The 144,179-nt window shown below is 40.7% G+C and overlaps 3 protein-coding genes and 2 long non-coding RNA genes across 17 annotated transcripts; 2 read left to right on the forward strand and 3 right to left on the reverse strand.

Moving 5' to 3' along the window:
- Positions 1-1,658: 1,658 nt before the first annotated feature.
- Positions 1,659-26,212, reverse strand: stag3 (STAG3 cohesin complex component). 11 transcript variants are annotated; one of them, XM_026147034.2, is made up of 33 exons: positions 25,744-25,876; positions 24,115-24,206; positions 23,505-23,579; positions 23,137-23,230; positions 21,565-21,783; positions 20,748-20,844; positions 20,370-20,446; positions 19,765-19,969; positions 19,269-19,420; positions 18,454-18,651; positions 17,831-17,929; positions 17,229-17,308; positions 16,617-16,724; positions 16,234-16,330; positions 15,504-15,606; positions 15,247-15,350; positions 15,002-15,094; positions 14,826-14,918; positions 14,125-14,337; positions 13,263-13,330; positions 13,085-13,172; positions 12,334-12,414; positions 9,538-9,630; positions 8,100-8,292; positions 7,587-7,720; positions 7,023-7,124; positions 6,041-6,174; positions 5,616-5,738; positions 5,110-5,285; positions 2,868-3,060; positions 2,484-2,585; positions 2,277-2,364; positions 1,659-1,930 (listed from the first exon to the last, which is right to left on the reverse strand). In XM_026147034.2, exons 3-33 carry the CDS (start codon positions 23,531-23,533, stop codon positions 1,880-1,882), a joined length of 3,687 nt encoding a protein of 1,228 aa, XP_026002819.1. In that variant the 5' UTR covers positions 23,534-23,579; positions 24,115-24,206; positions 25,744-25,876; the 3' UTR covers positions 1,659-1,879. The 11 variants fall into 11 exon arrangements, with proteins under 11 accessions (XP_026002819.1, XP_080164798.1, XP_026002870.1 ...); XM_080308672.1 differs by lacking the exon at positions 25,744-25,876 and adding an exon at positions 24,976-25,112; XM_026147085.2 differs by lacking the exons at positions 24,115-24,206; positions 25,744-25,876 and adding an exon at positions 23,744-24,060 and having other exon boundaries at positions 19,765-19,806; positions 19,906-19,969.
- On the forward strand, positions 26,193-42,424 carry gpc2 (glypican 2). The gene is made up of 11 exons (XM_026147101.2): positions 26,193-26,370; positions 28,167-28,325; positions 29,373-29,507; positions 33,582-33,757; positions 33,858-33,938; positions 34,729-34,894; positions 35,596-35,726; positions 36,459-36,605; positions 37,417-37,553; positions 38,382-38,554; positions 38,635-42,424. Exons 1-11 carry the CDS (start codon positions 26,193-26,195, stop codon positions 38,910-38,912), a joined length of 1,761 nt encoding a protein of 586 aa, XP_026002886.1. The 3' UTR covers positions 38,913-42,424.
- LOC113009051 (integrin alpha-6-like) lies at positions 42,172-59,605 on the reverse strand. Of its 3 annotated transcripts, XM_080308702.1 has the most exons (25): positions 59,433-59,605; positions 59,236-59,357; positions 54,351-54,430; positions 54,001-54,271; positions 53,778-53,897; positions 53,425-53,638; positions 52,338-52,534; positions 51,553-51,641; positions 51,318-51,445; positions 50,797-50,886; positions 50,646-50,710; positions 49,950-50,089; positions 49,573-49,716; positions 48,543-48,664; positions 48,275-48,425; positions 47,922-47,999; positions 47,767-47,846; positions 47,575-47,649; positions 47,350-47,452; positions 47,082-47,258; positions 46,897-46,998; positions 46,639-46,749; positions 44,844-44,948; positions 44,436-44,561; positions 42,172-44,069 (listed from the first exon to the last, which is right to left on the reverse strand). In XM_080308702.1, exons 1-25 carry the CDS (start codon positions 59,588-59,590, stop codon positions 43,983-43,985), a joined length of 3,135 nt encoding a protein of 1,044 aa, XP_080164828.1. In that variant the 5' UTR covers positions 59,591-59,605; the 3' UTR covers positions 42,172-43,982. The 3 variants fall into 3 exon arrangements, with proteins under 3 accessions (XP_080164828.1, XP_026002897.1, XP_026002905.1); XM_026147112.2 differs by lacking the exons at positions 59,236-59,357; positions 59,433-59,605 and adding an exon at positions 57,293-57,387; XM_026147120.2 differs by lacking the exons at positions 59,236-59,357; positions 59,433-59,605 and adding an exon at positions 57,139-57,280.
- Positions 59,606-63,921: 4,316 nt separating this feature from the next.
- LOC113009067 (uncharacterized) lies at positions 63,922-71,766 on the forward strand. The gene is made up of 3 exons (XR_003270112.2): positions 63,922-67,696; positions 71,331-71,529; positions 71,610-71,766. It is a non-coding gene; the product is annotated as an uncharacterized LOC113009067 (long non-coding RNA).
- Positions 71,767-83,237: 11,471 nt separating this feature from the next.
- On the reverse strand, positions 83,238-85,415 carry LOC145420549 (uncharacterized). The gene is made up of 2 exons (XR_013901872.1): positions 83,401-85,415; positions 83,238-83,319 (listed from the first exon to the last, which is right to left on the reverse strand). It is a non-coding gene; the product is annotated as an uncharacterized LOC145420549 (long non-coding RNA).
- Positions 85,416-144,179: the final 58,764 nt, after the last annotated feature.

Genomic DNA, 144,179 nt, shown 5'->3' on the forward strand with positions numbered 1-144,179 from the left:
TGTCATTTTATGGATCTTAGAGGAGCATGTATCCATACTCACCATAAAAGATCTGTCAGAGAGATAGGAAGTGAACCAGTTGTGTACAGCACCAGAGAGGCCCACCATGTGTTTTAGTCTGTTTAAAAGAATAGCGTGGTCTACTGTATCAAAGGCTGCGCTTAGATCCAGTAGCACCAGGACTGAGAGCTTTTGGGCGTCCCAGTTACATCTAAGATCATTTAAAACCTTTAGGAGAGCCGTCTCTGTGCTGTGGTTCACCCTAAATCCAGACTGGAATATCTCCAGGATCTGTCTATCATTGAGAAAATCAGTAATCTGAGTAAAAACAAGTTTTTCTAAGACTTTACTTAAAAATGGTGAGTTGGATACAGGTCTGTAGTTATTAAAATCATTACAATCCAAATTGCTCTTCTTCAGAAGGGGCCTCACCACCGCCGTTTTAAAGGCAGCAGGGAAGACACCCAACTGAAGAGAGCAATTCATCATGTATAAAAGCTCAGCCTCAAAAAATCCATAAAGTGTTTTAAAGAGTGAAGAAGGAATTGGATCTAAAAGACATGTGGTGGGTCTCACTGTGGAGAAAACCTTCTGAAAGTTCTCAGCATTAACCAGGACAAAGCTGTCCAGTGTCTCCTCAGGTACAATCGAGCCCTCAGATGTGTTTACAATCATATCGCGATTAGATAAAATATCAGATCTGATGGCGCTGATCTTTCCCCTGAAGTGGTCTGCAAACTGCTCACAGAGCGAGTCTGTGGGGGTTCTTTTGGAGCTTTTAAAATCAGGGTTAAATAAATGATCTATGGTGGAAAAGAGGACCTTGGGATTATTTTTGTTAATACTGATTATTTTGGCGAAGTATGAATTTCTTGACTTCCTTAATGTATTATTGTACATTTTAAGTTGCTCGGAAAATATTTGATGGTTGATATTATTTTTATTTTTCCTCCATCTCCTTTCTGCTGCCCTGCAATTTCTTTTGAGTTTTTTGACTTCTTCGTTTCTCCAGGGTGATGCATGTTTTACGTTAATCTTTTTGGTGGTGAGTGGAGCAACGGAGTCAAGGCTTTTCTTCAGTTTGCTGTTAAAATAACTAAAAATCAAATCGCAGGATGCAGGTAAAATCACAGGGGGGCATTTGACTAAAACCTTGGTAAAATTTGCAGCCACTTCAGAGGTTAGAGAGCGCCTCCTCACAGTTCGCACTGAGGTCTTCCGCTGAATAAAATCTTGACTCCTTCCACTTGTTTTTCTAAGCTCCTTCTGCTTCATGGTGTAATTCACTACAAAGCAATATGTGTTACTTTGTGCATGTTGTTACTTTTATTAATCTTTTACAAAGGATACCCTCGGAATTCATTTTGATCTTGTTTATTAGTGATTTTTTTGACCTAGAAATAAAGCAAACAAATCACACATTACAAACAGGAATAACTAGTAGTGCTTCAGTGTATCTAAATAACATTTTGAGTTTGTTCATTTTTAAAACAATACATTGTAATGCCTTACTTTTAGTATTGCTTTGTAAAATCAGGCATCTTTAATATACCTTAAGGTGTTCAACAAAAAACAAAAACAAACTGTGATGTCAACAGTGAAGGCTATTTTGAAAAATGTGAAACTCGTAAGAGCTGATGAAAGACAGAGGAACCAAGTCCAACTTTAGTGAAACATTTATTCTGAACATCGTTATTTTCAAAACATTCCTATTAATACATCAGAACAGCTTCTAATTCCAGACTTCCCAATCAACAACAAAATTAAGAGACAAAAACAGGTCTGACAGGTGAACTTGCCGTCATTCAGAAGAACAGATGACTTAATATTCATCACACTGAAACTGTAGAAGTCCTGAACAGATGATCCCCCGCTAACCTCAGTCAAAGAGCTCGTCAAGGACACTCAGTGAGGTGTGACGTGTGGAAGGCTGCAAGCAAACAAGTTTTAGTTTTCAAGGTATGTTGTACTTGATTTAGATTTATGTAACATATTTGTATTCAAAGGGTATAAATATAGCACTAGGAGCAAAGTTCAAAACATCACACATGTGCTTCTTTTCCTCTCATCATAAATAGCTTTGTACATATTTTTTTCTCTGCACAGATCCTACAACTGTGGTCACTGAAGGACCAAAATGAATTTGTGGTGACATGTATATGTTCCTTTTAAAGAATTAATTCATTTGTACCTTAGCTGACCAGGTGCTGTTAAAACAGATTTCACAGTCATGAGAGAAAGTAAATATGATGTATTTGGGGTTTTTTTGTTCTTACCAGTGTGTATCCAGTGTCAGAGTCACTGTGATAATCTTCAATCTCGTCCTCATCTCTTTCTGAGATGTCATCTTCAATCAGGGAAAGCCTGCGAAGCACACACACAGATCCATTCTGTGATTATTTCTGGTTGAAAATAGCTTTTGTAAAATGGAACATATTCACAATTTAATAGTAAGTATTAAACAGTCTAAAAATCAGTCTTACAAGTTGAGGTGGGAGTTCAGGTCTTGCTGCCTTGGAGAGGGGGTGTTCTTGCTGGAGGAAGCCAGCCGTCTTTTATTGAGTTTCACTTTTCGCATTTGTAACCTGGAGAGCAGCAGAAGACAATTTTCCAACTTCACTGTCTACCTGCTGTATTCTGTGTCTATGATTATGCCTTAATACACAGGGGAAATTAAATTTGTTTCATCATAAGCAAAACTCTGCAGGAGCTTTAATCTTCCTTCTTTTGCTGATTGCCCTTTTGACCAGTAACACAGAAAAGAAAGGTACTGACATGAAATCATCTGACCCATGGCAGTAATTTACAAATGCTCGAATCAGAGGCAGCAGATACTGCAGACATGCTGATCATAAAATTTTACTTACCCTGGGGAGAACTCATCCTCTGACTCCGGCTCAGTTAAGGTGCTGCTGATATCCGACTCCACGGGTCTTGGTTTCCTGGATGCAATCCGCTTGGCGGGTTGCTTCTGGACAGTGGAGGTGAGGGCTGGGGTGTGCAGGCTGCTCTGGATGCTGCTGTTGTCCAACCAGGAGCCTCTGGTGGTGGACGCTGAACCTGCAGGAGAGACAAGTCACCACACAAAGATGATGACGCTTTAATTGACAAGGTAAAGTAGCAAATTTGCTTCCTGCAGAATTCAGCAGATTCCCAAACACACATGTACATGTGAAGTAAAAATACCAAAGAATAAATGTTTTTAAGGCTTTCGAAATGTGAAGAATGCTATTAATTTTACATCACTGTATTTTGAACAACTATGACAGTTTTGCACTGTTTCTCTTAATGGTACCGAGTCATTACAGCAATTCCTGGACTGAAATTCAGATCAACTCCATAAGTTACCACCCAACCCAAACCAACAACAGAAAGAAAATAATGGACACATGGATCATGTGCTAAAAAGAAAAAGAATAATATTCTTGTTATTATAACTGATTACGATAAACGATTTCACAATTTGGGTTGAAATAACTGCTTTGTCCTGACATTTGGGTCACTCCTCCTCTGAATGGCCCCAAATATTAATCAATCCATTTTCTTCCACATATCCAGTTACATGGGGCGAACTAGATAGCTGTCCACTAGGGGTGGGTTTTTATAATCGATTTAAATCGATTCTGGCTTGGATAATGTAAAATCGATTCATTAAAATTCTGAATCGATTTTTTGATATAAATTTATTTTGCCCGAAATGCCAGAATCTCAGGTTAAATCTCACAAAATTTCAACAACAGCTAAGACAGTAAATGAGAGCAGGAACACGGATTCTGCACAAAGCCTTAAACACACAGTGCGACCCGCGGATCAGAATCAGTGAGATGTCGCCTTTCTCACAGTCGGGGCTGAAAGCCGACAGCTCGCTGATTCTGATGTTTCGGCGCTTTGTGTTCACGCCCTTTTTGCGCTGATTCTAAAGCTGTTAGTTTGATCTCTCTCCAAACAATATTGACCGAACCAGCAGCAAAAGAAGATCCAAACTACGCTTCACATAAACATCGTCATGAATTCACTCTGACTTTTACTGTGTATTGCTTCGACCACGATGCACAGCTCTCTCTCTCTCTTCAAGAACAGTTTCCCGTCTAAAAATCTGTTTTCTGCATTATTCGCTTGCTTGTTACGCACAAGTCTACCGTTGTTGACAGCGCTGTCGGCCGATGTTTTTTTTTTTTTCGTTTTATATACTTCCGAAAAGAAAACCTAATTTCTGCCGTTCAATACTGAACAAATTTAAACTTTTTTAAATTATGCAAAATGCAAAACGCTGTGTCTCTAATAAAACCGCTGTAACTTCAGAGGTAATGTTCATGTGTTGATTAATGGTTTTCTTTCGTTTTTGATGTACTGCAGAATATTTTTATAAAATCCAGGCCAGGAAAATCTCCTTCATGTTTTTCCGTGTTTTATCCTCAGCTACTTTGACACAAAGACATCTGCTGTGATGCTCACACCTTTGATAAAGTCTTGCATGTGTCAGCTTCCTTTTTATTGATACAAAAATATGTAAATGTACTGATCTGAATTATAATATTTCTGACTGTCAAAATTTCCCAGATTCAAATCAAATTGAATCGAATCGTGGATCGAATCGATTCGGGACCTTGTGAATCGGAATTGAATTGATTCTAGAAATCAGTGACGATACCCAGCCCTACTGTCCACCCTGGACAGCTAGCTAGTTCATCTCAGGGCTGCCCCAGAGAGACAAACAGAGGGCATGGGGACAACATGCAAACTCCACACAGAAAGGTGGATTCAAACCTTCTTGCTGCAAGGTGGTAGTGCAAACCAGTGTACCAGTGTCATTTTTTTCCATCAATTTGTACATAGCCTCATTGGCAAATAGTAGCTAATACTGAAAATAACAATGAGACACTTCTTAGGATTAAAGAGCACTTCGTTGGCATATATCATGTCCAACAATCATATACCTCTCCTCATCCTCGCCCTCTGACCATAAGACAGGGGTAAGACTGAATTTTCCATTAAATTAAGTTAAATTAAATTGACTTCCCACTTCTAAGCATTTTTTAAAAAACTAATTATCTCTGCTATGACGTAGAGTATATCCATGCAGAGTGTTTGGTGTAGCATGTGCATCACCCTGAGCTGTGGTCCTCCTGCGTTTCACTACAGGCATGTCATGAGAAGGGACTTCGTCATCTCCCTCCTGTTCAGTGGCTTTAGAGGTGGCGCGAGCTTCCAAAGAACGCTGATACAGTTTGACTGGCGGCCAGGAGAGGGCAGCGCTGGGACATGCCGATTTCAGAAACTCAGCTCTGGGAGGAGATGACAGAGAATCAGGATGGGACAAAGACTGAGGAAACCTTTGTTTGCATTTCATTTTCAGTTTCACTGGAATTGAGCAAATAATTGTGAATCTAAGTTAAATGAATAATATGATCAACGCAACGAATATGTAACAAGAATGAAGACACTGTTTTATTTTGTTTTACCTGTAATATAATAATTCATGTGGATTCATGACATCACAAGTATTCTCTCTCAAACTGTTGCTAAGTGAGATTTTTTTTCCTACATATGTATAACATACAGAAATACATGTGCAGTGTTACGAGTGAGCGTGTCTGTGTGTTTTTGCTTCTCACAGCTGGGCGCGGTCCGGCTGCAGTAACTTAAAACTGAACTCGCTGAGGATCTCCAAGAAGGCCACATTTGGATTTGGCTCCTCTCCCTCCTGTGGGTCCCGAAATGCGAAACGTATGCCGTCCCTGATAAAAAAGAAAGACAACACAAACAATCTCTTGACATAAGGAGAAACACAAAATGAACAACCACAGTGTGAAGAATACTGTAATTTCTCTTTACAGTCCTCAAATCTGATGATTTCTTACTAGCTCTGAGTTAATTATTACGGATGATTTCTGCCATAAAGTAGCGTTTTTCTATGTGAAACTGTAGCTGCTTCTAAAAATGCTACCATAGAAGTAACAGAAAAATAAATAAATAGGTAAACTAGGTCATGGTAAGGTTGGCCTATGTGCATTTGTCAAGAGAAACGTGTGTTACTGACATGTGCAGGGCCACCAGTGGTTTGCGGACACGATGAAGATCAATGCCAAAGCTCATGGCAAGCCTCTTGGCCAAGTCTCTAATCTCAGTGAGATCCTGCCTGCTGTGGTGCTCCGTGAGCATCTCTGAAAACAGCTGAGCACACACAGACATGTTGCATAAAAGGCACGATATATATCTGGATATCCACAAACAAATATTCTGTGTTGGTTAGTTAAGGCTGCAAACTTTTAAGTAATTCAAGTACTGGTTGTAATTATAGAAGAGAACTCCCACATAACCCACGAAAATGAAGAACATGTGTTTTAATTTCAAATTAAGAGACAGTAAATATGTGCAGCTGGTTATTTAAATTGGAAAAACAACTCAGAATGTACTTCAGCTAACACACAAAGTTTATTGTGTATGTGACACTCGTCCTTGCATACAAAAAGGTCACTGATATGGAGCCCTGTATACTTTAGGTAGGTGTTTTATAAAAAAACAACAAAAAAAAAATTTTTAATGTGAAAACTGAGGGAAAATCCTCATCAGACTACTGTAATGTGCTTAAGTAACAAATGAAATGATAAACAGTAATACAAACTGTGGGAATTTTTAACCATTAAAACCATTAGGTGATATCTGTTCCTGTCAGCAGTGTACCCACGAATATACAAAACCAGTTAACTGGCTATTTTTATAGTGAAGAAAACTAACTCTGTTATGCTTCGATTGCATAAGTCACAGCAAATCTTAAATATTGTTTGATTTATGACTCCCAAGTTTAAGAGTTTGAAAGCATCTCCCTATCACGTACCTACCGCTGACTGAAACACTAATAACTGTGTTGTTTTTAGAAGACCAGCATGCACTTTTCATCTCACCTCTCTCCTTCTGTGCCCCCGCTGTGAGCCTCCTACACTGTGCCAGGGAGGCGCACTGCACAGTTTGATAACCTCTACACTAAATACAAAAGATTACAGTGACATGCAAGTGCACACCTGCTGCAGACTCAGACAGACAGTCTTGGCGCTCTGCACGGGGTTGATGAGCTTGCTCTTGCTCAGAGTCTCTTTGATGATGTCACCAAAGTCCTTAAAGTACTAGCGGAAAAACAAACAAACAAACCAAAAACCAGAAAAACATCAAATCTATTTAATTAACAGCTCTGATAAATGTCTGAAAAAAATTAATCGGACCCACTCTGTTCTAGTCACCTGTGCCTCTTTTAGCAACCGTACTCTCTGACTCATTCCCAGCACCTCGGTGGTTCTAAAACAGATTTTCTCACCCTCCTCCACGCTCTTACACATCCTCTCCATTATTACTTTTTTATGAATCTGCTTCCCGTCTTTCTATCCCAATTAATTCCCCCAGAGAATGTCGGTCCAACGACTGATCTCCAACTAGATTACTAAAGTCACGACTTAACCTTTTAACACATTTTGCCTACATTCACGCACAACTGTGATACAGAAACAGTAAGAATTGTAATATGTGTAAATATAATGTGTTTGTGGTCATATGTGATAGGCTGGGCTGATAAAACCCAACAATCCCTCCACCTTGTTGTAGTGCTTGAAGACATCTGTGGCAGCAGTTAGGTCCAGCACCCCGTAGATGACCAGCTTACAGTAGCCAGCAAGTTGGTTGCGCTTCTTCTGAAGAAGACGTATCTTCATCTCCTCCTCATCCTCAGCTAAAGAGGAGAGCCAGGTTGGCAGAAATGAGGAGTTAACAGTTTAGAAATGCAGAGATAGAGGGAAAGCATGCTGTGGGGTCTATAAGAGCATGAATGAAAGGGATATTTGGCAGAACATTATAAAATATGGAACAGAAAGTGGATACAGAAGAAGACTTAAAACAAGACATCAAAAACTGTACCCACAGGCAGTGATACAACTAAGCAGTTTCCAAAATATGGTGCAAGCTAATAAAAACTACATCCCTTTCATTATTCAGTTCATTCTGACATCTGCTAACAGTGCTGTCGCTTTGTCAACACTGGCTGACAAAGCGACAAATTGCTTCTGGAAAGTATCACAGTTCATGCAAACATTTATTGAGAGTAGGCGTACATTTTTCAGTTGGTGTCAAGATGCCATGGAGCTCGACGTCTTCGGTGTCAGTGAAGATGTAGTCCAGAAGGAAAGCGGCCAACTCAGACCGCAGAGAATCAGATGGCAGGTGGGCCAGTGCCTGGAGGGCAGGCTTGGAGCGGACTGAACCCACACTGTACAGCAACAGCAAGTCACATAACAGCTCAAATGCCTGTAAGGACAGAATTTATGTTATCCAAATATCAAGACCCAGCTCTATATGACTCCGAAATTAAACTGATGAGTAACTATTTAGTTTGTAAAGAAAATTATAGACTATAAATCTGATTATGTTTGTTTATATGATGACAACAAAAAGAATAACATGATAAATTAACATATATATCTGTGTTTTAATACAAAAACGTAACAAAAATGTGCCAAGCACGACTAATTTTGTAAATGGTGAGCCAAACTAGAGTCAAAAGGTGGCACTTTTGGGTGGCACTCTTGTTCCTTAGTCTCATCAACCGTCACAGATCGTCTCTGGTTTGAAAACATCAAAGGCATCATCACAGGACTTTACTAGCCTGAGTGTGATGCAATGGTGGCTGCATCCATCATTACACACAGCCCCAACATGTTTGAGTAAAACTTATTTAGTGTGTTTTGTACTCTTCACTAAAGTTTGATTGTTTAAAAGCCCAAATTTATTATACATCACAGTCTAACTGGTCTAAGGTTTTTGTTTTTGTTTTTAAATATAAGACACCATTGCAATCATCTGCTAAAATGAGGTTTAAGTAAATAAATGAATTTTATCAGCTCATGGGTTGTGAAAAAAAATCACTGCAAACAAAGCCTCACAAATCTTTTTAATCCTTTCACCTCCATACCACCAGGGCAGGTGTTTTTCCTGACAATTTCACACAGGCCAATATATTGTGCATCACTGTATACCGTGTTCTCCATGGTTTGTTTACAGACACTGGACATCTCACTGAGACTTTGGTATAAGTAGGGTGGTGTAAATATTTAAAGATTAAAATCAATTACAATGATTAAGGAACCACAATAATCAAGATAAAAAAATTACCGTCCATCTCTTTGGAAACAGTTTGGCTTCAAGGAGTCCAGCAGCAGCAGCAAACGAAAAGGTTTAATAGCACTCACGATCGTACTGTTTTGAAGAATTGTAATCTGAGTAATTACCAAAAAATTATTGTGATTTTTTGCCATAACTGATCAGTCGCAGTAATTTTCAAACACTTTCATTTCAAGTTATGTTTTGTCATGTCCCACAGGGTGATCTAGGTCTGTTGTTTTGGACCGATATCCTAAGATGGACTTTTGTCTCAGATAGCCAAGTGTAAAGTTGCCTTTAGTTAAAAAATGATATGGCTTCACTAGTACTTCACATATGGGATTGGTGCGCACTGTAAAAAGAAGAAGAAGAAAGACAAAAAAGAGCTCTTACTTGATCTCTGATATCTATCTGATTCAAAGACAAACAATCCTGACAGACTCTGCAGAACGACCGCACCTCCTTCTTCAGGCGCTTCAGTTCTGCCTGGAGTGAGAGAGGCACACAATAACAGAGGAAGACAGATTAAATATTTTCTTATCTTCTTACTAAAGCGTGTGTGTGTGTGTGTGTGTGTGTGTGTTGGCAGGGTTGGGGCAGTTAGTTTTCTAACCTAGAAATTCAGCTCCTTCTACACACCAACAACAGAAATCCTAATTAAACCACTTCAAGTGATAAGATTATTTTGGCTGCTCCCTTATTCACACAGCGTTGCCACAGCAGGTAGCTCGGGTAGCCCCTTTCTGCTATAGCTCACAAGTAGAGCTGGGCGATATGAGATTTTTTCATATCACGATATGTTTTTTTCATTTCAGGCGATAACGATATCTATCACGATATAAGCCAAATAACTATATTTGTAAGATTTAAATGTGCCATTGCTCACAAGTAAAATGTGAAATAATCAGCAGCTTGTTTTTATTTAAATATTTATTTCCCATAATAAGTTCAACAGGGTAGATGTACTTAAGGAACATGAGACTTTTTCAGATAAATAAAGGCAAATATTGCAAACTACACAAAAGGCAGCCACTAAAGCGTTTAAGTTTCAAAATAGAACAAACGAAACAGACTAAATTGTCAATTCCACTTAGAAACAAAATATTAATTCTAAAAATAAATCTTAGTTTGTTTTACAGAAGAACAGACAAAACTGACTAACTTTTGTCAATATCAAATAAACTGAGAACTAAAAGGAAATTCTCAATCTCTCCTTGTTGTATAGCTGAGCTTTTCAAACAGTTTTAACAGTTACTTTAGTCTGACAAAAGCCGAATGACGAATTAGCGCTTCCAGTCAGAGACTGAGGCTACGTCCACACGTACACGGGTATTTTTGAAAACGGAGATTTTCCGTTTTCGTTTTAAAAAATAATCCCGTCCACACATAAAGGCAGAAATGAAGGAAAACGCTGCTATGAACATGCCAAAGCAGCAGGTGGCGCTAGATTCCTAACCGTGCAGAAATGTTGGCCAATCAGAAGTCTAGAAGCCTCTGTGGGAAAAAGTAAACAAAGCTGGGGCATAGAAGCAGAACCGAGTCGTATGTGTGGAGGGACAGTAACTGTGTGTATATGTGAGCATTTAAACACTGCAGAGAGTAGAATTAACAGTATTGTAGAAATTCATTTCACCGAAACAATAACGTGGCGCACAGTGTGACGCATGCACCAGTTTATTGTATTTCCAGACTTGCTTTCGGCACAATTTACAGTGCACGCTACTCTGTTTTTGTCAGACTTGAAATAGCCGAAATACCTTCACACTACGGAACTTCTATGGCTCTTCCGTTCGACAATCTCTCCGGCATTGGAACCATCATCTGTTTTCTCTTCGGTCACGCTCGGTTGATTTTTCTAGTCGGCGCACTCATTTCCTCCATTACGCGCTGGCTGCTTCCCAAACAAACACACGTGCGGCTTGGCACTTGTGCGGTACGTAACAAGTCACGCGACGTGACGCTGCGGCTGTGATTGGTTCGGCTCTGCGCTACTTAATTTGGATTGACTGACCTTTTTTTTTTTTTTTTTTTTTTAAGAGGACAAGAGCGGTGAAGTCTATCGCGATAGCTTAATTTCTCTATCGAGTAAAAGTTATATCGCGATACATATCGTTATCGTTCTATCGCCCAGCTCTACTCACAAGAGATTCGTGTCTCCTTCCAGACTTGGCCCAGGAAACTTTTGCTTTTGGCAAGCATGGAACCACCTGTTAGAAGTAGCATCTGTACATTTTGAATTGTTGGTGACACAATCTTCAAGATACATCTTCAGAGTTTTAAAGGTAGAATCTGACGCTCCCAGTCTCCTGTCTTTGTTAACTATGTCAAAGCAGTCTGTGACACACACACACACACACACACACACACACACACACACAAATCCCCGTTTATCTTTATCTAGGCCTTGTTACAGCCCCTCAGTTAATCAACAAGCCATTTCATCTCCTCTCCCGTTATGATCCTTTTGGCTGAACTCATTATTTGAAACTTTGTTTAGAATGAGCATCCACCACTGTAACAGTAATAATGTGATACCAATGGGAAAACACAATTTAAGTGCACACAGGAAGAGAAAAAGCTGTGAGTCATCAATCAAAACATGAACAGACAAGGAATGAAAATGACTGATCAAGAGGAATGGATCTGGATGTGTTCTCTCTGGAACAGTGTTGAGAAAAACACACAAATGGCTGCATGAGTAATAATGACATGCTCAGTGTGTGTAAAAAATGAGTGAGAGAAAAACAGCAGAAAAAGTGAAAACGAGCTCAGAAAGACAGAATAGAAACTAAAGAGAAGCAAGAATGAGACAGGAAACACGTGAAGACAATCAATAAGAAAAAGTGTGAAGCGGTGGGAAATAAATATCCGAGTGTCGCTGTGGGCTCAGATGCACTCTAACAGACTGTTGCGTTAATTGCCTGCTGTCTGCGCAGCTGGTGAATTGTTCGACAACACAGACAAGAAAAGCTTAACAATCACACAAGAAGGCCACCAGCACGGTCGCCTAGGGCTGCCTGTGATGTGATAGCCATTATGAAAGTATTAATCATGCAGCTTAGCTTATTTCATGCAGGTAGACTGACACTACCGGGACCCATAACCGAAAGTTTATCTGAGAATAAAGATTCAGATCATTTGAAACCTTGTTGGAGGACAAACAGCGGTTTTATAACATGAGACCAGCACCTCAGTTGGCTTGGAGTTCACCACATTCACTTTGGCCCACATCAGGTGAAAAGCTACACACTTCATAGCTGGCACCATCAGCTGAAATGACACAAAAGAGAGTTAAAATTGACCTTCAATTAGAATAAAATGTTTTCCTTAAACTACTCCTGTACAAAAACCTAAAAACATGACATGAGAATTAAGGGATCACATTTTTAGCCTTGCAATTCATATGACATTCATGTTTTGTTAACTAGAAATTCATTACATTCCCCATTTTACTTATTCCATCCATCCATCCATTCGCTTCCGCTTATCCTTTTCAGGGTCGCGGGGGGCGCTGGAGCCTATCCCAGCTGTCATAGGGCGAGAGGCAGGGTACACCCTGGACAGGTCGCCAGTCTGTCGCAGGGCCAACACACAGGGACAGACAACCATTCACACTCACATTCACTCGCACATTCACACCTAGTGGCAATTTGGATTATCCAATTAACCTATCCCCACAAGCTGCATGTCTTTGGACGGTGGGAGGAAGCCGGAGTACCCGGAGAGAACCCACGCAAACACGGGGAGAACATGCAAACTCCACACAGAAAGACCCCAGCCTGATGGTGGAATTGAACTCTGGACCTTCTTGCTGTGAGGCAACAGTGCTAACCACTGTGCCACCGTGCTGCCCATTTTACTTATTATTTTCATAAAATGGCACTGCAATAGTCATGACATTCACAATCCTCCCCCTCAAATATGAAACATTGGCAGAAACCTCCTTATCAAGCTCTCTGGATTCCATCCGGCTCTTCAGCAGCTCAAGACAGGAATCAAACAGCTTCCAGGCAGTCGGGTCCTTAGCACTGGAGATAATGCACACACACGCAATACAGTTGCATACTTCTGTGTAAGAATTATTTAATACTATTGTCGCATGCATTATAACAGCATACCTGCTAAGGGCAGCAATCCTTTTTAAGGCAGTGGCTCCACTGTATGTGTCATCATCATCTGCAATACCCTAGGTCACAAACACAAAATGATACAGATAATAGTTCCACATCGATATTATTTCAGTTTTTGTTTCCAGTTTTCATCATACATTATTAGTATCTCAGTAAAACTAAATAAAACTCATGCAATACTACACCAATCCAACAAAAAAAACCCAAACTAAATTCTTGTAAAGTTTCTGATCTATTTTCTTTCATAAATACAAATGATATTAAACATGTTTCATATGAGTCATACTGACATAATTCCTCTAAAACAGCACAGCTTTCAGACTGCTTTAAATGCCACCCCCCACCCGCATGCTTTGCAAGCCTTCTGTTTACAAAGGGCAGCCAATCATAACAAAGCCAGCTTAAAGGGAAGAGAGACAAATTAGCTATATTGGCTTGACAGAGGATGAACTGAGGGGCAGCAACGAGGCCCAATACAACCTTTTAATTAAGATTATTTTACAGTGAATCAAGCAAAGCTACTCTAGTCCAAGACATGAAAATATGGACATAAAATAAGCATAGTACATCCCCTTTCTTGAGGAATCCGTCCTTGTAAGATAATACATACTTACATACATTATTATATGTATTTTCTGTATGTATGTCTTATATACATAACTAAATTTGTATTTATTTAGCACCTTTCAAAACCAGGATAACAAAGTGTTTCACAACCAAAAAAACCCAAAACAGAGGATTAAAAACAAGAAAACATAATGTATTATATTTCAACAAAACTTGCATTTAAGTATACAGTATGCACATGCACAATATAAAATGTATCTGCTGGTATGCAAGCATCACTGACACACTCTCCAACCTGGAGCAGGTCATTTACGTAGGTGCTGAAACATTCGGTAAGGACATCAAACAGCTGGCTGAATGCCATTTGTGCGCGGGAGGAGAAGGTGTAGCAGTCGGAGCTGAGAGCGCTGACCAGGTGGGCGCAAGCCTCCAGTACGGCGACCTCTGTGTGCTTCTCCACAATGCCACATACCTGGGACAGCAGCAGGTCCAAATGCTGAACAGAAGAAGTAGAATATGAATGTAACGCTTAGGATAGTAATTATTTAAAGGTAAATCGCTTGCCCTCCCACTCAAAGACACTGAACTGAACCACTGGTTCAGCATCTGGCTGAGGAAATCTCTAACTGCAGGCAAGCTTAAAACTCACAGCTGGCATGACCTGAAAGTCAGCCACTGTTTAACTGTGGACCTGACAGGCTTCAGTTCATTTTCCTCTAATATTGGAATATTATATTTGCATTAATATTAAGATGCTAAATCATAAAATAATAGCTCCAAAATAAAAGAAATAAAATTGTCTTTGAGCATTGGTAGCCTCTTTTTCTCTTTAAGCCATTAAGCTTAATTATTACCATATAATTCACATTGAGCGTGAACTAACTTGGATACTGAATAAGAGAAAAAAAATATAGAAGCACAAATACTTTCTAAATATATTTCATTACATATTGACGACAATAAACACATTTCTGGTCCTCCTACCTTTTCCAGCCACTGAGCGCTGCTGTACATCTCCAGGTCAAAGTACAGGGGAGCTTTGAGGAGCAGTTTCACGTTCTTTGCATCCGCTGAGTACTGCAGGTCAGTATAAACATAAACTCTTCTTTTAAAATTTAAAGCAACAATAAAAAAAGCTGAATATTTGTATTTAAATGAACCTTGGCAAGCAGCTGTGGCAGTAAAGGGATGAAGTGTGTTGTGATGCGTCTCTTGTCTTGTTCCTGGATTTTCTTATCCTTCATACTGAGGTTCTAATCCCACATGACCATTCAGCAATCAATCACAGGCAAGTTTAGTGGAGAAAATGTGCAAAATGTGTCATAAAATATTTCATTTACAGCCTCCACTGTTCCATCAAACACAAGCCACACAGCATTATTCTTGCATTTGAATGTGTCACCACCTTTTTGCCCTGAGTTCTCCCAACAGGTGGGGTTGCCTGTGCTGCCTGTCTGATCGCACACATCATCAGCTCTATGAGCACACCCTCCTCCTCATACATCAGTTCTGACAACACAAAAACAGACAGTTGAAGAAACAGAGTAGGAACAAAAAGGAGCAGCTAACACTAACTTGCCATTTTTATTGGTGCTGGGGAAAAATGGCTACGTGCTTAGGCTCATACTCTTGTCATGTTTACAGTTTTATCTTGTTCCTCACCATCATCTTGTAGCAGGAAAGTGGTCATTGTCTCCCAGTCTCTCAGCTCAGATCCTGCCACATGCCAAAGGCTGTCCACCAGATATGCCCCATGCTCATGGAACTGTTAGGAGAATGGATTTTTTAGCATGTGTCTCCACATCAAAGGAGCCAAGTGAGGTGGTCTGGATATCTGATAAGGATGCCTCCTGGGTGCCAATTTGGCAAAGGTGTTTTTGACATTATACTGGGAGGAAGCCCCATACAAGACCCAGGGCAAGCTGGAGCAATTACATCTCTTGGCTGTCTCAGTGCCTCAGTGTCACCCCAGAGGAGCTGGAGGAGGTGGCTGTGGACAGCAAGCTCTGGGCGTCTCCCCGAGACTGCTGCCCCCAGACTAGCAGCAGAATATGGTTGGATTAATTTTTTCATAAGAAAATTTTACAGTGTGTTAATAAGTATTATATAGTCTCTATATTTGAAATTAAGTCAGAGTTAAAGCATGTCCTCCTGCGTCTGCGCTGGTCAAGACTAGTTTCCCTGATGTTACACAGATGTTTAGGGTCACCATTTGTCAATCTATGATGAACTCTTGCCAGAAAGCTGATGCGTTCACAGAAAGGTTAACAGGTTTGACCAACTTGAGTAACATCTTCTTGGCTCCGCTCTGCATTTTTGTACTTTCATATCGCCTTAAATTCCAAACAGAGGAGAATGAAAGAGAGGGGGCATAGAGAGAAAGAAATACTACCTCACTCTGGATGAACAAGGAGATGAGGATTTGAAAAAAGGCTGCATTGTTGGCTTTGTCATTCTCCTGGCTGTGACTGGTAATCACACTTTTCAGCCTAACATAAACACATAAAATAAAAAACAAGAACATTTTACATAATATTAACTAAAAATACAAAAATTCAAAAAAATAAAATACAAAAAAATAGAAAAATAAAAATTCTATACAAACTACATGTTTGTATAGAATTTCCACTTTATTTTTGAGGGTCAGTAATGAATTAGTAAATCCAACAAAAATTTGAACATTTTTGTAAAAGAAATATGCAATAAATAAATAAATAAACAGCAACATTTACACTTCTGTAACCACTTCTGCGACCAAGTGTGGTTAAAGCGTACTTGCTGTATAGGAAGCCACCAGCTGCAGATGCCAGACCTCGGTGTGAAGCGTAAACCAGTGGATAAATGTGGCCACACTCCTCTTCGTCCAGTCCTTCATCTGTTCTCCTGCAAGTACACACATAAAAATGTACTGATCAACTGAGGTACATACACTAGATAAAGAAGATGACAAACATTTCAAAAACCAGCAGTTTCAGTTCATTTTTGTTCATCTTTTTGATTTCCCCTAAAAACATCTAATTTCACTGCAGTCAGAGGTGTGAGATGTTGGCAAGCATTAGATCACGACTGATGCTATGAATCATCAGCAATCATGACCAAGCAGAGTGCAGGAGTTATGTGGAACCATCACATATGTTGGTTGAGTAAGCATCTTTATATTTAAAATAAGAAACTGGGTGTTAAAGTTTCTTATTCTGACTTCTAAACGAATGCTAAATGTGTGAAAACAAGACTGAATCACAGAATTGGATATGACTTTTCTGTGATGCAACTCAAAAGTATACACTTCCGGCATTAAAATGTGCTATATTTGGTATACTTTGAGCTCCAACTTTTCCTCAGATAATGAGAACAAAGCATGGGGACGAGAGAGAAAAAGCCCTTTACTGTTGGATCAGCAGCAGCAGATTGACCACTTCCACTGCCACGTCTGGGTCCTTGTCCATCACCATGCTGAGAATTCTCTCCTAAACACACACAGACATTTAGATATGCAGTGGCACATGAACAGAATACTGTTCAATCATGCCAACAGACATTCAGTAGCTATGCATAATGCACCCACATCAACAGACATACATTCACACACACGAGCCCCATCATTAGGCACTAAGCCATGGCATAAATACCATTTATCTGCTGCAGCACATGTGGCTTAGGAGGGTTTTTATATGTTTGAAAAGAGCTTATTAACCATCAGTAATTGGCAGCAATTAATGCACCCAGACATATGCCCAGACAAAGGATAAAACCATAACAACAAACAGGAATGGTGGAAAAAAAACCTCAAAAGGGAAGAAAATACAGGGAGGAGGCACAAAATACTGGGAGGGAAGACATAGGCAGACAACAAAATAGAAACAATAGAAAAAGCTGAAACAATAGATTAAAAGCAGATGCTGAGACAGGCAGACAGTCAAGAGGGAGAAAGAAAAGAGGGAGACAAGAAGAATTAAATGGGCCGAGTCCAATCCAGAGGGATGCCTCACTTTAAATCTGCTGGTGAAAAGCTCCAGGCGCCCAATGAATTCCTTCTCCTGGTACAGACCCTGCAGGGCACGCACACACTGCAGACGCACCGGACTTTGCTGAGGGCGAGGAAAAAACAGAGTATGGTAACACTCTTTCTATAACCTGAATACAGACTTGTGCTCAAGCCTGTACATAGTGGAATTTCTCTTTGTGAAAATGTGAGTCTTCCTTTGTCTGTACATATTCTGCCATAGTGTCGTCTGTAGGAAGTCTACAAGAGCATGAATACCAAAATTGAAGGTTCTCATTGAGGGAAAAAGGAATTTCACATAAAATTACTTCCATCTCTACTGTTGGTTGCACTCAGTGACAAATGATGCTGTTTAATGTGAATAAAGGGATGACATTACAGGAAGTTGTCAGGGTTTTTAATATTCCACCCTTCACCAGAGAAAAAAAACAATCTACTTTTTAGGCGGAAATTAAGCTTAAAATACATATTTGTTTATAGAATGGTCAAAAAGGACAAGACAACACCGAGACTTTGCTATAACTATTTGCAGACAAACAGTGCTTACATGCAGTCACCCTTCCAAAAGTCAGTGGACATACACTTTTTGTCCTCTCTATGTGTGTGTACCTTGTCATGCATGGTCCATCCCAGATATTTAAGACATCCGTCATTAAGGAAGTCCTCAGGGTCCATTTTCAACCAAAGGCCCAACTCTTCAATACACACTCCCCGGATCTCAGGCAATTGGTCCCGATAACGATGCACAAACACACCACGGAAAGTGGCATTCATCATGGAGGACAGCTCCTCTCTGTTTTCTCGCAACTACAACACACAAATATCAAATAGAGCCACTCAGACACACACATACTGTACAGAAAGACTAAATAAATGAGTCCACCAGGACTCCAACACTGTCGGTATATTGATCTGCTGTGGTAACCATCTTTTGCTGAAGTGGGCAGAATAAATAGCAACGACCATTCCTTATAGAACAAAAGGTGATAACTCTGATGATTATCAGATTAACATAGGCACAAAAAACTGTATAAATGCTACTTTACATATTTTACTATTCCTCACAGAGCGTGCACTTCCTGTTGTCCCTGTACTTGCACAACTCAAAAATTAACATGAGCAAAATAGGAAACGTCAGCAAGCACTTAAATCAGATAAGCAGAAGAGAATGGATATTTTGTTAGTAAAATACAAACTATTTCAAACATGACAGCCATTAAACAACCTGGGCAACAAGAGAAGAAAATGTTGGTGTAGTGATGCCAATAATTTTAATTATGTTAAGGGATATTTGCAAAAAATGTTCTTCAATTACTTTTTTCCTAAAGCAGATGTCACAGCTTTAATGTTGTGACCTATGTGTTAACGAAAAAGTGGCTGTGTCTCTAAACTTTTGTTTTTCTTTGTGTGTCTACATGTGTCACCTCTTTAACGGTGGCCTGCAGTTCCTCCAGTCTGTCAGAGGCTCTGTCGTGCGCCCTCTTGCTGTTTTCCGTGTTGTATTGCTGCTGGGTGGTCTGCAGCTGAACAGAAACTACTACAGCTACTTCCACCAACCCCGTCATCAACTTTATGGCTAGCAGAGGAAAACATGGAGATAGAAAAGTCTATAAAGTACTCTCAAACAACATATTATTGCAGAAGGTGTATGTACTTTTTATTGACAAGTACAAAAGCGCAAGTATATTCTTACCAAAAATCAAACCTGCCCAGACTAACCTAATTTTTGATATGCTGCTAAGCTTTATTTGACCTATTATTAATAAAACCTATTAATTAACACACTGCATTAGCAGATTAAAGGCACTCTATGTATCAAGTACAAAAGTAAATTGCACTGAACTACCTTAATCAAAAACTATGCTGTTATAAGTGTTTGTATGCCTTTCTTTTTTTATACACATGAATCAGATCGCTCACCAAGCAGGGTACTGGTGTGTCTGAAGGCTCGGACCTGGGAGTCTGAGAGGCCGGTGAGTAGAGCCAGCAGGGAAGGGAAGAGGTATTCATCATAAACAAGGCTATTCCGACAGGAGCGCACAAGAACCCTAGCAAACTCACACAGGCCTGCTTTGAAACGCTTCAGCTGGGGCCCTGGAGTGCACAGAGGGTAGTTCACTGAATCCTGGAAGAAAAGGGGGGGAAGCAGAGAGACAAAGAGCTTTAAGCTTCCTATTCTATGCTTCATGTAGTTATCTGAAGCACAAACTTCTGGTTTGTTCCGCTAATGACAATTACATCAGTGGAAAACCAAAGTGATTAACTCATTAATGTGTCCATTTATCAGCATTAAATTTTAATGAGAGTTTTCCATCATGCTGTGCTCCAACCTTCAGATCACAATCTCTTGAGACATGAAGGCTATTAAAGTTTCTGAACTAATTCCAGAAGGATGATTTGTAGGCAGAAGACAGACAAAGACTACAAACTACATTCAAACTTTCATTCCTGTAGGAACAAGCTTTATATTTTAAATACATTTTAACCAAACTACAGCTGAACTGCTTTCTTCCCCTTTCCCTCACCTCATTGAACTCTTTGGTTAGGGTGCTGATGATCTCAGCATTTTGCATGCTGTCAAACATCTTTCTGGTAACAACACCTGGACATGAAAAAAGTTAAAGGATAAAGAAACGTTCCAGATTTGGAAATTAAGTAACCCCCCCTCAGATGAACCTAATATTACAATAATTACAATACTTCACCTAGTAATAATTTCATCTACACGATTTCCTCTCATTTTCATTCCACTCTTGCAAAATATCAGTTTTCTCGTCTCAACATTGCATCATTGGGTTACTAGCAGAAACGCTATTGATGACTGAGTCAAAATTTCAATCTCTAAAACTTTCACCCCCACCCCCTCTACTACCCATCTTCTGGCCTGTCTTTTAACCTCTGACCTTTGCATCCGCAGGACTGAACAATGAAGTTGATGAGCACCAGCAGTCCCGCCTCTTGGCTCCGCTTATAGCTGTCCAGCCACTCGTCTACCACCGTCTTAAGATTGACAGGGAGAAAGCAGCCAGTGAAAATGCTTCATTCAGATCAAAGAGCAGATACACACGTTAAGAATATATCAGTCAAACAACATTACTGATTTCAGCTTAAAAACTGGCTTTTTATATGCTCTGCACTATAAGGCGGGAGCTTTTTATTTCCTGGTTAAATCTAAATTGCAGTATGGCAGACACCCATTCACAGAAGCCATTCTCTTGATACTGGAAGTGTAACCTATTGTAAAGCAGTCAACTTTAGCTGAGAACTGTGAAACCTTTTCAGAAGAGATTTCTTTAACTTCCATTTGCCAGAATTTCTGAATGTGCATAATGAGCCTCCCCCCAGAGTCCCCGTCTGCATTGTCTTGCAGTTCTACACTGTAGTGACAGACAATTTATTACTGTATTTCTTTTGTTATGCTGCCTTTCTTTTGTAGTCTTTACCCAAAAGCAGCTATAGCAAGAACAATACTTGGGATAGACAAGTGCTGTCAATCATTGACTACATGGTCCAGTGAGAACACCCGTCTCTCTTAATGTATCAGAGTCACTTGTGTAGGATCACATCAGTCAGCCACTGACAGCACATGATAACCCCTCATTGTCAGCTTCTTTCTCTTATAATTACACATGCTTCATTCAGTACCCCCTCCCTTCATGTGTTTATCTCTAAGCTACCTTCCCCCTTCCTTCGACACTCCTCTGCTTGGGGTTTGCTCACCACCATGGCACTCTTTCCAGAGCAGACAGCATCATAGATATCCTTTGCGCTGATAATCTGGCTCTCCTCGTTCATGCTCCTAACAGATCTAGCGGAGAGCTGCATGGATGTCCCCTGGGAGACGGATTGTGGGGAAGGACCTGGAGGGGTGGGAACTGAGCTGCCACTGGGGCTGGACATCCCCTTCAGTGCAGCATTATGCCTGGTTCTCTTGGGTGGCTTGAGATGAAAGAGATTTATTTAAGGATTTAGAATGCATTTTGCTTGTGACCTGAACAAGCAACATGCCAAAATAAAGTATATTAGACATCTATTATAGTGTTGTTGTCTTTTTGCTGATGACACAGTGATTACCAGTTTGGCCACAGAACCTGGAGCAAAGTATTGTGGATATCTGGATGACTTTGATGTTTTACTTCAGTTAAACACCAAGAAAACAAAAGATTTTTTTTTTAATTTTATTGCTATCAGGCAGGGACAACAACAGGTAGTGGTAAGTGGTAACTGTACTGAATTTGTAAATGAATACAAATACATAGGGATAGTGATTGATGAAAAACTATCATGGGAATCAAGCATAAGTGTCATTTAAAAAAAAAGGATTATAACATTTATACTTGATGAGAAAGTGGAGTCAGTTTGATGTGGGCAGATATATATTATTCTTTTTTTTATTGGTAATTTGCTGAGAGCACTCTAACTTTTTGTTTTACTGCAATCTCACCTCCCTTACATGGGAGGCACGTCAGCAACAATACAGTCAACAAGTCAGCAACTTTGGGAAGGGTGGTGTAAAAGGGGTGAGAAACCATCAGTGATGAGTTACAGGCTCTTCATGGTGAATACACCATCAGCATGGACATCTAAAGCTCAGAGGTCTTTTATACCTAATCGCATATTTCTGATGAACAAGTCTAGGTGACATGATATGATGTGGATGTTACTTGCAGATAGCTGCATTTGATTTTTGCTGATGCTTCTGCTAATGTCTTTAATCTTGGTGAAAAACCCAGTGACAATATGACAAACTAGTATACTTTTAACATCAGTTCAAAGCCTGGATGAATGGGGAGGATTGCATCAAGGTAGGGCATATGGCCACCAAATGAGGATCATTAAGAATGTGGAGACAAAGTTTGAGAGGCAAGCTTGAAATGGTTTTGACATGTGTAGAGGAGAGATAATGGATACACTGGACAAAGGATGTTGAATATGGACCTGCCAGACAGGAGGAAAGAGGAAGACCACAGAGAAGGTTCATGGATGTAATGAAGGAGGACATGCAGAGGGCAGGTGTGACAGAGGAGGATGCTAGGGACAAGGTGAGATGGAGGCAGATGATCTGCTGTGGCAAACCCTGAGGGGAGTAGCCAAGAGAAGAAAGCGAATAGCTGTGCATGTAATGTCTTTTCTGTTGTAGTTGTATTCATCTGACAGTCACCAAGTGACACAAATGGAATTTCTGAAAGGTCTATAAATACAACATTTGCAGCTATTGTGATGGCAGATTTATCTTTTACAATCACTAATAAAAAAGCAGAAAGTTATTTTAAAGAGAAAACAAAAATCCACCTGCTTAGATACTGCTGGTTTTCTTCGCTTTGTTCCTTTCATGGTGGCCTCATAGTCACTGCCTGAGTCAGTGGGGGAATCTAACTCCTCAAGACTAAAAGACAAGGGAAATAATTGACAAGTTAGACAAAAAAAAAAATCAGCTTTACTGTGATGAATTTAAATGAAGGGTGATAAGAAAACAGGCAGGTATCATTATGAAAAAGTAGAATTATTATACAACCCTTAAGCTATTAGCTTCAGCCAGAGCACCCAGAGCATTAGTAGCAACTTTCACAATGCTTTTTAATATGAACGCTGTCAAATTAGAATTATTATTTTAATTTCTCTTAACCTTTTGACATTTTAACACAAAGTATCAGCATTACCTGTCCAAAGCTGAACTCCCACTTGCCATTTTGGCTGAAGGAATGTACCAGACTCACTATATTCAGGAGTGGAGGCTGTGAAGAAAGATACAGTATAAAATAAAATTAGCAAGATGACAAGCTAAACTTCATTAGCCTGTTTGATAAACTCAACTTATGAAGCTCTTAAGACGCACTTAAAGTATTTCAAATGAAACTACTCAATAACCACCACTAGCAGATTAAGGATATCAGTTTACCACTTGATAATATAGTTAGTGTTGAGTAATTTTCTGCCTTGGCTAACTTTTCTTCCTCCTAAACTGCGAACTGCCGAAAGCGCGCCGCTGTGGATTGTTACTAGAAGGTGATTGGTCCTGGCAGAAAATAACTCGATGTTCATTGGTCAATTCTTCTGCATGGTTGTCTAGTAGTATTGGCAATAAATGGTACCAGTTAAACATATCTCCGTGACTCGCAACCCTTTCACCTTGCAGCTAATTTACTCTTGTGTTCATATAGATAGTTTTCATTATGTATATTGTGTTCATAGGTTTCATGGTTGCATCCATAGCTTGTAGCACCCTGAGGTGGTTGACTGGTCCCTGCCCCGCCACCGCAGGATCCTCACCCCTCAGTTCCCAGTTGGTCCATTGTTCTGTGTTTGAAAGGCTGTGACCAGCGTCAAAACAGCCTGGGTGAAACACAACTTCTGGTCTTCACCTTCAAAATAAAATATTGATGTTCTCATGTAAATCACATGAGATTAATCTAAAGCAGGGATCTCAAACTTAAATGAGCTGTGGGCCACTGCTGGTACGGTCATTTCATTGGAGGGCCACTTTAGTGTACAAGTAGTACAAAAAACCCGAAAAACAAGAAAACACCTACAAATATTTGCAAAAACTTGTGTTTTGTTTGTTTTTTAAAATGTCAAATATTGTATAACCAGACAAAACTGCAAATGTGAACGGAATTTTCTTTTTCTTACTCTTAACTAACTGAAGCCTTTTATCGAACTACCAAATAAACAAATTGGTGCTCTCTTTCTGGCCAGACATGTACTGCTATATTTTGTTCGCATTTAACAAAATAAAAATGGAGACAAGTGTACACATTAGTTTTCTTTACAAATAACTCTCTCGCTGAACTGACACAGCCAATGATTACAAAACAATAATGCAGACTGTCATATAACTAATATTAGACCATGTGTACTGTTTCTCTGGGAAAAGGGATCCTCTTGTCCAACATATTAGGGCAATATCCCACATGAACGGTGACTTATAGATGCATTCATAGTGGAATTCAAAGATGATCGACAGAACAGCCAGTGAAATAACAGTTAGTTAATAGCAGTTATTGCAATAGAAAATGTAAAAGCAGGAAAGTATAAAGACAAACTTTAGCTTCCATGTATGCTGATAAATCCTCTTTCAGCTGCTCCCTTTAGGGGTCACCACAGTGGATCATCTGCCTTCATCTGTCTCACCTTATTCCTAGGATCCTTCTCCATCACATCAATCATCTTCATGTCCTCTTCCACTAAATCCATGAATCTTCTCTGTGGCCTTCCTCCTGCCTGGCAGCTCAATCTTCAATATCCTTTGTCCAATATCCCTCCTTTGCACATGTAGCCTTGCCTCTCTAACTTTGTCTTCAAACTGTCCAACCTGAGCTGTCCCTCTCATGTACTTAGTTTAACCTTGTCCATTCTCATCACTTCGACTGAAAATCTTAGGATCTTAAAGCTGCTCCCTCCTATCTTTTTGTCAGCATTACCATTTCCAAACCATAAATCATAGCAGGACTCACTAATGTCTTATAAAAAAAATTCTTGGACCCTTGGTGCTGCCCTTCTGTCGCAAATCATCCCTGACTCCTCTCCACCTACTCCACCCCCTTTTCACTGTCCGTTGCTTGGATGGCTTGCCCCAGGTATTTAAACTCATCCACCATCTCTGCTCCTTGCAGCTCCACTGTTACACCTGTCTCCTGCTCATTCATTTACTCTTGTTTAACTTGAGGTAATTTTTAAAAAAATCACTCATGCATACATCAGTTTTTGCACTATTGTGGCACTTCTACTTTAGTTATACTCTTTATCTATTGTAGACTACTATTTTCGCTGCTGCTGTAAAACAGTTTCCCTTGTGAAATGAATGAAAGTATGAATCAAAATTGGGACTCTTTCTTTCAAATGCTCAAAAATTGTAATAAAAACATGATTATACGGTTGTTGTTTTTGTTATGTCCTTACGTAGTCTTTCTGGCTGTCCCATCAACTACAAGCATCCCCTTTTATTTTGACAGCAGCCCTCCTTCCGGTATCACCCTGGTTACGTCCCGAGTGTTTGACGCAGTTTGCCTGTCAGATGATGCTGTGGGCCGGGAGCGCCTCTTTCACACTCCCATGTATTTACGTACAACAGCGGGTCTCCCAGGAAGGACAAATTAAATGAACACGGCCGATGGAAACGCAGGCCTGTCTGTGATGTAAAAGCCCGGCCCGGATGTTCATTGCACTTATTGGGGAAAAACTATGACTGTTTCAAACGACTGACGATTTGGGATCCCGTTACTCCTTACACTTTTGCGTGCATCCAAACCGGCCAGACATTCATTCATTTATAAGCTGCTGCAACCACAGTCTGGCTTTATCCTTTACTGGAGTCTGCTTTTTTTCCCCCACCAAGTCCTGCAGTGAGGATGGATACCAGGGTGTCTTTTCCCAGTCGTCGGCTGCTGGTACTTCTTTGCACGGCTGCTGCCCTTTTAGGGACCCGGAGCCCTTTGGCTGCAGCGGGGAGAAGCTGCTCGGACACCAGGCAGGTGTACTTGGAGAAGGGGTACAGCACAAGCACCGCTCCGCTGACTCAAATTTCTGGTAAGACGGTTCCTATAGCGCAAAGCGGGAATAAATTAAAGCATACAGTTCTCGGGACCCACATAGGGCAGTCTGTAATGATATGATATAAAAATATATATAAAAAAAAAAATGTTATATGTATATATATATATATATATATATATATATATATATATATATATGGGAAGGTTTAATTGTAAATTTCAGGGTAGGGTGCAGTTATGTCGCAGCAGAAATGTAGGCGCATCAGCATGGGATAAAAATAACATAATGCACATTAAGGTCAGTGTAAACTCACTGCTCCGCACTGCAAGCATCTTTAAGGGAATATTGTAGCAGGAAATGCCCTATAAACACAAACGCAACAAATCTCTGTAGAAAAGTGATAAAGAAGTACAAGGTGGCTCCAAACTCACTAAACGCCCCAGAGAGCCGTTGTAGGATCACCACGGTGAGTTTTTACCCCCCAAGAGAAACAATGCAGTATGGTTTAAAACAAATTACACCCGCCCCCTCCTCCTCTCTGTGCGGTTTAAATTGGATGATTAAGGGGATGAGCAAATTGCCAACACCGGTGCAACAAAGAACCTCGCCCCTAATTAGTCTTTGCCTACTGGCTCACTGTTAAATCCCTGCATATACACCCATAGGCTCTGTTCACCGCTGATAATCTTATTTTGAGAATGAGAAGATTGGATGCGGATTACAAACACTTAGATTTTGAATAATTTGAAGTTGGTGATGGGGTAGAACAGAGGAGGGGGGTACAAGAAAGTGGATTTTAGATGTTAAATTGTTCAAAATAAAAATGTCTGATCATGTGAGGGTGCAAATGACAGAGTGAAGATGTAGCTTACTTCTTGGAGGTTTAGCTTTGCATGTAAATCAGTGAGCGGATGTGTCTGCTCCTCTCAGACACACATAGAGCTGCTTTTAAAAGTGATTGTGAATAAAATGTATGTTTGAAGTGTTTTTTCCCCCCTCCTTTTCTTTCACAGCAATTTAGCTTAGTGTGTGAGGCAACTGCAGAATAGATTTTATTTGGTGTGTGTGTGTGCATGTGTGTGTGTATGTTGGGCTATCACTGCCTGAGTCTTGGCTCACTGTCCCGTGGGCCAGGGGAGCAGATGGCTGGGAGAGTGAAGGATGAAGGGAGGCAGTTTAGCAATGGAAATAGAGGGATGAGAGAGGGCTAATAGTGAGAGACACAGGGAGAACAAAAGAGGCAGAGAGGAACATCGGCCAGGGTGGAGTTAGGAATCAGACTTTCGGCTCTATTAACAGGCGCAATATTCATGTCGGATGCAATATGATAGAAACAAAGAATTCAAGGCTTTTGCATATTTTGAGTACTCCTGTGTTATCCCCCCCCCCCCCCCCCCCCCATCTCCCCCTCCTGTGTGTGGTTTGCATATATCATTACCTCAGACATATCAAAGACCCAACCTGGGCTGACAAAGAAAGACAGATTGAAGTTGAATAATTCATGCATGGAAATTAAATTTTTTCTACCACGGCGTTATCTTTAATAAGATTTCCCCACTGAATGGACTGACAAGTAGAGGAATTGACTTTCAAACTAAAAAAAAATCAGCTTTGACCTCCATAATGGAAATTGGCCTTGCACTTAATAATACATTTTAGTCATAAAAACAGCACAAAGTGCTTCACAAAACCAAGTGCATATATAAAGTAGAACCATATAATTACATATAGTTAAAAAAACCCCAAGGGAATCAGATTTCTCACCATAGGTTTAACTGTGGGATCAATCCTTGCTTTCTCTTATGGCCTTTCTTTTATGTTTGTTCCAGGTGAGCACCTGCGGCTCTGTCCTCAGGACTACACTTGCTGCTCCAGTCAGATGGAGGAGACTCTGGCCCAGCAGAGTGAAAGGGACTTCCTCAAAGCAGTTTCAGACAACAGCCAGTTTCTCTTGACCACCTTTACCCAGAGACACCGCAGGTTTGACGGTGAGAGGCTGACACCTTAGTAGTTCTTGTGTTTGTAATGGGAACATTATTTGATTTGAAGCTGATTAAAAGCTAGTTATTACTTTTGATACCATAGTTTGTGAAAAAATGACCCTCCCCAAAATTAAACCAGTGAGTTTTAATTATAAAATGACCTTCCTAATTTAATTCAGATGATACTTCTGCGCTATTAAAATTACAGCTAAATGCTTGAAGCACAGCAAAGCAAATATATTAAAATGCTTGTTACTTATGTAATTTCAGCAACTGTGAGGCATTTTCATACAAGTGGCGACTCACAAGAGACTGATTATAAAACTAGATACAAATCAAGCAACCAGGGCCAAGCTATCCTGCATTTTAGTCTGTAACTTTTTTTTTTTTTTGCTCTAAATAACATTTTCCATAATGCAGCTAAACACCATATTTAACTGGAGAAAATCCCAGTTGAGGTCTCCCATTAAAAATATATAACCTGCTTGTCTAAGCTGAATTAACTATGATTATGCTGCTATGATTTTGCCAGGGTTATACAGACATAGAAGTCTTTATGAAAAAAGGTTTCACTGGAATTGTAAGACTAGTTTATAATGACTTATAATCTATAAACTTGTATAAAGTTTTTGGAAAACCCAAATATTTTTATAGTGCTCTGTATCTGGGAGATTTTATCAGTCATTGTTTCAAATAATGCGTCTACAGCTGCAGGTTTGTAGCAGCCACAGTACAGAGCTGAATTTACACTTTCTCCTCCTACCTGCAGTAGACTGCTATCACCCTTCCTCACACTTTTATATAATATATAATGATGAGTCATGTAAAGACGCTTAAGGAGTGGGAGACTGCATATGAGTCTTAAAGATGGATTTTAAATAGAGTACATTTTGTTAAACCCATTTACCAGTGTGCAGGATCTGAGCTGATAATCTTTCAGGGAAGGGAGGAGGGTGAGGGAGCGCCTACATAGAAACCTGGCCGAGATATTAGAGAAAAAGAGGGTGGGTGACCAGTTTGTAGCTAATCGCTGCTTTTTCTGTCTCTGCACAGAGTTCTTCAAAGAACTTATAGACCTTTCAGAGAAGTCTATGAACCAGATGTTTACCAAGACCTATGGCCTGCTCTTCACCCAGAACGCACACGTCTTCCAAGAGCTTTTCCTGGAGCTTCGCAGATATTATTCTGGTTGGTTTTAACACTCCTTTGTCCACCTTGACAGTCATAGAGATAATTAATGATTTTGGCAAAGATATGTCAGCTAGGTTGGATCAGAGACATTGTAAAATAATTCAATTCAGTTCAGTTCAATTCAGTTTTATTTATATAGCATTAAATCACAACAACAGTAGCTTTAAATTACTTTATACTGTAAGGCAAAGATCCTACAATAAAGAAAAAAGAGAAAGCCCCAGCAGTCATATGACCCCCTATGAGAAAATGCTTTGGTGACAGTGGGAAGGAAAAACTCCCTTTTAACAGGAAGATACCTTCAGCAGAACCAGGCTCAGGGAGGGGCGGGGCCATCTGCTGCGACCGGTTGGGGTAAGGGGAGGAAGACAGGACAGAGACATGCTGTGGAAGAGACCGAAACATTATGAATCACTAAAAATTTAACGCAGAGAGGTGTATAAACACATGCTAACAAAAAAAAAAGCGAGTGAAAAAGGCAACTGAAGAAGAAACACTTAATGCATCGTGTAAATCCCCCAGGAGCATATACTTATTGGAACATAACTAAAGGAGAATTTAGGGTCACCTTATCCAACCCTAACTATATGCTCTATCAAAAATGAAAATTTTAAGCCTAATCTTAAAAGTTTACTCTCATGACTCCAAACTGAAAGCTGGTTCCAAGGAAGAGAGGCATGAATATGCCCATTGAAGGGCATATCCTGGTCAAGAACTACTCAAAGATCCCTCACAGTCTTACTAGAGGTCAAGTTAATGCCATCCAGATTATCTGGTTAGATACTGTATTTGTAATGCTTTTAGGGCCGAGTACAATGGCCTCAGTTTTTATTGAATTTAAAAGTAGAAAATTAGAGGTAATCCAGGTCTTTATTTCTTTAAGACATTCCTACAGTTTAACTAATTAGTGTGTATTATCTGGTTTCATGAATAGATAAAGTTGGGTGTCATCTGCATAGCAGTGTAAATGTATGCTATGCCTTCTGATGATACTTCCTAAGGGAAGCATGTATAATGCAAACAGAATTAGTCCTGGCATAGAACTCTGTGGAACTTCATAATTAACCTCAGTGAATGAAGAGGACTCTCCATTTACATGAATAAATTTAAATGGTCAAATCGTGGCTTTTTAAGTAACAGTGTAAGAACTGCCAGATTAAAGGCCTGTGGTAAATACCTGATTAATAGAAATAGGTTGATCACATTTAAGATTAATGGTAGGAAAGAAAGAAAAAGAGTCTAAATAAATATCAATGGTACTGAAAGTAGCTGCACATAATGCTACTTCTGTGTGATGGTTATGACAAATTTTTTCTTTAATGGTTAAAATTTTATTTGTGATGCTTGCAACAACAGAGCTCTGTAGTACTCTTTCAGTGCTGAAAGAGAAACCTAGAGTTGTTCTTATTTTCTCTAATCACTAATTAATCCCTAATAAATCAGTGATAAAATGTTCTAGCTTGAAAGAGGGTTTTTCATAAAGCAGCAAACTAAGTTTCCAGGATAAATGATTATCTAAATTAGTGAGACATCATTTCCTCTTCAGCTTATGAGTTGTCTGCTTTAAGGTGCACATTTGAGAGTTATAGCAGGTGTCTGTCTTTTTCACAGGAGCTACATTATCCAGAGTCGTATGCAGTGAAGAAGTAAAATAATTAACAAGATAATCGACCTCTGTGGGAGTAGTGTTCTGGTAGCTGCTCTGCTCTGTGTTGGCACAAGGCATAGGAGAAGATGACAGTGGATGAATTATATCCTTTAACCTAGTTACAGTACTTTCATAAATACATTTATTGTGATAAAATCTATATACTACTGCTGTGTAATCCATTGTAAATTTAAATGCTATTAGGAAATAATCAGACAAAAGAGGGTTTGAAGGAAATGCTGATAAATGTTCAGTATAACGCTATATATCAGAAAAAGCTCTAGAGTGGGATTAAGGTGGTGGGTGGGATCTTTTACATTGTGAAAGAAGCCAACTGAGTCTAATAATACATTTAATATGGATGTTAAAATCACCCACAATATTTATTTTATCTGAGCTGAGCACTAAATCAGATAAAAAGTCTGAGAATTCAGACAGAAATTATAAATGATAACAAATATGACTGGTTTATGAGTTTTCCAGCACGGGTGGGCAAGGTGAAGCATCAGGCTTTGAAATGAATTAAAACTCTGTCTGAGTCTTTGGTTGATTAACAAGCTGGAGTGGAAGATTGCTGCCATTCATTACAAGTATCGTTATTACTAAAGGAGTCTGTGGAGTAACACTTTCCCTGGGAGCAGGAAAGTGCAGGAGGGACAGGTGAAAATGCCATGCTACTAGCTAGCTGGCTACAAGTTGAGCTAGCAAATCCCTAAAGAGACAGTGAATACTGTGAATGTAATTAGTGAGTGAATCAACAGAGAGTATGCTTTGGATAAAGCATGTGAAGATTACTCTATGAAAAAAGTTGTTACGTATACGTTTTTAATTAAATTGACAGAAAAACAACAGGAACAGGAAGTGATACATAATCAAAGAGAGAACAAACTGAGAGAAGGAGAATATCACAAATCAACTTTGTACATGGTTTTTAGCAAGTTCTACACATGCAGTTTTAAATTAAATTCAGATAATCCTTGAAAATAACTTCCCTAATAAGTGCACAGTAAGTGACCAAGTGCACAGGGTTGTCAGGCTTGCTGCTGAGTGGACTTTGGTTGGCTCTGCCATATAAAAGAAGGAGATTAGGGATATAATGATGGTTTACTGATCCAAAACACAAATGGCAATCACTAGCTTCCAATCCAAACAACATAGAGGGAAAAATCCACGTTCTATTCCACAGTGTTAAAACAGTAATTTAAGTAACCTGCCTGGCATATGTAGTCTACAGTGGGCTCCAGTACCACCACGAGGAAAGAATGACTGCAGGGAAATGTTTAAAAAGACTGATCTCTGTTTAAAGAGGTACAATAATTCCTTCCGACACTGACATTTATGTATAGTTCAGACAGTCCACGTCCATGTTGTGGTAAATCAGCAGTTATAGACAGCAATAAAAAAAGCATCATTGTCTTTTGAGGGGAACCGACATGCCAGGAAAAACTGGAGGAAAAAAGGAGAGCGAGAATTGGATTCCCACAGATGCCAGACCATTTCTATTTTTGTTCCGGATCGTTCTGTTTTTGGCTTCACAGCCGCTCACTGACTCCTCCATCTGCAGGCTGCTAAGTCAGCCTGTCCTTCTCTGCCAAACAGCATGTATGGCTAATTTAAGGCAGTATAGTAGACTACAGATTGGAGATTCACATGCTCATTCTGTAGAAACACTCAAGCAGACAAAACATTATGGATACTATCATGTTCTAAAGCAGAAAACATTTAGTGTTCAGATTTATGTTATCATTAAAAAAAAAGTGTTCATTTATCAACTGGATTAAGTTTTATTAAATTTTATAAATTTTATGTAGTTTTATAAATTTTTTTGATTACAATATTTTTAACCAAAGTGAGACATGCGACTTCGCTAGAGTGTTATTTAAAGAAGCAAGGACAGAGTTTGCTCTAAAATCTCCATCTTTCCCCCAAAACTGTTGTTTCTCAAATGCATCAAAAATTATTAAGTGAGATATTTAAAGCAATGTCAATCAGACTTCTCCATAGCTTGTACTGTGTGTTTAGCCAAGGAGAAAAACACTTTAGTAAAACAATCAGGTATTTATAAAAGTATTTTTCTGTACTTTCCTTCAAAAACCTTGGAATTTTAATGCACACACTTCAGCAGTTAGTCATTTGTATGCTGAATGCAAAATAAACAGCGCATATAAATATTGAGAATGTTTTTTTGTCCTTCTAGCTGTTCAAATATGGCCGCACTTACCAAACTAATTTATCTGATGGTTTTTATAGCTTAACATAGCTTTTATTGGAAGAAGATGAGAGAAATCTGTCTTTAAATACTCTCCAACAGCATTGTCGTGGTGAGATCCATTCTAACTGCAGTGACTCTTTTTCGAAGCATTTATCAGATAAGAAAAAAAACATATTCTTATATAGTATAACTGTTACTCTATTGTTCACAGGGGGAAGTGTGAGTCTGGCAGAAGTTCTGTCAGATTTCTGGTCCAGACTTGTGGAGCGGGTCTTCTCTCTGGTAAACCCCCAGTATCAGTTCAGTGAGGACTACCTAGAGTGTGTCAGCAAGCACGCCGAACAGCTGCAACCATTTGGGGATGTCCCTCGCAAACTTCGTGTACAAGTGTGTATATAGTAAAATCTACAGAGCTCATATATACTGTACTTATATAGCAGGATGGCAAAGGGGGACCCTAATCTGTTATCTTTGGTTTGACATTCAGGTGTCGAGGGCTTTCATAGCAGCCAGAGCATTATCTCAAGGGCTTGCCACTGGTCGGGACATTGTCAACAAAGCAACAAAGGTGAGTGGCTCTTATTCAGCATCTCTTCATGCTTATCTTGAGTGGAATATTTAATACCAAGATGGCATTGATGATATTCTGCTGTCTAAAGCATACTGGCAAGCAATTATATGGTAAATGGATGTATTTATATAGCGCTTTTACTAGTCCCTAAGGACCCCAAGGCCCTTTACATATCCTGTCATCCACCCATACATTCACACACTGGTGATGGCAGCTACATTGTAGCCACAGCCACCCTGGGGCGCACCGACAGAGGCGAGGCTGCCGGACACTGGCGCCACCGGGCCCTCTGACCACCACCAGTAGGCAACGGGTGAAGTGTCTTGCCCAAGGACACAACGACTGAGACCGTCGGAGCCAGGGCTCAAACCAGCAACCTTCCGATTACAAGGCGAACTCCCAACTCTTGAGCCACGATCGCCCCTGCGATCCTTTCATTATGTTCTTGTTTAAATGGCTAGTCACTCAAAAACACAATAGTTAGTCTAGACTTTATAGAGTAATCCTGTTTATTAGATTATCAGACATTTAATCTAAACTTTGAAGCAAAAACAAAATCATCTTGTTACCAGCAGGAAGTGAATCATTATCCAGACAAGTCCACACTAAACTGCTGGCCCTGTAGTGTGAACTGGTAACTGAGTAAATTAGTTTTTCTAAACATAACTTTGAAGTTCTTCAGCTGTGGTTGACTTTTGGAGCTGCAAATATGTAAAACCGCTTTGTTAAGTAATGGTCATTGTGTGTTTATGTATTTAATCCATTTTATTCTGTCCTTTGCTTTCAGTTAACTGCAGATTCAGAGTGTGTGCGTGGCCTGATGCGTCAGTGGTACTGCCCACTGTGTCGAGGTATGCCCTCCGTGCGCCCCTGCCGCTCATTGTGCCTTAACGTGATGAAGGGCTGCTTAGCCAATCAGGCTGACTTGGACACCGAATGGAACAATTTCATTGGTGGGTGATGGAGTATCTTTATATGTGATTTCATAGGTAGTGGATGGCACATTTTAAAAAGCTAAAGCTTTTGAAGAACCTGATTTTCAGCATCATTTTTAGATCTTTAAGCATAGGAGAGTCAGCGTCTAAGCACTTTGAATTATTCTCATCATAATTAAACCAGACATCCCAAAAAGTAGCATCCTTTCTTGTGCCCCTGTCACTCATTTACTTTCACGTCCTTTTCCCTAATGAGTTCCTCCTCCATTAATCATTCATGCCTCTCTGCTCCTTCACAATTGATCTGTCTTCCTGTGTTTCCTTTCTCCTTTCATCAAACCCATACATTCCCTCTATTTTTTCTTTTCATCTGGAGTGCTTCCTCTTACCTTTCATTGCTCCATCCATGCCTGCTGAACTCAAAACCATTTTACCCTCATGCAGCCTTTTGTCTGACCACCATTCTCCTCTCTTTTTCACGCTTTATATTGTGACAGCTTGCTTCTTTATTTTACTGAACACCCCTTAAAGAGATGTAAATCACACTCTTTTAGCTGGTTGGCCAGGGGGGAGATTCCAGACACACCACTGTCTTGACATTCATCAGGCTCTACAGAAGCCCACCTACACACAGTTTTTTTCTTCTTCTGTATATTACCTGAAAGTGAGAACTAAAGTCAAAGCAAACTTTATCACCCTACCATCTCTATGTTTTTCAGATGCTCTGTACCAGGTTTCAGAGAAGCTGGAGGGGCCTTTCAACATGGAGCTTGCAGCCGACTCTATCTCTGTAAAAGTGTCAGAGGCCATTATGCACATGCAGGAAAACAGTGTCAGCATCTCCAGCAAAGTAAGAAAGCACAGCAGACGATCAGTACATAAAAATGAAAACCAAATGAGCATTGTTATATTTTTTTATTGCTTTCCGAGAGTTTGGCAATTGTGAATCAATCGAGTGAAATGTTAACTGAACCTTTGAGAGGACATGCAAATGATCTTCTTCGATATTCAAGCAAAAGCTGTAATCTTAATTATTGTTTAATTTCATTTTTAATCTTTCTAATGAGACAGCATGCAGTAAAGATGAGAACATGATAGCCTCGGAGTATGATTAAAACATGGCAGACATCCCAGGAGTGAATCCTCCAGAGAGACACCCACGTCTTGTTAGAAACAGAGAAGCTCCTGGTTTGTGTTGGTAGTGCTTTAAGGAACAGACAGCTCTCTGCTTTACAATCCAGCTTTGTGCGACTGCACTCTAATAGAGCGTGACTGTTGAGGTTAGGGGGAGCTTTTTCAACATTGTTCAGTTACAACATTTTTGTCTGTAGACGTCATTGACTCTTTTCCCCAGAAATCAAAGGTCCCTGGTGTTTTTTTAAGCTTTAATTCAAAACTTACATCAAAGCTACCTTTTTTCTCTTAGAAGAAAGCACTGAGCCTTTTGCACTTATTCTTTAGGTGTTGTTAGAAGAAATTCTACGAAATCACATATTAGTTCGAGAATATACAGTTTTCTTGACACAACATAGAAGAATCTTCTTAATCTTAATCTTAAAACTGCTCTTGCTGTGTACCTCAGGTGTTCCAAGGCTGTGGAAACCCCAGGCCAGCTCCAGCAAGGTCCAAACGCTCGCCCAAAGAGTCCGGGGGCAACAGGAGGCCTTTCCGCACCTACACTCCTGAAGAGAAACCCACCACTGCTGCAGGCACCAACCTGGATCGATTGGTAAGGAGCAAACAGCACGGTGACGTGGTACCAGTAGGAATTCTTAATCTTGGGTTGCACTTACCTGTCAATAAAGGTAAAAAAAAAGAAAAGAAATCAGCTAAGGCCTAAAATTATTGTATTTCTGCTGTATTTGCCATTTGGTGCTTGCTAAGTACCATCCATTGGCCATTTAGTGCTTTTTCACTAAGAGAGACAAAGTGCTTACATTGAAACCAGATAAAACCCTTTGAAGTGGTTCGAGATGCTGATGAATGACTGTTTTTGGTGGGTTCATGATAAGTGCCACTTTTCACATGTTACAGTGAGCAATTTGGAACATTGTTGATACAGAAATAGATACTACTTGTTTTAATGGTGCACAATTTACCCTTTTGTGTTGAGCAGTCTTTAAATATATCAGGAAAAAACTGTAAGAATGTCGCACATGTTTGCTCTGCACATGAATCTGATTCAGATCAAGAGGGGGAAAAAAAGGGGAAAAAAACCCCCAAAACACTAAAATAAGTCAGAGCGACTAATAACAGAGAGTCCTGTGGTTAGAACCCAGACAGAATTTCTGTGAATAGTGTGGTCTTGCAAGATAGAAATGCCTAAATAAAAAGAGCTTCAGATCAGAGCACAGACGAAGGGGGTATTAGATATTTATATCTGTTTATAAGACTGAAAAGAAATGTCGTTTAAGAGCTGACCCAGAAGCAAAGCTGTATTAGGTTTTTACCTTTACCCAGCATCAGCCCTGCAGCTTTCATACAAAGATACTTTAAAACCATGTCTGAGTCATAGCCAGTTTCCTTCCACCTCCACACAGGTTACCGAGCTGAAAGAGCGACTGCGGCCCATGCGGGGCTTCTGGGTGTCCCTCCCACACACCATCTGCAACGATGAGAAGATGGCTGCCGACGTCACTAATGAGGACCGCTGCTGGAACGGGCAGACCCGGGGGAGGTGAGCGAGATCAGAGCAAAAGGCTGCTGAGGGGAGGGTCTGTACAGGCGGAGGAGGAGGAGTGAGTGAGTGATGGTGCAGAGGTGGAAGGATGCAACAGATGGAACTGAGTTTATTTAATTATGCCACCGCCACTCACCCACATGTTCTCTACCTGGGTCTGCTTGTTCTGTGTACATACCAATGAATCAAGCTCATTTGAGAAGAAACACTAGTGAGTGTGTTACACAGAAAGAGGGGAACTGATTGTCCACCGTCATCAGTCAGCATTTTATATAAAAGCACATCCATCTTCAGTCACAAACCAGATGTGCTGGCTGTGCTATAATTATCTTGTATTATCACATATACAATAAGTGATAATAACTGTGAAATGTCCTTTGGGCATTCCAGATTGTAACTTTAAAAATATATATGGTGCAGCTAACTGTCTTATAAGCAAAAAGTGATACATGCATTATTAAAAATTCAATAAAAACTTGACATAAAACAAACCAATAGCTGCTGAAACATTGTGCTCTGTACCGAAAATGTCAGCCCAGTGGTCCAGGCAGCCACATGAAACCAGAGTCAGTGGGATTAATCCTCTGGGGACTGTTAGTGTCTGTACAAAATGTCACAGCAATCCATCAGATGATGACTGCTGAGATGTTTCTGTCTGGACTAAAGCAAAGGGACTGATTGGCCATAACCATCTCTAGAGCCTAGCCATTAAAGATTTGATTACAACGGGTATCACTGCACATAAACCTTTAGTGTTCTTAAGGAAATTAAATAGCAGAGAATAAGCTACTATGTATGTGAATGCCTCTTTGTGCGTATGCTCAGGTACCTGCCAGATGTGACAGGTGACGGTTTGGTGAGCCAGATCAATAACCCTGAGGTGGAAGTGGATATTGCACGTCCAGATGTGAGGACCAGGCAGCTGATCATGGAGCTGAGGGTGGTGACCAATAAACTGAGGCATGCTATGAGTGGACAGGACATGGACTTCATGGACAGTGAGTGTTCCTAAAATTTTGACTTGATATTCTTATATCTGCTCCATATTTCAGATGAAAATGTGCTTTTCCTGTTTCAGGTGAGGAAGGCAGTGGCTCAGGAGGTGGAGATCATGGCGAAAGGTACAATCATGACTGGCCAGGTTATGGGCCTTACTCTCCACCCTACACCAAACCCTCAAATAACCCCGCCTCCAACCCTGCAAAGCCGCCTCGAGGCCGAGACAGAAACGGGTCCAAGTGGAACAGAAACAACGGGCAGGGACGGGTTCGATCTGCAGCTGGTCTGCTCTCTTTCTCCCTGTTTTCTTTGTTGCCTCTGCCTTTTGTGGTCACTGCTGCCACCATGTGGAGATAGCTGGTTATTAAAGTGTGGAAGTGAGGGGAAAATTTCTGTCATGCTGGAGTCTAAAGCACATTATTAAGAAAATAATTGCCATTCCATTCGGTTACACCAGCATTAAACAACAGTAAAAACAGACTAATTCAGCAATAATCAAAAACCTGTTTACAGCACTGAATATTTTTCCTACTCCCCAAGCAACTAATGAGAAATAAAACACACTGATAATTAAAAACACAACTTAAAAATATCATCTTTTATTTTTTTAGTGTCATGTTTGACTGATTGGCTTTAGATGCTGAACGGTGTGCAGTGCTGGGAGTCTTAAGGGGAACAAAGGAATAAACTTTTCAACATCAAATGAATTGGCAGGATGTGTGGGTGATGGCGGTGACCACTTGGTGGTCTGTGAGGTAGAGATTAGCCGTGCCCATAATTACTATGTAGTTTCAGTGAGCAGCTGATTTAACGTACATTTGTTTGCTGCTTCTCTCTTTAAATTAAGTTTCAGTACATTGGAGTTCAGTTTAGCTGTGGTTCGTTTAATTAATTTTTCCATCTTTTTAAAGCAGTAAGATAAAGTTTTTTAAATTAAAGCGCCATACTTTGGCTTGGAAACATTTGAAAAAGGCAAAAGTGTGACTCTTGAAACCAAACAATGGGCTGATTTTGAATGTAAAAGCTCAAACCAAGTTGGGTTGCTTATATCAGTGTAATGTATTGCTGTTTTTAATTTATTTGTAATATCATATTTTGTTTTATTATTATTTCAAGACAATGGCTGTGTGTTTTCTTCTAATGTAAGTTTGTCTTTCAAGTTCTCTGGTGGTGAAAAAAGGGAAAAATCAAGTTGTATTAATACTTTTTTGTAAACCAGTCATTTTAAAATATTATCCTATACATCAGAACACTTATTATCAGCTGTAGTTTTCTGGCTTCTTTACTTCTAAACAGAGAGGGGTAAAGAGCATCATGTGTGAGTGTGTGCGTATGTGTGCGTTTGCGTGATCGTTTTATAATGTTTGTTATATGTGCCGGTCTTGTTGAGAGGATGCTGGGACCTTTTTTAATAGTATGCTTTTGTACTTATTTTTCCTAAAAGCAACAAAAGTTGTTGAAAACAGTCGGTGAGCACGCTACGTATTGTAACGTTGGACTGAATGGTTTCAGAGAGAAAAATGATGTCAGAACTTAGATGATGGTTCTTAATTTTCATGTGCTGTTTTAATGAAGATAAAATCAAAGAGTTTTCTAGACAAAGCTTGTGAGGAGTTGTCATCAGGAAAGAGGAGAAGAAAAGATTAGTTTAACATTCTGGGAAGTGTGCTTAGCTTGCAAAGTGTAAAATGATAAGTTTAAGATTTAGAAAACAACAAAAAGACGGATTCAGCAGCTGATTAGTTTAAAACAAAGTAACTAGCTTGGATGAGAAAATCTATATACAAGGAATGGTTGAATTTGCAAATTAACATATTTTAACTTTTTTAATTTGTGGTAAATGGACTGGTTCTTATATAGCGCTTTTCCACTCTTCTGAGCACTCAAAGCGCTTTACACAACTTGTGCATTCACCCATTCACACCCATTCGCACAAGCACAACTGACATTCACACAAATTCATACTCCGATGAATGCATCGGAGAGCAATTTCGGGTTAGTATCTTGCCCAAGGATATTTGGCATGCAGACTAGGGGAAGCCGGGAATCGAACCACCAACCTTCCGATCAGTAGATGACCTGCTCTACCACCTGAGCTACAGCCACCCTTGTGCAAAAATAATTGATCATTTTACACGGGTTACATACTGATTGTTTATTGGCATGAAGAAATTGACAGATCTGCTAATAAAAATGCAATCTTTGCCAAGAAATAGACCAACACACACTTACCAGCCACTTCATAAAGTATATCAGTTCAGTTGTTGATGGAAATATCTGCCTAGCTAGTCACGGCAGGCATGTAGACATGTTAAAGATGACCTGGTTAATTTCCACCTGCAGCAGACTGGGTAAGAATTAGTGTTTTAAGTGACTTTGAACATGGCATGGTTATTTATGTTAGATGGGCTGGTCTGAGTATTTCAGAAACTGCTGATTCACTGGGGATTTTCCCCACACAACCATCTCTAGGGTTTACAGAGAATGGTTTGGCAAAGAGAAAATATGCAGTGAGTGGCAGTTCCCTGGGACAAAATACGTTTTTGATGGCCTGAGGTCAGAGGAGAATGACCAGATGCATTCAATCTTGAATCAGATGGTCTATAGTAGCAGTAGACCACACTGAGTGCCACTCCTCTCAGCTAAAAATGGGGAACTGAAACTATGATTCATGTGGACTGACCAAAATTGGATAATAGAAAGATTGCCTGGTTTGATGATCAGATGAAGATGGTTTGGTCAGAATTTGGTGAAAACAAGAACATAGAGCACCTTTGGGATGTGGTGGAACAGGCGATTAGCATCATGTGTGTGCAGCTGACTAATCTGCAGCAACGGTGTGATGCTGTATTAAGAATTTATCCAAAACCTTCCTTAAACTATGTTGCAAATAATTAAGGTAGTTCTCAAGGTTCCCTGAAGTTGTAACCTATGAAGTGGCCAGTGAGTGTATAACCTCGGTATCAATTTGTACACTTTACTTTTCAGCATCTTTAAAGTAACATTTTCTTAAACATTATGTGTTTTGTAAAGTGAACATTGACAATGTTTCTCACTTTCTAGCTTTTATGCTAAGCTGCTTGCTTTAGGTCCACCTTAAAAAAAGCAAATAAGCACAGTTTCCAAAATGCTCAACTATTTCCAGGAGATGATGAAAGTGACTGAATAGAACAGCTGGGGAGACAAGAGAATATAAGAGAATGTATAGATGCTGCAAAAGGACACTTAAATTGAAGAGAAATTGTAAAATCCCATTTGCTTGTAACAGAATTAAATCTACTGAGGTGGAAATATGCCTGTAAAATAGAAGTATGATCTAGAGAAGGATTTCCTTTCATAACATATCCATTTTACACCAATTACCAACTGTTTCCAACTGCTTTGAAAATGCTCAGTGGATAACAGGAACTGTGTAATGCTAACATATTAGTATGGACCAAATTCTCTGAGGACTGTTTCCAGCACTTTGTTGAACAAAACGCAAACAAAATGCCAGCATGTGAAGGTGGATATGTTAATTTGAAATGAAAGCCTTCAGCAACAGTAGGAACCGCGGCTAAGACTTCACCACACACAGCATTATATTGCACAAAAAAAATGACAAAGTGTTTCACAGTATTTTAAAAGCAACAGTGTTTTAATCATGTGCTTTCAGTGCTCAGCAGTCAGACAAGTCTGTGATGGCTGCAGTATTTCCATTCAATTTTAGGAAAGTTGTTTTTGAGTCCGAACTCACATCCATTCCTGCAACTCACATTCCTTCATGGTGAAAGTATAGCACAACTTTTTTTTCTTCATGTTGTTGTGACAGTTTTTTGGTATCAAACAAGTGACATTTTTTTTTGCTTCATTAAAAAACTGAAGAAAAAGATGTTGATTCTTTAATTTTTTTAAGGTAATTATATTTAATAACAGCCAAAATACAAAAACTAAACAACACATGCTTTAGTTACAGAATATTTCCATGTTCAGGCTTAGATCATATGCACAAGTCACCAGCTCAACAAAAAGAACAAAGAAGACATAAGAAGACTGCAGAGAACAAGCAAGTGATCCAAAGTGGACTACGAAAAAACAAATCCAAAACAAGAAACAAAGTCACTGAGGTAAACATGAAGACAAGAACAGATACAGGACAGTAAACTGGAAGGCAAACAAGAAGTAGAACAGGACAGACTGACAACTGACAAATGGAAAGAGAACTACATCATTTAATAATACTAAAGCAAATGTTTACTTCTGTCTCAGCTCCTATAAATACATGGTAGAGACCTTTCCTATTTCTCTGATTTGTGCCTCATTGTCTCCTCTATCCTCCTGCTGCGATCTGGAAATCAGTATCAGTTTACCATAGTAAAGGATATCTCACTTCCTAAACTGCATCTGGAGGGCACGGAAGAGAAGAAAGCTTTTTTTCCTTTGCATGTGACCTTCACCACTCCTCTTTGAAAGATTAGGTAGCATCTTTTCTTTCTGTGTGAGAGGGTAAAACTTACCTCAGTGAAACACAAGAAAACAAACTGGATTAAGTATGAACAAAGATTAGCAGCTAGTGAGATGGTTTACAGTTTATGCTGTGAAGTTTAATTTAGAGCCTGAAATTGCCATTTAATTTAAAAGAGGACAAAATGAAACAGAAGCAAAACACTGAAGTGCAGGAGCTACAATTGAGAGCGCACAGGTGTGTCATTTATGGGAGCTGAATATCCAAACAGGCTTGTCCTCTTTATCCATTTTTTTCAGTTATTTAAGATGATCAGATTTTCTGCCTTTCACTGTTTTGTGTGTGATTAAAAAAAAGGAGTATGTTTATAAGGTTTGACTGTGATTGTTATGCATGTAGTGAACATCTGCAAATTACTGTGCGTATGACTACAGTAATATAAAACTCTTCCATGCTGATTATGACAATTTAACAGAATGAAAAATTAACACTGCCACAAAATATGTAAATTTGCATTTACTTGAAATGCATGAAAAATGACCACTCTTAATTAATTAGCTGGGCATTCAAAACATTGTATCTTCCTTCTACTGGCTAGAAATAAAAAAATGTTTGGTAGTCTCTCCTTTTTTTGTTATGTAGCCAAGATGCTGAGCATTTGAGGTGAGACATAATCAACTTTCCACACCATGTTGGTAAGTGCACTTGCACACATACAACAGAAAGTGTTAAGTCGGGAAATAAACAACAAAGGAAAAAGAGGGAGACAGAAATGAAAAGGGGAAAATGCTGGAAAAGTGTAAACATGCAAATAAATTGGGTGACAAAACAAACAAAAACCAAAACAATAAAAAAATTAATCCTAACACATCATAAAATGATCAGATAATTCTGTGCTGATAGTAGAAAATATAAAACAACAGCTTGCCATGGAAGCCTCAGTGTTGTTCTTAAACCTTCAAGGTGTCCTTAAGGTTTGCCCTTTAGCCTTTAAGGGGCGCTGTCTCTATGTTTGGAGTTCCATTATCTGAGAACTTCTTCTTATGATCAATGCAGTGGATGCACCCACGCTTACAAAAAGAAATAAGGACAAGGGTCAGTATGACAGTTCACAGACAAGTTTGTAAAAAGTAAAGAATTCATGAAAAATATTAACTGTTTCAACTGTTCATTGTACATTCAAAAATCCTCATCTATGCCACATTTAAGTGCTTTCAGACTGCAGAAATTTGCTTTTTCTATTTAAATATTTACAATTTAGGAAGAATGCTAAGAGTAATGCTTACAACTGCCGGAAAAAAAAAAACTGCTTTTACTGCTTTGTTGGAAGATTACCGAGAGACTGATTTGACACTGCTGATGCTATGAACTGTATAGCTATCAGCTCAGTGAACTTTTAAAACAACATTTTACAGGTATTCTGTATTTCTTGTTACCTTCCACAGTAGGAAGCCTAAAAAGGCCAACAGCAGCAGCAAAGACATGACTGTCAGGAGGATTATCCACCACGCAACTTTGACCAGGAATTCAGTCTTTCTCTCAAGGAACACTGTCAGTTTTGCCTGTGGACATTTAGATAATAATAATAATAATAATAATAATAATAATAATAATAATAATAATCAGACCCAAAACAACAGTACAGTATGTCTTCAGATGCACAAATCCTAGAAGGCTGTGACTTTGTCCATCTTAGACTGTTACAAACATTATTTTAATGTAATTGTTATAGTACACTGAACTCAAAGGTAGCTCTATTAAAGAGCAACTGCTCATGTGAGTAATTTAACAAAATTGGTCTTAACAAACAAACAAACAAACCTATTTTTTTTTTTTTTTTTTACCTTTGTCCTGAGTTTTTCTGGTTTAAGTCCAATGTTCTCTGGAGCGTTGGTTAGAGTCAGAGTTGCATCAACAACAATGAGAAGATAGTTTAAAGAGCTGTAATCCTAAATGGAAGAGAAAAACTGAATAAGATACTGGTGACATGCTGCTAAGTAAGGCTGGAAATGGGTAACAGAGTGAGAAACAAGTCCATGTGAGTGTTTTGTAGAAATAAGAATCTACACTAAATTATTGTTTAATTGCCATGAAGGTTTCTAATGGTTTTAATTTGTTCCCAAGTATTAGCCTACTCACAGGTAGGGATGGGTATCGTTTAGGTTTTATCCGATACCGGTGCCAAACCGGTACTTTTGAAACGGTGCCGGTGCTTAAACGGTGCTCGAACCGGTGCTTAAAGAATGGAGAACAGACACTTTGTCCAAAAACCTCTCATGTTCAGCTGGTTTTTTGTAAAAAGATAACAATGTTAGCCTTTTCTGCAGCTATAGGGGATTTATGGCATCACTCTTGGCTGGAAGCAGTGCTTAAACAATGGAAAAAAACACATTTTTCTCTTTGGTCATTTTAGCCTTTTTGGCCAGGGTGAAGGGAGTATCTGCCATCAAAGACGACGACAGCTGCATGTAGCTATGATGATGTTTGCTAGTTCGCCTTACATGCATTAATGTAATAACGTGGTTAGCCTACTCAACGTAAATTACACCTGAACAACATTAAGCTCCTCACGCAGAGAAGAACGGCTGCTGCTGCATCATCATCCTCATCATTTCTGCTACACTGGCAGGGCTAGGGGCCAGGACTCTCCTCTTCGTGTTTTTGGGGGATGTTGCTAACTCCAGGTCCAAAAAAAAAAGAAAATGCTATACGTCGCCAGTTGTTTCATCAGATTCGAGGTGTTACCTCCTTTGCACAGTATCCGCTTAAAGCACTTGTTGCAGGCTGCTGAGTTTGCATCTTTTGCTGTGAAGTACAGCCAGACTTTTGACCGCTTCGCCTTGGGCATTTTTAATCTGTAGCTCTGCTCTAAAAGGACGTACGTACCTGGTCCCGCCTACTACACTCGCAAACGTAAAACGATTGACTAGAATCCAAGGTGTGTGACATCTCAGGGAAAAAGGCACCGAAATGTGCGCTGCTTTTCGGTCTGGTTACTACCGTTTATGTCAGAACCAATGGCACCGGATACCGGTACCCATCCCTATTCACAGGACCACAACTGTGTAAAATAATCAGAGGCGTTGCATTCACTTCCCTCATAGTAAAAGGCTTTCAAAAAAATTTCTTAAGTAGGCTTTATTCCTGTCTGTCCTTGCTCACTTTGTTGGTGATTTTTAGTGTTTAATGGTAATTTACAGGATGAACTGGCATTATAGCATTAATGACCACTCAAAGCGCTTTTACACTACAATCAGCATTTTACCTTTTCATATATATTCATGCAAAATGTATCTACTTTGCTTTTATACCTCAGGTAGATTTAGAATCACCAATTAAACTAAGACGTAAGCTGAAGACAAAGAACCCAGAGGAAACTTCACACAGAAACGCCAAAGACCATGAAATCTGAGCCTAGAATTTTCTACCATGAGTCCAGTACTACACTAAACACTACAACACTGTGTCACCTCTGGAAATAGAGGTTTCTATATGAGCTACTATGTACACCAGCTAGTGTCTAATTTTGATAGTATTCCGATTAGAGGGGGGGATATAGAATGATGTGGCTTGTTCCCTGAGAACAGCTACCTGCTGTGGCTATACACACTACAATAGCACTTTTCAGAAATGGAGCACCTCTGCCAAAGTGGCATTCCAAAGGCGAGAATGCAGAACAATCCGTGCAGTACTGTCCAGGCCCAGCAGAGGGCAGCGTATCTCCACACAATTCAATCCATCTGAGCAGGTCTAAAGGGAAGACAGCAGGCCTCAGGTGTGCATGTTCATCAGTCTCAGTTTGCATAAAGTATCAGTTCAGCAGTAAAAGGAAACTGCTGCAACATTTTAATTTATTATAATTAATGTTTAATTTTAATTAAAATATTATTCTCCTACCAGTGTTTTATATTTTCTTTTTGTTGGAAGAAATGTGAATCCATCAGTTGAGAGGGCTTTATGTTCAGCCTCACGTCTTTTTCTTGCTGTGTCATGCCAGCCCTTGGTATCAGACATGATCCGGTTAGATGTTAATTTGCCATTAAAGCATTGCTTACATTTCAACAATGACAGGATTTCCTTACCTTTACATGTTTAAGTGGACTGACTTCATCTACAGGTGAGCAGGGGACAGAATGCACACCATCATTGGTGATGTGAGTCAAGTAGAGAAGCCACTTTCCTACAGAGTTCTCCTTTGGCCAGTAGATGCTCAGTGATGCATTTGCAAAATGCTTCAGAGGTCTGCCCAAATTCGTTATCTATTAGAGAAACAGTGCATGTTTTCTTGGACCCATGAGAAAAAATAACCAGCAGGATTCATTTAAAGTTTAGTACCAAATATCACCTTACCCTAAATTCATACTGAACTGAGTTTCCTATTTGATCCACAGATTTTATCGCACTTTCGCCCTTTACAATATCACCAATTGACACCTGAGAAGGTCTAGCGATCCTGATGAGGAAACACGTTATGATATTACATTAGTCATTTTTAAATCCTTCAAGCCAAATCAGTCATTTTTAAGATGACAAATGGAACAAGCAATGTTAATTTTAATTTAAAGGAGAACTCACCCGTTCACTTGCAACTGCAGCTCAAAAACAACTTTGGCAAAGGCCTGTATTGGCTTTATGGTCTGCTCACTCGTCCTACATCGCAGGAAGAACCAAGATTATTTGTAAATTATTCGTTTTGCTTACTGAATGTCATTTACATTCCACTGATCACTGATTAGTAACATAATCCCTTCAGATCAGCCTACTTACGTCTCCAGCTGTAAAGTGATGTTAATCAATTTTGTGCTCAACGTGAGGCCAGAAGTTGTGAGTATGACATAAAACGTTACCTGAAAGGAACAAAGTAACCATCAAACATGCAAATAGTGATGCAGATGTGGAAGAAACTGAGCAACGCTACTCACTTCAGCATCTCTTTGGAGTGGATTTCCCAGGTCACAGGCAATTGGCATCCTGTTGTCTGTACAACTCACTTGTTTTTCCTGAGGAAACAAGCAGGCAATCTCATTGTCTATAAATATACAGTGATTATAAAAAAGTCCTGGGAGATGACATCAAATTTTGGAGTACCAAAATTACCAAAAGTATCATTAAAATATTACAATATATTTTGTCCATCACATTTTAGAGTAACACAACAAGTAGGAAGTAGAAAATCAAAGTTGGAATCTAAAAGTGAAGCATAAGGAACAGGATATGGATTCATGGAGTAAAACATAGGATCTAACGAGGGGAAAACCAGCTTTTCTGTACTCACTGCAGTGGTCGAGTAGGATGAGTAGCGCACTATGTCTGGGAGTGTAATGGCCAAACGACTCTGGTGTGCATCGTCCCCGTTTTTGTTAGTCACAGTGATCTCCAAAGCTATGTCTTCATCTGATGGAGTGATGACCGCAACACCATCCTCACTAAAGGAGTGACAGTAAAAGTTAATGCAGCTTGGGCTGAGGGGTCGCATGTTTTGGTTTCCAAAAAAAAAAAAAAAAAAAAGACTTTATTTTTGAGCTTTGATATTTTTGGTTTACCTGGCCAGTGATTTGAAAACATCTTGACCGGCTTGAGTTTTTTTGGAACAGAACTTGTACTGTAAGTCCAGGTTACTTTGACAAATTTTGTCACTGCCACAGCCTCTATTTATTAGAACGATCTGTTAAAAAAAGAGAAGAAACTCTTCTCTAATAAAGCTTCAGCTAGGTTCCAGGATTCTGTTCATATCCGTCACAACAACAGAGTTAAGGGCTTTAATTCACACAATTTCAATAACTGCAGTAAACAGAAAGATACAGTCAAGAGCATTCTAGTTTTAATTGTAATATTCTGTATTTCACTTCTGATACCTTCTGAATTTAAGTCGGTTATTCAACTTGTTCAAACACTGAAAATGGTCAGTGGGATTAAAATAAATGTGACACAAATCACCGGTTGATACTTGGAAGATGAGAGGAAATATATCTCTTCAACTGAATCGACCCACCTTTGCATGAACATTGGGGATGTCATATAAGCCCCTTTATACACCAGATTTACCTTATCTATGGGTTGATATTGTTACAGTTTTATTCTTGTGAAACTGACACTAAGTATGCTACAGGCTCATTTAAGTTTTGTTTTTTGTGTTGTGTTCATTATTTTCTGTCTGATACATCTATGCTCAGGTCCCCCTGAGGGTCTTTGAAATAAATACAGTATTTTTTTTGTCTTAAGCTAACCCACCAGTCTTCAGGAAACCAACCATTTTTAATTTAACTTGAGTATATGTGTATATTTCTGACCACAGTTGCAAAGACATTGCAGCTGAAGCCAGTTAACTGTACAGTTTACACACTGTACAACTAGTAAATAAAACACATTAGTATTAGATTGATTCTTAATGATACTGATGTTGCTACATAAACATCCTGCAACTTTGATTTTGATTATATTTTAACTAAATGCACATGCAGGTGTAATGTGCAAAAACGTGAGTTCATTCAAAAAACTTTACTCTCTAAGTCTTCATACACCCAGCAAAATTTGAATAAATTTGACTAGAACTGCATATAAACTCATTTCTACCTCTGAGGAAGTGGTCTTCTGCTGGTAGCGGTTGAGGACAGGAGTAAAACTGAGCTGATCCGCACTAGCACTGGTTGTCTGATTGGAGCTCAGAGACACAGTGACAGAGATAGGAATATTCTGCAGCTTGTCCTTGATATTTCTCTGGAACGAAAAAGCTTTGCTGTGATTTAATGTGATTTTGTTTTTTTTACCCACAAGGTTTTGTATAACACCTAATGACAAATGTTATTAGTCTCTGTAAATTGTACTACATTTTAAACATTTTCATTTTAAAGTAACTTTCTGCAAAGTCCAATATGACTAAGTGAAGTGAAAGTGTTGAAAATCAAGCAGCATTATGAGACTGTATGTCTTCTAACGAAATGAAACAGTACCAAAAGCCGGAGCGTAGTTTTGTGACAGGCCTGTCTCCCTTGACCAGACAGCTCCAGCTTTCCTTGAGATGAATCCATAAAGTTGACCCTGACTCTTGATTTTTTCATCTCATAATCAGCATCAGAAGTAAAGTTGAGCACTGTAATATAGATAAGTACATTCAACAGATTAGAAACAATTGACTCCAGTTAACATAGTATTAGTACTACTGTAAATAACTGATTATAGCACACCCATATATATGTACAGCAACATGTACCTAATGTTACACAATTACACAGTACAACTTAAATTGACCAGCTATTATTCTTTAAATGCTAAATGCAAACTAGAGCAGGTACAGGAAGGTTTTATCCCAGAACTTTCTTGGCACCATTGTTATCCTTTGCATCACATTAGCACCAATAAACATGTCAAAAAGAGAACAAATGTATCAGAATGCATTACTTTTTTCAGTTAACTTAAATTGTCAATGAACAATAAACCATCAAAGATATTGTTTTGTATTTGATCAAACTCCTGAGATTTTACCATAAAATCTACAATAAATGCTACAAATATGTACCTTTTATAGCCTGGGAACATATATGTATTTTTCTAGTCCTCAAAATTGTACACATATCAAGGTCGTATAATAAGCCTTTACTATTCCTCCAAACCATGGATTTAAGGAATACTAAACGAAGAAAACTTACTCAGTTTAGGGTTGAACGACTCAGGATGTGCTGTGTAGGTAAAACATGCTTCGACTGCAAAAAAACTTGAAGTTTGTGCAGACATGTTCGATTAAAACCCAACAGCGTTGCAGATAGAGCATGTTATAATTAGTGTTTTTGAACATCTTACCATATTTGCTCATCACATCGTTTCTTTGCGATGTCTATTTCATTTGGTGCAATCTTAAGAGCGGTGCTGACGGTGACCACTGGCCTTGCTCTGCAACATATATGAGAAAGAAAAATCACTAATGAGACTTTCTGTACCTTCATATTTATAGAATCAAAACCAGAGAGGAATTTAAAACACTGAAACTACATGTAGTGGTTTGTGGAATTGAAGTTGTTCTGTCAGAAAGTGAACCATTAATAAATTATTGTGCATGTTTAAAAGTATTTATACAGCATATTTGTTTTAAAAAAGTAAATCAATATGATTAGAATAAAATGATCAGAATGATAAAATGTGTCTATTAAAATAAAACTGAGCTCGGGGTTAGCTTCTATCCAGAATAGAGAAATTGTTTTAACATAAAATTAAACTGAGCTTCAAGTATAAATAAAAAAAAGAAAATTAAGTGCTGGGATGCATTTATCATTGGTTACTTTTTATCTTGTGCTTATGCAGTAACTCTCTCTCTATATATACACCTGTAAACAAAAATGGAATCAGAGAGAGATCCAACAGCCAAGTCAGGATACTGATTATCATCCACGTCCAGGTTACCAGTCAGAGAATATCCAAACAGTTTCACTTTCTTTGATTGTGATGAAATTATCTAAACAAGAAAAGATATAAAGATAAGATATTAAGTTTTTTTGTATTGTAAATATTCATATATTATTGAATTTAATCGCTGATGTTGAGGAAGCTCAGCAAATTCACCTGTCCAGGCTCTCTGTTGACACCATCTGGAGAGCCATAGTAAAGGTATACAAGTCCAGAGCCCTCATACGGTGCTCCCACTGCAATATCTGTCAACACAGGCAAACACTAATACAAATCATGGTGACAACACAGAGACAACAAAGTTGGGGGTTTATCCAAAAATGCATTTAAAGAGCACCTACAATAGTAGATCCTCTTTTTTTTTTAACATCCTCTTTTTTAACATGGCTAAAGTCATCTCTGTGAGCCAAGACTGAAGTGTCAGACTGCTTTAGCCACTCTGTTTCATGCTTCTTTTTTTTTTCTACTCTTGGGTCTGTATGATGTCAAAGAGAGGGCCTATCCCTAAGTAATTTGTTGGTAAATAGCATCTAGGAAGGCTAAGATACTGTGTAGTATTTGTTAATCATGCAAAGGCAAGTTAGAAGAGTCCAAACTGGAAATTAACATAACAAATCTTCAGAAATGACAGTATACTCCATGTATCACTTGTCTTTTGTGTCTTTTAATTCCTGTTGTTTTTAGGGCTTAAATTGAAACCCTGATAGTTACTTTGAGAAGATATGAGACGTCCTATTTGTTACAAATTTAAAGTCCAATTCATAAGCAATAAAACACTCCTGCTGTGTGCTGAGGATGAGTGTGGTTTATTACATTTGTGTATTTTATGACATAACTCGATGTGGTTTACCCAGTAGTGAATGCGGTTGGGGTATGTAATATTATCTATTGTTATTTAGTGACTTTTTCATATTCTGTAAACATAGTTAAAATGTTACAACCTCCATAATGATCTTGATTGATGTCTCCAATATTTTCTACTGCGAGGCCAAACATGGAGTCTTTATGTCCGAGAAGTTTGACTGGAACAATATTCTCCCAGTTTCTTCCTTTGTTATTGATATAGATATAGACTGCTCCTCCAACCTCGCCATCTTTGACAAAGAACTGCGGTGCTCCCACAGCGAGGTCATCCCACCTTCATGCAGCAAAAGAACACAATATAAAACCAATTACTATGAATACTACTGAATAGCAATAGAAACAGAAAGTTATATTGACTGTGTACCTCCTAATCTGTGATGAATAATGTGTGTTTGAGTGTAAAATTCACGATGTTAGCATGACAGCTCTCTGAATTTAGAGAAAGAGAAATCTATAATCTTTTTCATGAAATGCATCTTTGCTATTAGATACTCAGACTGAACCCTTTATTTCCATCCAGCCATCCATCTTCTTTCATTTATCTGGGGCCGGGTCACGGGGGCAGCAGCCCAAGCAGAGAAGCCCAGACCTCCCTCTCCCCAGCCACCTTCTCCAGCTTGTCCGGGGGAACACCAAGGTGTTCCCAGGCCAGCCGAGAGATATAATGTCTCCAGCGTGTCCTGGGTCTGCCCTGGGGCCTCCTCTCGGTAGGACATGCCCAGAACACCTCACCCAGGAACCCTTTATTTTTAAATCTGAAATGAACTCTAGTGATAAATCAATGAGGGGAACCATGGACATGGGTGATTATCATCATGAAATTTGAAGATAGATGGGTTGGACGAACCAACCAATAAAAATATTGTCATGGTCCTGGGTCGGTGACCCAGTGTTTTGTAGCCTTTTTATTTGTGTTTCTTGATTATTTGTTATTCAGGGTTGTCACTATTAATATTTTGGTTTCTGTTCTAGTATTTCTAGTTCTCAGGTTTAGTATTTTGAGTTCCTTCTGTTCTGCATCTCTGTGCCTGCCCTGGTCCTACAGCTTTGTGTTCCCTCCTTGTTGCCATGTCTGATGTCTTGGTGTTAAGCTTGTGTCTGTGCATACCTGTTATATTTCCTGTTTCACTGGCTGTGGTTTAATGGACATAATCTTCAACCTACCCATCACTGTTGAGATCCACCACTGCCAAATCATAGCCAAAGGAGGAGGCCAGGCCTGGTCCAGAGAGGACCAGCTCCACAGACAGATTTCTCTGTGCCATAGGGTCTGCCTTCAGAAATGCCACCTGTCCGCTGTAACCTCCTCTGGGTGCTCCTGATACGATTGTCAGCTCGCCCTTCCTGATGAGGGCCATTCCAGAGTCAATGGAGAATCCTGGATAGTACAGGATGATGCTGTTTCACTGTAATGTTTCACTTTGTAAGAGTTTTATCCATTGACACCACTAAAATTTATATCTTAATTTTAACATTTGCTTGACCATTAACCAGTATTCAAGAGAGAAGAAACTGACCCAGGTAGCTGTTTGACTTAAGAGGAATGAGTTTTGGGTTAAAATCGTCAATATTTCCAGTCTCGCGAGCATCCACACTGTAGATGTCCAGATTGTCCAAAACCTCCATTCTTACTATTCCTTTGAGCAGGATCATTTGGGTGAAAACAACATGAAACATAAAAAAAACATGAATAAGTGAATATATTTTGCCAAACCACTCGACTGCTAAGCTCTAATGTACCTTTCCACTGATAAGCTCCTGGTGCTCCAAATAGAAGGGATGTGTTATCCTTTGCAAAAGATGCTCCATGACCCTGCTGGCAGTAGGCAAACCAGTCGTGGTCCTTTTGACGTCTTGTTAAGTGTTCTCTATCACAAACGACCCTCCGCCAGCTCCTTTCTTCTTCCCCCACCTTCAGGTCATCTCCTAAGAGGTAGCACTGACCCGTCAGCAGGTGAGGAACATAAAGACCTGGGGTTATGTCCCAATCCTGATAGTGATGCGCACAAGTCTAAAAGGTAAGGAGGCTAGATTTACAAAAGATGTTGACTTTCTTAAAATGTCCTTTAAAATCTGAATGCATTCCTTACCATTACATTTTTACCAGGACCTTGGCTCGTGACTCTAACTCCCATCCACTGGTTATTTATGCCTTTACTACTGAGGAGCTCTGTAAAACCAGATAGTTGAGCTCACTCTGTTATTGTTTAGTTGAGAGAAAGTTTTATGATTACTTCCCAGAAACAGATTTACATTAAATGAGTTATAAGATAAGATAACCTTTATTAGTCCCACACGTGGGAAATTTGTTTTGTCACAGCAGGAAGTGGACAGTGCAAAAGTTATGACGCAAAAATTAGAATACAATAAGAATAAATACAGTACACAGCTGTACAGAATAGAATAAAATAATATACTATATACAGTAGAATAAAAATATACGGGGCGATTGTGGCTCAAGAGTTAGGAGTTCGCCTTGTAATCGGAAGGTTGCCGGTTCGAACCCCGGCTTGGACAGTCTCGGTCGTTGTGTCCTTGGGCAAGACACTTCACCCGTTGCCTACTGGTGGTGGTCAGAGGGCCCGGTGGCGCCAGTGTCCGGCAGCCTCGCCTCTGTCAGTGCGCCCCAGGGTGGCTGTGGCTACAATGTAGCTGCCATCACCAGTGTGTGAATGTGTGTGTGAATGGGTGGATGACTGGATATGTAAAGCGCTTTGGGGTCCTTAGGGACTAGTAAAAGCGCTATATAAATACAGGCCATTTACCATTTACCATAAAAATAGAATACGAATGCTATATACAACAACATATCAGCAAAATAAATATACTTTGCTGCTTAGGTCCCCAAACCCTTACAACAGCCTTTTGTTTAAAGCATTAGAGATAAATTCTACAGATATCTTGTTCTATTTTGCACTTAAACGCTTCAGTAAATATTGACAATGAAATTTGAGCAAGTGTTGGCATGTGTTTTCTCTTCTTTTTCTTTACATTTTGGCACAATTTTAAGTAGTTATATATGGTATTGGACTATTAAACAGGAGTTTAAATTAATAACTTTGCTGCACAGTGTTTTAGGTGTGTCACGGTTTGCCGGGGCAAGCCGTGTGGAATATTTAGGACCAGGGCCCTATTTCAGGAAGCCGGTTTAGAAAACTCAGAGTGAAAAACGATACTCAGGGTTGAGTAACCCCGAACTGTCCAACTCGGAATATTCGGTTTCAGAAAGGCTGATAACAATTAGTTCAGTCAACGCGGAGTTGCTTTAACCCCAAGTTAAGCACGCGCACGAGGATACATAAAGCCCTGATTAGTGGAGCACAGATTAAGCGAGTCACCATGGAGACAGAGGGAAAGAAGGCGCGGTCAATGTATCTTACAGCGCTTGAGGCCGAAATTCTGATGGCAGCATATGCCGATAACATGCAAATTCCGCAGAAAAAAGTAACACAGCTTCAGCTGCAAAAGAAAGGGAGCATGCATGGCAAAACAAAGCCGACAGAGTCAATGCGTGAGGGTCAATTTAAACATTGATCGAGGGATTTCCACCCATTTAACACGTTATTTTATTTTATTTTTTATTTTATACATTTTATTTTGTGATGTGATTTGAGCGCAGGTGCAACCCAACAGGCCCCAAACGTTCCTGGCAGCAAGTAAAAATGAAATATAAAAATATAGTCCAAACAGGTAAGGTGTAATTGTATTATGGGCCATAGTGCTTGGTCTGTTTGTCCCATGTAAATCAATTGCAGTTAGAGGCTACATTAATTTCCCCTCTGTAAGCACTTATTGAAATTATCTGAGCACATTACAAGTACATATTTGCTTACTCTGTATGCTCAAATGTGACCCGTTATAGCCAACAGAAAAAAAAAAGCGGAGGCCTGAAAAACAGGTGGGGGTCCTCCACCACCACCACTCACAGAGGCTGAGCAGTTGGCTTCCATATTTGTGATAATGTAGGCAGCATCACATATGATCTTCACAGTGCAGAGAACACAAATTAGCATCCATTACTATAATGAAATAATTTGTTAGTTTGAAATGCTACAGGGAACTATGTACCTGTACATTAATGCTGTGGAAAGACTTCCTGTTCACATAGTCTCCTTCATTTACTGAAGGAGCAATGATTGGAATGTGAGTGCCATCTATACAGCCAATCACGCCTGGGAACCCTGAAAATAAATGTAAAATTTAAGTAGTAGTTCAAATATCACCACATCATGAATTAAGTTTCGTTCATCCTGATACCTGCAATTTTGTGGCATCCCTCTTTGATGAATCTTGTGGGTCTATGACCGGGGAACACCACAAACGTGTACAGGAGACGTTTCAGTGCAACTGTAACATTCCTGACTGCCCGACAGACGGTAGCCTTGGAAACGTGCTCAGCGTCACCAATATTATACAGAAAGCTCCCGTTTGCAAAAAACCGAAGTGCGATACAAATAATATGTAATGAACTGAGAGCATGTCCGCGATGTGTCACATGAGCAATATTAGGCCTGAGGATGTTATTCAAATAAATTATAGATTGTGCTGAAAAACGGTAATGTTCACACAGAAAATCATCAGGAAATGATAAAATGTCCGAATGCGCTCTGATCACTCTCTCCCGGCGGAGAGCTCTGTGGAGAATTTGGGCTTCAACATCTACTGGCTCTTCAAGGAAGGGGCACGCCATGTCTGACACTTCCTACAGTCAGGTTTCTGACAAAGAGGCGGAGAACGTCAGGGTTAGTTGAAGTAAACCTGCTAGGGGGCAGGTTAGCTTCACGGAGTGTGTCGTCATAGTAACTCACTCAGAATTAATCTAAACTCGCTTTGTGAAACCGAAAACCCAGAGTTTTCGTTAACTCAGGGTATACTTACTCAGAGTTTGCACTAAACCGGCTTCCTGAAATAGGGCCCAGGACGCGGCAGCTCTGGTGCAGGTGAGTATTTATTAACGAAGGGAAAAACAAACAACAAAGGCACTGGGAACATGAAACTGGAACCTAAACTGGGTAAAACTAACAAAACAAACCAGAAACGAAGATGCAGGGAGGTCCGGGGAACTACACATGGAGAGATGCAGGGAGACCGAGGGGAAACAACACAGACGAACCAGCAACTACTATGACAGAAAACACAACTTAAATACACTCAGAGAACACAGGGAGATTACACACAGGTGGGGAACACAGCTGCGAGTGATTAACGTGACGAGACTAGGGAGGCAAACTGAAAACACTCACATAAGACGCAGACCTACACAATAAAACAGGAACTTACACATGAAAGGACACAAACTAAGAAACGCGGACTAGATACAGGAACACATGGGTAGAACAGAGTAAACACTAACCAGAGGAAGAACAGAACCAAAATTGCAAGAAGAGAAAACACAAAATGCTGGGCCAAAAGGACCCAGGATCATGACAAGGTGGGTGCGATATAAATATACACTCACTGGCCCCTTCATTTCTTACACCTTGCTTGTACCAGGTTGCACTCTGTTTTGCCTTCAAACCTGTCTTAATCCATTTTGGCATATATTGTGAAAAGTACTGAAAATATTTCTTGCAAACTTTGGGCCACATGATGGCATCACTCAAAAATCGCAGGTTTGTCAGCTGCACTCAGTGTGGTCTTCTGCTGCAGTTTATCTGCTTCTGGTTCACTATGTGGTGCATTCAGAGATAATCCTATGCAGACACTGGTTGTTTTCAATCATTACTGGCTCTGATGGAATACCCAAGAATGCACTCAACCAAATCATGCCTGTCTTTATGAACTTTAATTTGTCTCTTGCACATGCCCATCTCTCACCCTGGCTATCACCAGCCCCTGTTATCCTTGAAGCAAAAAAGCCTTCAGTTGACAGTCTGAACATACAGACCAGCTGCACTCACTCTGGGGGTGACTGCCCGAACTGGACAGCTAACCAGCTTTCACAGGGGGTCATTTGGCTTTAGTCACTTTGCTGATCAGCAAATTTGGACTTCCACTCTCACACCTGAACTTCCATCAAAGGTTTTCTTGCAAACCATTGACAAAATGTGTAGTCACCACCTCTCTTTCATTATCTCACTCAGCACTAATTCCCCACACTGTGCTGTGTTCTCAGCCTAATACTGTGCTCTCTATACAATTTAGACTACACACAGTCTGTCCTACCAACTCTTTATTTAAACTGCATATAACACCACTGTAGTTGGACTTGTTTCAGCAGATGAGTCTGCTTGTAAAGAAGGTGAAATCATACAACAAGAAAGATTCTCGGGCCAGCAACATCAAAGACGCTGACAAAATAACCACAGCAATGTTTGCACTTTATGAAAATGTTGAAGAAAAGTCACCAAGGGAAAGCTGTTAGTGAGCTTTTACCACACAAGAGTGTATAAACATACTGTCTCACATTGTGTTATGCTAGCTGCTTAATAACTAATAAAGATCTATAGAAGCCATCAGCACAGTCGAAATAGTCATTGGCTGCCCCCTTTGTTCTCTCTAACATATTGCAATCACATGCAACTGTTCCAGAGCCCAACACCATGTTAAAGACTGCTCTCCACCTGGCTATCACCTGTTTTACATTCTGTCCTCAGGCAGTCACCGCATGTCACTAAAAACTTGGACCAAGTAATTCATGGACAGTTTCTACCCTAAAACCATAACCATTTTCAATCAGCATGTACAATGAACAGTCGCTGTCCGATATCAAACACACTCATACGAATATTTTATGTTATATTTTACTTACATGGCAATAACTTTGATGCATACAATAGCTGTTAAGCTGGTAAGTGTTTTATATTGTTTGTATGTGGTTCTTTGTGGTGTGCATAATGTAATTTTCCTTTAAGAAATGCATGTGAATAACAAGCAAGAGTGGCACTGTCAAGCGGACTGTATTGAATATTAAACACTTATAAACTTGCTACCATAAAACAATGATAAATATAGCTTCAGACAAAGTACACAAACCTTTATCATCAAACTCAATGGGCTGACAGCTCTTAGATGTTGTAGTCAGATCACACTTGTAAACAACTCCTGTAACATTCACCTGGTTCTGATGCTTTGCTCGTGGAGCTCCTACCAGCAGTCTGGTGGAAAATACCAAGCAGTAAGACAAACGTTTGATTAATTCCAAACTTACAAATTGTTTTGCTTTCACTCACAGGTTCTTTCTGGCAGGTTTGAGCTGTTGGTGGAAGGCAACAGAAAATCCAAACAGGCTGCCTGGATCTCCATTTCTCTGCAGTACATTCTCCGTGTCCAGGTTGAAAGCTGTAACATTTGAGGTCTGAAAATGCCATATGATCCAAAGACACACCATATGCCATTGCTTTGCCATGGTATTTGAATTAAAAACTGTATACTTTGCTCATTCTCTTGCTGTGCTCTTGAAACGCAAAGTGGAGAGTAAGCCCTCCTAGAAAAGGGATTGGTCCTAGCAGCTGCTGACTTGCTCATTGTAGACGCAGACATACAAGGTGTGGTGGGAAGGAATTTATCTTCACAGTCACAAAGCCACACTGTTTAACTTTATGGTTCATAACTTAAGTTAATATTAACCAGTTCCTGAGTTGATAAAAGTCACACCCATTGAGCGCGTCTTCTCTTATGGAAGTTAGCTGGAAAGATGAATGAGATTATGTTTGGCCTTGATTTGCAGCTGTAAAAAGCAGTGCAAGAGATGTTACACACAAATAATCAAGTCTATCAGTTTTTTCTGCATTTTCACTTGAAAAATTATTTGTGCACATGTCAAAGTTTGAAAGGTGTAAAGGTGAAGTACCTCTGATGCTCAAAAATAGTCTCATAACAAAAGATGTTTTGGGTTAACTAGAAACAATCTTGTTCAGCTCTTCTAGTTCTAAATTTTTGAAATCAGCCTTAATTTGATTTTAAAGTACAGTGCAGCACAGTTGCACAGTGGTTAGCACTGTTTCCTGACAAATTTTAAGCTTGGGATAAATCAAATCTTTGTCTTACTGCATGAGTATTTTCCACCAGGGGGCTTATAAGAGCTCTATGAGCACTGCATCACAACCAATAAAATCCATCACCAGATTAAGCACTGGTTAGTCTGCAGTGTTAGCAGTGAAACCTAGCAATTGTGACTTTTAATATTTTGGGATCAATAACTGGGGGGGGGGGGGGGGGGACGACTCAGGACTAGTCTTTAACCATTGTTACTCAGATTCAGCAAATTAAAACATTAAGGTGCCAGGTAAAAGGCTATGTGACACATTTTTAATGAAATATTAATTTTTTTAATTTAGTGTGTTAGAGTTCAAGAATGTAAAAAATAATTTGCAGAGATAAATAAAAATGTAAGTATTTTAAGAAATAATAATAGTTAAATAACAATTTTTTGGTACACACCAGCCATTATTTTATCAGTTACAAGAATTTAATGTTCTGGCTTTATGAGTGAGATGACACTGAGATGCAGTTGCTTTTCACATAAAGAGGAGGAGGTATTGTTTTAGATATGAGTGGGCTATAACCAATGGTAAGAAAGTGTTGTAAGATCCCCCGATGTAACAGAATGTATTAAAAATTAAGGACCAAAATAACCTCAACACACATAATGGTTAATCACATGTAAGCTCAAATCAATTTCTACAAATAAAATAACAAATAAAAGACTAGCATATCATATCAAACTATTTACATTTTATCAGTTACAAGAATTTAATGACTCACCAGCAGGTGGAGTGTTTGTTATCACAAACATGTTGGGCCAGCAATGCTCCACCTCTGATTGGTGCAAATAAAACTAAGTGAAAGCTCAGTTATGCTTCTCTAAGACAGCACCAAATAAAGGCAGTTACTTTTATGTATCAATTGTAATTGTAACAGGAGTTGTTATATTTTTAGTAAGTTGTGGTCTTATCATGATTTGTGCTGACTTCTTTTATTGTAAGTAAAATTATAAACAAATAACTTAAAAATAAATTGTTTTTGCATGTTTATGGTCGATGTTTCACAGTCAGCAACATTTAGTAGTCACCACCACATTTCAGCAACAATTCAGCAGCAATGTGTTTGTGTGGTCTGAATGAGTCTTGTCTTTTTTCTTATCGCCTCAGTCACACATGAGTGTCTGGCGCTCTGACCAAATATCTGGTGGCAGTGACAGTAAGATTAAATCAGGCCTCCTTAGAAAAAGTTTTAGTTGTGTGTTTAAAAAGTTTTGCTTTTTTGTACAGTTCTACATTAACTGAAGCAAAATGAGGCCATGTCATGCGTGCCGAGCTGTTGTGTCCTGTTGATGCCCAAATTCCTGTGCATTCTGAGTAAACAGGCTTGGTGGTGTGTCAGAAGTATAGAAGTAGCCAGTCACAGCTTGCATCTTGCATTCACATGTGGCTTTGCTTGTTCTTTTACAAGTACCGATACTGGCACATGCTACAATTCTTGAATGAAAAGAAAATTGCTAATTCAGTCAAACTATTTTTACACAGTTGCATGTGCGCTGGCAGTTGTTAATTAGCTTTCCACACATTAACATACATAAATTGGTAAAAACTTAGCAAAATTATCATTAAGGAATGAAAAAAAAACAAACCCTCAACACATGGAACAATGACGTTTTGTACTGAAAGAGAATGGCTACTTGCTGAAGTGAAGCCATTTCTCTGTTTCAGAAAATTTGAGAAGGCTATCCATGTTTTTATTTCATCTTGACTCGAATATTGTAATTGTCTTTACTCTGGTGTTCATCTGTCATCAGTTAGCCATCTGCAGCTGGTCCAAAACCCTGCAGCACGGTTACTAACTGGCACACGCAAGCAAGAACACATATCTCCCATACTTTCACCATTACACTGGCTGCCAGTTAGTTTTTGAAATGATTTTAAGATTTTATTATTTGTTTTTAAGGGTCAGCACCCTCATTCCTTTCTGATCTTTGAGCTGGTACACTCCTGCAAGATGACTGAGGTCTGTGGATCAAATGCTCCTGGCTGTTCCGAGGTTCAGATTAAAGCACAGAGGAGATCGGGCCTTTGCTGTGACTGCTCCTAAATTGTGGAACAAACTGCCCCTTCACATTAGGACCTCCCCAACATTAGACACTTTCAAAACCTGCCTGAAATCCCACTTTATTCCTTGGCTTTAATTTATCTTATTTCTTACTCAAATCTTCTAATTTTATTATTCTTTTTCTTAATTTTTATCATGTCTTCCTATGTTTTTATTTCTTTTGATTATCTTAATTGTACAGCACCTTGGTTGCTCAACCAAGGTGCTGCACTAGGTGCTGCTGCTGTTGTTGTTGAATGTGCTATATAAATAAATTTGACTTTGGCCTTTCATACCTTGTGGGTTTAGCAATATAAGGATAATGTATTTTTCTCTATTCCTGTGTGCTAACTGCAGCTAGTCCATAACAAAAACCATGTTGGAGCGTTAGGGTTACTGTCAATAGTTTCAATATTGTGGTTGATGAGTGTTTGTCATGTATATGTATTTAAAGATCTCTAAAGGACAACAGTTTGGTTTGTAAATCTAAATACTGTACACAGCAAAATCTCCAGTGTTAAATTAACACTAGAGAGTGTCTATATGGGTCCACTCCTCTGAGTGTTAAATACAACACTGAGTGTTAAATTAACACTTTTGACAGTGTTATATGTTTAAAAGTAACCTAGTCAGTTTTGAAGATTAACAAAGACTAACACTGAGCAGTGCTGATTTTCTAACACTGGAAAATAACTCAAAATGTTAGAAATATTCCAGTGTTAGAAAATCAGCACTGCTCAGTGTTAGTCTTTGTTAATCTTCAAAACTGACTAGATTACTTTTAAACATATAACACTGTTAGGGTTAGGTATTAGGGAATTGTGGCTTAGTTATGCTTTTTTAAGCTTAGGTGCACGGTCCTAGCGGCCGACTGGACCCTTACTCTCCCTTCAATGTCCCAGTGTTGTTTATATGTTCCTCCTTTGTTTGACTCCTGCGTCCTGCTGTGTCAGCCTTAGCCATCTGATGCTCGAGTCTTACTATGTGTGCAATATAAGGGGAATACAGCGCTTTTTGTCCCCATTTTCTATTAATGCAACCAGTAGGGAAAAAATCTAAAATGCTTAATATATAAGCACAAAACATAAAAAGAATTAACTAGACTTATCTCCAACAGGTGAGCCGATCCTCCCTCACCTCTATGAGGGGAATCTCACCCTCACAGAATTCAGGTTTTTATGACATTTTTTGTTTTATTTGTGTGTTAGTAAACACCAGAGTCCATGCAGCTGTTAGTAAACACAGCACTCACACTACATTAGTTTTAGTTGAACTCTTTATTCACACCTCAATGTTAGTACTTTCCTAAGTAAGGGAAGATCAGCCCACCCGTCAGTATCAGAATTTAGCCTCCAATGCTGGCTACATTTATACTATGAAAAAACTATAAAAACAATAAAACTGGATAAAATTGTTAATAAATAATAAAAACAAAGCTATCTCATCCCTCTTTACACCAAATTGCATTAAAAAACTTTACACATATTCCCTCAACAAAAAAATCACTCCTCCAATATCTGCCAGGCCGTCCTGTGTAGATCTAGAAGACCCGCTCTGATGAAGCTGTCAATCTGGATACTATATTCATTACCGGACGATTTTCAGTTAGATTTATTCGTCCTAAGTGGTCCTAAAGGCCAACTAGCCAAATTACATCCCTTAAGACAGTCTAGCCCTCTGCTCAATGTGGCAGCATCCTCCTTTAATAATACACCCACACGACTCCATGACTAATTCTTTCAGTGGCAGCAATGTTAGTTTAAACTATGCTGCCTCAATTAAGGTATCACTTTATTAATGTATTAGATTAAAGGGGATCTGTGCGGTACCATGAGATATTACTCATATTTGGACCGCCCTGTCCCAATTTGGGACATTTCTCATCATCTCCCCTATAGTTTGTCTGTTTAGACTGTGATTTACCTTGATTGTGTCATATATCTTCCCGTGTGGTGGAGGCGTCTATGTTTAGCCAGGCCAGATACAAAACAAGGGGGAAAAAGTTAAAGGACCAATAAAATCTTTCATAAATAATGCATCCAATAAAACCTCATCTGAACTATCTTCCTGAAAAAATTATATATAAGTGTGCTACACCTAATCCCTCCCTCCCCATTGCGAGAGTCACCACATTCCCAAACCAGAAACCGTGGATGGACAGATTGATCCGCACTGCAGTAAACGCCAGGACCGCCTCCTACAACGCGGGTCTCGCCACTGGCGATATGAGCGCCTACAAAGCGGCCTCATACGGCGCGCGGTGAGAGATGCCAAACGCCGGTACCGGGAACGTGTGGAGTCCCACTTCCATCAGGGCGACACACGGAGTATGTGGCACGGACTACGCACCATTACGGACTACAAAGCCAGGGACACTGCGCTGATCAACGCTGACTTTTTTTTTTTTTTTTTTTTTTTGGCCTGTCCCGTTTGGCTCTTTTGCATCAGAATTGTTGTCTAAAGGCAAAGAAAGATGCCCAACGGATTTACTTTACCAAACTGACCATCCCAGCCTTGCCGTAATGGTCCATTTGATTCACCTTTTATTGTTTATTTTATTTTCACTTACTGAATACGGGACAGACTTGACTGGGGGAAAGAAGGGGAGAAAGAAAGAGGGAAAGAGAAACAGCTGAGAAGAGGGACGGGGGAGAAGGGCAAAAGACAAAAACCAACAGAACGGGCAGAGAAAAAAAATGCATATATCAATCACCTGGATCACCTGCTGAGAAAGAAAAAAGAAAGCAAGCAGAAGAAAACAAGAGTAATAGAATAAACAACATCACAGGGGTTAGGTATTAGGAACGTGAGCTTTTGTTATTCCGTCAATACGGTTCAGGTGCACTGGCAACAGAGGTTCATAGTATTCCACCCATTTATTCCTGTATCCCCTGTACTTGAGGCCTCTATTCTCCATCGGTTCCCTGGTAGGTCTTACTGTATGCCTTATTGCATTATATTTGCAAAAAATAACAAACACATTTAAATATATATATATGTGTATATATACTAATATGATATCAGTCTTCCTAATGGTATTTACAGTTGACTCATGTTTTGTATTTAAATGCTATTTTCCCACAGATAAGAAAAAAAACACAAGAAAAAATCAGGCTCCAATTGGAGTTCACACCTTCCAGACCTAGATGCCTCTCCTTGGAGGAAATATAGCAGTCAAGGTAAGTATTACAGGTAAGTTTTAAATTTTTTTTTTTTTGGGAAATGAGACCAACTGTGATAAGTGACTATAATATCATAACATGGTAAGACCCATACAGGTTATCCTAAAATTGTAATTTAAATAAAGTAAATGCTTAAACACTCCTGGCAACACTACTGCAGTAAAACTATCTTTATTGTCACATTCAAGAACAGAGAATAGCAAGTTAACATTCATTGATGTCATCTGAAGTTTAGCCCAAAAGGAGCTTTGGTGTTTAGTTTTCTGATCCACAGGTCCTCATGTCTCCTCCTCTGTCCCTCCGTCCATGATGCACAGGATTGCAGTCCCAGAATACCCAAGGAGTTTGGTAAGTGGATTTGAAAGTGTTTGACTAAGGGAGTATTCAACCTGTTTATCCTAATGCTATACAAGTGTTGTTTCAATCTGTCCAACAGCGTTTGACCCGTTTCCCCGACATATATTAACAAACACTGTTCACAAATGATACCATAAACTATATTTCTACTATTAGGTGTAAAGTTGTCCAGAATTGGAGCTCCAGCACCACCATGTGGGTTGAACAGGTATTGCCCTGCATTTAAAAAATGCTGGTCTAAGCTTTGTGTTCTTCCCTGTCGGTGGCCTCCAAGTCTGGTTCTAACCAACATATCTTTAAGGTTTTTATTTTTCCTGTTGGCCACTATTATTCTACAGTTTTGGAAGGGGGGTGTATCAGTTAGGACTCTATTAAAGTTCATTTTGAAAGTCCTGTTCAAAGGTAAGTATGAGGTAGAGTACATTGTGATCAGCGGTAAAATTTCCTTATCCTCCTCTGTCCCGCCCTGTCCCTGACTAACTACTTGGGGTGAGAGAATGTCTGCCTCTCTGGAACCCAATTCCAATAAGGTCTTACTTTTAATTGTTCTCAGGAACCTTTTTGAATACCCCCTTCGTCTGAGGCTTTGGAACAAAATCATAATGGACTTCTGGAGGTCTGTTTCACGGGAGGAGATTCTGTAAAATCTAATGATCTGCGATTTCACAATTCCCCTGAATGTATGTTTGGGGTGATAGCTAGCTTTATGAAGAAGTGCATGGGTGTCAGTTGGTTTAAAATATACCCGAGTAAGTATTTTCTTCTGTTGTTCATCTAACTGCTCGAAGAAAACGGTTGTATCTAAGAAGTTGACCTCATTTGCGTCTAATGTATACTTTACTTTAATCGACCCGTGATGATTATTCAACACGCTAATAAACTCATCAAACTCCTCCCTGCTATGTGACCAGGCTCCTATAATATCATCAAGAAACCGAAGATAAAAAAGAGGCTTACATCGGCATTTACTCAACGCACCCGCTTCCCATTCACTCATATAGAGGTTGGCATAAGAGGGAGCATATCTGTGCCCCATTGCAGTTCCTTCCACCTGCAGATATCGATTGCCATTGAACTCAAAGTCATTACACCTCAGGCAAAGTTCTAAAAGTTGTAACACCTCCTCATCCGGTCTCTGAGCATCCGGATTCCTACGAAAGGTGTTTCGTACTGTATTTAAGCCTAAATCCGTATTAATGTTTGTATATAAGCTCTCAATGTCAATTGTAAATAACAGAGCATTGCTGGGTAGCACTAATCGTCTAACAACTTCCAGAAAATGGTAGGTGTCTTTCAAGTAGCTCGGATGTTTAGTAGAGAGAGGACCCAGGAAATGATCTATATACAGGGAGACGTTATAAGTGGCGCTATTGCAGTCAGACACTATAGGTCTGCCCGACGGTACCCGATGTGGTATTGGCCAGCTTTCCGGTTCTTTATGGATTTTAGGTAGCAAATAAAATTGTCTCTCACGAGGGGAAGTAGGTCCAAACAAAAAGTCACGCTGTTTAGCGGTGATATATTTCTTGTAATATAGCCGATTGATGATGGCATAAATCTGACTTTGGGACGTTTTTTGTAAACTCTCCCCAATTGGTCTATAATATTTGGTATTTGCAAGTTGTCTGTGTGCCTCCCTTACATACTGTTGTTTGTCCATGATGACAATTTTACTGCCCTGATCTGCAGGTTTAATCACAATGTTTTTGTTTTCCCGCAGCTCCCTAATTATTTCCCTCTCCTCCTCAGCTCGTCCCATCCCTCCATCTATGAACGGAAGAAACTGATGAAAGTTATGGATGTCTGACTGTATGAGTTCCTTCACCTCCCCACTGATCTGTTCCCATGTTGGCTCCCAGTGAGACGGCAAGGTAAACTTTGCCTCTGTATTACCTCTGTTTTTATAATTGGTTTGTGAAAAGTAATCCATAAGTTTGATTCTTCTATGATATAAATGAAGATCTCTCCGTAAACCAAGCCTATCATATGATTTTGGAGTTGGTATGTAGGTTAAGCCCCGTTCTAATAGGCACACTTGCTTTTCCGTGGGGCAAAATAATTCAGACAGATTCAATACATTACAAGTCGAGTTCCATGATAGATCAGTAGACGATGTCCCTCCCTGCCTACGGTAGCAAGCTACTGAAAATCCAGATTAATTTGTTTACACCAGTTTACCAGTATGTTTTGGGCCGAAAAAAAAAAAAAAAAAAAGGCGAAGCGAAGGCATGGAGGACCAGGTCCACTCAGTGATAAACAGCCTCCCAGTAAGTGACAAAAAGCTTTCAGAACTACAGGCTGCAACAGGACGCGACCCGCAGCTCACCCTGCTGAAGCAAACCGTGCATGATGACTGGCCTGAGGACAGGAAAAAATGCCCTAAAACCCTTTTGGACTTCTGGAATTTCAGAGATTAAATCTCGCACTTCCATGGCATCATCTTCAAAGGTGACAAAATCATAATGCTAACAGCCCTAAGAAACAATATGCTGGAGAGAATCCACACTGGGCACATGGGGATTGAGAGGAGTAAGCAGAGAGCAAGGGATGCCCTCTTCTGGCCAGGCATGGGCAAGGACATCTTTGCCACGGTGGAAAACTGTTTCATATGTCAGGAGAGGTGCGCAGCGAACCCCAAAGAACCCCTCATTCCACACCAGATTCCTGAGAGACGATGGCAGGCCGTGGCCTCGGATCTCTTCACATGGCGTGGACTACTTAGTAGTTGTGGACTATTACAGCCACTACTTTGAGGTTGAAAGGCTATTCTCTACCACTGCAGGGTCCGTCATCAAAAAACTCAAGGCCATATTCGCCAGACACGGTATACCAGAGAAGCTTATCTCAGATAACGGCCCACAGTACAGTTCTCGAGAGTTCAAGGATTTTGCAGTTACATGGGACTTTGTCCACACGACCTCAAGCCCCTTGTACCCACAAAGCAACGGCCTTGCCGAAAGAACAGTCAAGTCGGCCAAATCAGTTCGGGATAAAGCTCATACTCAGGGAGTAGATCCCTACTTGACTCTATTGGAGCAAAGGAACACGCCAGTTGACAGCTTCAGATCACCTGCGCAGCTCCTCACGAGTCGACGTCTACGCTCAGTGCTTCCCATCACCGGATACCAGCTGGTACCTCGCATCATAAGCCAGACGGTTGTGCAAAAAACACAGATGGAAAGACAAGAGCATCAGAGGCATTACTACAATCGCTGCGCCACACCACTACCGAGGCTGCAGCAGGGGGACCACATCCGCTTTCAGCTTGAGTCCGGACGCTAGAAACCGGCTGTCATCATCCGACCTGCAGAAACTGCCCGCTCTTTTGTGATCCACACTGGCGAGGGACAGACTATACAGCATAACCAACGGCACCTGAGAGGTGCTAAGGTGTCACCGGCACCTTCAGCACCAGGACCCGATCTGGTAACCCAGCCTGATAGTGCAGCTCAACAACAAGCAGAGCCCCTGTCACCATCTAGAGACACTGAAACACCAACCATGGACACTAGCTCTGTACTGACCACCAGATCAGGACGAGTGGTCAAACCAAGGGTCATCTTTGACTTGTGATTGTAAAGGGTGTAGGCGGATCGCTGTCCTAAGAAAAACAAAAGGGATAAACATGTCGAATGTCGATGTACTAATGAGTGCATATCCTGTGTTGCATTGTTGTTGTTGTTCTCATGACGCAGTAATTTTACACATGACAGTGTTGAAAAACTGTTGCTTATCGTCATGTTCAGGATGCTCTATTTTGAAATGCACACCAGCTGCATAACTGGCGGACATTTAAAAAAAAGGGAGATGTTGTATTGTTCATAATGTTTGCACTCTGTGCTGATTGCCCCTTGTGGTTCGCCGTAGTGGCAGCGGGGCGCGTCGGATTATGTAAGTGGGGGTGTGTTATGTTGGACTGAACGAGCGGCAATAAAGAAAATGGTGGCTCACGAAGCAGATTAAGAATGCGTTATTCGTAAGTTTGAGAACGGAATATTACAATAATCTTCATAAATCGGCTACGGCCTTGTAAGGCCACCCTTGGTCCTGGATTGTTGATTACCTGATAGGACGACCACAACAAAGCCATCTTCCACACAAGGTGTCTGACAAAATGATGGGCAACACAGGGGCATCACAAGGGACCATCTGCTCCCCTTTCCTCTTCACTCTCTACACCTCAAACTTCAGCCACTGCACAGAGACCTGCCATCTTCAGAAGTTTTCTCATGATTCTGCAGTTTTTGAATGCATCATTGAGGGTGATGAGATGGAGTGCTGGGTGCCGGTGCACTCTTTTGTCACATTGAACTGCAGATGATTCTGCTGTTCAGTGTAAGAAAGACCAAATAATTGACTGAAGACCAGGAAACTTGTGATTCCTGTTTCTATCCAAGGGGTTGAGCACTGTAAATATAAATACACATTGAAAAAAAATGGATTGGGTAGAAAACACTACTGCACTCTAGAGGGCCCAAGTAACTTTTTTGAGGTGGCTGAGGATTTTCTATGAGTTTGTTGTGGCCAGTGCCATCCTCTTTGCTGTTGCATGCTGGGGCAACAGGTTGAGGGTTGCAAATGTCAACTGGCTCAATAAACTGGTCCACAAGGCCAGTAATGTTGTGAGGATGGAGTCGGAGTCCCTCAGGCTGGTCTGGGTGAGGCACATGGTGTCCGAAACAAGGACAATGCTGGACAATGCCAGCCACTCCATGACGTGCTGGTCACAGGAGTACGCTCAGTGAAAGGCTGACAAATGCACCACTGAACGACACAAGAAATAATTCCTGCCTTTCGATATCTCTGTGCAACTTCCCCAACTAAAGCACAGTACACACTGCCATAGTTATACAGCCTTATTATCTGCACATGCTCTACACAGAAAGGGAAATTTTACACCTTTACATTACCTCAATGTCAACTATATATATTTAATTTGTGCAGTGTATTGAGGTTTTTATTATAGAACTATTTGTACCTATTAGAGCTATTCTGTTATATTTAGTAACCATATAGTATATTGTATTTATTTAATTTAGTTTGGTCAGTAACTGTTCCTACTGTCTTGGAGCAATTGTGAAAAGTGAGAAAGGAAAATCTTCTTTTAAAAGGACAAAACATCTGGCAGGACGGGGGAGAGACGGCCATTTGCCACGAATGGTTGGGGTGAGATTCATTTATTTATTTAGGTGTGTTTCTGTCAGGAATGCGTATTCTAAAGAAAATTCCCTTGCTGGTAGTGTAGCAAATTTTGATGGTCTGTGGTGGGTGGCTGGAATTTTCATAAGGCTCCTGAACCTACATGGGATCCGCCCCTGGACAGGGCCACCTCCTCCAGTTCCCACACACCTGGAGCCAATTGCAGGCAATCAAGCCAGAGGGATTTAAGCCGCACATTGATGTTCATTCACTGCCAGTTCGTCATCAACCCATGTTGGTAACAGGCCCTTATGCTTCAAGTTCTCGCTGTGGTTATCTTGTTAACAAGACTTTCTTGTGCTGCAGTTGCTGGATTCACCTTGGCTCACGCTCTACCTCCGGACTCATGATACCAAGCAATCACTTGGAAAATCACTCTGTGCCTCACCTGCCTGCCATCACACTCCATCTGAAGACCCCAGATCTCAGGTCAGCCTTGCCACGCCATTCAGCTCCCCTGGATTCTCGTCACTCCCCTCTCAACACTCTGTGTCCCCTACTGCAAGTAAGAATTGCTATACTTACAACTTACCACTTCAGAGCTACCTCCACTACCTCCCTAACTCCACTGTCTTCTCTCTTCAGTGTGACTGTTCCCTGCTCAGCTCCACTCTGCATCTCAGGCCCCGTTCCCTCACCCTAGCCACGTTTCCCAGGCCACGCCACATCAAACTCCACATCTTATTGTTTTTGTCCTTTCTACGTTTCTAGCACTTAAGCCTAATAAAATATTGTTACACCATCTGCTGTCTCTGCTCTGGGTTTCTGCGCCTGAGTCCAGTTCAGTACAGACCACTCGGTCCCGTGACACAAATACTGGTAGCTCCTCATACATAGTTTTAGTTTTAATTCAGTATCCTCTCTTTTATGAAATAGATTTTTAAAACGTTTTTTAAATGTTATAAACAATTATTTTAAAATCCATGTAAACATAAATCCTCTGAAGGTGCAGGCAATGCTGAACGATTTAAAACTTCAGTGTATTTATATTAAACGTAAATAAGGTGATTAAAATTTTTAAGGCAGTATATTTGCTGACAGTTGTTAACTATTTGAAAAAAGCTCAGCAGGGCTCTAGACTAACTTTTTGACATGGGCGCCCAACTTTAAAAATTTAGGCGTACCGGCACAAAAGTTAGGCGCACTCAAATTTTTCAACCGCATCGCTTAACACCGCAGTTTTACATGTGCACTTTCTTTGGGGGGGGGAAGTCCATACAGACAATATTACTTTCTAAATTATTAACTAACAAACTTGTGCTTAAAGTGCTTTGTCAATATTGTAGAAAATGTTAAACTTAATCATCATCTTGGCCTCCTCTGACGACCTGTTTGCTGCTGTCTGCTGCTGAAAGGCCGTGGGGAGAGGGGACACTTGGGCAGTGCATTTATTGCAGCATATAATGTGTTTTCTGGATACACTGTGCTTTTTCAGCATTCAAATATTGATGGCACCGTGTCAGAGCACTGGCTATGAATTTCAGACAGATCAGGCCTTAACTTAACAAAAAAGTTATCAATAGTTCTTTTCATCTTTTCTTATTACCCACAGCTACATCCACTTCTCTCAGGCCTAGGCTGCTCACTAGGGCTGAGTATCATCACTGATTTCTATAATCCATTCAATTCCGGTTCTCAAAGTCCTGATTTGATTCAATTTAGCCTCAGACAGTCAGAAATATTATAATTCTGATCATTTATCAGTACTGACTTCATCATAATTGTGAACATCACAGCAGAGGCCTTTGTGTGAAAGTAACTGAGAATAAAACACAGGAAAACATGAAGGAGATTTTCCTGGTCTGGCTTTTTATAGCAGATAACCTTAAAAATATTCTGCAATATTCTGCAATTTTGCATAATTTTAAGAAATTAAAATTTCTTCAGTATTGAACAGCAGAAATTAGGCTTTCTTGTCCAAGGTCATTTAAGTGAAAAAAGAAAAAGCGCTGTAAACAACGCTAGACTGGTGGGTAATAAGCGAATGAATAATGCAGAAAACAGATTTGAGACGGGAAACTGTTCCTGAAGTACAGAGAGAGAGAGAGAGCTGTGCAGGAAGTGTGATTTTATCGTGGTGGAAGCAAAACAGCAAAAGTCAGAGGGAATTCATGACGACATTGATCAAATGTGAAGCGCAGTTTGCTGCTTCTTTTGCTGCTTCTTTTGCTGCTGGCTCGGTGAATTTTGGTTGGAGAGAGGCAAAACCTGCAGCTCAGAATCAGCGCAAAAAGACGTAAACACAGCGCGGACCCGAAGAATCGCTAATCTCCGACAGCGTGTCCGTGTTCGGGCCGTCGGGTGAGAAAGCCGAGAAAGACGAAGCTGATTCTGATGTGTTGGGTCTGCTCCGTGTTTAGGTCTTTGTGTGGAATCCGTTAATGAATTGATATCGCTTTATTCAAGCTACTCACCTCTCTCTTCCACCTGCACTTTCAACTGGACCACGGCCAATCAGAGAGGTCCCGCCCCTGACTATCTCTGATTGGTTTAGTCCACGATAGGGGCATAATGTGTGTCTGTTGTTGACCACACGGAGAGTTACAGAGATTTTTTTTTTGTTACCGGAACAGTTGGTCGCACCTGTGCAACCAAATATTTATTTTTAGTCGCACCACTGAAAAATTTGGTCGCATTTGCGACCAAATTGGTCGCACTCTAGAGCCCTGAGCTGTCTCTTTAAAAAAAATAAGTATACGTTTTGATAAAGAAATATATGCGTAAATAAGTAGTCACACTAATGTGTTCATGAATGTACTCACTGTTGAGCTTAACTCCCCTTCATGTCCAAAAGACAAATCTATCTGTCTACAAAATAATGTTTGACTTGTAAAACAATTTGCATACAGTATGTTCAAAACACATTCATGGTCTAATCTTAAATTCTTAAAGGTTAAGATGTATACTTCTAAATTTATGATATAATTACAAAATAATTAAAGAATTACTTTGAATGGGGAAATGTGGTGTTTAAACTTTTAGTGATATGTTTTTAATTCTTAGAATAGTTATTACTTGGGATACAAGATTTAGAAGAATTAGGGAATGATATTTAAAAAAACTTTCCTTTTTGCTAAAGCATATAGTTAGGGCTGGACCCGGTGACCCTGAATCCTCCCTTAGTTATGCTGCAATAGACGTAGGCTGCCGGGGGATTCCCGTGATGCATTGAGTTTTTCCTTTCCAGTCACCTTTCTCACTCACTATGTGTTAATAGACCTCTCTGCATTGAATCATATCTGTTATTAATCTCTGTCTCTCTTCCACAGCATGTCTTTTATCCTGTCTTCCTTCTCTCACCCCAACTGGTCGCAGCAGATGGCCGCCCCTCCCTGAGCCTGGTTCTGCCGGAGGTTTCTTCCTGTTAAAAGGGAGTTTTTCCTTCCCACTGTCACCAAAGTGCTTGATCATAGGGGGTCATATGATTGTTGGGTTTTTCTCTGTATCTATGAAGCGCCTTGAGGTGACTTTTGTTGTGATTTGGTGCTATATAAATAAAATTGAATTGAATTGAAGTGAATTGGAAGAATTAGAGATCTGGATGGATGAATAATTGATTTATATTTCACTTATTTTTAAACAAATTTCTAAAAATGGATTGAGCCCTTCAGCAAAGAAGAACTGTTGAAAAAGATGTTAGTGTTAAAGAATTTCAAGGGTCAATGTCTCTATGTGCTGATTTCTGTATGTGTACTTATTTACTGTAGGGCTATGTTCCTTTTTGATTTGACACATAATCTGTCTAGCAGGCAGATGGAGCCTAAAAACATTTTTCACTCAAAATGATACGCAGATAGTACGATTAAAATAAATTCAATGGGCGCTCACAGACAATTACATAGGTCTTAATGTGTGGTGCTACAAGGTATAAAAGTATGAACAAAATAAAAACATTTTGTTACTCACTTGTTTCTTGACTGTGACAATATGTCACCATTCACGTAGGAATTAAGAAAGGAAACCTAAAAAAATGAAAAAACGAAATAAGAATAATGGGAAACAGGGAAATTAAAATCTTTTAAACATTAGTGATTTATATTTAATAGTTGGAATTTTACTATTTAAATGTTACAAAAGAGATTAGGGATTGGGATCTTACAGTTGGAAGGACTTAGTGAATGTTATCCCAACTTACCTCTATGTAATTCCACAATCTTCAACTGAAACACTAACAGCTCTGCATATAACCTACGGGGATCCTAGCATTCAGATCTTCCAACCCATCATGCCCTCTGCTTCTATCATGTGATTTCTTACCAATAGCGTATATCTGAACTTGGAATGGAGGATGATTCGTTTGGAATTTTAAATGTAAATAATGTAATTGACTTAACAAACATAATTTGCATATCTTCCTTTGGGAATGTTGTTAGTGCGAAGTATCACTCATTTGAATTTATTACTCATGTTATAAAACAAGTTTAAATTTTGAACCTAGAATGTCTTTTTAGCATAAATCACATTTGAAAATGGCAAAAAAAACAAAAAACAAAAACAAAACACAATTCCCCTCTCGCCCATAAGGGCGGTCTATCCTACAAGCTCAAATCTGCTACCAGAGTCCTGGGAGCTTGAGGGCCATGCGCAGTATCTTGGCTGTTCCTAGGATTGTGCACTTCTGGACAGAGATCTCAGATGATGTTCCTGGGATCTGCTGGAGCCACTCGCCTAGCTTGAGAGTCAGCACACCTAGTGCTCCGATTACCACTAGGACCACTGTTACCTTCACCCACCATTCTTCTCGATCTCTTCTCTGAGACTTCTGTATTTCTCAAGTTTCTTTCTTCCTGATGTTGCTGTCATTCGGAAATGCTACGTCTATCACAGCTGTCTTCTTCTTTTATTCCATCACCACTATGTCTGGTTAGTAAGCCATCACCATTTTGTCCATCTACATCTGGAAGTCCCACAAGATTTTAGTTCGGTCATTCTCCACGACCCCAGTGGGAGTCTCCCAATTTGACCTTGGGACTTCCAGGCCGTATTCAGCACAGATGTTTCTGTATAGTTTTCCAGCCAATTGGTTCAAGGTTCAAGGTTCTTTATTTGTCACATGCATAGTTATACAAGTATAACACACAGTGAAATGTAGCCTGACACGCTCCTCGACATGTGCAAAAATTTGGGGGGTGTAGAGGAAGAACATTATATATATATATATATAGTATATACACTGGGTGAATGTGCAGTAGTAGCACATAGTAGTAGTAGTAGGTTATGGCGTTCCAAGTATGCCCCATGTCATGAATCGCTGTGTGGCAGGCAAGCAGGAGTGGTGGACCCAAAATGCAGAACTCAGACACGGAAGTGAAACTTAAGGCGCAGCTTTATTGCTGGGAAAAACCTCGTACAAACTAAACTCACCAAAAAAAACCCAAAAGTCAGAACAGAGGAACCAAGGACTGAAACACTGGAAAGAAACACTAAACTGGAGCAGGAGACCAAACACTAGGAACATAGAAGCAGAACACACAGCTAGTTGAGGGTACGACGCGACACTGACACAGAGAAACACAGGGCTTAAATACACAGATGGCAGTAATCAAGGGATGAGAGACAGGAGGGGAACACACCTGGGAGAAATCACAGCTGACGAGACAGGGGAAACGTAAACTGAGCACACTCACATACGACACAAACCTTCACAATAAAACAGGAAACTCAGACACATGGAACCAGACAAGACATTGAACTAAACAGACAGATTCACAAACAGATGGGGTGACACCATAGACAGAGACAGACTCAAAGGCAGACCAAATATAACACACAGAACTCAAACAATAATAATCATCATCATCATAAACTAGAAAATGATAACTAAAAGCGCTGGGTCACCGACCCAGGACCATGACACCCTGCCTGCTAGTAGGGGTGGGTTTTGATTATTGATTTATTGATTAAAATCAATTAAAATTTAAATGTTTGTATGTGTGTGTGTGTGTGTGTGTGTGTGTGTGTGTGTATATATGTGTATGTGTGTGTGTGTGTGTGTGTGAACCGTTCGATACAGTGCTTTCGGTTCAGTACGCATATGTATCAAACAATACAACATTTTTAATTTATTTTATCAACCTTTCTTCTGACGATGCTGTCTGTGTTGAGCGCTCAGTGGATCTGCGTTCGACTACTCCGCCTAGGCTGCACTGTTGAGTGCAGATCCACTGAGCGCAGCGCAAGCTAGCAAGACAGAAGCTAAACTCATTGCAACATGGCAACTGCCTCAACGCAACCCGAAATTGAACCTCCCCCACCCTCATTCAGATCTGGTGTTTGGAACTATCTTGGTTTTCATGTGAAGTATGACCCTGATGGTAAGCGCATCATGGAAAAAAGTAAAACAGTATGTCGGATGTGCCACGCAATGCTCAATTTGTGGGAACTAGTGCGTTAGCGCAGTTAGCTCGTTAACGTCCAGCCCCAAGCATGGGCAATCTTGTTAACAGAGATTTGCCACGTTATGGCGTTAATGTCATTTTAACGTGATTAACGCTGACAGCACTAGTAGGAACACAACGAATATGACTGCACATTTACGCCGACATCATCCTAGTGCAAAGACAAGTGGAAGCAGACAAAAAAAACAAGCACGCATGCTACAAACTTTACCCGAGTCATTTAGACAGCTGTTAGCACATGAATCTCCTTATGGGGACCTGATATGTTTAATATGCTTCTGAGAATATAGCCCAGAAGAAGCGTATAGTATACCTTTTATTTTGGAAAGAGCCATTTCTCTGTAATAAACTCTCTTTTCCAAAGATCTATCTCGATCAGATAGATTCTTTTTTTTCAGCAACATTAAATTTAAAAACTGTACTTTTGAGTTCAAATATATATTTATAATTTTAATAAATGATAAATTAAAAGGGCATGAACAATTTTTTGTATCGAAAAAATATCAAACCGTGTCACCAAGTATCAAACCGAACCGAACCGTGAATTTTGTGTGTCGTTGCACCCCTAATATATATGTATATATATACACATATGTGTATACGTATATGTGTTCGTGTATGTGTGTATGTGTTCGTGTTTGTGTGTACGTGTATGTGTATATGTATATATGTATGTGTATACATATAGGTCAAGGTCAAAGTAACTTTATTTATACCCATAGGCAAGGTAAATTTGCTATACAGAAAAATGACAGCATTTGGCATCCCTTCAAAAACACACATACCTAGTAAAAATATAAACTTCACTGTAGCATATAGTAATTTTAATGTTTTGATTCAAAAACAGTTCTTATTTAATTCAGTGACAGCAACAGGGACAAAGCTGTTTTTATAACGCTTTGTCCTGCATCTCGGAAACAGAAACATCCTTCCTGAGGAAAGAAGCTGAAATTCACCCCTTAGTGGATGGGAACCATTTCTAAGGATTGATAAAGCCATCCTCTGTACAGGGAGGCTAAACAAATATATTTGTATGTCTATATGAATACGTATACGTGTATGTGTATACATATATGTGTAGTATATATACATATACTACACATATATGTATACACATACACGTATACGTGGTAGATGATGGTAGATGAGCAGTGGTTATCCAGCCGGACATGTTGGGGGCGGTTGGTCAGGAAGTCCAGTAACCATTTGCAGATGAGGGAACTGATGCCCAGGTCTGTCAGTTTCCTGATGAGTTGTGAGGGGTGGATTGTATTGAATGCTGAACTGAAGTCTATAAACAGCATTCTGGCGTAGGTGTTGTTGTTGTCCAGGTGTGAGAGGACAGAGTGCATTGCGATGGAGACTGCATCCTCTGTGCTCCTGTTCTGGTGGTATGCGAATTGGTGGGGGTCCAGGGTGGGGGGGAGACAGGATTTGAAGTGTGCTAGGACCAGTCGCTCTAAGCACTTAGTGATGATGGGGGTGAGTGCTACTGGGCGGTAATCATTGAGGCAAGATGGGTTGGAGTTTTTGGGTATCGGGACGATGGAGGTGGATTTGAAGCAGGCCGGTACCACAGCGTGGGCCAAGGACAGATTGAATATGTCTGTGAGCACTCCTGCAAGCTCCCCAGAACACGCTCTGAGAACACGCCCGGGGATGCCATCAGGGCCTGCAGCCTTGTGGACATTGATCCTGCTCGGCACCGCTCCTACATCGGTGGGGGAGAGAGTCAGAGGTTGGTGGTCTGGCGTCATGTCTGCTTTGGTATACGTATATGTATACGTATACGTGTAGTATATGTATACGTATACGAGCAGTGTTGGGGAGTAACGGAATACATGTACCGCCGTTACGTATTTAAAATACAAAATATGAGTAACTGTATTCCGTTACAGTTACCGTTTAAAAAGGTGGTATTCAGAATACAGTTACTTTGTTGAAATAAATGGATTACACTGCGGTACTTTCCTGTTTCATTTTGTCGCGGGTCAGGACTGTTTGGGTTTTGTTTGACAGCTACGTTCTGTTGTTCCAGGCGGCAGCGTTACGGTTGCCATGGTTACAGGGCGACGCGCTCTCTCTCTCTCTGTGACTGTGTGTTTCCTGGGTGAGAGAGCGCCTTTTCGTTGTTGTTGTTGTTGTTGTGCTAAGCTAATAGGCAGAATGCTACAAGCATAGCTCTGAAGAATGTAGCATCATGGGCGGTGTAGTCCGTGTTGCAGGGAGAATGGACTGCCATACACCTTATGGGTCTGTGAGCGCGAGGAGGGAGAAAAAGGGGAGTGGAAAGGTACGAGTTGTCATCGAGGAAAAATGGTAGCTGGAAGCAACGGGAGCTGGAAGCATGTACCCACCCGAGATTGGGTACATAGCCCCAAGTGCGATAGGAGAAGGACTGTTGAGTGCGAGAGGAACTGACCTGAAAATAGGATCATGGCCAAGCTTGAAACCTGGATCCCCCGTAGCCGGTTACCAAGATTACGTGAAGTACCCTCAGAAGGTCTGCTAGATGATGTTAATGCAGCACTACGGACAATACCTACAACCACGATTACCGAAACTAACAAGCTGATCTACAATACGGCAGCAGTGATCAGTGAGATGCTTGGCTACAAGTTGAACAGCCACAAGGGGCAGTACCCTCCATGGAGAAAGAGGCTAGAGGGCAAGATCAAAGTAGCACGGAGGGAGGTTAGCTAACTAACGGAGTTGCAGAAAGGTGCGACAAAGAAGGTGCATAAGAAATACAGCAAGCTGTCCATACCTGAGGCCTTGGAAACTGCCAAGCAAAGACTCACAGCCTTGGCCAGCCGCTTGAGGAGGTACACCAGAGAGATAGAAGGCAGAAGAATCAACCAGCTGTTCTCCACAGAACCAGCAAAGGTGTACTCTCAGTGGCAAGGGAACAATAATAATAAGAGAACAGCACCACCAAGGCTGGAGACGGAGCAATACTGGAAGAGCATATGGGAGAAGGACGCAACCCATAACAGCAATGCTCAGTGGCTAGTGGATCTGAGGGCAGACCACAGCGACCTCCCTGAACAGGGTCCAGTAACCATCACAGTGGCAGATATCCAAGAAAGGGTCTCCAGTATGAAGAGTTGGACAGCACCAGGGCCCGACATGGTTCACGCCTACTGGCTAAAGAAGCTGACTGCACTCCACGAGCGTCTGGCAGCACAAATGAACCAGCTGCTAGTTAACGAGAGACACCCGGAATGGCTAACCGAAGGTCGGACGGTCCTGATCCCCAAGGACCCCAAGAAGGGACCGGTCCCCTCCAACTACCGACCAATAACCTGCCTCAGTACTACATGGAAGCTCCTGTCAGGCATCATATCGGCTAAGATGAACAGGCACATGGGTCAATACATGAGCGGGACACAGAAAGGAATTGGCAAAAATACCAGAGGCGCAAAACACCAGCTACTGGTAGACAGAACAGTCAGCCGAGACTGCAAGACCAGACAGACCAACCTGTGCACTGCCTGGATTGATTACAAGAAGGCCTATGACTCAATGCCCCACAGCTGGATACTGGAATGCCTAGAATTGTACAAGAGCCTTAGTATTTTTAGTATTTATTTATTTATTGTCATTGTCAAGAACAATGAAATTGCGTTTGGGGCTTCCATACAACCTTCATCAGGAACTCAATGGGGATGTGGCGTACAACACTAGAGGCCAACTCCAAGCCCATAGCACAAGTCACCATCAAGTGCGGGATCTACCAAGGAGATGCTCTGTCCCCACTGCTGTTCTGCATAGGCCTGAACCCCCTCAGTGAGATCATTAACAAGACTGGCTACGGATACCGACTACGGAACGGAGCAGTTGTCAGCCACCTCCTGTACATGGATGACATCAAGCTGTATGCCAAGAGTGAACGAGACATCGATTCACTGATCCACACTACCAGGCTATACAGCACTGACATTGGAATGTCGTTCGGACTGGAGAAGTGTAGTCGAATGGTAACAAAGAGAGGGAAGGTAGTCAGAACTGAGGGGATTGAACTACCTGGGGATCCCGCAGGCAAATGGGAACCATGAAGAGGCCGCTAGAAAGGCTGCAACCACCAAGTACCTGCAGAGGGTCAGGCAAGTCCTGAGGAGTCAGCTGAATGGTAAGAACAAGATCCGGGCCATCAACACGTACGCCCTGCCCGTGATCAGGTACCCTGCTGGGGTAATAGGCTGGCCAAAGGAGGAGATAGAAGCCACTGACATAAAGACAAGAAAGCTCCTTACCATGCATGGAGGGTTTCACCCCAAGTCCAGCACCCTGAGGCTGTACGCTAAGCGGAAGGAAGGGGGCCGGGGACTGGTGAGTGTCAGCACCACAGTCCAGGATGAGACAATGAACATCCAAGAATACATTGGGAAGATGGCCCCAACTGACCGAGTGCTCAGTGAATACCTCAGGCAGCAGAAACCCAAGAAAGAGGAGGGAGACGAGGAACCATCATGGAAGGACAGGCCCCTGCACGGTACGTACCACCGGCAGATAGAGGAGGTGGCTGATATCCAGAAATCCTACCAGTGGCTGGACAAAGCTGGACTGAAAGACAGCACAGAGGCACTAATCATGGCAGCACAAGAACAAGCTCTGAGCACAAGATCCATAGAGGCTGGGGTCTATCACAACATGCAAGACCCCAGGTGCAGGCTGTGTAAAGATGCCCCTGAGACAATCCAGCACATAACAGCAGGGTGCAAGATGCTAGCACGCAAGGCATACATGCAACGCCATAACCAAGTGGCCGGTATAGTGTACAGGAACATCTGTGCCGAGTATAACCTGGAAGTCCCGAGGTCAAAATGGGAGATGCCCCCAAGGGTGGTGGAGAATGACCGAGCTAAGATCCTGTGGGACTTCCAGATACAGACGGACAAAATGGTGGTGGCCACCTTCGCATAGTGGTGGTAGACAAACAGAAGAAGACGGCTGTAGTGATCGATGTAGCGGTCCCGAATGACAGCAATATCAGGAAGAAGGAACACGAGAAGCTGGAGAAATACCAAGGGCTCAGAGAAGAGCTCGAAAGGATGTGGAGGGTGAAGGTAACGGTGGTCCCCGTGGTAATCGGAGCACTAGGTGCGGTGACTCCCAAGCTAGGTGAGTGGCTCCAGCAGATCCCGGAAACAACATCGGAGATCTCTGTCCAGAAGAGCGCAGTCCTAGGAACAGCTAAGATACTGCGCAGGACCCTCAAGCTCCCAGGCCTCTGGTAGAGGACCCGAGCTTGAACGATTAACCGCCCACAGGGGCAAGTGAGGAATTTTTACATATATATATATACACATATATATATATACACATACATATATATATATATATACACACACACACACACACACACACACACACACACACACACACACACACACACACACACACACACACACACACACACACACACACACACACACACACATACATACATACATACATACATATATATATATATATATATATATATATACACACATCACAAATATATGCACACATATATATGCAAAGGATAGATCGCCCTTACGGGTGGAAGAGGAATTTTATTTATTTATTCTTTGCCAATTTACAAAAGCGATAAATGGTAAAAAGAAGTTCTAGGTTTGAAGTTGAACCTTGTTTTATCATATAACTTATTAATCCAAATGTGGGATACTTCGCACTAAGAACATTCCCAAAGAACGATATGCAAATGATGTTTGTCATGTGTTTTGAAGGAAGGAAGGTTCAGGGCTGAAGCAATCAGCATCATGGGCTAATCCGGTTAGAATAAGAAAAAGCAGCCATCTAATTCAGAATTATTCTCAGGGTTCTCCTTTTATTCTCAAATAAATAAGGCAAAGAAGGAAGGAAACAAAGACACACATGGACTGCCACAGCTGAAAGAAAACAGGGAAACAGATTTAAGTTACTCATTCCCTTAAACAATACATAAAAATAAAACCCAAATAGAACCTCACCTCAGCTGCCGCCCCGTGTGGAAGTGAAGAAAGAGTGAGCCAAAAGTGAATGCAGTCCTTATATAATGTGTGACATATAATGTGTGACAGGTGATTGCAATCGAGGACAAGCACCACACCCAATCAAAGGTGAGAGAACTAAACAAGGTGCATCTGGTGAAGTGAGTGGGTGTGCTGGGATGTGCCAAAGGGTGGGTCTCTACAACATCATGTCAATTACATTAATTACATTTAAAATTCCAAACGAATCATCCTCCATTCCAAGTTCAGATATACGCTATTGGTAAGAAATCACATGATAAAAGCAGATGGCATGATAGGTTTGACAATCTGAAGGCTAAGCTCCCCATAGGTTATGTGCAGAGCTGTTAGTGCTGTCAGTTGAAGTCTGTGGAATTACATAGAGGTAAGTTGCGATAAAATTCACTAACTCCTTCCAACTGTAAGATCCCAATTCCTAATGTCTTTTGTAACATTTACTATACTATACTATAATTTTATACTTTATATAGTATATAGTATATACTATACTATAATTTCAACTATTAAATGTAAATAACTAATGTTTAAAAAACAATTCCATGTTTTCCATTATTTGTATTTTCGTTTTTCTAGGTTTCCTTTCATAATTCCTCAGTGAACAGTAAAATATTGTCACAGTCAAGAAAGAAGTCAGTAACAAAATGTTTTTTTATTTTATGTTTGTTCATACTTTTATACCTTGTAGCACCACACATTAAGATCTATGTAATTGTCTGTGAGCATTTATTGAATTTATTTTAATCGTACTATCTGCATATCATTTTGATTGAAAAATGTTTTTTAGGCTTTGGCTGCCTGCTAGGCAGATTATTTTTGTCAAATTAAAAAGGAACAAATGCCCTACAATAAATAAGTACACATACAGAAATCAGCGCATAGAGACATCAACTCTTTAAATTCTTTAACAACACTAACATCTTTTTTCAACAGTTCGTCTTGCTGAAGGGCTCTCCAGTGATTAATCCAACTGAATCCATTTTTGGAAATTTGTTTCAAAATAAGTCAAATTTAAATCAATTATTCATCCATCCAAATCTCCAATTTTTCCAGTCCTTAAATATGATTCCCTAATTCTTCACAGTCTTGTATCCAAAGCAATAACTGTTCCAAGAATTAAATACATAACACTAAAATTTTAAACAACATATTTCCCCAGTAAAACTATTTTTTTTAATTATTTTGTAATTATATCATGAATTTATAAGTATACATACATACATACTAGTATACATATCATGATGTGAATACATATCATACTATTTCTGCTACTTCATAGTATTTCTGCAAACTCATAGTATTTGTGCCAAAGCATAGTATTTCTGCTATGTTACATTACTATGCTTTGACACAAATACTATGATTTGGCAGAAATACTATAGAATAGCAGAAAAACTAAGATTTAGCACAAATACTAGAATATAGCAGAAATACTCTGTTTGGTCACAAACAGTATGCTTTGGCACAAATACCATAATTGCGTACAATTCCTATAATATAGCAGAAATACTATGATTTTGCAGAAATACTGTTTTAGCGGAAATACTAATTTTAGAAACATAATACCTGATCAAAACTTTAAAAACACTTACTAAAGACTTTCAAATTATTTTAATCCCCCTATTAAAAGTGGTAGACTTTTAATTATGTCAAGGTTTTCTTTTAATTCCTTTAATATTTGGTCAAGTACTGAAAAGTGTACACCTCAATTTGAAGATTTGCAGACAAAAAATTATAAATAATTCAACAAATAATTCACCTGTTCTGATGTGTATTCTTCTCTACAGGAAAAATGCCACGTCAGATGACAGAATGCCCAATATGCTTGATTCCATATGTTGCAGTTGGGCAGCATTTAAAAAAAATACCACCATGTTGTAAACAAAGAAGAATTACATTTACTGCTAAATTACTGCTCTACAGTGTAAGTCACTGTCATACAGTATATGAAAAAACATTGCAACAATTTAAAGTGGTAGTTGTAGTTACATTTGTCAAACTGGATGTGATATGCAGTTACAGGGGCAGGCTGGACTGTCCAGTATGTAAAGCTAAAAACCGTATAAGACTGGACAAGCACTTGGAAAATGTCCACTGTGAGATTGAGGTTAGTGTTTTGTATAGCTTACATTTTGTTGTTAAATTAGAATGCATTCTTATGTGACATGTTTCACTAACTTTCTCAAACATTGCTGTTCTATTGTTTATACCCTTTCAGAAATCAGATCACAAGAAAGTAATAAGGACAGCGAAACGATTGGCTAATCTGAAAGCCCTCAAAGCTCTCAGACGTTCAAATCCACAGCCTCCAATGGTGACCTCACTGGACATAGAGCAGCTGACTGAAAGCAGTGATCAAGAGGAGCAAAGTGATAGCAGTGATACCCGTGAAGAATCTGCAGAGATTAGAGAAGACAGCTCAGTCCATTCCCCTGTCAATCAGTCAGATGATGCTCAAGTCCAACATCAGAATTGCAAAAAGTGCAAAGAACTGGATTTGTTACTTCAACTCCTGAAAAGGAATCTGAAAAGTCTGAAATCCACTAAGGATAAACTTGGCTTCAAACCTCTCAGCCCCCCAAAGCGCCAGAAATTTGAAAGAAGTAAACGTGACCCAACAGCCCGGCTTCCTAAATTTGGTATGAATTCTTTGGCAATAATATTGTTTCTTGTGTAGTGTAATGTGAATTTTTAGAACTGGTTGTTCTATTTTGGAACTCACATCCCGCTAATTAAACAGATACTACTAATTAGCAATATCTTCCAAATATCATTGTCAACCACTTGAATAAGAAGTATGTTTTCTGTACTTCATCAGTTTGTCATGACACTTCTAATTGCTATGTTGTTACTACACTTTATTTTAAACAGAGAAAGTCCTGAATGCTTGGTTTCAACACATTTGTGGAACAAGTAAAAAGGACGTCGAAAACGCCAAACAACGGGTCCAATATGTCCGTGCCTGGGCATATTTCATGTCTCACAATCAACTCCCTGCAATGATGTTTGCATTTATGGACAACAGAGAAAGACTGACTGAGTACATTTTTACAAATTTCTGTGATATATTAGTCCAGTAATCTCAATAATACTAAAGTGATTACTGATTTGTGTTTGTTTGTGGGGCTTTTTTAGATGGACAACTTATCTGAATAAACATGCCGTGACAACCAAAAGGATTCGGATTGGAAATGTGAGGGCGTTCTTGAAATTTCTAATTGATGCACAACTGCCAGAGGTCAGAGCCTCCCGTAAGGCTTTAAAGGGGACTTTATTTGCTCTTCAGTCGGAAATGAAGAAGAGCAAAAGGGAGTTACAAACCCACAGGCAAGCCATCCGGATCAAAAAATCACGTAAGATCCAACTTTACTACTTAGTTGTTACCTAGCATGTGCAATAAATAAATCATTTATAGATGTCATGATATCATGACTGTGATGTAGTGAGGAACAAGGACTCAAAATGTTGTAATGTAAGGTATAATTGTATATAAGTAGGTCTTTTGTGCATTGTATATGTACAGTGGTATGCAAAAGTTTGTGCACCCCTGTTGTTTTTCAGGATGTTTCTTTATAAATCATTGGTTGCTTGAATTAGCAATTTCAATTCAATATATCATAAAAATCTGTATTAGGTCTGAAATACAACCTGTTTTATATTTACATCATTGCGTGCAGCATGAATGAGCATGACTGGAGCTGCAGGAACATAAAAACATTCTGTGTCTTTTAGAAATGCTTGTAGATCCTGTCCACATCACTGATTTTCTCAAGAAGGCCACCACACACATCCCTGAAGCACTTGGTAAGTGTGTAGTTCATTTCTCCATAAGGACAACTCTAATAGCCCCAATAATATCTCTGTTAATGAGAAATTATATAATGTTTACTTACCAGCTGTAATCTGTATGTATATATAGTTCAGAATCTCAGATTTACAGAAATATATGACAGAACTTTTTGCTTTCAATTATAACAGACTGCTCATTTATAATCACTTGTTGGACTTTTTGATTTTTCTTCAAATATATAATACATATACAAACAGTAGCATTTGTGATGTTTATATAGGATTATATTAGGGGGAGTATATAGCAATATAAGGGATATGCTCCCCTATCCCTTGTGTCTTACTGTGCAACCTCTATGTTACTCAATAGTCGAGCTTGAGAAAAATCCCACACCTGAGAACCTAGACTGGTTCTATGGTCTTCTGGCTGGATTTGTCATCTGCACAACTGGGCACAGAAGAGGCGTCATATCAAATATGACAGTTGAGGAAGTTGGCACTGCTGAAGCGGATGGTGATGGCCGGCGGATAATCAGAGTAAAATCATTAAGCAATTATTTCTCTCCCTGATTAAAGATATTTTCTTACCAGCGACATCAATGACTCTGTGCAATGTAATTTAGTTGCTGATTCTTTTACAGGTAAAAGAGCACAAGACCAAAGAAACATTTGGCCATGCACTTGTTCCCCTAACGAAAGACGAATACATATGGTTTCACCGCTTTGTGAACCACCGCCACAGATACCTTGGTGTATCATCACAATTGATTTTTGCCAACACCAATGGAGGGCCTTATGCTAAGATGCTGACATCATTTCAAGATGCATGGAGGAAGTTTGGTATCCCAGGAAAACCAACGTTCTCTATGATTAGGAGCAGCATCAGCACTTTTGTGAGTAGTTTCCACTTTATGGTGATTCAGTGTTTTTACCTTCCTATCCTTTTAGAGGGATGATATAAGACAGTCACCCTTCCTGGTTCTTCTCCCAGTGTTTTAATGTTGAAAGGACATTTCTTTTTCTTTATATTGTCTTCTGTTGTACTTCTTTTTGTGGTTCTGTCCTTAGCTCTGTAAATCTCCTTGAAAATGTCAAATGTTAGTGCAATTAATAACATTATTTAATGTTTACATTTGTAGAGTGGGAGATTCTTGGGAACCCAAAGCAAGGTACAAGTCCACCGGATGATGTGCCATTCTGATGCAACTGCAGCGAGACCTTATGAGGCAGATTTAAACTTTGACGAAGCCTTCAAGTGCCGCAACAATGCTGCAAAGGCACTTGCTGTGAACAATAGAACCAGAGACTCTGAGGAATCTACAACCTCAGAAGACAATGAAGATGTGTTGCAGAGAAGATATGCTGGACCAAAGAAAAGAAAGACTAGTCAAAATGCCAGAAGAGGAGAAATTGTGAAAAAGAAGACCAAACAGCACGCAATCACCATTGACACAGACAGCAGCAAAGATGAAAGTAACAATGAAGTCAGGAAAGTCATTGATCTGACAGCAGGAAACACATCTGGAAAACACCGACATAAACAGAGTGGCAGGGGAAGAGCAAAAGTGACTACAGAGAGTAGTGAAAGTGAAGATTATGCTGATAACTGTGAACACATTGACCTTACAGCAGCAGGTACATTGGGATCCACCAAAGTTAAAGATAATGCTAAAGAAAAGGGATAAGCCACAAAGGACACAGGACATTTCTATAGTCATACTCAGTTTCTTAAAAAAAAGTCTAAATGTTGGGAATATCCTAAAATTATCTTAGAAAGAATTGCAATCCAAACACAAATACAAAAAGTTGTTAGACCAAACGGCACAACTGAGGGTGTGAACCAAACACAGACAGAGACAATAGATGAAGAAAATGAAGCCTTGAGGCCAGAAAGTTTGTGTGAAAATGAAAACAGTATGCAAACAGTGACTACAGATAACGAAGAAGACAAAGCTGAAGATGAAAATGGTCCCTTGTTGAAAACAACAGACATAGACCAAGAAGTTTCCAGTGGACTAGTGAGAAAAACTACAGAAAAAATAAAAGGAATGAGCACAGAGGACATAGGAAGAGATAAACATGGACCACAGAAAAAGACAACAACTGAGGAAAAATGCAATTTGAGATCAGAAGGAACAACAGAGGAAGGAATGAGAACACAGACAGAGACTATAGAAAAAGAGAAAGGATTGAGCACAATTGACATAGCTGAAGATAAAAATGGGCAACACACAATAACTACAGATAAAGACAAAGCACTCCGCACAGAGGACACAGACATAAAGGAACAGGGACCACAGATGGAGACCGCAGTCAAAGAAAAAAATGATTTGAGAGAAGAAGGAACAACTGAAAACAAAGACACAGTTAGAGTAAAAGAAGATGGCCCTGGGACTAGCTATGAGTCTCCAGTGGCACACCCAAAAAAGAGGAAAAGGTCTCTAATGAAGAAAAGCTCTTTGGCGAAGTGTGATGAAAGCAGAGAAACAAGGCAAAAGAGCAACAAGCAAGAAAGAAAAAGACCAAAGAGCCTGACTGCAAAACAGCTGTTAAGTCCAAAGATGCTCAGAAGTCACAAGACTAAAGAGGCACCTAAAGATACCAGCAAAAGACAAAAAGCCATACAAAGAGTCAGAGGAAAAGATAAGAAAAACATTTTTGGTTGTTGTTGATTTTACTCTGATCTTCTGACAGTTTGTCTTTCTACATTTTGAAAACTTTGTTATCACGTGAGGTTTTGGTTACTGATTTTACACAGTTGCTCTGAGGGGTTTTTTTTCTAGATTTTACTCACTTTTGCATGTGAGAGTCTTCTTTTTTGTTAAGGTAAGTTATTGTTTTTATTTCTTACTTTTAAAATAAAACTTGTTAAAAACGGACAAATGCTGATATATATAAGTTGTTGAAAACAAATGCCAAATGCAATAATAAAAATCTTTCAGTTATATTTGAAAATCATGTGTCTTTGTTCAACAATCATTAGTCATGGATTTCATTTCTAAGCTGTAATTCCAAATAACTCATATTATTCAGGCAGGGTTGCTAAAGGATGAAGTCCTCACAAATTATATCTGATTCCAAGTAACAATATCCTATAATACATAGCAGAATCAGTCATCTGATTTGGTAAAAGTCAGTGATGTTAATGGTGATGTCAGCAGATTATGTACAAATTATGTTTTTTCTTTCACAATGTGGATTTCCAAATGAGTCACATTTCACACTAATGTGGTTCCTAAAGGATAATATGCAAATTAGTAGATTGAATTAGACAGTTACTTTAATGACACATGCAATTCCTCACAAATCATCCTCAATTAAAATTGTCTTATAACAGACAGCATAAATCGATCATCTGATTTACTGGTAGATAGTGATGTCAGAGTGATGTCAGCTGAAGTCTGGAGAAGAACAATTTGTTAAGTGGTGAGTCCAGTCAGCATTGTATTGATCCTAATTACTATTGATTCTTCTTCTTCTTTTCATCCCAATCACTAGCGCTTCCAATATTCCCATACAATCAACAATTCTTCCAATTTTTCCACCCTAATCTTTAGATCTTCCACTTATTCAAGATGCATTGTCTGAAATTCAGGAGCAGGACCATGCCTCCAAACATACCCCTTCTGGGTCTTATCTATATGACCCCCCACTTGTACAAGCTGTTCGTTCTTGTTTTCGTGCCCCACCTTCCTGTTTGCTTTTTTCAATTCTTTCAATTCTTCATGTCTCATTAGTACATTTGAATCTACCATGCTGGGGAGCTGCCTCCAGTCCCCTTCGAGGTCATTCCCAAAAAGCAGCTCAATTCATGTCCAAAACATTCAGCGTAATTTACATACTGTGAAACGCTTGGCAGTTGCACTTTCTCCTTCTCCCTCTCCCTTATTGTACCTGCTTGGCTTCTCATGTCTTTTGTATGGTCTTGCTCATTCTCTAACCCTAAGAGAGTCTCCCAGACTTGTTCTCTATAAACCTAAAGAAGAATTATGGATTTGATCAACTGATCCCTTAACGAAACTGACAACTCCTGGGCTTGGGAGAGCCGATTGTTCTGCAGAGACATTTGCTGCTGGATACTCGATGGTCTATTGCATTGGGTGTCTGGTGACACTCTTGATGGAGGACATTGAACGACATCTACCAATTCAGAACCATGATAACAGAGTTCTGGCTGATTGGAGCTGGCTCGGACCTGGGCTATAGAAGAACAAGAAGCGGCTACAGCTGTTCAAAATCCCACAAGGCTGGCCGACAAGATAGACGATGGGCAGGGCTGTGAGTACTCAGACTGTGTTTTTTTTAAACGCAATATGGATAAGATCTTGGAGAAGCTCATGGCTCTGCCATATGGATAACATCCTGAAGAAGAACAATGGGAATTTAGAGACCTGATGACCAGTGACGGACATTAGACCTACTGTAAAATTGGAAGCAGTTTGTATATTAGTACTAATCTTAATGCTCACAGGGGTCAATTGGTTAACTTTCTTGATTATTAATTTTAAATTCTGACAATAGGTTGTGTGAATAAGCAGAACAATTTGCAATTTTTTTGGGATTAACAATGTATCTGATTCTGATCATTAATATAAAATACTACAACAACTAATAATAGCAACTCGGATAAAAAGCCGTTGTTTATGTGAACATTCGTACAGCACTTTAATCAATACTACAGAGTCAAAGTTTATTGATTTCTTTTACGAGGTATAATTTCAAATAAAAATATTTCTAATGGTAGCTGCGCAAATCCTGTTAATTAAGTTGTATTAGTTACACATAAAATTTCTAATGGGTATTTCTACTTTCCAAGGTCCAGTACCCAATAAAACACAGCAGAATTCAGTTCTCTGATTGGCTAAAGATTGTTTTGAGTATAACAGCAAACTTTGGGGGAGTGGCAGTGCTAGGCCCCTTGCTAGCCCGCTTGTGGGTCTGCAGTGCCCACTATCCTGGGTTTTGGCAACACTGTAACAAACCACTGCAGGCCCAGTGACATTTTCAAGCTTTTCAGCATGGTTTATTCCACATCTCCGCAACATCCCTTGATACAGGACCCGGTACAGCTTTTAAGGTTGTGAGGCTAGATCGTAGACAAAAATGGTCAAGGAAATGAGACTATCAAAATTTAGGATATTGATATTTCCTTTTTTCAATTCAATTCAATTCAATTTTATTTATATAGCGCCAAATCACAACAAAAGTCGCCTTAAGGCGCTTCATAGATACAGAGAAAAACCCAACAATCATATGACCCCCTATGATCAAGCACTTTGGCGACAGTGGGAAGGAAAAACTCCCTTTTAACAGGAAGAAACCTCCGGCAGAACCAGGCTCAGGGAGGGGCGGGGCCATCTGCTGTGATTGGTTGGGGTGAGAGAAGGAAGACAGGATAAAGACATGCTGTGGAAGAGAGACAGAGGTTAATAACAGATATGATTCAATGCAGAGAGGTCTGTTAATACATAGTGAGTGAGAAAGGTGACTGGAAAGGAAAAACTCAATGCATCATCGGAATCCCCCGGCAGCCTACGTCTATTGCAGCATAACTAAGGGAGGATTCAGGGTCACCTGGTCCAGCCCTAACTATATGCTTTAGCAAAAAGGAAAGTTTGAAGCCTAATCTTAAAAGTAGAGATAGTGTCTGTCTCCTGAATCCAAACTGGAAGCTGGTTCCACAGAAGAGGGGCCTGAAAACTGAAGGCTCTGCCTCCCATTCTACTTTTAAATACTCTAGGAACAACAAGTAGGCCTGCAGAGCGAGAGCGAAGTGCTCTAATAGAGTGATATGGTACTACAAGGTCATTAAGATAAGATGGGGCCTGATTATTTAAGACCTTGTATGTGAGGAGCAGGATTTTGAATTCAATTAACCATACATTTGGACAGCACTTTATTATTTTTTTTCATTTAACCCATTTCCTATCCATGACTGGTTCGGAATCACCAATAAGCCTAACACGAAACTTTTCTGTACTGTTGGAGGAAACCCAAGTATCCACAGAGACAAAATTCACTCAAAAGCAAGTGAGCAAGTCAAAAAGACACTTAGATCCACTGGATAATGATAACGGAAAACGTGTGGGATCAATTTATTGATTTCACATTTCCTTTTTTTCGATCACTGTTAATGTGGTTCATTCCACATAGCTTGTCCTAATCTCCACATCACACTGATCAGATAGAGATGTCTATCCCTTTGATTTATATCTGACATCACAGCATCCATTCTTTTCCTGTCATGCTTTCCTGCATTGCAAAATAACTTTATATGTCCAAAAGTCAGATAAGAAATTAGTCAGACTATAGGTTGTAATCTACAAATTATATTAAATTGTGTTACATTCCTAAAATTCTTATTTTCTAACTTAGATGTAATTGTGTACTGCTGCCAATGAGTTCATAAACACGTCTGTTTGAAGCTATTTTATTGGAGTATCTACCAGCAAGCATTTCGAGATTCAAAGATCATTTTAACTAGGTGTGAATTCAAAAGAGTTAATTGTTGCACTAACCAAATTCCTAAAAGCTGTTAATATATTAATTTAATTTAATTTAATTTAATTTAATTTAATTTAATTTAATTTAATTTAATTTAATTTAATTTAATTTAATTATAGAAAAGATTCCAAACAAGTCGTCTTCCATTCCAAGTACTGGTACCATCAACTATGTTGGTAAATTAGATCGTGTGATTGGCTGAAGGATCTGACTCATCATGAACTTTGGGGGGAGGAGCAATAACGTCAGACTGTGATGAGAGTACAGCAGACTGGCAAAGATTTGTTTCAAGGTAAGTGCAATCCTAACCACTAATTCTTTCCTTTTGTTATGATCCTAATCCTTAGTCCTTCCAATGATACAATACAAATAGCTAAACTTCCATAATTTTCATCCCTGTCCCTGGACATTCCAGTTACGTAATATACATCACTAATGCTTCCAACATTGTGCTGATGTCCTCTGTATGCAGTGTGTCTTTGGAAACATGCCACGCTATGTGCACCAAACATCTGAACTGCATTTAATGTTTTTGTTTATATTTTATGTATTTTTAAAAATAATTTCTCTTTCAACACAGTATTGCAAGACCTTAGTCAAGTTGGCTCCTCACAAGAAGAGGAAAATGGATAGAAGAGGGAAGACTCCTATTCCTCAGAACCCTGTGAAAAGCAATAAACCACAACTGGTGGAAAAAGATGACCTGCAGCCACAGGATGAAACTAGGAAGTTGGAGATTTCTGAAGCTGTTAAAGAGCCTCAGTCCAGCAATGATGGTGTGCCAGTGAATGTAAGTTAACAGAGTAACACAGCCAACAAGAAATGAAATATCAGATGAAATGAGTTACTGCAACAAATACTAAGAATCTCCTCTCTTCATTTGTCTTTGCAGGCAGACGGTGTTGCTGATGGGAAAGGAAAATGACTGCCAATAAAGACACACAAACATAGCTACACACACACAAAAGCATGCATGCACCTGCACACATATGTTCATATACAACAATGTTCAGATAAAGTTCAATAAAGTTCTTGTTGTTCAACTGCAAAATCCTGTGTTTTCTTTCTCACACTGATGGAGGATGGGAAAAGTCCACAGTCATGGTATTCAAAAAGAATATAATGCAAAGATTTGCAGCTGAATCACAACACGAGGAGCAGCATTGTAATGTAATCCTTCTTATATAATACTGTTATATACCTACTTACTACTTGAAGCACTATAGATTAAAAGTCCCATTTTAACTGTAGATTAAAACAACACTTAAAAAAACAAGTTTAATAATTTGTTTGAAAAGGTGTAATTCCAGATTAAAGTTACAGTACACTAATAAGATTCACAAAACAGATTCACTGAATGTTATTTATTATAATTACAGAAAAGACTCCAAGCGAATCATCTTCAATTCCAAGTACTAGTACCTGGTAATATAGGCAGAATTAATAATGTGATTGGCTGAAAGGTCTTTATAGTCATGAGTTTGGGTGGGAGGAGCAGTGATGTCAGAGTGTGGTAAGAATACAGCAGACTGGAAGAGATTTGCTTCAAGGTAAGTTCAATCAAAATCACTAATGCTTTAATTTTTATGATATTAATCTCTAGTTCTTCAAGTTTTTAGAATACAAATCAATAATTCTTCCAGATTTTCCATTCTAATATTTAGATCTTCCACTTATAGAATAAAAATCACTAATTCTTCCAAGATAGTAATGGTTATTTCCTCTGTATGTGTCTTATCTTTGGAAACTTGGCTTCATCACATGCAGAAGAAGGAAGAACAATGTCAGGTATGTACAAGTGTTAGTTCTACATATGTTTGATTCCTGAGATTCAGTGGTCCCACATGGTATTCCTAAGATTTTTATTTGTCCTTCATGCAGTGGAAATACAGCTGCAAAATGCTGACAATGAAGCACGCATTGGTCTGAGCCTACAAGATGACAATCTTACAGGAGAACATTACAGGCAAGAGCAGTTTGTCTTTGTTACACAGAGATACTTACCACAATAAAAGAATACATCCACTAACATTCTATCCTCATAAATGTTTTAGATGTACATGTGGGCAATTATTGGATCCATTGACCTGGTGGATACTACTTGCAGTTGCAGCTGCAACCATTTTATTCTATATGGTGGTCTTTCTCCTGCTCCATTCCAACAAATACATCTAAGTAAATAAATGCAGATTAAAAGGAAGTTCAATAAAGTTTATTTCTTTACAAATATCAAAATTGTGTCTTCATTCTCACACTGGGTTAATGCGGGATGTCAAAGGTTGTCTAACATCAAGATTTATGGTGGTTCAAAATGCAGACAAGAAAAGAAAACTACAGGTGAATCCAAATGTGATGCTCATTGTTGTTCCCAAGACTAAGCAAAAAATGCAATGTAATATATTTGTACTAATCTTTAGCTGTTAGACTACTAAATGCTGACAGGGGTCGTTTGGATTCATATTTATGATCATTAATTTTTATAGGTTGTGTGAATGAGCAGACAAAAATGGCCCTTTTTGGGATTAATAAAGTTATGTGAGATTAGTTAAAAAGAAAAAATGGGCATTTGTGCAACATTTTATTTAATATTACAGAGTCAAAGTTTATTGATTTCTTTTACAAGGTATAATTTCAAATAAAATGATTCCTAATGGTAGCTGTGCAAATCTTGTTATTAAGTTAGTTGTATTAGTTACACATAAAATTCCTAATGGGTATTCCTATTTATTTGAAGGTTCTCCAATCAGAGTTAGTGGATCAAGCTGGAACCAGGGAGGTTGTTGCAGCTCTTCAAGGGTCTCAGTTTCAGAGCAATGACGTTCCATCCACTGTAAATTCATGGAGCACAGGAATACAACAAATCATTAATAAAAAATAAAAAAAAGATTGCAAAAGACACTTAGAATCGCCACCATAAATTTGTCTTTGCAGCCAAGGAGTTCTAATTATGGGAAAGAAAAATAAATGCTAGACAAGACATACAAATATGACCACCACACACGCACACACACACACAAACAGTTAAGAGGTCAAGATTAGTCAGAAATATATATCTAATTGGTTGGTGATTGATTATTTATTGTCAGATGTGAACTCAATTCAATTCAGTTTTGCTTAGTGCCATATAGTGCCAAATTCCACCAACAGTTTCTTCGAGCTGCTTGGAAAGGTAACGACCCTTACAATAATATCAAGAAAACAGAAAAAAAATGACTATGGCCCTTGTGAGCAAAAGCTATGGTGACAGTGGCAACGAAAACCTTCCTTTTAACAGGAAGAAACCTCCAGCACTACCAGGCTCACAGAGGGGCTGCCATGTGCTGTGACCGGCTGGGATTCTGTCTGCATATCAATTCAATTCAATAAAACTTTATTGATCCCAAAGGTTGACCCCGAAGGAAATTGGTTTAAGGGTGCCGACCTTTTGCCAGCGCCAGCTTACCCTTCCAACCATACATACTGTACATTACACAAACATCACATGGGTAAGACAGGTCCGAGAGGTATAATAATGGAAAATCCACAACACGAGGAAAGACGAGGAGAAAAAAGAACTCCCCCAAGACTGAGCTCACACAGGGAGATCAGTTTGAGAACAGAAAGAAACACATAAGCACATAGCACATGAATCATCACATCTCACAACATAGAAGACATAAGCTTCGAAGGCGTTTGGAGGGTGTGGGGGGTGGGGCTGGGGGGGTGAGTGTAGGTCTGTGTCAGTGTGCGTGTGAGTGTGTGAGTGTCCTGCTGAGAGAAAGTGTCCCTTCACTTTGTTAGGTAAAAGTCAACAATCTTCGGTCGACGCGCGTGGTCTTGAATGAGGAGAGAGATACAATAAATGGTCTTGTTATCAAAGGAGAATTGTTATTCCCGTCAGCTTTTGCCTCAAGCATCCAGTCGGTGCCAAGGGGGCCGCATGAGGTGAAGATGGTAGTTGTTTTGGTTAGTGCGAACAAACTGCTTCCAATTTACAGTAGGTCTAATGTCCGTCACTGGTGACCAGGTCTCTAAATTCCTGTTGTTCTTCCCCAAGATCTTATCCATATCGTGTTAAAAAAAACCACAGTCTGAGTAGTCAAAGGAGCTTGCAAAGAAAAGCGTCTGGACTTCTTTAAGTTGCTTGAAGACGTTCTAAGGTCAAATGGTGGAGAGTCCCAGATATAAACCCAGTGGGAGTAACCCCCCACAGAGGGACAAAAGGACCCCCTGATGATCCTCTAATCGCCTGAGCCAAGGTGTGAAACTGGGTGTGGGTCCCAATCAGCCAGAGTTTCGGGTGAGTTCATTGTGAAACCTGCCCCCACCTTATCATGCGAATTCCTGAGATCAGATGGCCCAGGATGTGAGTGGGCGTTAAGGCGTCTGGGAAGGGGTCTCACAACTGGATTATAGATGGCAGAGAGTTGGTGTCGTAAGCCCCCGCCTCTGTTCAAAGATGGTCGCTCACAGTGGACATAGATGGCTTCTTTCACTCCTCTTTCAAACCATCTGTCCTCTCTGTCCAAAATGTGAACATTGGCATCCTTGAAAGAGTGTCCTTTATCCTTAAGATGCAGATGGACTGCTGAGTCTTGTCCTGTGGAGGTGGCTCTTCAGTGTTGTGCCATGCGCTTGTGAAGTGGCTGTTTGGTCTCTCCAATGTAGAGGTCTGGGCATTCCTCGCTGCACTGTACAGCATACACCACATTGTTAAGTCTGTGTTTTGGCGTTTTGTCTTTCAGGTGAACCAGTTTTTGTCTGAGCGTGTTGCTGGGTCTGAAATGCACCGGGATGTCATGCTTGGAGAAAACTCTCCTGAGTTTTTCTGATACACCGGCTACATAGGGGATGACAATGTTGTTGCGTCTGTCTTTCTTATCCTCCCTCACTGGTGTCTGATCTTCTTTTCTGTGCCTCTGTGCTGACTTTAAGAACGCCCATTTAGGATAGCCGCACGTTTTGAGTGCTTCCTTTACATGTGTGTGTTCCTTCTTTTTCCCTTCAGGCTTAGAGGGAACATGTTCTGCCCAGTGGTGTAGGGTCCTAATTACTCCAAGTTTGTGTTCCAGAGGGTGATGGGAGTCAAAGAGGAGGTACTGGTCCGTGTGTGTAGGCTTCCGGTAAACTTCGATGTTGAGGTTGCCGTTCTCTTCAATGTGCACAGCGCAGTCCAGGAAAGGCAAACAGTTGTCCTTTGTGTCTTCCCTGGTGAACTTGATGTTTTTATCCACAGCGTTAATGTGCGCAGTGAAGGATACCACTTCTTGTGTCTTGATTTTGACCCAGGTGTCGTCTACATATCTGTACCAGTGGCTGGGTACTCTTCCTTTGAAAGAGCCAAGAGCCTTCCTTTCCACCTCCTCCATGTAAAGGTTGGCTACAATAGGTGACATGGGGGAGCCCATGGCACAGTCATGTTTTTGTCTGTAAAAGCCTTCGTTGTATTTGAAATATGTAGTGGTGAGGCAGAGGTCTAACAGTGTGCAAATCTGATCGGGTTTTGAAGTTGGTCCTCCAAGGAGCTGTCTTCTTGTTGTCGTTTTCTGACAGTCTCCACGGCCTCCGTGGTGGGTATGCAAGTGAAGAGAGAGACTACATCAAAGGACACCATGGTTTCATCTGGATCCAGGGTAATTTTCTGGACCTTGTCAGTGAAGTCGGTGGAGTTCTTGATGTGGTGTGGGGTGTTCCCCACGAGAGGAGCAAGGATGGTAGCAAGGTGTTTAGCAATGTTATAAGTGGCTGAGTTTATGCTACTGACTATGGGTCTGAGTGGGACAGCTTCCTTGTGGATTTTAGGAAGTCCGTAGATGCAGGGTATGGCATCCCCTGGGTAAAGGCGGTGATATGTAAGGCGGTCAATAATTTTGTCCTTTTTAAAAGTCTTGAAGGCAAGCTATAACTTTCTTTTTGTAGCTGCTTGTGGGGTCTCGCTTTAAGGCTTTGTAGGTATTGTTGTCACTGAGGAGAGTAGTGATCTTTGTATGGTAATCTGTAGTGTTTAGGACCACGGTGCATCTTCCCTTATCAGCTGGTAAAACAGTGATGTTGTGGTCTTTGCTCAGGGAAGCGACAGCCTTCTTTTCCAGTATTGTGAGGTTGGATGGAGGGACTTTGGCACTGGAGAGCGTGGCTGAGACTTTCATCCTGATTTGCTCTGCTTCTGTCTGTGATAATTTATTAATCCGTATGGCAGATTCTGTGGCTGTGATGAGGTCCACTATGGGCAACTGTTGTGGAGAAATCTGAAAAGTTCTTAACCCATTTCTCCTGACTGACTTCAGGTGTGTTTTCTTCTCTGGGTTGTGTAGGTTCAGGATGAGGAGTGTGTGTTTTTGAAAACAAGATGTGAAATTTCCTGTGTTGTCTTTCTTTTCCTTTAGAGTGTTGGGCCCGCTGAGCCTTGTCCATAAACTTGTAAACCTCTTCTAAGATTGGAGAGGGTAGAAGGATTTCCAGTTCCTGCAGGGTCTGGCTGATCTTGATCTGGAGGGCATCTATGGTGAAATGGACCTGTCTTATCCTTTAACGTAAAAGGTGATTTTGTGCTCTCTGTAGAATCAAATCACAAATCAAATCACAGTCTGAGTACTCACAGCCATGCCCGTTGTCTATCATGTCGGCCAGCCTTGTGGGATTTTGAACAGCTGTAGCCGCTTCTTGTTCTTCTATAAGCCAGGTCCGAGCCAGCTCAAACCAGGAATTTGTCAGTCTTGTTAAGGGAGCAGTTGATCAAATCCATAATTCTTCTTTAGGTTTATAGAGAACAAGTCTGGTAGACTCTTTTAAGGTTAGAGAATAAGCAAGACCATACAAAAGACATGAGAAGCCAAGCAGGAAAGATTAGAGAGGGAGAAGGAGAAAGTGCAACCGCCTCCATCAAAAGCCAAAAGATTCAAAGTGTTGTATTCATAATACTATTTCCTTTGTAGTATTGTCTTTTCTATTTCTATTTTAAATGTCATTGTTTTCCTGTCACACTTAGTGTGGTTCTTTCCACCTAGTTTCCCCTAATCTCCCCTAAACTGTTAAGTTCACGCGGTTTTTATTTTCTATAACATGTAGTTAGTTTATTGCTGTCATTGAGTTCATAAACACGTCTGTTTGAAGTTATTTTATTGGAGTATCTAACAGCAAGAATTTGGAGAATCAAAGATAATTTTAGCAAGCTGTGATTTCAAAAGAGTTAAACATTGCACTAATAAGATTCCCAAAAGCTTTTAAGATATTAATTTAATGGAATTTAATTTAATTATAGAAAAGATTCCAAACAAGTCGTCTTCCATTCCAAGTACTGGTACCATCAACTATGTTGGCAAATTAGATCGTGTGATTGGCTGAAGGATCTGACTCATCATGAACTTTTGGGGGAGGAGCAATAACGTCAGACTGTGGTGAGAGTACAGTAGACTGGCAAAGATTTTTTTTCAAGGTAAGTGCAATCCTAACCACTAATTCTTTCCTTTTGTTATGATCTTAATCCTTAGTCCTTCCAATGATACAATACAAATGGCTAAACTTCCATAATTTTCATCCCTGTCCCTGGACATTCCAGTTATGTAATATACATCACTAATGCTTCCAACATTGTGCTGATGTCCTCTGTATGCAGTGTGTCTTTGGAAACATGCCATGCTATGTGCACCAAACATCTGAACTGTATTTAATGTTTTTGTTTATATTTCATGTATTTTTAAAGAATAATTTCTCTTTCAACACAGTATTGCAAGTCCTTAGTCAAGTGGGCTCCTCACAAGAAGAGGAAAATGGATAGAAGAGCGAGTACTCCAATTCCTGAGGATCCTGTGAAAAGCAACAAACCACCACTGGTGGAAAAAGATGAAACTAGGAAGCTGGAGATTTCTGAAGCCATTAAAGAGCCTCAGTCCAGCAATGATGGTGTGCCAGTGAATGTAAGTTAACAGAGTAACACAGCCAACAAGAAATGAAATATCAGATGAAATGAGTTACTGCAACAAATACTAAGAATCTCCTCTCTTCATTTGTCTTTGCAGGCAGACGGTGTTGCTGATAGGAAAGGAAAATGACTGCCAATAAAGACACACAAACATAGCTACACACACACAAGCATGCATGTGTGGCGAGACGAAGTTGGGATATAAGGTAAATACTCTTCAGTTTTAAAGAACGACAACGCCACCCTGGGAATTTCACCCAGAGAATACTGGAAATAACAGTAAATCACCAAAAAGGCACTTAGGTTCGCTATACTCAATCCAGAGATGAGGTTCAATAATAAACAAATTGACAATTTATTAATAATTATTTAAAACACCATATAAAAGCACAATCATAAATATTCAAGTACAAATATGCTTTAAAAAGGTATTCAGAGCTGAGGCTTACCAGTGGAGGGGCAGGGATGCCACACGCAAACTAAAGAAAGAAAACACACCCAAAACACAAGTGCAGCACACTATCACACACACTCACACTAATAAACTAAACAAGGCAGGTGTGTACACTCAAGGGATCCCACCACCAAGGCACCCTAGTCTCCTCCACGTCGGCACTCCGCATCTGAATAAAAGAAACAAAGAAAATTTTAATATATTACAACAAACTAATGTGTAGCACCGGGGGATAACCCAACTGCAAGACCACACTGGTGATCTACAGCTAGAAAAAGGGCCTCCCACCAGTGGTGTAACAAAAATCCAAACTACAAATCAAAAGCAATAAAACAACATACAATCTGGATAAAACTCTAAAATCTGGAGCAAACGGAATCGCCGTACTGCTCCAACTTGCCGTCACACAACGACAAGTTAACAGTCAATCAATATGCACGCCAGCTGACTCCGATAACCGGCATGCATATGGCCGTTGTCCACGCCGACGTCCACTGTAAAAGCTGACAGCAGCAGGGAAAGAAATCTCACAACGGGAACAGACGATAAAAGCACAGCAAGGCAAAACAGCAGCACTTCCTGCGAAACATAATAAATAATTACTATAAAAGAACAATAGAAGGCAGAGAGTGTAACAAAAGTTGATTACGTACCAAGTAAGCCGTGTCATAGAACGTAAGCAGAATAGCTCAGAGGAGGCTTCTATAGCTACGACCAACCGCGATGGAGGCTTCAGAAGAGTAACCTGCAAATGATCTCTACCACACCGAGGGGAAGTCAGGTGACCAAAAAGGAGATCACAGGCAAGCGATGCAGAGACACTCAAATGGCCACTATTTATACCAGCGCCCCCTAATGGGCCAGGCTGAAAGTGGGTTGGACCGAGGGATAACATTCATCCTGCCACACATGCACCTGCACACATATGTTCATATACAACAATGTTCAGATAAAGTTCAATAAAGTTCTTGTTGTTCAACTGCAAAATCCTGTGTTTTCTTTCTCACACTGATGGAGGATGGGAAAAGTCCACAGTCATGGTAGTTTATTCAAGTTTATTCATTTCTTTGAAAAGGTGTAATTCCAGATTAAAGTTATAGTGGAGCGATCATGGCTCAAGAATTGGCAGCTCATCTTGTAATCGGAAGGTTGCCGGTTCGAGCCCCGGCTCAGACTGTCTCAGTCATTGTGTCCTGGGGCAAGACTACTGGTGGTCAGAGGGCCTGGTGGCACCAGTGTCTGGCAGCTTCACCTCTGTCAGTGCACCCCAGGGACTAAGTAAAGCGCTATACAAACACAGACCATTGAATAAGATTCACAAAACAGATTCACTGAATGTCATTTATTATAATTACAGAAAAGACTCCAAGTAAATCATCTTCAATTCCAAGTACTAGTACCTGCTAATATAGGCAGAATTAATAATGTGATTGGCTGAAAGGTCTGTGTAGTCATGAGTTCGGGTGGGAGGGGCAGTGATGTCAGAGTGTGGTAAGAATACAGAAGACTGGAAAAGAGTTGCTTCAAGGTAAGTTCAATCAAAATCACTAATACTCTCATATTTTATGATTTTAATCTCTAGTTCTTCCAGTTAAAGAATATAAATCACTAATGCTTCCAACATTGTGCTGATGTTCTTCTTGTACTGATAGCCCTGCGCATTACTTGTAGGATTTTAGATTAAAAATCCAATTTCAAACTATGTATTAAAACAACACTTTATAAATATATTTCATTGATTTCTTTGACAAAGTGTAATTCCAGATTAAAAATTGCAGTACACTAAAAACATACCTAAAGGATGATATGTAAATGCCATTAATTAGGTTTATGAGATCATTTACATATAAATTTCCAAAAAAATCAACCTTGATTTCAAGTTACAGTTTAGAAAATGATTATTTGATTTGCTAATCAACATTGATGTGAGCAGAAGTCCTGAGAAGTGTGATTTTGGTCCTATCCAAATGACTAATTCTTCTGGGGTTTTTTTTTGTTTGTTTGGTTTTTTTAAAATCAAAGTCTCTAAAACTTCCACTTTTAGAATACAAACCAATAATTCTTCCAATATTTCCACTTTAATTTATAGATCTTGAATAACAATTACTAATCCTTCCAAGATACTAATGTATATTTCCTCTGTATGCAGGTTATCTTTGGAAACGTAGGGTCTTTTGTTCCTTCGTAATCCGACTTTGAGAATGTCAGGTATGTCCCAGTGTGTTAAAAAACTCTCTGCCATCTATAATCCAGTTTTGAGATCCCTTCCCAGATGCCTTAACGCCCACCCACATCTCAGGAATTCGCATGATAAGGTGGGGCCAGGTTTCACAATGAACTCACAAGAAACTCTGGCTGATTGGGACCCACACCCAGTTTCACACCTTGGCTCAGGCGATTAGAGGATCATCAGGGGGTCATTTTGTCCCTCTGTGGGGGGTTACTCCCACTGGGTTTATATCTGGGACTCTCCACCATTTGCCCTAAGAACTGAAGAAGCTTCTCGGATGAGAGGTGAAACGTCTTCAAGTAACTTAAAGAAGTCCAGACACTTTTCTTTGCAAGCTCCTTTGACTACGATGACCTGGATGACTGAGAACCTTCACAGACAGACTGAGGTGGAGTTGTTGCTGCGAGTAACACAAAAATACAAAGTTGCAAAAGCGAGTGACAGTTAAAGAATTGGAAGAAACGCTCTCTTGAGCATGTACAGACTAGAGATGGACCGATCCGATATTACGTATTGGTATCGGTCCGATACTGGCCTAAATTACTGGATCGGATATCGGAGAAAAATAAAAAATGTAATCCGATCCATTAAATATCACGAAAGCACCTCACAAAACTTGCAACACGCCGTAACTCGCCTCAGAACGTTAGCACGTCGGAGCAGTGTGCATCACGTGATAGAGCGGCTGTGGCATGCAGGACCTGTCGGTGGTCTGGATAGCATGTGGAGCTTCGCTAGCAACCTGGCATTTCATCTCCGACAAAGTTATCCCAGAGAGAAGTAAAGCAAGTGTGTAAGTCCATCTCTGAATGTTTGTAAAGCATTCCTAGGTTAAGCTTAACAAGCGACTGCCTCTTCTTGCTGCTACTTCAATCATGAAACTGCTTAGTGATCAGCTGATTGGCTTTTCTGTCGCGAGTCTGTCTCTCTTGTTTGTTTTTGGCCCACTTTGCACCTTTCTTTCTACATAGCACTTTAATTCTTATTGTCTGCACTGAAGCACCGCAGCAATTTCCTAATGTTGTAAACCTCAACATCTGGCAATAAACCCATTCTGATTCTGATTCTGATTCTGAGAAAGAGGAAACCAGCGGATAAACAACAGCAGCACGTTTAAGCTTGATAAGCTGTTGTTAGAATTTATTTAATATTACTTTCTACTCGAGGATCTTTTTCTACGTAGCTGACGCTGGTAACTGTGCAGGGGCGGATCTAGCAAAGTTTAGCCAGGGGGGCCGATAGGGCATTAACAGGGAAAAGGGGGCACAAAGAAATACTTTTCTTTCTTATTCTCATTTAAAATGTCTAGCTTTTAATAAATAATTATCTGACACCCAAAGTTTTAATTTGATGTAAAATGAATAGAAGTCAATTACTGTATATAGTAACTATTAAGTCTAATATATATACCCTAGTAAGCTATAGTACTTTTTCCTTTGGGAAGGTATCATCTGTGCAGTCTGCAATTTTGTTGAAGAAAGATGTTGAATCTATTTAATATTTCTTGAAAAAGAATTGATTTCTGTGCATTTTTTTTCCACACTGCATCAAATTAAGGTTGATTACGTCGATTAAGCATCATGAGGTGGAGCATGAGGGGTGGTTCCCCATTTTTTATTTATTTATTTTTGTTGTTGCTGGGAGTTGGAACCCTGTTAGTTAGGTTGGTTAATATTTACGCTGAGTACTCTTTAAAATACCAGAATAGGGAGGATGGTGTAGGTTTAAGTTTATTAGATTGATCAGTGTTGCTGAACTATGAATTTTTTTTTTTTGCATACAGGTATAACAGAATAGCTTTAGTGTAGTTTTTGTTTTAAACTTGAGTATGAACTTATACAAAATGCAGCAAGATATTTAAAAAAACAGTTTTGTTGATTAAAAAACCCTATATCGGATTCATATCGGTATCGGCAGATATCCAAATTTATGATATCGGTATCGGTATCGGACATAAAAAAAGTGGTATCGTGACATCTCTAGTACAGACTGATATAAATCTTTAATACGGCTGTCAAAACTGAGAGCATTGTCCTTGTTTCAGACTGTCCCACAACATTATCGGCTTTGTGGACCACTTTATTGAGCCAGTTGGCATCTGCAAACTGCAACCTGCTGCCCCAGCATGCAACAGCAAAGAGGATGGCACTGGCCACAACAAACTCATAGAAAATCGTCAACCACCTCAGAAAATTACCTGGGCACTCTCGAGTGCAGTAGTGTTTTTTACCCAGTCCAGTTTATTTTCAGTGTGTACTTATATTTACAGTGCTCCACTATGTCTGCATTGACCCCTTTGATTAAAACAGGGGTCACGGGTTTCCTGGTCTTCCTAAAGTACAAAATCAATTATTTGGTCTTTTTCACTTTAAACTGCAGAAGATTTTGCTCAGACTACATGACAAAGGGGTCCACCACAGCCTGGCACTCATCACCCTCAGTGATGCATCCAACCACCGCAGAGTCATCAGAAAATGATGATGGCAGGTCTTGCAGTGGCTGAAGTTTGTGATGTAGAGGGTGAAGAGAAAGGGGAGAGGACCGTCTCTTGTGATGCCACTGTTTTGCTGATCATCTTGTCAGACACCTTGTGTTGAAGATGCATTTATTGTGGTTGTCCTGTCAGGTAATCAACAATCTAGGACCAAGAGTGACCTGACTATGTCGAGAGTGATTTAGGAAAATTATGGCCAGTGCTGTGGCTAAGAATAAATAAAGCAGGCAAAAATAATGCTTTACATAAAGCATGTGTAGTCTTACCCACACTAAACGACCAATTACAGTTATTCACTGATTTATTTGATATATTAAAGGGTGTAATTCCAAATGAACATTTTTCTCATGTTTATGTTATGGATATTTATATATACTAATGTATGCTGAAAAAACATTCTTCATCAAGTTATAAATCCAAATGAGTGATACTTCACACTATCAAAATTCCTAGAGGAAGATGTGGAAACTATGTTCATTCATCAGATATACATTATTGGTAAGAAATCACATGACCAAAGCAGAGAGCACGATTGGTTGAAAGATCTGAATGCTAAGATCCCCATAGATTATATGCAGAGCTGTTAGTGTTCATTAAGTTGAAGACGGTGGAATTACATAAAGGTAAGTTTAGATAAAATTAACTAATTCCTTCCAACTGGAACATCCAAATCCCTAATCCCTTGTGTTGAATTCAAATGCTATAATTCCAAGTATTGTATATAAATCACTAATGTTTAGGTTCCCGCATGAGGTTATTCTTTTGTGTGTGGTGGGGGGGTCTTTCATAATTAAAGTCTACAGTCAAGGAAGAAGTGAGTAACAAAATGCAATACTTGTTCATACCTTTATACCTTGTAGCACCACACGTTAAGACCTATGTAATTCTCTGTGAGCACTTATTGAATTTATTTTAATAGCCATTCAGCCACACTAACATCTTTTTTCAACAGCTCTTCTTTGCTGAAGGGCTCTGTAATGATTAGTCAAACTGAATCCATTTTTAGAAATCTGTTTCACAATAAGTGAAATTTAAATCAATTATTCATCCATTCAAATCTCTAATTCTTCCAATCCTTAAATATTATTCCCCAATTCTTCCAAGTCTTGTATCCAAAGTAACAACTATTCCAACAAATAAATACATATCACTAAAAGTTTAAACAACATAATTCCCCATTCAAAGTAATCATTTTAGTTATTTTGTAATTATATCATGAATTTAGAGGTATAAATCTTAACCTTTAAGAATTTAAGATTAGACACATAATGAATTTGTTTTGAACATACTGTCTGCAATTTTTTTTACAAGTCAAACATTATTTTGTAGACCTCCAAAAGTTGATTCTGTTAATCTTGACATAGCGTTTTGTGGGAGAAACGTTTCGTCACTCATCCGAGTGACTTCTTCAGTCTCAGCTGACTGCAGGTTTCCCCAATCTTATAAACAGTACATTTGCATAATGACTGAAACCAGCCCACTGAAGGAACAATGGGAACTGACCTCCAAGCCCATTGTTCCTTCAGTGGGCTGGTTTCAATCATTATGCAAATGTTCTGTTTATAAGATTGGGGAAACCTACAGTCAGCTGAGACTGAAGAAGTCACTGGGATGAGTGACGAAACGTTTCTCATACAAAACGCTACGTCCAGATGAACAGAATCAACTTTTGGAAATTTACTTTCCTGGATGATTGAGAATGCATCTGTCATGGTCCTGGGCCATGTGGGCCCAGTATTCTTAGTTTTCATGTATTTTTGTATTTTGTTCTTTATTTAGGCCATGCTTCCTGGGTTGATCTGTTACGTTGTTCCTTATGTGTTTTCCCTTCGTGACTCTTACCCCCTGTGTGCCCCTCTGTGTATTTATGAGCCCTCGTCTCTCTTTGTGCTTTATTCTATGTTTTCCCCAGCCCGTTATGTCTGCGTTCTCCCCGTGCTCTCTCTCCTCCTGTTTGAACCTCTGTGTACTTCCTGCTTTACTTTGCCCATCTCCCATCAGTGTTACGTTCACTCCTGCCGTGTCTTGTTATGATTATCAGTGTCACCTGTGTTCCCCGTGTGCATCCACTTCCCCTGATCTTCCCTCATGTGTATTTAGTCTCTGTGTTTCGTACAGTCTGTGTCGCGTCGTCTGTGTTCTCACCTCCATGTTTTCACGGTCAGTCCTTGCAGTGATCATCATAGTCTGAGTTTTCTTAGTTTGTCGCAGTATTAGTTTTCCCAGTTTAGTTATAGTCTAGTCACGCCATCCCTGCTTTGTTTGTGCACTTTGTCTTCAGCCATAATAAAGGCTCGCTTTCTGTTAAGTCCACTCCCGTCTACTCACTTGTGTATGCACCTGGGTCCATCACACACACCACCGCACGGCCTGTCTGCAGACCGTGACAGTACGACGCAACCATGCCGGACCCAGCGTCACAAGACCAGGAGATCATTCGGACAGTGGAGTCGCTATGCGGCGGTTGGCTGCAGTGTTCCGGGGAGGAGGAACGGGTTGAGCTAGCCCGCCAAGCCGGAGTATGCGTGTCCGCATTCCCCTGGTTATGGGAGGCGCTGCATCCCCTCATCATAGACTTTCTCGCCTCCACTCTTCAACTCCGCCCGCGACAGCAGCTGCCCGGTAAGCGTGAGCCGTCGCCTGGGCCATGCTGTAGCTCTGTTTCCCCGCTGCCTCGTGAGCCTGAAGCGGTCAGAATCGGTACGGTGTGGCTCACCGCCGACGCACCCTCGGCTCACGCTCCATCGGCTTCCGCTTCCTCGCCATCGCCTGACTGCACTACGCGGCTCAAGGAGATGCCAGCTGCTATTGACTTTGGTGAGGAGGAGCGGCAGCAGGTATTACGGGCGTATCGCGAGGACGAGCTCCGCTGGAAGCCCTGGCTCATCCCCGAGGAGGAGTTCTCGCCAACTTCCCCACCTCGCACCTGCCGCCCGCCCTCGCCGCCCCGATCGGACTACTCGTCCCCTGCTGTCTTTCTAGCACGGATGTGGTTGGAGGACGAGGAGCCGGTCGCCAGGGAGAGTCAGGCTTTGTCCACAGCCGCTTCAAGGGGAAAGCGGCGTTCTCGCCACCATCGCGCACTGCTACGTCCTGTCTCGCCCTCCACGAAGCGTCCCGCGGACGCTGTGGGGGTCCTGGACGTCGATCACGAGGGGCAGCAGCACGCCGCAGGCGCACAGCTAGTGGAAGAGTTCGGGAGGGAGCCGTGGCTCGCTCCTGATCATGACGAGCGCTCTTTCCGGGGAACTCGACTGGCTCTTGGGGGTCCCCGGAGTTGCCAGGGACTTCCACCGCTCACCCCGCCCGCTTCCACGGATAGAAAGAAACGGCACTCTCGCCGCCGGCGCTCTGAGCCCCACCCTAAGGAGGTCCCTCAGTTAATGCCATCTGAGGCTTTAACTCCCATCAGCCATCCAGCCGTGAGTACCCCTGACTCAGTTTCTGACGTCGTATCTAGCCCCTTAGCCAAAGACCTCAAGTCAAAGGGATTTTCTGAGGTAACTAGTGATGAGGACGTTACGTCTCACACAGTGAGCCTGCAATCGGTGGGTTTTTCTGGAATAATGAAAGATGCTGGGAGTAAGGGGTCAGACTCAAAGTATTCTGTATCAGACGACTTTCGATTTAATGTGTTGACATCCTTAGCGAGCAGTCCTAGTTGTGTGGGTGATCAAGAATTAAATCCTATTACCTCTGACAATTCAACGATTACCAAGCCACCTCATGCCAGGTTTGAAACTTTGCGTGAACCATCTACCGAGTCTGAAGAGAGACTGCCTAGCTTTCCTCAAGGAGCAACTACAGACTGTTTGTACTGTGCTGAAGTCTCTGAAGAGGTGGGGGCAGCAGCTGTCCAGTCAGCACCCGTCCTAGTTTTGCCCCAGACTCCTCTTATAACGGAGGTGAGTGACTGTGCTTTTTCATCTCATGAACCTGATATAGTGGAGTGTACTGGGTTGCCCTTTTGTGGGCCCAGCTATGAAGAAACTGGTGCCAAAGACTGCTCTACCATTAATCATGATTTCATAGACACCCATGCTGTGACTGACCTAACTCTAGTTACGAATGAGGGCCAGTCAGAGCAGTGTTGTGATAATGAAAGGACTGTGTGTAACTGTTTTGAAAAACCACACAACGAAACCACAGACAACGTTCTTGGCCCTGTAGAATCCAGGACTTTTTCTAGTGTTGCTCCCATAGCCGCACCACATGGAGCAAAGGTTCATGAGACAGCGAAAGGGATTCACACGTCGACTGTACAGTCTGCTTCTGAGCCTCCTAGGAATGGCGTGAGCTTTCTCTCCGCCTCAGACTGTTATCTACTGCAGCAAACTCGTACAGCCGAGACGGAGTGTTACCCCCGCGTGCAGATCGTAGTGGAGTCTAGTTCCGTATTCCCTGATGGTGGGATTGCAGACAGGGCTCAAGACCAAATGCACAGGAACGTGAGCTCTGATGCTACTGCTTCTCAGTCGCAGACTGTTAGGCCAGCCATAAGCATGCCTGCCTCTTTATGTGACTCTGAATCCAGCTACGGACTTATGTGCAATCCTACCATGAACTATTGTGTTGACAATACCGACAGGGAGTTGGCATCTACTACTCGAGTTACCGAAAGTGTTCATGACCTGAGAAATTATGTTTTCAAAGCTTGTCATGCTAACAGTGTTCTATGTGCTGCCTCACCAGTCGCTTCTGAGCTTAAGACTCTCCCCAGGGCCTCCTCAGATGCCACGTCAGCTGGGGGGCCCGAGGAGCCCGTCCAGTCCCACGCCACGTCAGCTGGAGGGTCCGAGGGGCCCGTTCAGCCGCCTGTCTCCGCTGGAGGGTCCGAGGGGCCCGTTCAGCCACCTGTCTCCGCTGGAGGGTCCGAGGGGCCCGTTCAGCCTCAAGCCTCGTCAGCTGGAGGGCCCGAGGAGCCTGTTCAGCCACCTGTCTCCGCTGGAGGGTCCGAGGGGCCCGTTCAGCCTCAAGCCTCGTCAGCTGGAGGGTCCGAGGGGCCCGTTCAGCCTTCTGTCTCCGCTGGAGGGTCCGAGGGGCCCGTTCAGCAATCTTCCTCATCAGCTGGGGGTTCTGGAGAACCGCACCAGCCTCATGCCACATCAGCTGGAGGGTCCGAGGGGCCCGTTCAGCCTTCTGCCTCCGCTGTAGGGTCCGAGGAGCCCGTCCAGCCTCATGCCACGTCAGCTGGGGGGTCCGAGGGGCCCGTTCAGCCTTCTGTCTCCGCTGGAGGGTCCGAGGGGCCCGTTCAGCCTCCTGTCTCCGCTGGAGGGTCCGAGGGGCCCGTTCAGCAACCTTCCTCGTCAGCTGGGGGTTCTGGAGAACCGCACCAGCCTCATGCCACGTCAGCTGGAGGGTCCGAGGGGCCCGTTCGGCAACCTTCCTCGTCAGCTGGGGGTTCTGGAGAACCGCACCAGCCTCATGCCACGTCAGCTGGAGGGTCCGAGGGGCCCGTTCAGCCTTCTGTCTCCGCTGGAGGGTCCGAGGAGCCCGTCCAGCCTCACGCCTCGTCTGCTGGAGGGCCCGAGGAGCCCATCCAGCCACCTTCTGCTACGCCAGCTCCAGCCTGTGCTTCGCCTGCTGCAGCTCCAGCCTGTGCTTCGCCTGCTGCGGCTCCATCAGAGCCTTCGTCAGCCGCAGCTCCAGAGCCTTCGTCAGCCGCAGCTCCAGAGCCTTCGTCAGCCGCAGCTCCAGAGCCTTCGTCAGCCGCAGCTCCAGAGCCTTCGTCAGCCGCAGCTCCAGAGCCTTCGTCAGCCGCAGCAGCCGCCTCAGAGCCTTCGTCAGCCGCAGCCGCCGCCTCAGAGCCTTCGTCAGCTGCAGCAGCCTCCGAGCCTTCGCCTGGTCCGGCCTCCGAGTCTTCAGCCTCGTCTGCCGCGGCTTCGGCCTGTGCTTCGTCTGGTCCTGTGCCCACCGGGCCATGGCCGGCACGCCTGACACTGGAGAGCCGCCGCTGCCTTCCGCGCGGCCGGCCCCCTGAACTGCTCCGTCGTCTCCTCCGCCGCCGCCGCTGCCTTCCGCGCGGCCGGCCCCCTGAACTGCTCCGCCGCCGCCGCTGCCTTCCGCGCGGCCGGCCTCCGGATCTGTTCTGTCACCGTGGCCACCTTTCCCGTGGCCGGCCTCCGGAATGGTTGGACGGGACTTTTGTGTTGTCGCCTCTCGGGTTGGCCTTCGGGCCTCTTTGGACATTCGCCTTCCTGTTCTGGACTCTTTTGTGTATTTGTGGACTCAGTTTTGTTCTCGTGCTCCTTGTTTTTGGTTCGTTTTGTTCCCTCCGTCCTGGTCCCCCGCCTCCCGCCCTGGGTGGGGTGTTTTCTGTTTCGCTTGTGTTTTGTTTCTCGGGTTTGGGCTGTCGGGAGCCAGCCCTTTAGGGGGGGGTGGTGTCATGGTCCTGGGCCATGTGGGCCCAGTATTCTTAGTTTTCATGTATTTTTGTATTTTGTTCTTTATTTAGGCCATGCTTCCTGGGTTGATCTGTTACGTTGTTCCTTATGTGTTTTCCCTTCGTGACTCTTACCCCCTGTGTGCCCCTCTGTGTATTTATGAGCCCTCGTCTCTCTTTGTGCTTTATTCTATGTTTTCCCCAGCCCGTTATGTCTGCGTTCTCCCCGTGCTCTCTCTCCTCCTGTTTGAACCTCTGTGTACTTCCTGCTTTACTTTGCCCATCTCCCATCAGTGTTACGTTCACTCCTGCCGTGTCTTGTTATGATTATCAGTGTCACCTGTGTTCCCCGTGTGCATCCACTTCCCCTGATCTTCCCTCATGTGTATTTAGTCTCTGTGTTTCGTACAGTCTGTGTCGCGTCGTCTGTGTTCTCACCTCCATGTTTTCACGGTCAGTCCTTGCAGTGATCATCATAGTCTGAGTTTTCTTAGTTTGTCGCAGTATTAGTTTTCCCAGTTTAGTTATAGTCTAGTCACGCCATCCCTGCTTTGTTTGTGCACTTTGTCTTCAGCCATAATAAAGGCTCGCTTTCTGTTAAGTCCACTCCCGTCTACTCACTTGTGTATGCACCTGGGTCCATCACACACACCACCGCACGGCCTGTCTGCAGACCGTGACAGCATCAAGACGATTATTTTGCAGACAGATGGTAGATTTGTCCTTTGGAAGTGAAGGGAGTTACGCTCAACAGTGAGTAAACATTCATTTACACATTAGTGTAACTACATATTTACACGTATATTTCTTTATGAAAACTTATTCTTATTTTTTTTACAAAAGAGACAATTTTTAAAAAAAATTAACAACTGTCAGCAAAAATACTGATTTAAAAAATCGGAATCACCTTATTTAAGTTCAATATAAATACACGGAAGTGTTATGAAAGCCCTAAGTCAAATGAAGTCATTTTAAATGGTTCAGCATTGTCTGCATCTGCAGAGGATTCATGTGTACATGTATTTTAAAATAATGATGCCAAGCGCCTTGATGGAATTGAAAAATCAATAAATGTTTTTCACCCCTTAATGTCTTAATTACAATCATTAATTCAGAGAAAATGTAGGAAATTGACCTCCCATTCTGAATTAGACAACCCCTGAAAAGGCTCTTCTGGGACCGCAGAAGCAGGTCTTGTGTGTACTTACCCCATTTTTCTTCTTTTTACTTACCAGATTCCACGAGCCATGGATGATGTTGGCAGGGAAAATATGCGTGCTTTGTCCAAAGCATTCACGTGCTCCCCAAGTGTGCTGAACTTCCTCACCGACCCTGACATCCTCATTCCCCTCCAAGCAACTACTGTTGACAGTCCCGTTGAACAACTAGCTGCTCAGTTCAATATCAACGGGATAGTCATCGAACTGAACTTCTTGGAAAAGTTGAAGATTCAATTCTCCAAGTTGAGGCTTTCACTATACAGAAACCCCCAGCTGCGAAATTCCTGGCACATCATTAAAAAACACATTGATCGTACAAAGTATTCCAGCGAAGGGTTAGAAGTGCTCCACAGGCTGCGAGGTATTGATCTAGCTGAGCTCAATGACGGATTCAAACTCCATGTCACAGCAATCCCGAAATCCCCTTATGGGATGGAAAAGGTATTTTCCACATTTGGATATCTGTCCTTCAACACCATAGAACTCATCAATGCGATGTTGATGAACTTCATTGAGAGTCTGAGAGCGCTTCCACCAGAACAGCTTTGTAGACCCTCGCTCCAAAAGATTATCCTCCAAAACAAAGGTTACATGAAAGTCTTACCACAGGACCAGGAATTCCTGCTGCGCACTCTCGATCAATCCAAGGATTTGCTACCTGAACATGAGACGTTGGATTTACATTTCTATGTCTACAAGTTTGGCCACAGATCCCAGGAACCGCTGATTCTGTCCAACATCACTGACTTTGACAACATTGTTCGCTTGTCTTTACATGTTGCGTGCACATTGTCAACAGAGGACCCCCACACCCTATTGTTTTGGTCCAGAGCAGGGTTAGAGAAGTTGGTCGGTCCAAGAACAACTGTCTATACTGCCATGTCAATGCACGAGTGCGCAAACATGCAGACTGAATTGGATGAACATGAGGTGGACGTCAGTCCAGTTCTGGGGTCTATTGCCGACCTGCCGTTTGCGAACCATTGGCAGTTTTACGTGGACAGTCCCCACACCCACGCTCTGGCAACGTTCCGTCACCCAGTAAGTGGCTTGATAGTCATCGGTGGGCTCAGCCACCCCAACTATACCAAGGCCCTCGAATCCCGTGCGCAGGACTACTACGTACACATGCGGAACCTTGCAAACAAGGCCATGTGCAAGTATCCCTTACGCATCGAGATGGTGCAAGCGCTGGACGCCGCGGACCTCTCATGCCTGATCGAACCTATTCCCGCTGTTCATTTCTTCTCCCTTCGTCATTTGAAATGGTTTTTAAACGAACTCCCAATGGTGATACCCTTCAAATGGGACGAGGGAGACTGTAGTATCCAGGAGATACTCTGTACATGTCTCACCTACATGGCCGACGAGCTCTGGACTCTGGGAAACGAGCACTCGGGAAAAGGTGGGTTCATCCCATCGTGGAGAGCCTTTCAGCTCGAGCTCGCGCTGGAAGAAGCTTTTTACGGCCACCCTTTGTCCAATGTGGACAATGTCTACTCCTCAGCAATGGGCACTAGCTCACGTCATGAGTTCAGTGCCACTCATATCAGGGGGTTCATGGCGCTTGGCTCTGCCACAGTGCCAACAAGTGAGGACACACCTCCACCTGTGTTACACTGGACAAAGGATGCTCTCCAGACCCATCGAATCCACAGGCTGTTCTCTCTTACATGTAACATGGAGGCTGAGCCTTCTGTAGTTGGCCCTTCACTTGTAGTCCTTCTCCTCCAGGATCTTTTCGGGAGAAACGAAGAGATCCCCATCTCTGCGCTCCAGGGAGATAAGTGCCCTGACATTCTCAAGGGACACGTTAACCTGTCAACATTAGTAGGCAACCTTGCAACCAAGGACACATTTCCAACTCCCTTTACATTCTCCAGGGCCAGGATCCTCATTCAAGAGCCAGGGAAAGATGTGTACGAATGCCTGATGGCTGGTTTCCTGCAGCTGAAGCTTAGGTGGTTCCCCGAAATCAAATATCGTGATGTCAGAGGCACGACCAAGGCCTCATGGAACTTTCAGCACTTCATTGAAGTACACAATGATCACCACGAGCCTTCAATGGAAGCACGGGCGTCAGCCATGGTTGGAGACATTGCAATGGAAATGGAGCGCCGTTCGATGTGTTATGGCCGCAAGTTGGAAAGATACCAGGAACATGGCATGCCGTGGTTGGCTGACGTTTTGAAAAGGATCCCAGGAACTGTCCCTGTACAGACCCAGAAGAACATCTTGATTCTGGCCAGTTCAATCGGAATGTTGATGAATGGTGATTATGTGTCATTTGAGAATATAAAGGACCTGCTCATCGAGAAGAATATCAGCCAATCCGAGCTGCAGAAATACAAGATCCTGTCAACTTCTCTATGCGAAAGAACATCTGGATTTACATTTTACAAGCTCCACTATGACATCCCCTACAGGATGTTGCACCGTCCATTCCTTCCAGACCAGAAAATGCGTCCAACAGTCCAGCTGGATATGGAGGAACTGAAAGCTCCTCTATTGCTAGAGGACGAAGTACCAGAGTCTGTGGTCACAAGAGCTGTGTACATGCCAGCCAACGTGAGGAGGGATTGGACTCCAGAGGAGACAGGGTTTGTCAACCCGGACTCTGCAGTCCCAGTTCTTGACGGGTACCGCAGTTATGTCCAACAATGTAAGGCCGCTGCTATGGCTGCTCGATCATACCAGGCATACGTCCAGAAGAGGAGGGAAATTTTGTTCAGAAATTTATAAGTAAACGTTCATTGTGTTCTGATTCCAGATGTGACTTCACTTATAAGTTACATTCCAACCAGATCATGCTACACGTTATGTTATAGGTTCGATGCCACTTGACAGAAGTGTGATTTAAGTTATATTTCATTTCAGGTGAAAAAAGTGCTGTACTACAGCATGTGTGTTCCATGAAGAAGTTACCTTCCAACCAAAGTGTTCAAAAAAAGAGAAATCCATAAAAAGGTATAAGGAAAGGAGGAGGTGTGTAAAATACTTCAAAAATATATATTTCAAATAAAAAAAACAAACAAATAAAATGGGGGCAAAAGCCACAAGAGAATTGCATTGTGCGTCTGTCACTCTCTGTGGTGTGTTTGAGTCTCTGATTTTTAAATGCACAGCAAGTGGCTCTCTCTCTCTCTCTCTTTCTCTGTCACACACAGACACACACAAACATACACACACACACTGAGCGGGTCACAGATAAGGGAAAAATAACAGAAATGAGGAGAGGTTTCAGTGTCAGGAGAGGGCCTGTGATGCCGGGAGATTTTGTGACAGTGCATGGTTTACCTGCGGGTGCTGAGTGCTCCCTAAAGGTCCCAGGAGGAGGAGGAGATGAGGAGGCAGCGGGCGGCTGGCTTTGGGCTGGGCATCAGGAAAGTGATTTGTCTGTGTGGTGCCGTGTGTGCCCTGTATGGCTGCTGCTGATGCTCTGTGTTTCCTGTCATCTCCTCGTCCACACACATGCCTTCAAGATGCAGCCTACAAGTGGAGACCAAGACATCATCGGTTGCCACAAATAATACAATCTCCTTCTGCGTCTGACATTCTCTTTGGTTTGTTTGAGTGTTTGGTTCTTAAATCCACAGCAAGTGGCTCTCTCTCTCTCTCTCTCTCTCTCTCTCTGTCTGTCACACACACACACACACACACACACACACACACACACACACACACACAGTTAAGAGGTCAAGATTAGTCAGAAATATATATCTAATTGGTTGGTGATTGATTATTTATTGTCAGATGTGAACTCAATTCAGTTTTGCTTAGTGCCATATAGTGCCAAATTCCACCAACAGTTTCTTCGAGCTGCTTGGAAAGGTAACGACCCTTACAATAATATCAAGAAAACAGAAAAAAAATGACTATGGCCCTTGTGAATAAATTCTAAGGTGACAGTGGCAACGAAAACCTTCCTTTTAACAGGAAGAAACCTCTACCACTACCAGGCTCACAGAGGGGCTGCCATGTGCTGTGACCGGCTGGGAATCTGTCTGCATATCAATTCAATTTAATAAAACCTTACTGATACCAAAGGTTGACCCCGAAGGAAATTGGTTTAAGGGTGCCGACCTTTTGCCAGCGCCAGCTTACCCTTCCGAACATACATATATTACACAAACATCACATAGGGAAGACAGTTCAGAGAGGCATAACAATGGAAAATCCACAACACGAGGAAAGACGAGGAGAAAAAAGAACTCCCCCAAGACTGAGCTCACACAGGGAGATCAGTTTGAGAACAGATAGAAACACCTCAGTACATGAATCATCACATCTTGCAACATAGAAGACATAAGCTTCGAAGGTGTTTGGCGGGGGTGGGGGATGGGGGGGATCTGTGTCAGTGTGAATGTGACTGTGTCCTGCCGAGTGAAAGTGTCCCTTCACTTTGTTAGGTAAAAGTCAACAATCTTCGGTCGACGCGCGTGGTCTTGAATGAGGAGAGAGATACAATAAATGGTCTTGTTATCAAAGGAGAATTGTTATTCCTGTCAGCTTTTGCCTCAAGCATCCAGTCGGTGCCAAGGGGGCCGCATGAGGTGAAGATGGTAGTTGTTTTGGTTAGTGCGAACAAACTGCTTCCAATTTACAGTAGGTCTAATGTCCGTCACTGGTGACCAGGTCTCTAAATTCCTGTTGTTCTTCTCCAAAATCTTAACCATGTAGCAGAGCCATGAGCTTTTCCAACATCTTATCCATGTTGTGTCAAAAAAACCACAGTCTGAGTACTCACAGCCCTGCCCATCGTCTATCATGTCGGCCAGCCTTGTGGGATTTTGAACAGCTGTAGCCGCTTCTTGTTTTTCTTTAAGCCAGGTCCGAGCCAGCTCAAACCAGGAGTTTGTCAGTCTTGTTAAGGGAGCAGTTGATCAAATCCATAATTCTTCTTTAGGTTTATAGAGAACAAGTCTGGTAGACTCTCTCATTATTAAAGAATAAGACAGACCATACAAAAGATATGAGAAGCCAAACAGGAAAGATAAGGGAGAAGGAGAAATCGCAACGACCTCCGTCAAAAGCCAAGAGATTCAAAGTGTTGTATTCATAATTCTATTTCCTTTGTAGTATTTTCTTTTCTATTTCTATTTTAAATGTCATTGTTTTCCTGTCACACTTAGTGTGGTTCTTTCCACCTAGTTTCCCCTAACCTCCACCTACTTTCTGCTAATCACAACATCACACTGATCAGATGGTGATGCCTTTCACCCTGGTTTATCTCTGACATCAGCACCAACTATTCTGTTGTTCTTATAATTTTTTTCTACATTGCAACATAAATTTGTATGTCCAATAGCCAGATAAGAAATTAATCTAACTATAAATTGTTATCTACAAATTATATTAAGCTGTTACGTTCACACGGTTGTTAATTTTTATTTACATGTAGTTAGTGTACTGCTGCCAATGAGTTCATAACCACGTCTGTTTGAAGGTATTTTATTGGAGTATCTACCAGCAAGAATTTTGAGAATCAAAGATCATGGGTGCAGTTCCCCCCTCCAGGGGCAAGGGTACCTAGACCCGGTTCGTAGAGTACGCTTGGGGAGTGTGATTGTGTGTACAGCGTCTCTTTATGTCTGTCTCCACGTTGGTTGAGTGTGGAGTAAGTGCATATGAGAGCATGAGGGTGGGAATGGATGTTTGTATCTGTGTGTGCCTGTATGTCTGTGTCTATATGTCAGGTTGGGTATCAGACGGCACCTCTCTGGGGACATCTCAGGCCCTCCAAGGTTTGGAGGCCTATCTCCCCCCACCACCATTTCCCCTGCCAGTGGCGGACCCCCTCAGACATCGGTGCGTTGGTGGTTCTTTGTGTCCGGGGATGGGCGTCCAGGTACACACCGGCTCACTCCTTGGTGGCCGCTTATCGGGGCCTGGAGCCTGGGGCTCGCTCGGGCCACTTCGGAGGCGGGGTGCCCCCGGCCTCTCGGCCTGGGGCTCGGTCACTCAGCCACAGCTGGCTGCCGGCGGAGCTCACGGGCGCGTCACTGCAACTCCCCCTGGCTTCTGCTCCGCGGCTGCTGAGTGACGCCTCATCTGGGACTCTCCTCAGCTCTTTCTGGGACAGTGGCGCGGCTGCCCCTCTGTTGGTCTTCCTTGGTCTCTTGTGTTCTGGGGGCCTCTGGATGTCTGGAGTTTTGATCTCCTCCATACCTGTTTCATGCCCTGAAGGACGGGGCTGTGGCCCCCCCACACCCTCTAGCAGATCATTACATGAAGGAACCTTTTAAAAAAACAAGCGCATCCATGCTCACAGGTGTACACACGGGTGCTCACACACACAAACTACACCCTTTTTGGCTCCTACCTCAAAGCACACTGTGTTCTGTTGATCTTATGTGCTGCACAATAATGTTTAATATTTAGTATTTACTGTCATATTCCCATATATCATTGTGATGTTGTTTATTCTATTACTCTTGTTCTCTTCTGCTTGTTTTCCTTTTTCTTTCTCAACAGGTGATCCAGGTGATCGATAGATGCATTTTCTTTTTTTTTTTCTGCCCATTCTGTTGGTTTTTGTTTTTTTGCCCTTCTCCCCCGTCCCTCTTCTCAGCTGTTTCTCTTTCCCTCTTTCTTTCTTCCCTTCTTTCCCTCAGTCAAGTCTGTCCCGTATTCAGCAAATGAAAATAAAATAAACAATAAAAGGTGAATCAAATGGACCATTATGACAAGGCTGGGATGGTCAATTTGGTAAAGTAAATCCGTTGGACATCTTTCTTTGCCTTTAGACAATAATTCTGATGGCAAAAGAGCCAAACGGGACAGGCAAAAAAAAAAAAAGAAAAAAAAAAAGTGAATCAAAGATCATTTTAACAAGCTGTGATTTCAAAAGAGTTAAACATTGCAATAACACAATTCCTAAAAGCTGTTAAGATATTAATTTAATTATATTTAGTTTATTTTTAATTGCAGAAAAGTTTCCAAACGAGTCGTCTTCCATTCCAAGTACTGGTACCATCAACTGTGTTGGTAAATTAGATCGTGTAAATTGGATGAAGAATCTGATTTGTCGTGAACTTTGGGGGGAGGAGCAATAACATCAAAGTGTGGTGAGAGTACAGCAGAGAGCAGATTTTTTTTTCAAGGTAAGTGCAATCCTAACCACTAATTCTTTCATTTTGTTATGATCCTAATTGTAAACATGCACCAAACATCTGAACTACATTTAATGTTTTTGTTTATATTTCATGTATTTTTAAAAAGAATTTCTCTTTCAACACAGTATTGCAAGTCCTTAGTCAAGTGGGCTCCTCACAAGAAGAGGAAAATGGATAGAAGAGCGAGTACTCCAATTCCTGAGGACCCTGTGAAAAGCAACAAACCACCACTGGTGGAAAAAGATGAAACTAGGAAGCTGGAGATTTCTGAAGCCATTAAAGAGCCTCAGTCCAGCAATGATGGTGTGCCAGTGAATGTAAGTTAACAGAGTAACACAGCCAACAAGAAATGAAATATCAGATGAAATGAGTTACTGCAACAAATACTAAGAATCTCCTCTCTTCATTTGTCTTTGCAGGCAGACGGTGTTGCTGATGGGAAAGGAAAATGACTGCCAATAAAGACACACAAACATAGCTACACACACACAAGCATGCATGCACCTGCACACATATGTTCATATACAACAATGTTCAGATAAAGTTCACTAAAGTTCTTGTTGTTCAACTGCAAAATCCTGTGTTTTCTTTCTCACACTGATGGAGGATGGGAAAAGTCCACAGTCATGGTATTCAAAAAGAATATAATGCAAAGATTTGCAGCTGAATGTAAGAAGCAGCATTGTAATGTAATACTTATATAATAATATTGTATACCTACTGACTATCTGAAGCACTATAGATAAAAAGTCCCATTTTAACTGTAGATTCAAAAAATCCTTTATTCAAAACATTTGTTTTATTCTTTTCTTTGTAATTCCAGATTAAAGTTATAGTTCACTAACAAGATTCCTAAAGGATGGTAACCAAATGCAATTCATTAGGTTTGTTGAATTAATTACACAAAATTCCTAAGAAGTCATCCCTCATTCCAAGTTACACTGTCCTGCAATGTATTGTAGAAATGGATTGTCTGATTTGCTAATCAAGAGTGATGTCAGAGTGATGTCACCAGAAGTCCCGAGAGGTGTGATTTGGTAAACGGTAAGTCTAATCACAATTCCTTCTATCCAAATGACTAATTCTATTTTTTTTTATCCTCATCCCTAAAGGTTCCAATTTTAGAATACAAATCAATAATAATTCTTTCAATTCCAGTTATCACTCTAATTCACAGATCTTCCACTTATTGAATAGAAATTACTAATCCTTCCAAAATACTAATTCATATTTCCTCTGTGTGCAGCTTATCTTTTGAAATTGGATCTTTTGTTCCTTCTTATTCCTCCTGTGAGAATGTCAGGTATGTGCTAGTGTGTTAGATCTACATCTCTTTGATTTCTCAGATTGAGTGGTCTCAACTGATGCTCCTGAAATGTCATTTGTAATTCCTGCAGTGGAAATGCAGATGCAATGCGTTGCTCCCAATATAGCACCCTTTGGTCAAATCCAGAGCCACCAGGCTGAACATCCTGTAGCAGAATCTTGCAGGCAAGAGCAATTTCTCTTATACCCTTATATTTTACACATTATAATAAATCCAATGATGTTTACATTTTGTTTGTATAAACTGATAACTTTCAGGTGCAGATGTGGACGTTTGGACAAACTGTTCATGTGGATAGTCCTCATTGCTGTTTTTGCGATCATTGGACTCTACGTGATCATTTTGCTACTGCTTTATTACAACAACAACTTTTCATGAGTTCATCCACAAACCACTGAGCAAAAGACAATAAAAGTGTTGTTGTTCAATGTCAAAATACGTAGTCTTCATTCTCACACTGGGTTAATGCGAGATGTACTGGTTATGGACAAATCAAGTGTGTGATCATGTATGAGTTGTATAGTTTTAATGTTTTTTTTTGGGAACAGAATGGTGTGTATGTGTAAGTTTGGTGATGGAGTTTTTATTATGAATGAATGATGAATTTTTATGAATTATTATGTCTATTTTTTTATGCTTAAGGACAACAGATGGAAATTAGCCCTTGGCTATAATCTGGTATGTTTACATTCATGTAATTTTTTTTTACATTTATGTTCATTAACATGCACTGTCCTAAATAAATAAATAATAAATAAATAAGTAATAAATGTCAAAGGTTGTCTAACATCAAGATTTATGGTGGTTCAAACTGCAGACAAGAAAAGAAAACTACAGGTGAATCCAAATGTGATGCTCATTGTTGTTCCCAAGACTAAGCAAAAAATGCAATGTAATATATTTGTACTAATCTTTAGCTGTTAGACTACTAAATGCTGACAGGGGTCGTTTGGATTCATATTTATGATCATTAATTTTTATAGGTTGTGTGAATGAGCAGACAAAAATGGCCCTTTTTGGGATTAATAAAGTTATGTGAGATTAGTTAAAAAGAAAAAAAATGGGCATTTGTGCAACATTTTATTTAATATTACAGAGTCAAAGTTTATTGATTTCTTTTACAAGGTATAATTTCAAATAAAATGATTCCTAATGGTAGCTGTGCAAATCTTGTTATTAAGTTAGTTGTATTAGTTACACATAAAATTCCTAATGGGTATTCCTATTTTCCAAGATCCAGTATCCTATAAAAGACAGCAGAATTCAGTGTTCTTATTCGCTGAACGGTTGTTGTATAACAGCAAACTTTGGAGGAGTAGCAGAAAATAAATAAAGTCAAAGACTCAGCAGTCCTGTTGCTCTATTTTCACCTATAAAGCAGGACTGCAGTAGGTGGAGGTTTACCCTGGTGCAGGTGTGCCGCGGTCAGTTGAAGAATCCGCGGTTTTTTTTTCGCTGTAAAAAGAAGTTTTCTTCCCACGCACGATGGACACTAATGTTTTTGTCACTTTTTATGGAATCAAACTCAAAGTAAGGTCAGTACTTCCACGCTTTAAACGCTGCACGCTCATACTCTCTCCCACAATCGATATGTGATCCATTGTTGATCTGCACACAGCTGTTGTCACTAACGGCACACTCGCTTACGTCACTGTCGTGAGACATTCTCGCAAAAAATCACGGTTTTAGTAACGCAGTAACACAGTGTTACTACGGGAAAGTAACGGTAATCTAATTACCATTTTTGCAATAGTAATCCCTTACTTTACTCGTTACTTGAAAAAAGTAATCAGATTACAGTAACCTACTGCCCATCTCTGATCGCCACCATAAGTTTGTCTTTGCAGCGGAGGAGTTCTAATTATTGGAAAGAAAAATAAATGCTAGGCAAGACATACAAACATGACCACCACACCCACGCACACACACGCGCACACACACGCGCGCGCACACACACACACACACACACACACACAGACACTCACACAAAAGATCAAAAGCTATGGCGACAGCGGCAAGGAAAACCTCCCTTTTGACAGGAAGAAATCTCCAGCACTACCAGGAGGGGCTGCCATATGCTGTGACCGGCTGGGATTCTGTCTACATATCACAGATACAAAGTGTTGTATTCATAATACTATTTCCTTTGTAGTATTGTCTTTTCTATTTCTATTTTAAATGTCATTGTTTTGCTGTCACACTTAGTGTGGTTCTTTCCACCTAGTTTTCCCTAATCTGGACCTACTTTCTCCTAATCTCCACATCACACTGATCAGATGGCGATGCCTTTCACCCTGGTTTATCTCTGACATCAGCACCAACTATTCTGTTGTTCTTATGGGGGTTAGGGTGTGGGGAAAGAATAGGCCCGGCTATGCTGGAACCTAGGTGCACGGTCCATCCATGGGACTGGTATTGGTGCCCCCTGATCAAAAAATTACCCTAAGCGGGTGTAGTGCACTGTGGTGGGCCATTCGCGACGTTTCGGCTTCTCTTGAGCCTTCCTCAGGCTGGCCCACCCGCTTTTGTGTTCTGTTTCGCCACTCTTGGCCTTTTATACTTTTCTTTTTCCTTTCTGTTTTTCTTAACTTTTTCTGTTTCTTAGTTTTTTCTTTACTCTCAGTTTTTTCTGCTTTAGCTCTCCCTTTTTCAAACTTTTTCTGTTCTTTGTTCTTTCTGTTTTTCTTTATCTTTCTCTTTGTATTTCTGTTGTTCTTTAGTTTTTCTCTTGTTCTTTATTCTTTTTCTTGCTCTTTATTCTTTCTCTTTATTTTTCTGATGTTCTTTTCTTTATTCTTACTTCTTTAAATGGCACCCCCTTCCTTTTAGACATCCCGTCCTGTGTTCTGTATTTTTCTGTTATGGCACCCCCTTCCTGTAAATCCTTTCCTTGTGTACTGTTTTTTCTGACTTTCTTGTCTTTTGTTCTCTTTATTTAGGCTTTTAAGTGTCCCTTAGGGTTAGGGCTAGAAGGGGAGGGGGGAGGGGGGCAATGGGGTTAGGGTAAGGACAGGGTAGTGGGTGGGGGGCTCCCCACAATGAGGGAGAGAGGCAATGGGCAGGGGCACCACCAATCCCAGGAGGCACAGGCTGGTTAGGGTGTGGGGAAAGAATAGGCCCGGCTATGCCGGAACCTAGGTGCACGGTCCATCCATGGGACTGGTATTGGTGCCCCCTGATCAAAAAATTACCCTAAGCGGGTGTAGTGCACTGTGGTGGGCCATTCGCGACGTTTCGGCTTCTCTTGAGCCTTCCTCAGGCTGGCCCACCCGCTTTTGTGTTCTGTTTCGCCACTCTTGGCCTTTTATACTTTTCTTTTTCCTTTCTGTTTTTCTTAACTTTTTCTGTTTCTTAGTTTTTTCTTTACTCTCAGTTTTTTCTGCTTTAGCTCTCCCTTTTTCAAACTTTTTCTGTTCTTTGTTCTTTCTGTTTTTCTTTATCTTTCTCTTTGTATTTCTGTTTGTGCTTTATTCTTTCTTTTGTTCTTTATTCTTTCTGTTTTTCTTTATCTTTCTCTTTGTATTTCTGTTTGTGCTTTATTCTTTCTTTTGTTCTTTATTCTTTCTGTTTTTCTTTATCTTTCTCTTTGTATTTCTGTTGTTCTTTAGTTTTTCTCTTGTTCTTTATTCTTTTTCTTGCTCTTTATTCTTTCTCTTTATTTTTCTGATGTTCTTTTCTTTATTCTTACTTCTTTAAATGGCACCCCCTTCCTTTTAGACATCCCGTCCTGTGTTCTGTATTTTTCTGTTATGGCACCCCCTTCCTGTAAATCCTTTCCTTGTGTACTGTTTTTTCTGACTTTCTTGTCTTTTGTTCTCTTTATTTAGGCTTTTAAGTGTCCCTTAGGGTTAGGGCTAGAAGGGGAGGGGGGAGGGGGGCAATGGGGTTAGGGTAAGGACAGGGTAGTGGGTGGGGGGCTCCCCACAATGAGGGAGAGAGGCAATGGGCAGGGGCACCACCAATCCCAGGAGGCACAGGCTGGTTAGGGTGTGGGGAAAGAATAGGCCCGGCTATGCCGGAACCTAGGTGCACGGTCCATCCATGGGACTGGTATTGGTGCCCCCTGATCAAAAAATTACCCTAAGCGGGTGTAGTGCACTGTGGTGGGCCATTCGCGACGTTTCGGCTTCTCTTGAGCCTTCCTCAGGCTGGCCCACCCGCTTTTGTGTTCTGTTTCGCCACTCTTGGCCTTTTATACTTTTCTTTTTCCTTTCTGTTTTTCTTAACTTTTTCTGTTTCTTAGTTTTTTCTTTACTCTCAGTTTTTTCTGCTTTAGCTCTCCCTTTTTCAAACTTTTTCTGTTCTTTGTTCTTTCTGTTTTTCTTTATCTTTCTCTTTGTATTTCTGTTTGTGCTTTATTCTTTCTTTTGTTCTTTATTCTTTCTGTTTTTCTTTATCTTTCTCTTTGTATTTCTGTTTGTGCTTTATTCTTTCTTTTGTTCTTTATTCTTTCTGTTTTTCTTTATCTTTCTCTTTGTATTTCTGTTGTTCTTTAGTTTTTCTCTTGTTCTTTATTCTTTTTCTTGCTCTTTATTCTTTCTCTTTATTTTTCTGATGTTCTTTTCTTTATTCTTACTTCTTTAAATGGCACCCCCTTCCTTTTAGACATCCCGTCCTGTGTTCTGTATTTTTCTGTTATGGCACCCCCTTCCTGTAAATCCTTTCCTTGTGTACTGTTTTTTCTGACTTTCTTGTCTTTTGTTCTCTTTATTTAGGCTTTTAAGTGTCCCTTAGGGTTAGGGCTAGAAGGGGAGGGGGGAGGGGGGCAATGGGGTTAGGGTAAGGACAGGGTAGTGGGTGGTAGGAAATGAGCAGGCCCGGCTATGCCGGAACCTGAGTGCACGGGCCATCATTGGGACTGGTGTTGGTGCCCCCAGATCAAAAAATTACCCTTAAGCGGGTGTAGTGCACTGGGGTTGGGCCATTCGCGACGTTTCGGCTTTTCTTAGCCTTCTTCAGGCTGGCCCACCCGCTTTTGTGTTCTGTTTCGCCACTCTGGGCCTTTTATACTGTTCTTTTTCCTTTCTGTTTTTCTTAACTTTTTCTGGTTCTTAGTTTTTTTCTTGTTCTCAGTTTTTTCTGCTTTAACTCTCCCTTTTTCTATCTTTTTCTGTTGTCCTTTGTTCTTTCTGTTTTTCCTTATCTTTCTCTTTGTATTTCTGTTTTTCTTTATTCTTGTTCTTTATTCTTTCTGTTTTTCCTTATCTTTCTCTTTGTATATCTGTTGTTCTTTATTCATCCTGTTGTTCTTTATTATTTCTCTTTATTCCTCTTGTGTTCTTTACTTTATTCTTTCTTATATTTCTTTAATGGCACCCCCTTCTCTTTCGACATCCCGTCCTATGTTCAGTATTTTTCTCTTTTATGGCACCCCCTTCCTGTAAATCCTTTCTTTTGATACTCTGTCCTTTTTTCTGACTTTTCTTGTCCTTTTTTCTCTTAGTTTAGGTTTTTAGGGGTCCCTGGGTTTGGGCTAGAAGGGGAGGGGGGAGGGGGGCAAAGGGGTTAGGGTTAGGAAAAGGTAGTGGGTGGGGGGCTCCCCATAGTTAGGGAGAGAGGCAATAGGCAGGGGCACCACCAATCCCATGAGGCACTGGCTGGTTAGGTGGTAGGAAATGAGCAGGCCCGGCTATGCCGGAACCTGAGTGCACGGGCCATCATTGGGACTGGTGTTGGTGCCCCCAGATCAAAAAATTACCCTTAAGCGGGTGTAGTGCACTGGGGTTGGGCCATTCGCGACGTTTCGGCTTTTCTTAGCCTTCTTCAGGCTGGCCCACCCGCTTTTGTGTTCTGTTTCGCCACTCTGGGCCTTTTATACTGTTCTTTTTCCTTTCTGTTTTTCTTAACTTTTTCTGGTTCTTAGTTTTTTTCTTGTTCTCAGTTTTTTCTGCTTTAACTCTCCCTTTTTCTATCTTTTTCTGTTGTCCTTTGTTCTTTCTGTTTTTCCTTATCTTTCTCTTTGTATTTCTGTTTTTCTTTATTCTTGTTCTTTATTCTTTCTGTTTTTCCTTATCTTTCTCTTTGTATATCTGTTGTTCTTTATTCATCCTGTTGTTCTTTATTATTTCTCTTTATTCCTCTTGTGTTCTTTACTTTATTCTTTCTTATATTTCTTTAATGGCACCCCCTTCTCTTTCGACATCCCGTCCTATGTTCAGTATTTTTCTCTTTTATGGCACCCCCTTCCTGTAAATCCTTTCTTTTGATACTCTGTCCTTTTTTCTGACTTTTCTTGTCCTTTTTTCTCTTAGTTTAGGTTTTTAGGGGTCCCTGGGTTTGGGCTAGAAGGGGAGGGGGGAGGGGGGCAAAGGGGTTAGGGTTAGGAAAAGGTAGTGGGTGGGGGGCTCCCCATAGTTAGGGAGAGAGGCAATAGGCAGGGGCACCACCAATCCCATGAGGCACTGGCTGGTTAGGTGGTAGGAAATGAGCAGGCCCGGCTATGCCGGAACCTGAGTGCACGGGCCATCATTGGGACTGGTGTTGGTGCCCCCAGATCAAAAAATTACCCTTAAGCGGGTGTAGTGCACTGGGGTTGGGCCATTCGCGACGTTTCGGCTTTTCTTAGCCTTCTTCAGGCTGGCCCACCCGCTTTTGTGTTCTGTTTCGCCACTCTGGGCCTTTTATACTGTTCTTTTTCCTTTCTGTTTTTCTTAACTTTTTCTGGTTCTTAGTTTTTTTCTTGTTCTCAGTTTTTTCTGCTTTAACTCTCCCTTTTTCTATCTTTTTCTGTTGTCCTTTGTTCTTTCTGTTTTTCCTTATCTTTCTCTTTGTATTTCTGTTTTTCTTTATTCTTGTTCTTTATTCTTTCTGTTTTTCCTTATCTTTCTCTTTGTATATCTGTTGTTCTTTATTCATCCTGTTGTTCTTTATTATTTCTCTTTATTCCTCTTGTGTTCTTTACTTTATTCTTTCTTATATTTCTTTAATGGCACCCCCTTCTCTTTCGACATCCCGTCCTATGTTCAGTATTTTTCTCTTTTATGGCACCCCCTTCCTGTAAATCCTTTCTTTTGATACTCTGTCCTTTTTTCTGACTTTTCTTGTCCTTTTTTCTCTTAGTTTAGGTTTTTAGGGGTCCCTGGGTTTGGGCTAGAAGGGGAGGGGGGAGGGGGGCAAAGGGGTTAGGGTTAGGAAAAGGTAGTGGGTGGGGGGCTCCCCATAGTTAGGGAGAGAGGCAATAGGCAGGGGCACCACCAATCCCATGAGGCACTGGCTGGTTAGGTGGTAGGAAATGAGCAGGCCCGGCTATGCCGGAACCTGAGTGCACGGGCCATCATTGGGACTGGTGTTGGTGCCCCCAGATCAAAAAATTACCCTTAAGCGGGTGTAGTGCACTGGGGTTGGGCCATTCGCGACGTTTCGGCTTTTCTTAGCCTTCTTCAGGCTGGCCCACCCGCTTTTGTGTTCTGTTTCGCCACTCTGGGCCTTTTATACTGTTCTTTTTCCTTTCTGTTTTTCTTAACTTTTTCTGGTTCTTAGTTTTTTTCTTGTTCTCAGTTTTTTCTGCTTTAACTCTCCCTTTTTCTATCTTTTTCTGTTGTCCTTTGTTCTTTCTGTTTTTCCTTATCTTTCTCTTTGTATTTCTGTTTTTCTTTATTCTTGTTCTTTATTCTTTCTGTTTTTCCTTATCTTTCTCTTTGTATATCTGTTGTTCTTTATTCATCCTGTTGTTCTTTATTATTTCTCTTTATTCCTCTTGTGTTCTTTACTTTATTCTTTCTTATATTTCTTTAATGGCACCCCCTTCTCTTTCGACATCCCGTCCTATGTTCAGTATTTTTCTCTTTTATGGCACCCCCTTCCTGTAAATCCTTTCTTTTGATACTCTGTCCTTTTTTCTGACTTTTCTTGTCCTTTTTTCTCTTAGTTTAGGTTTTTAGGGGTCCCTGGGTTTGGGCTAGAAGGGGAGGGGGGAGGGGGGCAAAGGGGTTAGGGTTAGGAAAAGGTAGTGGGTGGGGGGCTCCCCATAGTTAGGGAGAGAGGCAATAGGCAGGGGCACCACCAATCCCATGAGGCACTGGCTGGTTAGGTGGTAGGAAATGAGCAGGCCCGGCTATGCCGGAACCTGAGTGCACGGGCCATCATTGGGACTGGTGTTGGTGCCCCCAGATCAAAAAATTACCCTTAAGCGGGTGTAGTGCACTGGGGTTGGGCCATTCGCGACGTTTCGGCTTTTCTTAGCCTTCTTCAGGCTGGCCCACCCGCTTTTGTGTTCTGTTTCGCCACTCTGGGCCTTTTATACTGTTCTTTTTCCTTTCTGTTTTTCTTAACTTTTTCTGGTTCTTAGTTTTTTTCTTGTTCTCAGTTTTTTCTGCTTTAACTCTCCCTTTTTCTATCTTTTTCTGTTGTCCTTTGTTCTTTCTGTTTTTCCTTATCTTTCTCTTTGTATTTCTGTTTTTCTTTATTCTTGTTCTTTATTCTTTCTGTTTTTCCTTATCTTTCTCTTTGTATATCTGTTGTTCTTTATTCATCCTGTTGTTCTTTATTAGGGGTTAGGGGGGTTAGGGAAACATAAGATGGGGGCTCGGTCGCCGCAGGCGATCGAGCACCAATGCACTGGCCATCCCTGCTCCCGGCTCAAGGAACCATGTCTCCAATGTGGTGTCCTAAAAAGGATTGTGTTGGCATCCTGGGCATGAGACTTCCATTGTGATGAACCCGAGATAAGGGGGGGGCGGCAGGAGAAAGGGGTAAGAAAGAGAAAGAGTGTGAGAGGGAGAGAGAGAGAGAGAGAGAGAGAGAGAGAGAGAGAGAGAGAGAGAGGGAGGGAGGGTGGAGTTTGGAGTTGAGGGTTATCCCAATATAGGGTTAAATGTGGTTAGGTTTAGAATTGAAATCAGGGTTGGGCTTCAAGGATGAAATTAAACTCAGCACAGGGTTAGGACTGGTTAGGGTCAGGGTTAGGGTTAGGGTTTGTGAGAGAAAACGCAATGATCCCTCCCCACTTCGTCCGACGACTGGGTGGTTGGATGGAGGGCCACTGGAAAGGCACGGGCCACCGCACGTCATGCTCAGTCCCCATTTCCCTTCCCCGTCTCAGTCCTCCTCCTTCTGTCCTTGAGAAGTGACCAGCTTGCCCCCAGGAGGCCCTGAGACAGCACTTTTGGCCACTCCCCATGTATATGATGCCCTTCATTTACACACTTAACCTTATTGTTTAAATACTTTTCTTAGTCTGAATCCATGTTCTTTTCAATCCTTTATTATTTATTGTTACGTTTTCTTTTTATTTATTTTATTGTATTATCTTTTTATTGTCTCCTTAATTTGACATTATTGTGTATTTTAATTTTTTAAGGTAATATTTAAGGACACATCATCAGTAGTGGACCTTGGAATCATTGGGTGTTTCGGCCATTTATCACTAGACACCCTCTTCCAAGGAAGGCCCCGCCCAGGTTGATCAAGCCTTGGGGTGTGTCATCAACTAAATAAAATAACAGTAATTAATTAATGCCTTTCTGGGCTTTAATTTTTAAAGTTTCCAAGGGGTCAATGTTATACCGTTAATTGTTGTTCACATTTAATGACATACTGTCTTGTTGAGTCGCATTTCAAAGAGTTAATGAGGCCCTATTTGGGCTCATGGAAGTCTAACGTATATACGTGACTTTGAAAATTTGACTCATTAGTTCACAATTCAACTAAATAAAACAACAGCAATTAATTAATGCCAATCTGGGCTTTAATTTTTAAAGTTTCCAAGGGGCCAATTGGCCCTGTCAAATTCAGTCCAAATCCAACGAGGTGCCGTGATTTTGTAAAATCCTAACGTTAGTCGTTTTATCTTCATTTCAATAAAACCATCCAAAATCAAGTATTCCTGTTGTACCGTTAATTGTTGTTCATATTTAATGATATACTGTCTTGTTGAGCCGCATTTTAAAGAGCTAACGAGGCCCTATTTGGGCTCATGGAAATCTAACGTATGTACGTGACTTTGAAAATTTTACTCATTAGCTCACAATTATTCGCTTTTAGCTTCTACAAATTTAAAGTATTAATATCATCACATAGATGCTTCTCCTTCATTCGTTTCCTATATTTGTTATCATGTATTCCCACTTACTTGTACCTTGTTCTTCAAATGAGGCTTCCTCACTGCCTGACCTGTCTGCCATCTGCTCCCTGAGCTCCATGTGCTCTGCCTGGTCTGACTTCCTGGTTCCCATCATGCACTTGGTCAGTATCCAGGGCAACCACTTTTGTATCCTTGAACTGCCATTTTGAAATCCGCCATCTTCTCTCCACGGTAACCATTTTGTTTATAATCGCCATCTTGGATCATTAGCTTTAGCCATAGTGTAATGTTAGCTTCCATATTAGCATCAACGAAATTCAATATAAAGTTGACTAGTCACATGTACATATTGTCCTATATCATGTGTCACTGTCATATAATTGTTAGCATTAGCTTAGCATTAGCATTAGCCCTCCACCATTTTGTAACCAAGGGCGACTGTATTTGTTTACAACGAACCGCCATATTGGATCTGGATGAGTTCCTCCACCATCTTGGGTCTTCCATCTTCTTGTCACCAGGGGCAACCAGTCCATGTCCAGCTGGACCACCATTTTGGATCCTGATGAGCACAGGCAGCCATTTTGTTCCCACTAATTTAAAAAAAGAGGTGAGAAAGAGAGAGAGAGAGAGAGAAAGAGAGAGAGAGAGAGAGAGAAAGAAAAGAGAAGGAAGAGCCTATTTAATCCTATATTAATTTATTGTATTTTATTTTATTTTATTTCCTATATTATTCTATTTTATTTCTATATTATTAACTATTATCCATTATTGATATTATTATAATCTACTATTAGTATTATTAGCACTATTATTATTATTATTTACTATTATTAGTATTATTATGTACTATTAGTATTATTTACTATTAGTATTGTCTACTATTATTTAATATTAGTATTATTAGTACTATTATATCATTATTATTATTATTATTATTACTATTCCTTCTCTTGAGAGGTGAGGAAGCGGGAGAGAGGGAGGGAGAGAGAGATAGAGATAGAGAGAGAGAGAGAGAGAGAGAGAGAGAGAGAGGAGAAGGAAGAGCCAGGAGGGGTCCACCGGTCTGGCAGAATTCCCTCCCCGCCGGATCGGGCTGTCACTCATTCCTCCCCTCGGCCCCCAAGAGATGGATAGACAGAGGGGAGAGAAGAGTGATGAAACAGAACAAATTCATCTAAATTAAGTCCATCCTTGGTTAGGTTTAGGGTTAAAATCCCTGGTCAGGACATCCCACGGTTAGGGTTAGGATTGGATTTCTTGGCTAGGGTCCCCCACGGTTAGGTTAAGGGGTTGGAGTCCTGGGTAAGGATGTCCATCTCCGGTGTTGGCACTGTGATCAGCCTTCCAATTTTAACCAAAAAGTATACTTATCACTTCACGAACAATCGTTGATTGTATGAGGGCACAAGTAGGTACTTGGAGGGGGTCCGGACGAGGATCACTGGACTCTAGAGGGACCTGTATTCCGAAGGCACTGGCTGGTTAGGGTTTGTGAGAGAAAACGCAATGATCCCTCCCCACTTCGTCCGACGACTGGGTGGTTGGATGGAGGGCCACTGGAAAGGCACGGGCCACCGCACGTCATGCTCAGTCCCCATTTCCCTTCCCCGTCTCAGTCCTCCTCCTTCTGTCCTTGAGAAGTGACCAGCTTGCCCCCAGGAGGCCCTGAGACAGCACTTTTGGCCACTCCCCATGTATATGATGCCCTTCATTTACACACTTAACCTTATTGTTTAAATACTTTTCTTAGTCTGAATCCATGTTCTTTTCAATCCTTTATTATTTATTGTTACGTTTTCTTTTTATTTATTTTATTGTATTATCTTTTTATTGTCTCCTTAATTTGACATTATTGTGTATTTTAATTTTTTAAGGTAATATTTAAGGACACATCATCAGTAGTGGACCTTGGAATCATTGGGTGTTTCGGCCATTTATCACTAGACACCCTCTTCCAAGGAAGGCCCCGCCCAGGTTGATCAAGCCTTGGGGTGTGTCATCAACTAAATAAAATAACAGTAATTAATTAATGCCTTTCTGGGCTTTAATTTTTAAAGTTTCCAAGGGGTCAATGTTATACCGTTAATTGTTGTTCACATTTAATGACATACTGTCTTGTTGAGTCGCATTTCAAAGAGTTAATGAGGCCCTATTTGGGCTCATGGAAGTCTAACGTATATACGTGACTTTGAAAATTTGACTCATTAGTTCACAATTCAACTAAATAAAACAACAGCAATTAATTAATGCCAATCTGGGCTTTAATTTTTAAAGTTTCCAAGGGGCCAATTGGCCCTGTCAAATTCAGTCCAAATCCAACGAGGTGCCGTGATTTTGTAAAATCCTAACGTTAGTCGTTTTATCTTCATTTCAATAAAACCATCCAAAATCAAGTATTCCTGTTGTACCGTTAATTGTTGTTCATATTTAATGATATACTGTCTTGTTGAGCCGCATTTTAAAGAGCTAACGAGGCCCTATTTGGGCTCATGGAAATCTAACGTATGTACGTGACTTTGAAAATTTTACTCATTAGCTCACAATTATTCGCTTTTAGCTTCTACAAATTTAAAGTATTAATATCATCACATAGATGCTTCTCCTTCATTCGTTTCCTATATTTGTTATCATGTATTCCCACTTACTTGTACCTTGTTCTTCAAATGAGGCTTCCTCACTGCCTGACCTGTCTGCCATCTGCTCCCTGAGCTCCATGTGCTCTGCCTGGTCTGACTTCCTGGTTCCCATCATGCACTTGGTCAGTATCCAGGGCAACCACTTTTGTATCCTTGAACTGCCATTTTGAAATCCGCCATCTTCTCTCCACGGTAACCATTTTGTTTATAATCGCCATCTTGGATCATTAGCTTTAGCCATAGTGTAATGTTAGCTTCCATATTAGCATCAACGAAATTCAATATAAAGTTGACTAGTCACATGTACATATTGTCCTATATCATGTGTCACTGTCATATAATTGTTAGCATTAGCTTAGCATTAGCATTAGCCCTCCACCATTTTGTAACCAAGGGCGACTGTATTTGTTTACAACGAACCGCCATATTGGATCTGGATGAGTTCCTCCACCATCTTGGGTCTTCCATCTTCTTGTCACCAGGGGCAACCAGTCCATGTCCAGCTGGACCACCATTTTGGATCCTGATGAGCACAGGCAGCCATTTTGTTCCCACTAATTTAAAAAAAGAGGTGAGAAAGAGAGAGAGAGAGAGAGAAAGAGAGAGAGAGAGAGAGAGAAAGAAAAGAGAAGGAAGAGCCTATTTAATCCTATATTAATTTATTGTATTTTATTTTATTTTATTTCCTATATTATTCTATTTTATTTCTATATTATTAACTATTATCCATTATTGATATTATTATAATCTACTATTAGTATTATTAGCACTATTATTATTATTATTTACTATTATTAGTATTATTATGTACTATTAGTATTATTTACTATTAGTATTGTCTACTATTATTTAATATTAGTATTATTAGTACTATTATATCATTATTATTATTATTATTATTACTATTCCTTCTCTTGAGAGGTGAGGAAGCGGGAGAGAGGGAGGGAGAGAGAGAGAGAGATAGAGATAGAGAGAGAGAGAGAGAGAGAGAGAGAGAGAGAGGAGAAGGAAGAGCCAGGAGGGGTCCACCGGTCTGGCAGAATTCCCTCCCCGCCGGATCGGGCTGTCACTCATTCCTCCCCTCGGCCCCCAAGAGATGGATAGACAGAGGGGAGAGAAGAGTGATGAAACAGAACAAATTCATCTAAATTAAGTCCATCCTTGGTTAGGTTTAGGGTTAAAATCCCTGGTCAGGACATCCCACGGTTAGGGTTAGGATTGGATTTCTTGGCTAGGGTCCCCCACGGTTAGGTTAAGGGGTTGGAGTCCTGGGTAAGGATGTCCATCTCCGGTGTTGGCACTGTGATCAGCCTTCCAATTTTAACCAAAAAGTATACTTATCACTTCACGAACAATCGTTGATTGTATGAGGGCACAAGTAGGTACTTGGAGGGGGTCCGGACGAGGATCACTGGACTCTAGAGGGACCTGTATTCCGAAGGCACTGGCTGGTTAGGGTTTGTGAGAGAAAACGCAATGATCCCTCCCCACTTCGTCCGACGACTGGGTGGTTGGATGGAGGGCCACTGGAAAGGCACGGGCCACCGCACGTCATGCTCAGTCCCCATTTCCCTTCCCCGTCTCAGTCCTCCTCCTTCTGTCCTTGAGAAGTGACCAGCTTGCCCCCAGGAGGCCCTGAGACAGCACTTTTGGCCACTCCCCATGTATATGATGCCCTTCATTTACACACTTAACCTTATTGTTTAAATACTTTTCTTAGTCTGAATCCATGTTCTTTTCAATCCTTTATTATTTATTGTTACGTTTTCTTTTTATTTATTTTATTGTATTATCTTTTTATTGTCTCCTTAATTTGACATTATTGTGTATTTTAATTTTTTAAGGTAATATTTAAGGACACATCATCAGTAGTGGACCTTGGAATCATTGGGTGTTTCGGCCATTTATCACTAGACACCCTCTTCCAAGGAAGGCCCCGCCCAGGTTGATCAAGCCTTGGGGTGTGTCATCAACTAAATAAAATAACAGTAATTAATTAATGCCTTTCTGGGCTTTAATTTTTAAAGTTTCCAAGGGGTCAATGTTATACCGTTAATTGTTGTTCACATTTAATGACATACTGTCTTGTTGAGTCGCATTTCAAAGAGTTAATGAGGCCCTATTTGGGCTCATGGAAGTCTAACGTATATACGTGACTTTGAAAATTTGACTCATTAGTTCACAATTCAACTAAATAAAACAACAGCAATTAATTAATGCCAATCTGGGCTTTAATTTTTAAAGTTTCCAAGGGGCCAATTGGCCCTGTCAAATTCAGTCCAAATCCAACGAGGTGCCGTGATTTTGTAAAATCCTAACGTTAGTCGTTTTATCTTCATTTCAATAAAACCATCCAAAATCAAGTATTCCTGTTGTACCGTTAATTGTTGTTCATATTTAATGATATACTGTCTTGTTGAGCCGCATTTTAAAGAGCTAACGAGGCCCTATTTGGGCTCATGGAAATCTAACGTATGTACGTGACTTTGAAAATTTTACTCATTAGCTCACAATTATTCGCTTTTAGCTTCTACAAATTTAAAGTATTAATATCATCACATAGATGCTTCTCCTTCATTCGTTTCCTATATTTGTTATCATGTATTCCCACTTACTTGTACCTTGTTCTTCAAATGAGGCTTCCTCACTGCCTGACCTGTCTGCCATCTGCTCCCTGAGCTCCATGTGCTCTGCCTGGTCTGACTTCCTGGTTCCCATCATGCACTTGGTCAGTATCCAGGGCAACCACTTTTGTATCCTTGAACTGCCATTTTGAAATCCGCCATCTTCTCTCCACGGTAACCATTTTGTTTATAATCGCCATCTTGGATCATTAGCTTTAGCCATAGTGTAATGTTAGCTTCCATATTAGCATCAACGAAATTCAATATAAAGTTGACTAGTCACATGTACATATTGTCCTATATCATGTGTCACTGTCATATAATTGTTAGCATTAGCTTAGCATTAGCATTAGCCCTCCACCATTTTGTAACCAAGGGCGACTGTATTTGTTTACAACGAACCGCCATATTGGATCTGGATGAGTTCCTCCACCATCTTGGGTCTTCCATCTTCTTGTCACCAGGGGCAACCAGTCCATGTCCAGCTGGACCACCATTTTGGATCCTGATGAGCACAGGCAGCCATTTTGTTCCCACTAATTTAAAAAAAGAGGTGAGAAAGAGAGAGAGAGAGAGAGAAAGAGAGAGAGAGAGAGAGAGAAAGAAAAGAGAAGGAAGAGCCTATTTAATCCTATATTAATTTATTGTATTTTATTTTATTTTATTTCCTATATTATTCTATTTTATTTCTATATTATTAACTATTATCCATTATTGATATTATTATAATCTACTATTAGTATTATTAGCACTATTATTATTATTATTTACTATTATTAGTATTATTATGTACTATTAGTATTATTTACTATTAGTATTGTCTACTATTATTTAATATTAGTATTATTAGTACTATTATATCATTATTATTATTATTATTATTACTATTCCTTCTCTTGAGAGGTGAGGAAGCGGGAGAGAGGGAGGGAGAGAGAGAGAGAGATAGAGATAGAGAGAGAGAGAGAGAGAGAGAGAGAGAGAGAGGAGAAGGAAGAGCCAGGAGGGGTCCACCGGTCTGGCAGAATTCCCTCCCCGCCGGATCGGGCTGTCACTCATTCCTCCCCTCGGCCCCCAAGAGATGGATAGACAGAGGGGAGAGAAGAGTGATGAAACAGAACAAATTCATCTAAATTAAGTCCATCCTTGGTTAGGTTTAGGGTTAAAATCCCTGGTCAGGACATCCCACGGTTAGGGTTAGGATTGGATTTCTTGGCTAGGGTCCCCCACGGTTAGGTTAAGGGGTTGGAGTCCTGGGTAAGGATGTCCATCTCCGGTGTTGGCACTGTGATCAGCCTTCCAATTTTAACCAAAAAGTATACTTATCACTTCACGAACAATCGTTGATTGTATGAGGGCACAAGTAGGTACTTGGAGGGGGTCCGGACGAGGATCACTGGACTCTAGAGGGACCTGTATTCCGAAGGCACTGGCTGGTTAGGGTTTGTGAGAGAAAACGCAATGATCCCTCCCCACTTCGTCCGACGACTGGGTGGTTGGATGGAGGGCCACTGGAAAGGCACGGGCCACCGCACGTCATGCTCAGTCCCCATTTCCCTTCCCCGTCTCAGTCCTCCTCCTTCTGTCCTTGAGAAGTGACCAGCTTGCCCCCAGGAGGCCCTGAGACAGCACTTTTGGCCACTCCCCATGTATATGATGCCCTTCATTTACACACTTAACCTTATTGTTTAAATACTTTTCTTAGTCTGAATCCATGTTCTTTTCAATCCTTTATTATTTATTGTTACGTTTTCTTTTTATTTATTTTATTGTATTATCTTTTTATTGTCTCCTTAATTTGACATTATTGTGTATTTTAATTTTTTAAGGTAATATTTAAGGACACATCATCAGTAGTGGACCTTGGAATCATTGGGTGTTTCGGCCATTTATCACTAGACACCCTCTTCCAAGGAAGGCCCCGCCCAGGTTGATCAAGCCTTGGGGTGTGTCATCAACTAAATAAAATAACAGTAATTAATTAATGCCTTTCTGGGCTTTAATTTTTAAAGTTTCCAAGGGGTCAATGTTATACCGTTAATTGTTGTTCACATTTAATGACATACTGTCTTGTTGAGTCGCATTTCAAAGAGTTAATGAGGCCCTATTTGGGCTCATGGAAGTCTAACGTATATACGTGACTTTGAAAATTTGACTCATTAGTTCACAATTCAACTAAATAAAACAACAGCAATTAATTAATGCCAATCTGGGCTTTAATTTTTAAAGTTTCCAAGGGGCCAATTGGCCCTGTCAAATTCAGTCCAAATCCAACGAGGTGCCGTGATTTTGTAAAATCCTAACGTTAGTCGTTTTATCTTCATTTCAATAAAACCATCCAAAATCAAGTATTCCTGTTGTACCGTTAATTGTTGTTCATATTTAATGATATACTGTCTTGTTGAGCCGCATTTTAAAGAGCTAACGAGGCCCTATTTGGGCTCATGGAAATCTAACGTATGTACGTGACTTTGAAAATTTTACTCATTAGCTCACAATTATTCGCTTTTAGCTTCTACAAATTTAAAGTATTAATATCATCACATAGATGCTTCTCCTTCATTCGTTTCCTATATTTGTTATCATGTATTCCCACTTACTTGTACCTTGTTCTTCAAATGAGGCTTCCTCACTGCCTGACCTGTCTGCCATCTGCTCCCTGAGCTCCATGTGCTCTGCCTGGTCTGACTTCCTGGTTCCCATCATGCACTTGGTCAGTATCCAGGGCAACCACTTTTGTATCCTTGAACTGCCATTTTGAAATCCGCCATCTTCTCTCCACGGTAACCATTTTGTTTATAATCGCCATCTTGGATCATTAGCTTTAGCCATAGTGTAATGTTAGCTTCCATATTAGCATCAACGAAATTCAATATAAAGTTGACTAGTCACATGTACATATTGTCCTATATCATGTGTCACTGTCATATAATTGTTAGCATTAGCTTAGCATTAGCATTAGCCCTCCACCATTTTGTAACCAAGGGCGACTGTATTTGTTTACAACGAACCGCCATATTGGATCTGGATGAGTTCCTCCACCATCTTGGGTCTTCCATCTTCTTGTCACCAGGGGCAACCAGTCCATGTCCAGCTGGACCACCATTTTGGATCCTGATGAGCACAGGCAGCCATTTTGTTCCCACTAATTTAAAAAAAGAGGTGAGAAAGAGAGAGAGAGAGAGAGAAAGAGAGAGAGAGAGAGAGAGAAAGAAAAGAGAAGGAAGAGCCTATTTAATCCTATATTAATTTATTGTATTTTATTTTATTTTATTTCCTATATTATTCTATTTTATTTCTATATTATTAACTATTATCCATTATTGATATTATTATAATCTACTATTAGTATTATTAGCACTATTATTATTATTATTTACTATTATTAGTATTATTATGTACTATTAGTATTATTTACTATTAGTATTGTCTACTATTATTTAATATTAGTATTATTAGTACTATTATATCATTATTATTATTATTATTATTACTATTCCTTCTCTTGAGAGGTGAGGAAGCGGGAGAGAGGGAGGGAGAGAGAGAGAGAGATAGAGATAGAGAGAGAGAGAGAGAGAGAGAGAGAGGAGAAGGAAGAGCCAGGAGGGGTCCACCGGTCTGGCAGAATTCCCTCCCCGCCGGATCGGGCTGTCACTCATTCCTCCCCTCGGCCCCCAAGAGATGGATAGACAGAGGGGAGAGAAGAGTGATGAAACAGAACAAATTCATCTAAATTAAGTCCATCCTTGGTTAGGTTTAGGGTTAAAATCCCTGGTCAGGACATCCCACGGTTAGGGTTAGGATTGGATTTCTTGGCTAGGGTCCCCCACGGTTAGGTTAAGGGGTTGGAGTCCTGGGTAAGGATGTCCATCTCCGGTGTTGGCACTGTGATCAGCCTTCCAATTTTAACCAAAAAGTATACTTATCACTTCACGAACAATCGTTGATTGTATGAGGGCACAAGTAGGTACTTGGAGGGGGTCCGGACGAGGATCACTGGACTCTAGAGGGACCTGTATTCCGAAGGCACTGGCTGGTTAGGGTTTGTGAGAGAAAACGCAATGATCCCTCCCCACTTCGTCCGACGACTGGGTGGTTGGATGGAGGGCCACTGGAAAGGCACGGGCCACCGCACGTCATGCTCAGTCCCCATTTCCCTTCCCCGTCTCAGTCCTCCTCCTTCTGTCCTTGAGAAGTGACCAGCTTGCCCCCAGGAGGCCCTGAGACAGCACTTTTGGCCACTCCCCATGTATATGATGCCCTTCATTTACACACTTAACCTTATTGTTTAAATACTTTTCTTAGTCTGAATCCATGTTCTTTTCAATCCTTTATTATTTATTGTTACGTTTTCTTTTTATTTATTTTATTGTATTATCTTTTTATTGTCTCCTTAATTTGACATTATTGTGTATTTTAATTTTTTAAGGTAATATTTAAGGACACATCATCAGTAGTGGACCTTGGAATCATTGGGTGTTTCGGCCATTTATCACTAGACACCCTCTTCCAAGGAAGGCCCCGCCCAGGTTGATCAAGCCTTGGGGTGTGTCATCAACTAAATAAAATAACAGTAATTAATTAATGCCTTTCTGGGCTTTAATTTTTAAAGTTTCCAAGGGGTCAATGTTATACCGTTAATTGTTGTTCACATTTAATGACATACTGTCTTGTTGAGTCGCATTTCAAAGAGTTAATGAGGCCCTATTTGGGCTCATGGAAGTCTAACGTATATACGTGACTTTGAAAATTTGACTCATTAGTTCACAATTCAACTAAATAAAACAACAGCAATTAATTAATGCCAATCTGGGCTTTAATTTTTAAAGTTTCCAAGGGGCCAATTGGCCCTGTCAAATTCAGTCCAAATCCAACGAGGTGCCGTGATTTTGTAAAATCCTAACGTTAGTCGTTTTATCTTCATTTCAATAAAACCATCCAAAATCAAGTATTCCTGTTGTACCGTTAATTGTTGTTCATATTTAATGATATACTGTCTTGTTGAGCCGCATTTTAAAGAGCTAACGAGGCCCTATTTGGGCTCATGGAAATCTAACGTATGTACGTGACTTTGAAAATTTTACTCATTAGCTCACAATTATTCGCTTTTAGCTTCTACAAATTTAAAGTATTAATATCATCACATAGATGCTTCTCCTTCATTCGTTTCCTATATTTGTTATCATGTATTCCCACTTACTTGTACCTTGTTCTTCAAATGAGGCTTCCTCACTGCCTGACCTGTCTGCCATCTGCTCCCTGAGCTCCATGTGCTCTGCCTGGTCTGACTTCCTGGTTCCCATCATGCACTTGGTCAGTATCCAGGGCAACCACTTTTGTATCCTTGAACTGCCATTTTGAAATCCGCCATCTTCTCTCCACGGTAACCATTTTGTTTATAATCGCCATCTTGGATCATTAGCTTTAGCCATAGTGTAATGTTAGCTTCCATATTAGCATCAACGAAATTCAATATAAAGTTGACTAGTCACATGTACATATTGTCCTATATCATGTGTCACTGTCATATAATTGTTAGCATTAGCTTAGCATTAGCATTAGCCCTCCACCATTTTGTAACCAAGGGCGACTGTATTTGTTTACAACGAACCGCCATATTGGATCTGGATGAGTTCCTCCACCATCTTGGGTCTTCCATCTTCTTGTCACCAGGGGCAACCAGTCCATGTCCAGCTGGACCACCATTTTGGATCCTGATGAGCACAGGCAGCCATTTTGTTCCCACTAATTTAAAAAAAGAGGTGAGAAAGAGAGAGAGAGAGAGAGAAAGAGAGAGAGAGAGAGAGAGAAAGAAAAGAGAAGGAAGAGCCTATTTAATCCTATATTAATTTATTGTATTTTATTTTATTTTATTTCCTATATTATTCTATTTTATTTCTATATTATTAACTATTATCCATTATTGATATTATTATAATCTACTATTAGTATTATTAGCACTATTATTATTATTATTTACTATTATTAGTATTATTATGTACTATTAGTATTATTTACTATTAGTATTGTCTACTATTATTTAA

This window comes from Astatotilapia calliptera, chromosome 2 (genome assembly GCF_964374335.1).
Source record: "Astatotilapia calliptera chromosome 2, fAstCal68.1, whole genome shotgun sequence".
NCBI lineage: Eukaryota > Metazoa > Chordata > Actinopteri > Cichliformes > Cichlidae > Astatotilapia > Astatotilapia calliptera.

Excerpts from the sequence above, each read along its gene's own strand:
- stag3 (XM_080308680.1), bottom strand. The coding sequence starts at position 23,533 with ATGGCAAGTGGGAGTTCAGCTTTGGACAG. Across the intron at positions 15,607-16,233 it reads CCTTGTTCATCCAGAGTGAG|TTCCATGAGCATGGGGCATA; the intron begins GTAGTATTTCTT and ends TTCTCCTAACAG. Across the intron at positions 12,415-13,084 it reads CCAGAGAGCTTGATAAGGAG|CTGATGGTGCCAGCTATGAA; the intron begins GTTTCTGCCAAT and ends GTGTCATTTCAG.
- LOC113009051 (XM_080308702.1), bottom strand. The coding sequence starts at position 59,590 with ATGGTGTGTCTTTGGATCATATGGCATTTTCAGACCTCAAATGTTACA. Across the intron at positions 53,898-54,000 it reads AGGAGCTTATCAGTGGAAAG|GAATAGTAAGAATGGAGGTT; the intron begins GTACATTAGAGC and ends TCCTGCTCAAAG. Across the intron at positions 46,750-46,896 it reads AAAGAAAATATAAAACACTG|ACCTGCTCAGATGGATTGAA; the intron begins GTAGGAGAATAA and ends TCTTCCCTTTAG.
- gpc2 (XM_026147101.2), top strand. The coding sequence starts at position 26,193 with ATGGATACCAGGGTGTCTTTTCCCAGTCGTCGGCTGCTGGTACTTCTT. Across the intron at positions 28,326-29,372 it reads GAGACACCGCAGGTTTGACG|AGTTCTTCAAAGAACTTATA; the intron begins GTGAGAGGCTGA and ends GTCTCTGCACAG. Across the intron at positions 34,895-35,595 it reads CGAATGGAACAATTTCATTG|ATGCTCTGTACCAGGTTTCA; the intron begins GTGGGTGATGGA and ends TATGTTTTTCAG.